The 144,179-nt window shown below is 35.9% G+C and overlaps 1 pseudogene; it reads right to left on the reverse strand.

Moving 5' to 3' along the window:
- Nucleotides 1–66,315: 66,315 nt before the first annotated feature.
- Nucleotides 66,316–66,545, reverse strand: LOC101963495 (SS18-like protein 2 pseudogene; annotated as a pseudogene).
- Between the last annotated feature and the right edge of the window lie 77,634 nt (nt 66,546–144,179).

Consider the following 144,179-nt stretch of genomic DNA (forward strand, 5'->3'; position numbering starts at 1 on the left):
TTGAAATAAGTTCTTGCAAAGTTGTTTTGACTGGTCTCAAACTTGCAATCCTTCAACCTCAGCCTCCTGAGTTCCTGGGATTACAGATGTACCACCTTGCTCAGCTGTTTTTATGTTTTTGAGGTGCTAGGGATTCCAGGCTTCATGCTTTGAATGCACACTTTTAGACTCTGGTTGAATTAGGCTGGGGAGGAAGGGGAAAATCTAACTAAGGCTGATTTCTTTTTTCCAGGTTGCATGGTGTGCTTAACATTTGAAGGAAAAAGAGATTCATAGCAGGAATGCTTCAAACTTGAACAAATTATATGACATCCAAAGGCTGTGGTAACATATTAAAATATTTAATGCCAGTTGTGTGTATAAGCAACTTCTATTGAAATAGCCTTGTTGCTTCAAGAAGCAAAAATAGTCAAACCTTTTGTGAAATACAGTAGTATTCTATGGTAGTATTATTTTTACAAGCCTCTATTTTAACTGAATTCTACTATATTCACTCCCTGTGCATTAAAGAGTCCTGATTATTGACTTTGAGTTAATCATAAGGGAGATTTGAGGGGGATGGTCATGGTCTAATCAGGTGATTCTTTAAAAGAAATAGTAATTTAAAGTGAGGGAGAGTCTTCTGCTGGCTGTGAAGAAGCAATCTGTCATGATGTGGAAAGGACAAAGAATAGTTTGGTGCTTCTATTTGTCAGCCAACAAGAAAGCAAAACCTCTGTCCTATAATTGCAAGGAACAAATGTTGGCAGCAATCTCAAAGAATTTAGAGGAGGATCCTAAGCTCCACATGAGATTGCGGCTCTAGTCCACCTGGATTTCAGCTTTGAAAGACCTGAGCAAGCAACCTGATTACAACTCGGCCTGGTCTGCTGAAACTGTGTAAGGATGAGCAGACATGTCAATAAAATGTTAAATTTGTGACTGTTTGTTACACAGCATTAAAAAAACAAATATACTGCTGCATAGTTTTACAATAAATTCAAATGATATTTTATGCCATTTTGGAACTAAGCATAAATTCTTGGTTTCATGTCCTTCAGGTTGGCCAACTTTAACTGGAACTAAGAAGTTAAATGAAAGATTATTCCATGTCTAATCAAACTCTTTAATTGAAAATTAATTCTGCAATTTGAATCCAGGGATGTTTGGATTATTTTTAACAACTTTCTGAATTTCTTACAAAGTGATTTTAGAGAGTTCATTTCAATTTCTTTCTTTAAAAGCTATTGTTCTAAAAGGTGTAGGAGAAGCTTCATAGATCATATGTTTTATGTTTGCTAAATACCAGAGCATATTTCTGAACTGTCTAGTTTTGCTAGACACCGGGAATTTCAGGACATTTCATATATTAGAAAAAGTCCTTTTGCAATACCTTTCATTTACTAAACCTGTGTAAATCAGAACAAGTGGAAGGTTAAAAAGACCAAGATGTATGTCTCTTCTTGATGGGTGAATAGCAAGCACAGAGCTATTTCAAACTAGATCCTACATATTTTCAGAGAGGCATTGAAGGCAGTAAAACTAATTAATGCCTGGCCATGTAAGAAGATTAATTCCTACCCTTCTAACGACTTTTTGTCTTTGAAGCTTTTTGTTTTGCTGTATGTGCCTATTGTCAGCACTTATCTTTTTCACAAGATATTATCATATTTTTCAATCTCAAAGCTGGGTTTTATTTTTATGACTCTCCCAGAAGAAGGCTGTAAGACAAGATGAATTTATAAGAGTGTTGAATATTTTTATGTGATTCAAAAAAGAAATGTACTGGAAATGTAATAGCAGCACTTCTATATCTAAAGTAGGTTACTGTGACTTTAATTTAAAACTTTCATTTTTGTAAACAACCCAGGCTTGGTGCCACCAAGGTGGTGGTGCCTTACCTGGTGGAAATGATTCTCATCCTGAATGAGCCCTCTTGATGTATTTTACTGCTACTGTGATTGGGACTGTCAGTCAGTTATTTCCTTTTTGGGATGCCACCTGATCTTCTTGCAAGTGTCTTTATTTCAAAAGGCATATATTTAACACCCTTCAAAATTATTTTGCCCCTTTGGTAACTTAAAAGTAAATGTTTGAAATAAAGGAAGAGAAAGAAAATTGCTTAAATAGTGAGCATTAGATTGTATGTGATTGAGCTTGACAATATGACAGCTGATTAGCTCTGATGATTTTTATGCATTTGGGAAAAATTACAATAGTTCAAATTGCTTTGATGATCTGTTGCTTTAAGTCAACAATAGTGTGTCTTCAAAAAATATCTTTTCCCCTTGGCTTCTTATTGTCTTATATTCTTAAGCGACACATGAAAGACTGATTTGTAATTTCATAAGCAGCAAGGGTCTTTAAAAGAAATTGATTAAACATTTCTTTTCCTTCCTCTCCCCTAAAGCCCATTTCTCCACAAAAGCACTCAGAAATGGAATAATGTTGGGGCTGCCAGTGGGTTCCATTAGTTGGACTGCATCTTGAGGTTTCCTAATGAGGCTAGGCAGTGTTTGCTGTCATTACTGATGATTTGAAAGAATGCTTTAATTATCTCTCTGCATTGATTGTGGTTGCTTTCCTTATGGAAAGCTACTTTCCAGCAGTAGCTATGTTATACAGTATTTTTCTTTGGGAGGTTTTCTGTTGTAAATTTGCCTGTTTACTTGACATTTTGTTGTTGATAGTCATTCTGCTTTGGCAGAAAAATAAAGTAACTTAGCTTCTCTGTTTTTCATTTTGGGGAGAATGATCTATAGATCTTTATGTTTAGTTAAACACCTTCCTTTCCCAATAACCAATATACTGCAAAGACTGATAAATTTCTCTTTAATGAGGAACAGCACAATATTGGATCTTATTTAAGTTCATCTTCTAATGGCAATGTTCAATTTTATTTGGAATTTAGGCTACTTTTATTTGTAAATATTTGTATTATTACATCCAGCCTAATGTTTTGTCATATGAACACTTTGGTGGAGCTTTTTGATGCTCGTTTGTTTTTACTACATGAGTTTGTTTGTGGTTATTTTGTTTGTGTGTAACTCAGTCATTTTGACAGAGAGCTGAAGTCTCTTAAGCATGCACCACATGGAATTCACCCATAGCTCTGGCCAACATTCTGATCCAATGCCCTTGGCTGAACAGATGGTTCACTGGCATCTACTAGATAGATATCACTGGGGATCACAACTTCTCCCCTGATAGAGACACACCAGAGTCAGCGAGCTTGGCTCTTCCATTCCTGGTTGTGTGACCCTGAGTAGGTCACTTTCACTTCAGGGTCACACAACCAGGAATGAAAGAGCCAAGCTCGATGACTCAGCAAAATGTGCATCACATTCCCTCTCAGGCCTCTTGTAAAGATTAAACAAGCTTAATGTAAATAAAATGTAGGACACGTAACATATATGTATTATATACTAGGTATTATATATACCCACATATAATATATGTAAAAATGGTTCATAGGGCATAAACCTTCAAATATGTATTGCTCTCAGGAGTAAGTTATTTTTTATTTTCTTATGCATTCATGAAAACAGTAACTACAAGCATCATATTCAACTTCATAGAAGTTGCCCCATGCACAGCTGAATGGTGGTTTCTTGTCTGCTTTAGGTCTCTTGATAGAATAGATGAAAAATAATTACAATGTAGTAGTTTCTATGAGTATTTAGACTTTGTAACCACAATAAATTTATTTATAGTGTCACTGATGTATTTTACACATGGAGTGTTCCCCAAAGGCCCACGTGCTAAAGGATAAGAGCTCATGGTGCTATTGGGAGTGGGTGGAACCTTCTTTAGGAGGTGAGGTCTGTTAAAAGAAGATAGGTCATTGGAGTTGTCCTTGAAGGGGAGATTGGGATTCCTGTCCCATTTTTGTCTCCCTTTTTGCTTCCCAGTGCCATGAGGTGAGCAACTGTACTCCATCATGTGCTCCTACTAGGATGTACTGTACCACCACACACCCAAAATAACAGGGCCAAGGGACCATGGACTGGAAGCTCTGAAACTGTGAGCCCAAATAAATTTTTACCATTTTAAACTAATTATCTCAAGTAATTTGCCACAGTATGGAAAACTAACAATCATACTTTTCTTTAGAATGAATTTAATACTGAAGGTGTATGGAGCTATCATTATGCTCTTTAATCTCTCAGAAGAAAGGGAATGTTTAGAATTTATTTATGTATTTATTTATTATTATTTCTCTGAAACTTCCTTTTTTTGGTAATTCTTTGTTTTTAATGCCTTTATTTTATTAATTTATTTTTTATGTAGTGCAGAGGATCATATCCAGTGCCTCACATGTGTGAGGCAAGCACTCTGCCACTGAGCCACAGTCCCAGCCCCTCTCTGAAAGTTCGTTTAATAAACTGTGAACAATGGAGATGGTTATGTCTGAAGAATGAATGCCAGGAACTAATTAAATAATGAATTACCAAATAAATTATAAATTAAAATTTCATCACACTGAGTTACATTAAGTCAAATAGGATACTTACCATTCCTTAAGTTTTTATTGTTTAATGATAAGTACCCATGCATTGTATTCCTTGCCACTTCCTTTCAAAATGAATGAGAATCAAGAAATGAGTTGAGGCATGCTTAAGTAAGGGAGGGTTTGTGGGGAAAGAGAAGTGGATTTCTTTTCTGAAACAGTGACCTCCAAAGGGGGCATGTGGGGTAGAGCAGGAAGGAGGGGCTTCACAGGCCTAATACTTCCCCAGTGGGTAAAAATGATGTGCACCCACGTCAATTTATTAGTGAGCAATGAGAGTTAAGGTGAGCAATGAGAGTTGAGGTGCTGGCTCCCCTTTCCCACTAGACTTGATGACAATTTCAATAATGTCTACGTGGGTCAGAAGGCATTTTGGAAATATGTGGACTGTCCAAGAGAAATATCAGAATATAAAAAGAATTTGCCCCCTCTGCCTAGGAAACTAGAAAGTATCTTGAGAATAGGAAATGGGGGTGGTGAGGAAGCAGGTGATGTTAGCTTCTAGTCAACCAAGCGCTGCCAATTCCTGTCTTCAGTATGGCCTCAGAGCACGAATGGTGATTAAAAACCAAATTAAAATCTGTAAGCCTTTAAAGAATACGCTAATTCATTATGTCTGGGTGCCAACGTCTTAAAATGTGGAAAGATCCTTGTTCTTTCAAGCTCCTTTTCAAACAAAAGAGATAAAGGGAATTTCTATCATGACAAAGCTAGAAATAACTCTTGTTTATTTGGACAAAGGAAGTAATAGACATCTCGTTACCCTCACACTCAAGTCTGAGCTGAGGCCAAGCAGGAGAGGTCCAGGCAGTGTCCTCTGTGGGATGCTTTCTGCTAGTAGAAACGCAAAGCATCATTTTTCATTATTTAAAGCCACCTGAAGAGAGTCAGTGTATTTTTCATCCATGTCCACCTGCTGCCTGAACTGTTTTGCCAATCACAGTGCTCTGCCAAGGTGGACACTCACTCAAAGAGCAGGCAGAACACAGTGAGAAGAGAAGTGCAGAAATGGAGCAGTTACCCAGATCTAACATTCCCTCAATACCTTTGTTTTTGCAACCGTAAGAGCAGTTTGTATTTTCAGAAGTAAAAGAACCTGGAAGAAAAATCCCATTTGGGTTACCATGACAAGGCGTGGAGGTACGTTCTCCAGTTTTCCAACCCCTTACTTTGGTTTTTAGTACTTTGGGGAGAATGTGCCAGAAGGACTTACCCCAGTTTTTATACCTGTTAATGCAAGAAGAGGTGGTGACATGGGTCTTTTTAGATCTCCTTCTCACCCCATGATTGTTGGGCCGTCATAGTTCTTTGTCCTTACATAGGAAGTGAGAGGGGAAATGGGAGGGAGCCCTGTTTCTAGAAGTTGGTGAGATACCAGTGGCCTGGCTCTGCCCTGCTGACTGGGGCAAGGGGAGTTTGTAGCATTCTTCTTCTCTTCTCTTGGTGTCAAAGATGGGAGTCATAGTATAAGTTGGTCAGCTCCTAGTCAGGACTGTGCTGAAATCTGGGTACCTAGTACATTCATTGTTGTGGTTATTAATTTTCAGAACTTCCAGAGTTGAAATTTATAAGTGTTGTAAGTTATAAATTTTTGTAATTTTATCTATCTCCTCTAAAGTGTATCTATTAAATTCTGTTGACTCACATCATGTTTGTCCTGTAACTTCTGGTCTTCTGGTCTTAAATGAATTTGATGCATTAAGGAATATTCCAAAAGTGAGCTTTCAATAATTTCATCTTCACCTAACTCTCCTGGGGTAGTGTATTGTTATATTAAAAATTAACGTAGCCCTCAAGAAAGAATGTAAATAGTTTATTTTTAAAACTTTAAATGTATTTTTTAAGTGTTCATTTTTTTAGCTTTTAGGTGGACACGATATCTTTATTTTACATTTATGTGGTGATGAGGATCAAACCCAGTGCCTCATGCATGCTAGGCGAGTGCTCTACCACTGAGCCACCACCCCAGCCCTAAATAGTTTAATTTTTGATTCTTCTTCGAAGAGTGGAAAAAATTTAACATTTGTTGTAACCCACAAAAATGATTTTTAATAAGTTAGGAATTTTCAAAAGCTGTTCCATCCCAACACTTTCCCCAGCAGTTTCAAAGATAAATATACAATTATATGCCATATAACAAGAGTTTTGGTAACTCGGCTTGCATATGTCAGAGCGGCCCTCACAAAATTATAATGGAGGTGAAAAATCCCTTTCATTCAGTGACATTGTAACCATCAGAATGTCATAGTGTGCACGTGTTTGTGGTGATGCTGGATGATGTACCCACAATACTTGGTAATGATAATGAAGGACTGTTACTGGTATATGTATTTACTGTACCATACTTTTTAATTGTTAGCATACACTTTTTCTTTTCCCCTTCCTCCCTCCCTCCTTTCCTTCCTTCTTTCCTCCCTCCCTCCTTTTCTTTCTTTCTTTCTTCCTTTCTTCTTAGTAATTGAAACCAGGAACTCTCTACCACTGAGCTACATCCCTAGTCCTTTCAATTTTTTTTTTATTCTGAGACAGGATCTTGCTAAGTTACTGAGCTTGATATTTAACTTGTGAGCCTCCTGCCTCAGCCTCCTGAGTAACTGGGATTATAGGCATGCATCACTATTGCCTGGTTAGAGTATACTCTTTCTAACTTATGAAAAGAATTTACTGTAATACTGTATGCCATGTTACAATGGCAGCAGACCCATATATTTCATGTTCACTATGTCTATTGATTGCCTAAGAGGCCATGTTCAGGGATTGAATTAAATACCATCTAGGTGGGTCTAAATACACTGTATGATGTTCCACAATGACAAAGTCTCTGAATGAATCATTTTTCAGAATGTATTATGATGGTCGAGCAATGCACCACCACATTATGTTTTTTTGTTAGCAATAAGGAATTCTTTTAGCCCTGCTAAGGAACTAATGCAATAGTCCTAACTAGAGGGCACATAATGATTGTGTCTGATGGTACAGCTTTCTCAAAAGGCAATTATACTAATCATCCTTGTTATCAGAGCTCTGATTTTGTTTATTTATTGGGGAACCCATATATATATATTTTTGGAGTGAAATAGATACTGAGTCAACATGTATTTGTTTCTATATTGGACATGTCATAAAATTCTGACCAATTACAGGTGAGAGGAAGTTTCTCAGAAAAGTTGTCTTTACTCTGAAAATATTATTTTTTGTTGCTGTTGTTTTGCATTTAGATTTTGTTATGTAGGAACACAAGTGGAGATGTCTTAGGCATCACAATAAGAGGAGAAACACTGTCAAAACAGTGTTTGTGGCACTAAAATGCTGATATAAATAATCTGTATGTTGTGACTTCTTACTACATGAAATAATAAACTTATATGGTTTGGTGCAAAAACTTTTTCAAAACCTTTACTGAGGCATATTTAATATAGAATAAGTTAGATAAATTTTGACAAATGTACCTAACCTATTAAATCACCATTATCAGTGCAGTGAGCATTCTTTGTCACCCTGAACCATTGTTACTCTTCCTTGAATAAAAGACATCTTTAATTCTTTTATTAAAATATTTTTTCTTCATCTTGTCTTATCAGACTGACTATAGCATCTAGTGCAGTGACTAGAGCTCATGTTTGCCTTTTCCCATCTTTGCTTTCAGTTTAAATAAGTAAGTACAACTTGAATTGCAGAAACTTTTTTTTTTTAGAAACTTTATACTAATTAATGTTTGAATGTTTAACATTCTTGCATTTCTGGAGCAAACTTAACTTGTTCATGAGGACTTTTTATATAATTATGAGTTTAACTTGACAAAATTTTAGTAAGAATTTTCTGTATATTTTCATATTCCCTAGCTTTATTTTCTTGCAAGGTCTTTATCTGGTTTTGGTATAAAAGGAACAAAAGGCTGACATCATAGAATGCATTGGTGAGAATCCTCACCACTGTCATCTACATGAAGAAAACCATTTTGCAGTTTTATTACTTATAATTTTATTTATTTTGCTATGGCCTTTAATATTTCCTTTCTTCTGCTTCCTTTGGTTCCAGTTTGCTCTTTTTTTCTAATTTCTTTTGAGGAAAACTAACATAATTGAGATTGATCTTTCCTAATATAAGTATTTTAGTTCTGTTTATGATTTAGCTATATCCCACAATTTTTTGTTTTATATTTTTTATTTGTGTATCCTATAAATAAAAATGTTTTAGCTATATCCCACAATTTTAGTAATGCTTTAGTAATGCTTTAGCTATATCCCACATTTTTTTGTTTTATATTTTTTATTTGTGTATCCTACAAATTTTGATATTTTATAGTTTTTTTAAAAAATTTTCATTCAGTTTAATATACTAAGTGGACATTTGGAAATGTGAGATTTTGTTTAAAACATTTGAGGATTTTTCCACTTATATTTCTATTATTGATTTAAAATTAAATTCTACTGTGATACATAATTTGTCTGATTTGATTTTTAAGAGTATTCAAACATGCTAAAGCATAAAGCATAAATGCCATAGAATATGATCTATCTGTGTGAAAGCCCAGTGTACACTTAAAAAAATATGTATTCTCTTGTTGAGTAGAGTGCTTTTTAAAATTTTATTTCAGGGAAAAGAAAAAGTTCTGTGTGTTATTTCATCTTGACTAGAAGAATATATAGTCATATGAGCCAATTTTGGTCATATATTTGCTATTTTTATTTGCTGATAAAATATTTATATACAGTGACTTGAGGAAAACCATGTAACCTTGGAAAACTTTTGGCTAAGAAATAGTATTTAGTTATTTATTTAAGTAGGTTTCTTACATATCTTTTTCTCTGTCATAATTGAGGGGTAGGAATAGCCACAGTTTACTGTGAAATTGCTATATTTAAATGTATCTAGTGGTTCTCTGTATTATATTTGTAAAGAGGAAAACGCGGTAGTTTTTCACAACTGACTCTGTATAAGTAAATGTTAGTAGAGTTTGCAAACTCATCACCCATGGGAACATCTGGCTGGTAGGTACACTTTATTTGGTCCCCACTGTTATCATCCTTGCAATATCCTAAAATGATGTAAACACTGCCATCATTGAAAAATCTAGAAGAATATATTGGAGAACTTAAACAGGAGTCTAGATTTTCATCTTCTCTCTTTTTCTTTTTTTATTGGTTCATTTTAGTCATTCATGACAATAGAATCCATTTTGACATAATTATAAAAGCATGAAATATATCTTGTTCTAATTCAATCCCTAATACTTCTCCTCCCCCTCCCCTCTCCCTGCCTCCTATTCCCTTCCCTCTACTCTATTTATCTTTCTGCCATTTACCCAGTTATTTTATTTTTTTAACAGCTTCTGTACATTTTATTTATAAGTAAATTGTTCACTTCAACAATTATGGAAGCAAACTAATATTTCATCCTTCTATGAGCAAATACACTTTTTTTTCTCAGTAGTACAGAACCTTCTCTAAAATAGACCATGTATTATGCCACAAAGCAACTCTTAGCAAGTAAAGAATAATGGAGATACTACCCTGCATTCTATCAGATAATAATGGAATAAAATTGAAAATCAATGATAAAATAAAAAAATAAAGCTATTTCAATACTTGGAGACTAAATAATATGCTACTGAATGAACAATTAGTTGCAAAAGACACCAGGGAGATTAACAACTTCTTAGAGGTGAATGAGCACTGTTAGGGTCTGTAAACAAGTCAAGATGGCACCTGGCATTTTGCAGAGGGAGTGGTTTGTGAAGTAACTGCCAGCCAGCCATTAAGTGTGGAGATTCCTTATTGGTTGACTGCTGTATCTAGTTTATGTTAATTAAGATAAGCTGTGTGGAATGTATATATACTCCTCCTGTCCTACAATAAACGGCTCCCACTCCTTCTGTATCAATGTACACAAGTTGCTCGTCACCCCCTGGTTATTTTGCTGCAGCCGGACTGTGGCAGAGAACACAGATACAACATATTGAAATCTCTGAGATACCATGAAGGCCATACTACAGGGAGAGTTCATTGCATGGAGTTCTTTCCTTAAAAGAAAAAAAAAGTCAACAAATAAACCACTTAACACACTTTTTATGTAAATAAATACAACTTTTATATCTTTCAATCTAGATTTCTCTATTGTAGCATTAACCTTTTGAATGATTTGCTTTTGCTTTAGACTATTCATTGTATTCTTCATTGTACACCACAGGTACCATTCAGCCTGTTGTGTAGTTGATACTCAGTGAATCATAGCACAAATAAATCAATGGTGTTCTGATAATTTTCCTAATAGGTGGAAGACCATATAAGAGTTTCATTTAAATTTAATAACTTGATTTTGTTTTGAAATTTGTGTAAAATAGAGATTGAAGTAAAATGAAGTAAATAGAGAAATTGTGGTTTATTATAAGCATTTTCATTTTATTCTGCTATTTTTGTTTTTGCATGAATTATTTATTATTAGATGTCATAATTCTGTCATATTCACGGATACATGTTTTGATCCAGAAAAATTTTGAATGGATGCATGAATAAACAATAATTGCTTCAGATTTAAAAGACCTATGGTATTTAAGGTAGTCAAGGTGCACCATTAAGGGAAAATATAAAGCAGTCTCTTTTTCTAGTTTTGAGATCATAGTATTATGTGTATTGGTTCTTCTTGGCATTTATTTCCTAAACATTTCTATTCTACTTTAAGTGTGTTGTTTATCACTGCCTTTTTTACATTTTCTACTATGTATTATATGGCATTGATTATAGCAGACCTCATTTTATAGAGACAATATTACCCTACATTGGTTTGTAGTCATGTAAGTTTTAAATGCAATAAGGTTAATTAATGGAATTCTTTCCCCAAATCAGAATGATGGTTACATATTAAAATGCTTATTTTTTAAATTAATTTCTTGTGAATATACATGATGATGAGATTCACTGTGATATATTCATATATGTACATAGGAAAGTTATGTCAGATTCGTACCACTGTCTTTCCTTTGTCCATCCCTCCTCTCTTCCCTTTATTTGCCTTTGTCTACTCCACTGAATTTGTCTTCCTTCCTTCCTCTCTCTCTCTCTCTCTCTCTCTCTCTCTCTCTCTCTCTCTCTTTCTATCCACTTATTGTGATTATCTTCCTCACATCAGAGAAAACATTTGAGTTTTGTTTGTTGGGGAGTTTGGCTTATTTCATTTAGCATGATAGTCTCCAGATGCATCCATTTACCAGCAAATGTCATAGAATCTTTGCATATTTACATCGAGTATTGTAGCAAAGCCAGAAAGGTATGGAGCTGAGTGGAGCTTGCATTCATTCTTTGGCTTACCAGTCTCCATCCCTCACTGTACTCTTATACCCAGCACCTTTCAATCATGTACATCATTGACCATCATGATCAGCAAAGATGTGAGTTTAAATTTTTTTCTGATACAGGAGTTACCTTTGGATCCAATTCCTCTTCTCATTTCTTTCTAAGTTAGTTCTAAAATGGGGAAAACCACTGAATTGTCAAGCAAGATAATCCAAAATTTCGATTTTGTTCTCTACCTCCTTAACAAATATGTCTTTTCTCTTTTTCATTTGCCTTTGTCCACCATTTTGGTGAAAAGGGGCACGACATAGTCTGTCTTATAATTTTTAAAGCATCATTTGTTTAAATACACTGATATCTTTTGAGCTTCCTTTGACTGACACCTTATAGAATCTGTCTGGGTTTAATGATGATCAGGACTAAGTACCACTTAGTTTTCCTTAGGAAACTAAGGGAAACTTCATAGTACTATGATAATCCAGAGCTGGTTTCTTGCTAATGTTATAACTTTTGTTTAAATGTTTGATGTTAGGGATTTGTTTATAATGGGTGATTCTTTGCTGTGGCTAACTCTGGTTGGTCTATAGTTTTAATGCCATCTTGGAATTAAGAGTTAACAGAACTCCAGTTTTTTTTTTTTTTGCTTACTTGGTTATAATATTTTTGACTTAAATTAATCTTGTAAAATGCAATAAAGAAATTCAAAGTTGCAAATTTCAAATCTCATTTTGTTGATATGCACTTTAATCTGAGAAAGGTATTTCACAGAAAACATATGGCCTTCTTTTTTTAGTCTTCAAAACCTCCAACATTTTTCCAAAACTCTAAAACATATGCGTATGAATTATATTGCATTTCTTGAATTTAGGTAGCAGCATATAAGACAATAAGTCTTAACTAACAAATGATGAATGTTAGCTACCAGTCAAAGACTACTTGTTGTTTCATTTAATCCTTACAACTCCCTTTAAGGTATCTACTATGATTATTTTATTTTACAGATTATGGAACTAGGACAGAGCTAGATTAATTTGTCCAAAGATACAAAATCACTGGTATCTGAATTCAAGCCCAGGGACACTGTTTCCAATGTGTATGTGTTGTATGTTACACTCTAGTTCCTTGATAAGGAGTTTAGGTGATGAATTTCAATTGATAAAACTCAGGTATTTAAAGTTGAGTCATTGTAGACAGGGAAAATATCTGCAAATAGTATTTAAGCTCTCACAGAAAGAAGTTGTCAGTTCAGAAATGGCATCAATCCTGTTGACTCAGAAATCAAATGGCAGATAACTAAGATGATGAAATGAGATACGGAATCAGATTAGAACCAGCATAGATTTCTCAGAGATCACTCTTGGGGACATGTGCAAAGTCTCTTGGCTCCTTTAGCTTTCTTCTACCAGTGGTGCCATCTGCCAAGATGGGTCATTGTCTTTCTGACCATCCATGGCTTCTCTTGGAAGCATAGGGACATGTCCCTTCCAATGACCCTCTTTGCAGAATGTGCAAAGGTGACTTCATCTTCTTTAGAATCCTCTTAATCTCCCTGATTAGGAGATCAGGTCACTCACCAGAGTTGATGGGCCCAGAGAGGGGTCCTGTCATTTTCTAGGTCCTGGCTAAGCTTAGAGACAAAGGCCAAAATGTTGGCTGATTTTTTTCTTGGTCCTTTTATTTTCTTGACCTTGGTCTCCAAAGTTTTATTTTTAAATACCCAGTAAGCCAGTTTTAACCAACTTGGCCTTAAATACCTGGCATGAGAGTATAGCCAAAGTAGAACCCTACAATGGACTTATAAAAGGAAAACCAATTTTTTAAAAATGTAACTTAAGAGGTACACTTGTGTCAGCCCTACCAACAGTAAGTAAAGCTGGAGGCTATAAAGGAAGAGTTCTTGTGTGTGAGTGTCTAAAAATGATCACAAAGGACTCTAGAGTCACAAGTTTGTCCTGAGTTAGTTTGAGCCTCATCTCATAGACCTACAAATCTTCCTAACCTCCTACATTGATAAACTCAATCTTTTTGTCATTGATATGATTATGAGTTACTGTCTTCATGATTTTTAGATACTGGCTACAATACTAATTGCTTTAGTGCTAATTAATTACAAAACTAATGCTTATTGTTTATTTTTGTCTTAGCAGGATCCCTGCCTTATGTATGCCTTGTCCAGTCACCTGCCATCTGCCACTCTGGACCTCTGGACTGCTTTGATGCTGAATGCTCTTAACTGTCCATGCTCCACTTGACAGAGAAAAGGACTTTGGGTTACTTCCCCCAACTTCACCCTTTTTTAGCACGAAGCAGCTTGGAGATGTCTTTGCTCCTTTTTCCATAGAAATGGAATGTAGAAAGTGGCAGTGGGGAAATGTCACAGTGGTCCACTTTACGCTTTGAATACAGCCCTTGCTGCTCTGCCACTGCAACTTATTTTTAAAATGGGCATGTTTCTTTCTCTTCCACTCTCCCTGCTCCTCCCTAATCTCAGGGGAAACAGGATTATCCTTTCTTTCCCATTTTAGGCAGATTTATTTGTCCTAGAATACCCACCCAACATAGGAAAGAAGTGATCCAAACTTTAGGGATGGTACCAGAAGATCTCAGAAATGACTTTTTCCAAATTAACAAGTGAATTACAATTCCAACAGAGGACACGTGGAATGGAGTCTTTGAATCACCTCTTTAAAAGCCCCCTGTTCTTGCTGATGGGCAGAATCACACTCTCTGGGCAGGAGTTCCCTGTGTTTCTCCTTTGCTAGCAAAACTATAAAATTTCTTTTTTCCTTAGCCACCTCCTTGCGTGTTCCACAGTACAACACTCTGGTTATATTTCTATGCCCATTGTAGATTGTCTATGGGGGTGTAGGATGTGACAACAATATGTGTAAGTATGCATGTGTACACACACATATTGAACACTTTTCATGTACATGTTCTATAAATTGTACAATCATCCTGGTAAGTGTTTAGCTGTTTTTGACATTATGATGTCATGACATAAAATAGTACAAAATAAAGCGAAGTTAAGACTTCAGATATTGCTTAGGAAACACACCTGAACCTGAATGGTTTCAGTAACACTTTCAGAACCATGGGAACTGTAGAATGGCAGAGTGATAGGCAGAATAATGATCCTCCCGCAATGTCCACATTTTAATCCCTGGAGATAGTGAACACGCACTTTATATGTGAAAGCAACTTTGAAGTTGTGGTTAAGAACCTTGACATGGCAGAAATTGGGGTGCACCCAATGTGATCAAAAGAGTTGGAAAATGATGGAAGCAGAATCAGAGAGAGAGAGAGAGATTTGAAGGTGCTGTGCTTCTTTGAAGATTATTGGCTTTGAAATGGAGGAAAGGGTTATGAGTGAAGGAATGTAGGTGGCTGGAAAAGACAAGAATACAGTGTCTCTTCTGGATTCTCCAGAAGAAATGCAGTGCTGCTGACACCTTGGTTTTGGCTCAGTGAAACACATTTGGGACTTCTGACCTCCAGAAGTGTAAAATCATTAACGTGTATTGTTTTAAGCCATTAAGTTGTGGTAATTCATATTACCACCCTTAATAGGAAACTAATAAGAGTTAGTGTGGGTAATCACCCGAGGATTGCAGTTTCTGAGTGTGACCTGGCGGTTGGCTTGCCACCCAGGATGGCAGTAGGAGGGAGTGGGTTGGAAGGCCCTAGAAAGGCTACATGTGTGGCCTTCACAACTGAGTTTGCTTCCAAATTCACAAGTGCATTATGATGTTGTCCCCAACAGCACAAAAAAGTCATATTTGAGGTTTAATTCTGATAAGATATAAAAAGCATTTGGGATAGAAATGATAGTATGAGGACAGTTAGCAACAAGTTATTCATAGTAGGCTATTTCCTGTGAAGTCTTTTCCACTGCTCACAACTTGTTTTGGAATTCTTCTGTGTCTAACACTTGGGGGTGCATTTCTCTGCACACGGAACTAAAAATTTTAGTCTCTGAGTGTTGGTTCTCTACACATGCATAGTGATCATTCATTGAGTGACAGCTCCTTTTCAAACATTATTTCTGTTAATCCAAGCAATATTTCTATGAGTGAGGAGTCATCAATACCATTGCAAAGTGAGGGAGTTGACCCAGGGAGGTTAAATGACTGCTCAATGTCACACAGACAAGAAAATGGGGAAAGCCTGGTCTGAACACTGATCTAAATTCTTTTCTGGTCACCAGGCCACCTTCTTGCAATCTGGGTAACCAAAGAGGTACTGCTTTGGCAGTATTGAACTATGAATAATTTGTGACTCAAATTGATACTAAATCAAAAAAAAATACCAGAGGTATTTTTCCAATTTCCCCTCTATACTAAAGGGAAAGCTGGGGTTTCCTTTACCTTACTCATTTTAAGTTCTCACCTTGAATCACTTGTATAATTCTGTAGAATCAACAAGTCATTTAAACTCTCTACTCTTCTAAAAAAACTTTCTTTTTGTTTGGGATTTTCTGCCCAAGTAATTGTTGAGCTCTATTGTGAAAAGAAACATTTTCATATTTTGTCATTTACCAGAGCCTCTAATTTGAAAATTTTGTTTGCTGCCACCAGCAAATAGCTCATGACTTTCCTTTAGAAAATATCATTTTGGTGGAAAGTCCACCAAAACCAATTTTAGTTATATTTGATAGATTTGCTTTGATAAGAAACCATTTTCTATTTAGTCTTTAATAATATTTTAAAATAATATTTTTAATAATATTTTTGATTGTTTCAAATTTAAGAAAAGAAACCAACCAAAAATTTTTTTTCTACAGCTAAAAAAATAGAAAAAAATCCAAAATTTATAAGGTGTATTTTTAAGCATTGAACACTCATAAATAATCTTCCTAAGATATTAAAAAATTCTAATGTATGTCATTTGTATCATACACCAAACAGAGCAATCTCTTTTTAGTTGCTATTCAAAATAAATTTGTGTTTCGTGATTCAATTTCAAATTTCAACTTGATTCTGAAATATGTTACAAGCCTTTAAGTCTTAATAATTTCCATCTTGCAATTGTTTTCAGTACAGACTTATAAGAGTCCTTGGATAATGAAAACACAGGGATTTGAGGTTCTACCATTAACAATATATGTGGAAATTGCAAGGTGTTTTAGAATCTATATGTAAATAAGTCTTATTTACATTGATGGCTTTATCAGATTAAGGAGACTCCTGAGAAATAAAGTGTAATCTTCAAACAAAATTGAAAAGTTTATAATCTTAAATGCTTTAAGATGCATGATATTAGGACAGAATTCAAAGATACATTTTGTAAAGTTCTTTGCTTTAATCATTTTTGAAATTATGTCCCCCAAGGCAATGATTGTTCAGACAGATTAAATGTGAGTAATTTCTCCTACGAATTTACTGTTAAATATATGTTTTTGACATAAAAAGGAAAATAGAAATATTTAACATTATAGAGTAAATGTAGGCTTGACTGACATATTTAAAACTTGCAATTAATTAAGAATAATTATAGGAAAATGACATTTTTGTGAATATTAATTTCATTGATCACATATTTCTCTTAACCTTTAATACAGTTAGTTAGATCATTTGCAGGTCTGTTATATATTTTATGATTATAATAAAGAAAACTACAATACCAAGAGTTTTATTCAGAAGCTATGTATAATAATTTAATTTCGTCTTTTTAAACATGTTTTAATTTTAGCCAAAGATGAGAAACAAAAAATTCTAGTCCTGGAATTCTAGATTTTAGAAATTTTCATGATCTTGGAAGAAACGTTATTTGTTATTTTTCCTGAACAAAATCTTTAATAAAATGCTTTTAAAAAACCCTATCTGGCAGGAATGGTGGCTTTAATTTTAAATATTCCACAGTCTGAAGTTGTTAGCAGAAGAAGGATGTAGGTCATAAAGAATACACATATGTGTGCATACACATGCACATACACAGATACCCACCCAACCATACATACACATATTTACACACACAGTATAGAATATGTCTTTAGTTGACATGTAAATTCTAATTTTATAAGAAATCAATCATTTTGACCTTGTATTTGCTATTGTTCAGTCATTTATTTTGAATTGCTGTTCTTGGAGTTTTAAACTCATGAAATCACTTATGCATCTTTTGATCCTTAGAAGATAAATAACTTATAAATCATGCCAAACTTAAACAAAACAATAATTTATCAATTCTAAAAGTATCTTTAAAATTGGGGAATTATGAAGTATATATAAGGACTGGTCAAGCACAAATATGAAAGTTCCATAAGGACAAGGTGTCTGACCACTCTGGTTAGAACTCATATTTTGTGAATATGAATTCTACTGAAGGTTCTTTCAGTCCAGCTTTCTGTGTCTGATTTGGGGCAAATTATTTAACCTGTGAGTCACATTTCTCTTATCAGGAAAATGGGGTTAACAACAGCTAATTAGAGACACCATCTGAATATCTTTAAGGACTTAATAAAGCAGTTAGCTTATAGAAAATATCAGAAATGTTAATTACTTATTAAGTTTGTGTGGAAAAGCAGCATAAGATATATAAAATTAGCTATATTCTTTGGGGTCAGAGGTGGGATGAACGTGGAAATTGTCTTTGAACCAGCCAATGGTTTTCACAGTAACATGAAGTTTGTGGAAAATGTCTTTTCTTTCTGTTGCTTCCATTAAGTGCAGAGAAAGGTTGCCCTTCAGAAGCAGTACCACTGAAGTTTAAATGGTAGAATTTGATGCTGTAGAAATACCAATGTTTGTACCACTTACACCTTCCTTCAAATAGGAAGCACTCTTCATAAATTTATGTAGAATGAGAACATAAGAGGAATATGGCAATTATTGCCCTCATCCCGGATTCCAGCCAGTATTTTCAGATTGGAATACTCTGGAGAGTTTTTGAGAACGCCAATACCAGTGGCCCACCTTGAAACATTATAATTTAATTAGTCCAGGAGGAGTACTGGGGGCTGGGATGTTTTCAGCCATCCTGACTAACTCTAATGAGCAGCCAGAAATGAGTATAACTGTTTTGTATTAGTCTTCATTTAGCTATAAAGGCTCTGCAACTTAATGCATTTAATTACTTGAGTTCAATTGTTTTACCATCATTACTTTCAAGAACTAAAGCATATCATTCACGTTGTGACTCAGCTATTCCTATACATGATTTACACATACTGACCAGTGCAATCAAGTCTCATAACAAAACTTTGGTAGGCACTACTATTTTCCCTATTTTACACATGACAAAACTAGACCTTGGGATTTGGGGGACTTGGCCCAGGACACACAGACCCAGTTATTATTCCCTCAATCTTAACTCTAACTTTCAAAATCTTCATTATGTCAATTTAGTGATACCACTCACTCTAGATGGTTATATGGCTGTGAGCTAAAAGAAATTTCCATTCAAGGTGGAAAAAAAAGAAAATTACTAAAGTGTATATTAAAAAGTCATATTGATATAAATCATTAAGCTGCAATCTTATTTTGAAAAAAGATCAGATTTCAAAGTCCAATGACCATACAATGAAAATAACTATGGAATGTAACTAGCATTCAGACTAATTCAAGCGGTGAATGGAGAGTCTTATATTACACCAAGAAAAACATTACTAGTAAATTAAATTGTAAACTACCAGTAACATTCAGAAACTGATTTTATTTTTATTGCAGTACAAATTAGATTATTAAGCAGAGGTCTTGTTCAGCCATGAAATGTGGATGGGTTGTTTAATATGCATATAAATGACATTTTTAATTAAGTTTGGTGGTCATTACAATGAGTTGATTTAAAAAAAAACTGGTTAATGCCTTATGAGACTAAACATCATTGGCATTATTCACTTTTAAAATGCCTACTATAATAGAAATATTACAATTGATTTCATGTTTTCTTAACCAAAGAAAGTGAAACCAGAAGAACTTTAGGTATCATCTTGTCTGTTTATTGCCTTCCAGTAGAATTAAAATTTAAAAATTTACTGAAGAAAATGGTATAACATTTTTAACTGTTATTTTCTTCTATAATTCTATAATACCCTTCAGGCCATTTGATGAAATTAGATACAAGTATGATATTTTTCACCTAAAAGAAATGCTAACTGCAGAAAAAAAAAGTCAAATTCTGAGCTTTTGAGTTCCATCCAGCCCAGCACAGTGGTTCTCCATAAAAGTAATTTTACTCACTGCCACACCCCACACACACACACTCCAGGGATATTTGGCCAGCTCTAGAGATACTTATGGTACCAGATCTGAGTGGGTATATCTATTGGCATCTAGTGAGGAGAAACCTGGGATGCTACTTTATACCGTATAATGAACAAGATAGCTTTCCAAGAAAAGCCTATCTTATCCTAAATCACAACAAAGCTGAGATCATAAAACCTTGATCTAGAGGTTATTTTGAAGACCTGAAGTTGACACAACACTTCTTAAACAAAATCAGTTCAATTTTATTGAGTGTATATTATGCACCAAGTGCTCATTTAAGACTCTTATACTATATAAGTTTATTATCAGAACAATTAATTGGATGAGGTTAGTTATAATTTACACCTCACAATGACAAATTAAGGCAATCTGCATCAATTTGTACTTATAGTATGTCATAGAGCCAGGTGTCAATCCTTAGAAGACTAATTCCAGAATTTACTTACTTAGCCACTCTGACCTTCTTCTAAGAGTTTCAATTATAAGAGTTTTGCCAAGAGAAGTTTTTGGAGAGAATTTGAAAAGGAACTGAAGTCCTCAGAAAATAAAGTTCCTACCATCAAAAATATTGTTGAAAAGACTGAATAATATTATAAAATCAATTTCCACTCATAAAGTAGATAATTTTTGATGGCTTCAGAAAATGACAAAATGAACAGCTAGAGGCAACTTTGATGAGTTTTAGAGTATCTGAGAACAGAAGAAACCTATATTTCATCTACCAGGATGTAGCCTCATGCAAAAACTTGTCCACTAGCTTGGTATAGCAGGACAGAGGAACCCAAATGAGAGTTGGTAAGATAGCCCCTGTGATTCCCACTCTGTAACCTCTCGAAATGGATAATCTTGATCCCAAATTTGCATGTAAGAGTACATATAAGTTTATTATTCTATATGGGGAAGTGTCCAGCACCTTGTTAGGGGTTCTTCTTCCTGCTCAGGAGGATATAAGTCACCTAAGAAATTAAAGTCTACAATAATTAATGGAGACCAAAGACGCAGAGTCAGAATTAGTTTTAAAGGATGGAGAACCTCATAGGTTCAGCCCACACAGGAGCTGGAGCTGGACAACTAGAAAATGGCTCCCGTGGTTTATTTAAGGGGGTACATCAAAGTCAGGGATAAAGTTTCAGGGGTAGAGTTTTGCTTTATGGTATCTTTCAGTCAACAGGTTGATAGGCATCTTGGCAGGTCACACCCATCTCTGAGAGGCTGTGTGGCTGGGTGATTGTAGCAGGTCACTCCATCTTAGTACTGTGTGGGACCAGGCAGAGATTGAATAGGGCTCAGAGTGTGTCTGAGCAGTCTTAGCCAGCGGAAATGTCCACTGGAAGTTCCCAGACACCAGATTTTCCTTTTCACTAGGCTGAAATGCCGATGTAGTCTGCACACAGCCCACAGATTGCTCTTAACAATTCCAAGAAGATTGTGACAGTGGCTGAGAAAATTCTGAAGACTGGGAGTTGCACTGTGGTGATGGTGAGGTGATGCCACCTATAAATGTGGAGTATGGACCATAGAAACCAAACTCCATAAAGAGGTCAGCACATCAACACTAGAAAGCAGAATGGAGAGATGTCAATGAACAAAGGTTACTTCTTATAGGGACCAGAGCTAATACTGGGTCAGTGTGAAACCTATACCTCCTCTCCTCCCAGCCATGACATGCTAATATATCTGGCTGCCTTGGAACATGGATTTAGCTCTGTTGAGAGGAAGAATGCAAGAGGATCCTGATTTTGAGAGTTTTATACTTGAAATGACAGTGCAAACCCTAATTGAAAGGAAATATTTCTTTAACACTGTAATGGAGACTTATGATGGAAATCACTTGGTGAAGGAAAAATAGTTTCATATCTTTAATTTCAGAGTTTTGTATCTTTGAAATTCAAATATGCTACAGATATTTTTGCAAGACATAATATGGAATGGAAACTAGTAACATTTCCCAGAGAAAAAGTACTTGATCTTTTGGCTGGTGGTATTTTTCATTTTTAATCTATCACATTTTTGCATAAATAATATTTTTAAAGTACTTCTTTACATGTACCACCTCATCTGCCCCAAACTTCAGGGTTTTCTTTAGCTTACAGATAAAACCAGACTCTATGTTAACTTGTTCCTGTCTCTCCCCACTCATAGCCAAGATTCTCCTGTTTGCTCAAATAGATCTCTCAGATTCCTCACAATATCCAGACCAATTCGCCTCTTCATTTTGGATTATAACAGTAGATCCATTTATCTTCCCCTCCTTTCTGTTCATCTAATTATAAATCTATTTTGAAATCTGTATTCATGTCTCATATGTTTTTTTAGAGAAATCAAGTTTTTTTTATTAATTTTTAAAAAATTATATATGACAATAGAATGCATTACAATCCTTATTACACATATAGAGCACAATTTTTCATAACTCTGGTTGTATACAAAGTATATTCACACCAATTCGTGTCCTCATACATGTACTTTGGATAATAATGTCCATCACATTTCACCATCATTTCTAACCCCATACCCCCTCTCTTCCCCTCCCACCCTTCTAACCTATTTAGAGTTCTTTCTCCAAATTCCTCATGCCTAATTCCTATGAACTCTTATGGAAATGACAGATATCCATGCATTGGTGTGCAGACAATCTGGCTATGTGCTTTTCAAGGTTTTTGTTTGAATTACAGGAAGGTTTCAATTTTTCTATATATAATTGCTAATATTTTGAGTGATGAGTTTTCATCAAATCTAATTCTTTATGGTATCTAATTCTCTTCTTCATAGATTCATGCAATGCTCAATTTAAAAGGTTTTTCTTTTAATGCACTCATTTTTGAAATGAATCTTGCTCAGGAATGACTTTACTTTCTCTGGAATGTGCTCTTTAAATTGGAATATCTGAGCATGAGGTGCAACAAAGGTAATCATGGCTTTTAATATTAAGAGACAGTCACCAGATTGATTGGATGTTACCTGGAAAGGTTCTCTCACTGTACAGAACTTACTCTGCTTTATCTAGGACAGAGAAGCAAGATTTGTATTTACTCTGTGCGGGCAATATATGGTTGAGACAATTAGTATGCAACTAATACTAAAGCGTTAATTGGAAGAGTTAGGAGGAGTTCTTTTATCCAATGAAATTGGGTCAAGTATTTGGCCAGTTACCCACAAAGTCATGAAATATGATATAAAAACACAGTATTGTTAAATGAAGAATTAAATTTACCCCAACATAAGTTCTGGCCTTTAATTTGGCACTGAAAGATGATCTCTAGTCCCCTGGGATGTCCCACCTGATAGAAGTGTCTTTATTTGCCTGGGAGAGGGGACAAAAGAATAAAGGTATTAGCCTGACTTCTAGGAGGGACAGGACAGAAAGTGATCAAGTTCCAATTAAAACTCTGGGCCCCAAAAGTAGACATGAGTTTCCCTGACTGCCAGTACTCTGAATTGTTATACCTAGTGCTGGGTATATCCTCTCATTAGAGAGAGGATAACAGGATCTCCTTGTTTGATATTCTTTCTAGACTTTTTCCTATGTCATTTTTCCTTGGCTGATTTTAACTTGTAACTTTTCCTGGTACTAAACCATAATATGAATAAAGTAGCTTTTGAAGAGTTCTGCAAGTTCTTCTAGTGAATTACAGAACTTAAGGATGGTTTTGGAAACCACTTTCCACGGTACACACAAACCAGTTTGCAACTGGTGTCAGTAGTGAGGATAATCTTGTGTGGGCTATATCCCCTCTAATTCTGCAGCTGGTGAAATTCAATGAGGTGTTCATTAGAGATATTAATAAAATTCAAAGTCTTCTCTTTCCAAGCATATTCTAATGGGTGTAGAGTATTTAGGATAAACTGTTGTTATATTAAATAACTGAAATCTGGGGATTATTTATTTTCAGTTATTTAATATTTGTTTACTGATTATTTCTTATTTCAGTATAACCTAGACATCCTGACTAATGAACACAACATTAAAAAGAAATCTTTGTCTCTAAATTAAAACTAGATGAGTAGTTTATTTTTTTTGAAATTTGGTAGGCTTTTTCTATGAGTACAAACTCAGTGATTCCAGTTCCATGTCATCTTTCAACCCCATAATGCATATCAATTCCAGTGCTGAAGTACAGTTAGGATCCTCTAACAAAATACCATGGATTATATTTCTTAAAAGAAATCCCACAAAATTTATTTCTCACAGTTCTGGAGTTTAAGATCAAGCCATTGGCAAGCTGGTGAGCACCTGCTTCCTAATTCATAGATGGTGTCTTCTCACTAGGTCCTCACATGAAAGAAGGGAGAGGAGAGTTCTTTTTGGCTTCTATTTATAAGGGCACTACCTTCATTCTTGATTCTTCTTGAATAGGTTCATTATTGCTGCTGGGATCATCTGAGGATGGGTGACTCTTGCTTCTTTACTCTTCCAAAGCAGACTCTGCCAGGGATTCTCCAGAAACCTGGGGTCTTGGACTAGGATAGCACAGCTGATCCCTCTTGTGCTGGGGCTTCAGCTTCTTGGACTATGCACCTACTGGTTCTTCCAGTTCTCCAGCTGACCATTTTGGATTATCCAGTTTCTGATCATGTAAGCTAATCTGATAAGTATGCTTTTTACAATTGTACTTCCTATTGATTCTGATCCTCTAGAGAACTATGACTAATAAAGTACTGGAGATTGAACGCAGGGGTCTCTTACCACTGAGCCAAATCCCCAGCCTTTTCTTTTTCTTTTTATTTTGAGACAGAGTCATGATAAGTTGCCCAGGCTGACCTTGAACTTGCAATCCTCCCACCTCAGTCTCTCAAGTCACTGAGATTATCGTCATGCACCACCAGGCCTGACTCCATTATGTGTTTTGAATATCCTTTTGATATCCATTTGAATATCATGTGTTTTTTAAGTCAACATTTTATGAAAGCTTAACATAACTTTGGAAATGTCCACAGATCTTTCAATGCATTCAATTTTTAGGAAGTGAGCACATTTAAAGTACCTAGATCAAGGAATATTACCAGTACTGCAAAAGACCTAAACCCCATCATCTCCTCCAGGAACCCCTCCACCTTCCTCATTTCAAACAAAATAGAATAGTTTTGCTTGCTTTTGATTAAATAATAATGGAAGCAGACCGTAAAAACTATAGTCTGGTTCCTTTGGCTGGATGTTTTGTCTGTGAAAACCAATGATGTTGTAACATTTGTTGATTTATTCTCCTTCTGATATAATTAAACTATAGAAAAATGCCATCACTTAATTGTCTATTTTACTCTTAAGGAATATTTCTTCTGGTTTTTGGCTTGTGTCAATAGTGCCTATAATGTAATTACCCATTCTAATAGTTTATCTGCATATTCCTATAGATTTTTAAAAATCTCTGCAACTCTTTTGTGAGTAATGACTTTTATGATTATTTTATGAAAGCTTTGGGTGGGAGAAGATATAAATGCATTTACTTAGATTGCATTCTCTCACCAGAAATCTGGAGAGCATAGTTTTACAGGTAGGTACATTCTTAACCCTTCCTTTGGACACAATCTATGAGTGTGTCTTTCTAACAGTGCATGAATGTCTGCTTTCTCATAGCTTTTCTGATACTGTTTGCTTTTTAATACTTCTAACCATTGCCAATCTCTTACCCAAATATAAAACTGAAAATATTTATTGATCATTGGAAATTTTCATTTCTTTTATAAATGTCCTTATCCTTTGATCCATTTCCTTTTTCTGTGTTTTATGGATTAAGATTGTATTTGATAAACAAGAAATCTGACAGTGACTTCAATTGGTAAGAGTTTATATCATGAGTCCATATTTTTTCCCATGATATTATTAACATGTGACTTTCATTTCATAATTGTAATTATGAAAGTAGAGTAGGGTAGATGGCCACTCTACTTCTATTGGCAAGGGTATATAGTAAAGAATCTTGTCAGCTGTGTTTCTTCCAATAAGTCTTCTTAAAGCTTTGGCTTGTGATTTCTACTTCTATCTTATTGTCCATAACTAGATCATGTAGTGACCCCTATCTGCTATGGTGGTACAACTGCTATATCACACAAAATCAGTGTTCAATTTGAAAGGAAATAAGGAAGAATGGATATTGGGTGGTGTGATGGTTAATCGTGGTTGTCAATTTGACTTGACTGAGAGACTCCTAGAAAACTAGTAAAGTACAACTCTAAGTCTGTCTTTGATGGTGTTTGTGGAGATTGGTATGTGTGTCAGCCAACTAAAAGAGGGATGACCCACCCTGAATATAGGCAGCACTGTCTGATTGGTTGGGGGCCAGGATGAATAATGGTACCAAAAATGTAAGAAAGGGAAATTTTGTTTGCACATGCATGCTTGATTTTTATTGAGCAGGTAAATATTTTGCTGCAGCCATTATCTGAAGACATTAGACTCTAGATTCTTTGAACATGGACTTACCCCAGTGACTCTCTAGGGAGCTCCCAGGCATTAAGCCTTGGACTGGGGCTGCATCATTGGTCTCTCTTGTTAGGAGGTTTTCAGCTTCTTGGACTGAGTAACAATGATTTCTCCAACTCTCCACCCTGCAGTGGCCATTGTGGGACTGTCTAGACTCTGAGTGTGTAAGCCAACCTAATAAATCCCATATATTTTTTTTCTATTGACTCTGTTACTCTAGATAACCCTGATAAATACAGAAAGGCTACCAACATCTTCTCTATGCTGGTTTGATTGCCTAACACCAATATATACCTTCTTCTCATAGATAGAATGTATTTACCTTTATTCCAAGGCAGCATTTCATGCAAAGCTCCTCATGACCTGTGACCATAAAGATAAATTATCTGCCTTTGACATCCAATATTGACTATAGACTAAGAATCCTAGATTCTTTTATGTCTACAGTTATAATTCTGATCCATAAGAGGGAATAATGTGAAATACATGTAGTTAGTGTTTCCTAGCAAAATATAAAATCTTCAGGGCAGTCAAAGCAAGGATTCATTGCTGTAGCAGTGTTTTAAGTTCCATCACTGGAAGCAGAGTCTGAGATGGTGATTCTTATGCTAGTTATTATATTAAGAGCATTCTCAGAAGAAACTTCTAAGTAAATAAGAAAAGGAGGGGCTGATAGAAAGCAAAGAAAGAAGATGAGTTCAATTGAACTTCAACCTCTATTTCATTCCACAGGGAACTGGTAGTGTGAATGGCTTGAAGCATTCACAGGGAACTGCTTGTCTTGAAGCAAGAGGGTGAGGCTTTTATACTTACTGTTTCAGTAGGTCTTTATTTGCTGGCTACCACTTAGTTGCAAGGTTTCCTGTACTGCCTACATCTCTCTGAGCCAGTGGGCTCTGATGGGCAGGAAGCAATTCTCTGAGGAAGGGTAGGATTGTAGTAGCCAGCAACCAGCAGTACTGTAGCAGGGCATGGTAATAGGTGATCAGGGTAGGTACCAAACACATCCATAGCAAATCTGCCATCTCCTGACTTTTCTCTTTTGGCTTTTGTTTTCCTTGGCTTCTGGTTCTGCATTCTATGTGTAGGGAGTGGGAATTGGAGTGGTTCCTTCTTTTCCTTGTTTTCCATTGCTTCTTTTGAGGTGGGCTTAGGGAAAAAAGTCTTGTCTTGGGGTTTTTCAGCTTTCAAAGGTCTCTTTCTAAGGGTGCAATTTGGAGGAACTTAGAGATGAATTTAAGGATGAAACATTACATGCTATCGCAGTCAATTTGGGAGTTTGTTGGCAAAACAATCTCCTCAAAAACTTTGTACCTACTTCCAGCCATTTTCCTATGCAGTGGACTACAGTTAGTAGTTAGGATATTTTACATATCAATATATGAGCATGAATTTTGTGCCGCAGTCCGGCTGCAGCAAAATAACCCGGGGCGGGGGGCAGGGTGACGAACAACTTGTGTACATTGATACAGCAGGAGTGGGAGCCGTTTAGTGTAGGACAGGAGGGGTATATATACATTCCACACAGCTTATCTTAATTAACATAAACTAGATACAGCAGTCAACCAATAAGGAATCTCCACACTTAATGGCTTGCTGGCGCCACCTCACAAACCACTCCCTCTGGCAAAATGCCAGGCACCATCTTGTCTTGTTTACAGACCTTAACATTTTGGATTCATTTACTGGCCTCATCATTCAGGTACTCCACTCCAGGAATATTAATGGGGATTTCATTTATTTCATTCACTGATACTCTTCTATACTTCATAAAACCAAGGAATAGCCTGCATACCTCTGTAGATGGCTTCAGTTTTCTTTTCTCCAAACTGACTAAATTACAGTACATTAATATGTGACCAAGAGGCAATGTAATTGTAATAGCAGCTTATTTTTACTGAGTGCTTGCTATATTATAATGGTTATTCTAAATGTTTTATATAAAATTATCTCATCCATCTCAAAAATCTATAAGGAATTTTCAAAGCTCCTATAAACAACAGAGACTAAATTTTCTGAGATTATGTATAAGTAGAAGATACTATTTTTTCTAAAATTAGACACCATCATTATTATTAAATTATTATTAAATATTATTAAATTATTATTTACTTGATTTTCAAAAACACTTTTTTGTCCTATAAAAATATTTCCCCTCAAATCTCATTTGGTCCATGTCATGATCATCTCATATCAGAACTACTGAAATGGCAATTTTTAAAAATTTTCTACAACTGATTTTACCTTATTCATAAGTCTTTTCTGCCAAAAATGGGAAAATGTCAACTTTGCATTTAAAAAGCAATGAGTTTCACTTAAAACTTTCTCTTTATGATAAATCAGTTTAGTCAATAAAACTTCTTCCCAAGATTGCAGCTAATTCAGGATAGAGGCTGAACTATCATTATGGTGGAGGTAAGGGACTTCTCTTGTCTTGTTACTTTGGGTCTGTGCTAACCTCAGGAGCACAAAATGACTATATTTCTTTTCGTCCCTGTGCATCTCAAACTGGTGCCTGCTTAGTTGTGTCTCCATCATTTTGTCATTCTAGACAGTGTGCGGACACTCTTTATTGACTATTTGAAATTTGTAGTCCTTGCTTCAGTTTTGATGCCCTGCTCTCTAACCTCCTTAACTCTGGCTTCATTGCATTCACCAGTCTCCTCCCACCTCTGCATTCCACCTGGTGGCATGGGGGCGCCACTACCTATACACGAATAGTGAGCTGGGGTATGCTGCCCCAGGTGAATTCTCTTGGATCCCACCCCCTGGTGCCATATTGGAAGCAAAGGGCCTGCCAGATTGTTCTTGGCTACTTGTGAAACTCATTTGGAGACTATGTTGTTGTTTCCTTCATGTTTCTCCTCCCCTGTGCAGAGACACAGGCTATATCTTCACAGGATGCCTTCTCTCTGCCACACCAGATGGGCATTTCTCATTATTGTCTCTGTAGTTTCACAGACAATAGGAAATCTATATTCTTAGACCTCTGAGCTTTATTCTTCATACCTCAAAGGAAGCTGTGGAATTTATAATATTTTTTTTTCTCTCTCTCTCTCTCATCAAATCTAGGCTTTTAGGACTTACTAAGCTAAATACTCCATCTTTTCTATCTTTCTAACTGGGAGTTCAAAAATGTCTCACAATTTAATTTCCAACCTGTTTTTCCATATTTAGAGTCTCCATCTCCCAAAAGGACTTCCATCTCTTTGTATGTAACGCACCGTGTCTTCAGTGTCCATCTCTTTCTGCTTTCTCTGACTGGTCACAGCCTCCTCCTCCGTGAAGCCCCTTTTGAGATTTTCTTCAAATTTCCTCTTCAGGCTCTTCAGGTTCTGTAGCATCCTCACTTGTTTTGCCTGGCATGGTAAAACAACCTCACAGTCCCCATCATTTCTATCAACCTCACAGTCTCCATCATTTATTTTCTTTCTCAGACTTCCCTGGGCATTGGCAGTACTGAGTTGGGTTCTTTGCTCTCTCCCTCTGGCCTTTTGAGCTTTCATTGGCTGACCTCACCTGCTTCTCTACCTTTAGCCTTGGCACCCACAGCTGCATCTCTGCTCCAAATATCTCTCTGGAAGCTGTTTCTTCAATTTAACCATTTATTCCTCTGGAAGGCACCTTATTCTGAAGGTGTTAGAAGCTCATCTTGGAGAAATGAGAAACGCAAAGCTATCATTTTTTCATTCTTAATACCTTAGCCTAATTTTGTTGGCTCAAAATGAAATCTTCAAGGAAGGTGAAGAATTTAGAGTGTATGTAGAAGTTTCAATGTATGAGGTGGGTTAATTGACAATGTACCTTAGGAAAAAGTCAACAGAAGCATGTGGGTATAAAATCCATCCCATCTGGCCAAGTGTGAAAAGGACTAACAGGGTGACTCCTTCATTCACCTGTGTTCTGTTTCACTTTTGTTCATGATTATAAATGTAATTAATATTTATACTAAAGAGTTGAAAAATAAAGAAACAGAAAGAGGAAAAAGCCAAAACTACAATCCTGTCATAATACACTATCTAGATACAATTTAAAAATTACAGTTCATTCTGATCTTTTTCTACGCTTATATGTAATCTACTTGTTTGGGTGTTATTTATTGATATATTCATTAATATTTAGGTGAAATTACCATAATGATAAACACAGTTATGTAAAATGTTTTTAATTGATATTTTATATAGAGAGACTATTTCTATATCATTGAAATTCTTATAATTATCACCTGTGGTAACTACAAGGTGCCCCGTTGTTTGGATATACTTTATCTTTGATGAACATCCTTTTAACTTTTTGATGAACATCCTTTACTTATATTTTTGATACCATGCTTGATTATTTTCTTCAAATAAAGACCTATATGTGAAATTGCTATGATTTAATTTGGGGTTTTATTTTCCTTTGCCTCAACCAAGATCCAACCTTTCTTTCTCTATCCAGTCTGATTTGAAATTAATCAAAGAAAAGAATGAATGGCTTAAATCCAGCAGACCTTTTTTTCTGTAGCTTTTCTTTATCCAACAAAATTCAATAACTTGTCTTTGCATAACAAAGGTTTTTGCTTATCTTCCTTTCTGGGACCACTCCAGGTTCATTCATTTTCATATGCCCTCTGTGCAAATTCCTCCCTTGGAGCACAATGACTCCTGTGAGGTTCCTCTAGGGCTCTGCAATGTATAGTTTCAGGGAGAGGGGCCAGTGTTTCATGGAGTGACATCATAAGTACTCTCCTTGATTTTCTAATGGTATAAAATTAATTAACATGCCACAACTTTTTGAATGTTTTATCATTGTATCATGTTCTAGATGCATGTGGATTTTAGACAAAAGATGTAAATGAAGTTCATTTTGCCTCAAATATATTTTTTCTCCATTACAAGTGTTACTTTTAAAAAAAATGAATATTTTTTTTGAATGAAGTAATTGGTTATTAACTGAATGTAAGATAGAACATCAAAACACAGAAAAGACAGTTTCATTTGAATACTAACGTGAGAATAGGCATTTGGATCTGAAAAAATAGACTTGGCCTCTGGTGTGTAAAAATAAGATTAATTAAATAAATGACAAGAATAATAAAATTTAAGTTTAAGCTGAGATTTTTGGGGGGAATATAAATGATGAAAATGAGTTGTGAATATTATGAAAAAAATAAAAATTATCAACTTTAAGGCCAGATTCTAATTTTGCCAACCAGGGCAGGGTCTGTAAGCTCTACTTTTTATCTTGAGAAAGGATTGGAATCACCAATCTATTTATTTCAGTGTTATCTGCTTAGTTCTTTTTAAAGAAAGATCTTGTTGATTTTACTTTTAAAAGTAAACATAACGTATCCTGGCCAATTGACTTAAAGTTGATCTTTCTCTAATAATTAAAGAAGGAATTCAATAAAGACTTGTGCTCATACTGTCTCCTTATCACTTCGTTCTCTTTAAAATGTCTTTTTAAGAAACATACCCCAAAGCATGATTCATCTTTTGCTTAGTTTCAAAAGAGAACACTTTAATCTTTGTGTTTTGCTTCAAGGGTAAGGTTTGATTGATTTAAAGAGTCAGAGAACAATAATAGTCCCTCCACTACCACATGGGAATATTTCAGAATAATAGGCCCCACTTCTTTTTAATCTCTTTTGTGTCCTTCTTTGTTCTATTTTTAAAGGAAATCATCCTTTTCTCCTTTATTCTTTTCCCTGTCCTCACCACCTCCAATTGTTTTAGCAACTCTCCAATTTTTATGTGATCTCATTTTTATAATTTGGAATTTGATCAAAGCTATTAAGAAGGAGCAGATGCTTCCTGGAAAATGCTGTCATGTTTTGCTTTAGAGATCGTGCTGTATTGTTATCACGAATTTCTACATTTCTCTGACTACTTACCATTTTGTATGTTTTAATTTGGTTCAAAAAACAACTAATATTGAGTCTTTTAACCTTCTAAAAATATTGTGAGGCTGAAATTATTGAATCACATGAAATTGCTTTTTTATGGGTAAAAGAAATAATTACATATTGGAAAATTTAATTATGATTCAGCATAATATACTTGGTGACTCAAAATAATGAGTCTCTGATTAAATTAACTTGCTCAGGGTTACCCAAATTAATAAATTCTTTCCCTTAAAGTATAGTTGTTTCTGTTTTTAAAAAACATTATTAGCCAACATCCACAACCTGTTTTCTTTTCTAAATGAAAAATACTTAATTCTTAATTGTGTCATTTAGTGTATAGTACACATGTATACAAGTCTCTGCATGCATACCTGTTGAATTTGTATTGTTTTAAAATCAGGTATTCTGTTCTGTCACTTGATATATGTTAAGGGTGAATATAATATTCTAAGTAAGAAATTACAGTTATTGTCATTGACAGAACATTCTAATATAATTCTTATATTTGATTACTTTGTGAATTATATTTATAAATCTAATGTAAAAGGAATTAATTTTATTTTATTTATGTATTTATTATGTCTGATAGATAATGCAAATAATAAGACCAAAAAGAATGGAGTAGTAGTACAGGACCTAAGTCTTGAAAGCTTGTTTTAATAAAATTGAAAATTAGGAAAATGTTTTAACATTGGGAGACAGTCTACACCACAGTAAAGTTTCTAAAGTCATAGTTGTGGAGTTGAGTTGACTCTTACTACTGCAATCCCTCTCACCTGCCTGTGTCTATTCCCTTTCCATGTATCTTTGCCATGAGCAGGCAACTTGTTACTCCTTTTGATTCTAGGTTCTTCTGTAATCTGCTTTGGCCACGGGAATGAAGTAGCACCAAAACCAGGATCCATGAACTTGCATATTTATTTAGCAGAAAGAAAATCAGGCAAATAGTTCTCAGCATAGGGAAATTTTGCTCCAAGGGGAATTTGGTAATATATGGAAATATTTTCCGTTGCTGCCATGTGGGAGATTCTATTGGCACGTAGTGGGTAGAGGTCAGGATCCTGCTGAACATCCTATGAAGGGCAGGGCAACTCTAACCAAACACGTTGTTCAATCTAAAATATCAATAGTGTTAAAGATGAAACAACTATGCTCTTTTTGGATTGTATCATCATCATAAGAATAAAGTGCTTGGGCTAGCCACCAGGGAGGGAAAGGGTCATGAGATGCATATGGAATAAAACTAATTTGCAAAACCAAGAGCAAGCACCATCAAAATCAACCAGCACCAAGCCCATGACTCATGATATTTAATAATAAATAATTGTCAGTTTAAGAATTGAGTCTGCAGGTGGGTTGTTATCCAACTATAGCTCACTGTAACTAATAGCAACTTTGCAACAAGAGAAAATTAAATATTGGATGGCAGAGGCATAGTTAACATGTCATATTAACTAATTTTCACAGAAAGTCAGATCATTAAGGAAATTTTTATTTTTTTTTGTGAAAATGAATGCAATTTTAAAGTTTATATAGTGAATCTATTTTACTATTGTATTAGCATAAACCAAAATGTTTCTTCAGATTAAACTAATGTGTTAGCTTTCTATCACTGTGATCAAAATACCCAACAAGAACAATTTAGAAGAGGAAAAGTTCATTCTGGCTCATTTTTTTCAGAGGTTTAATTTATGGTGGGCCAACTCCATTGCTCTGGACCAAAGTGAGGCTGAACATCATGGCGGAAGTGTGTGGTGGAAGAGTGCTGCTTCATTCATGGTGACCAGAGACACAGAGGGGAGGAAGTTGAACCTTTCCAGGGTATGACCCAATGACCCATCTCCTCCAAATATACTCCACCTGCCTATAGTAACCACCCAGTCAGTCCATTCAAATTAGCATGGACTGATTAGGTTACAGCTCTCCTAATCCAATCATTTCATTTCAGAACACTCCTGGATTAACACAGGAGCTTTTAGGGACACCTCATATCCAAATCATAACAATTAAGCACTTGCTATTAAATATAATGCATAAAATTTAATTCAATCCACATTTATTAAGTTCTATATAGGTGAGGCATCATTATAAGCACCACAATTATAAAGACAACAGAATTGTCCACAATAAGCTCCCCTTATTTATGTTAACTATTTGTGTTATTCAAGTATTTTCCACTAGTGGATTTCTTGTCATCACTTTTGGAAGATTTCCTAATTGAAAATTAACCTACTTTGAGAGGTAGAATTAAAAATATTAATTTCAGCCATTCCTGTGTTTTTGTCCATCTTTTTCTACTCTCTAAGAGTAGAAAAGGGGGTTGGGAGAAGACCATCTTTGCTTTACCAAGCCTACACTGAAATAGGAAAAAAAGACTAAAAGTATATCTATCCACTTAAAAGTAATGTAGACGTGTGTATTTATGGAGGTATGTTTTTGATAACCAAAAACTAGGAGGAGAAGGACAGGGGAAGATGGCCTAAAGCCAGGAGGGAGGAGAACAAGGGGTCTAATTCCACAAAGAGGATGGGGCCTGGGATTTTCTATTATAAATACTGGGGAGCAACCTCAAAGGGGCTCATTCCTGGCTTTTCTCCAGTTTGTATTCCCCCTTCTTCCCAGAGACCTATCGTCAATGGCAAACCACATTCCACCATCCTAGATACCTATAAGTTTCACTGAATGAACATTGGAGGCCTTGGATACCTGTGTGGAGATGGGAGTGAAAAGCTACTTCACTTCCCGACCAACTGAAACTGATTGGAACCTGTTTACATTTTTCCTGTGACATAATAACATTACAGTTCTTTTTCATAGTGGTAATGCAAATGTTTTCAGGTTTTTCTTGCTGTGTTTAACCTATATCAGTCTTCACCTGGGACAAATTTATATACATGTTTCATGTTCATTAAATTTTTTTAAAAAATTCATTATCTTTTCATTTTCAAATTTTTCTTTGGCCATTGCATTTGTAATCATTTGTGATTTTTGTCAACCAGTGCCTAAAAATATAAAATATTAGAATTGTGTTTGTCTTGTATGTAGCAGCAAGATAGAGACTTTTTGGTAATGGGGTTCTTCTGCTTCCTCTCAAAGAAAGACTGAATATGGCTTTAAGGTGCATTATATATTAGTGCATATGTGGCAACTAATGCAGCAATTAGATCTCATGGGACTGCCAGTGGCATCCACCTCCTGTATTCATGTCTAAATAATACAGAAATAGGATGGACTCTATCTCAAATTTGGTTTGGATGTCAAGATAGAAGATGCTTCACACAGACCAAGATGGTATAAAAAGGATTATTATTAATATAGAACATGCTTCTCAAGCTGACCCACAAATGATCTAACAGAACAGGAAAAGAGACTTACCTTGTAATAGTTGGGAGGTAGGATAGGGTCAGGATTACCATAGTATCCAGGGCTTGTGTGGAAATGAAATTTTTTCTTCTTCCATAGGAAAGAGAATACAGGCTTCCTTCCTTGTCAGCTTGCCTGGATGTGAGCACAAGGGGAAGAAGGGAAGGAAAGGTATAGAGGTTATTTTTAATCAAACATAAAAAAATGGAGTCTGATTATTTATTACCATGCCTCTGGTATAATACCTTTCCCTTGAGTGTGTATTGGACCTGTGACTAGTTGTGAACCAATAAGAGAAACTGTGATGGGATGTCACTGTGGTTATGTGAACTATATGGTAAAGGTGATGGGATATTATACCTATAATTATTGTGCAATATATATATATATATATATGTATACACACAATACACTCATAAAACTATAATGATTGTATATTATATATAAATATTATATTGCACACACATATATGTGACTCCACACGAGACTCCCTTTCTTTTCCTCCTGGCCTTCAAGAAGCAAGTTTCTATCTTGTGAGTTCTCTATGGAGAGGACCACATGGCAGGGAACTGTGAGCAGTCCCCAGAGACTGAAGACTTCAGTGCCCCCCAGTCTCAGGGAACTGAATTCTGTCAGTGACTGTAACCATGTGAGGAGAACCCCGGGCTTCAGATGGGACTGAAGCCCAGTGAAACCTTAATTACAGTTTATGAGATCTTGAATCAGAGAACCCAGTAAAGTCTTATCCAGACTCCCGATCTATAGTGATTGCTAGGTAATTAATAGGTGACATTCTAAGTTACTAAGTTTGCAGTAAAATTTTCTGTAGCAACAGATAATATACCGAGGAATAATTATTTTTATAGCCCTCTCCCTTTATCTTTTGATATGAGGAAAAGATGTATGATATGCACGAAAGGTATTTCATGGATATCTATTTTCATTTTGTTTGTGTAGGTGAGAAATAGATTCAAAAGTAGAGGCTCTTAAATGGCAGTGAGTTTCAGAGTAGGATTCCAGGAAACAATGTCAAGAAATCTCTTGACATCCATGGCATCAGAAGGGACTTGAAGTAGGGCTATGCTGTGGGAACAAGAAAGATACCATAGAAGGACAATTAGTAAGATGACTTTGATAATTGCAGGTCGGCAGTAAAGAAAGTGAGGAAATCAAAGAAAATGCAGAGATTTTTGAGATATGGTGACATGGACAGTGAATTAATTATTGATAGAAATTGACAAGTCAGAGAGACAACTTATTTTGGGGAGAGAAGATTGTTTTTACATTAAATATGTGGAGTTTGAACTGACTTATAATCGAGTTTGGGATTGAAAACTGAAATTCACTATTCACAGACTCATCAGACATCCATTGAGCACCTTTTATGGGTCTGGCATTGTAACAAACCTTGGCTGTAAAACTGCGTGTTCTCAACCCTTGAGATGATCACTTTCTTGCTGAGGCGGGCATGAGCATGACACATTCATGCTGGGGACACATTCATGCTGGGGACACGTTCTGTGCCAGAGGGAGGATCAATGTTCCGGGAAGTAAAAAGGTTAAGAGAACTTTTTTTGTCATCCTTTCAGACTCAGTTAAGGTGAAGTTGTCACCTGAGGGGAACAGTCCCTGATTACAATCTTCCAGTGCACTGGTGTCCCTTGCAGAGCTCTGTGTCAGCATCTGCCCCTCTTCCAACAAATTGTTAAAAAGTCTTTTAAAAAAAAAAAAAAACAACTATATTTTGAGTTCTTTGAGAACCAGTCTCTTTTCTATCTCACCTTTCCATGCATTCCTGGTGCCTCTCATACCATCTGCCACCATATGGTGCGGTGAGGAAATAACTTGTGGACTGTGTTGTGGTAGGTGGGGAAATACTTGTTTATGGCATGAATTATACAGGGAAAGGGGTTCTGCCCATAGACAAAGCTGGAGCTGAGGACTTTAGGTGCGTCTTTAGGTACATCTCCAGTAGTCTGCTCACAAAGCATGCCCATCGGCTCCCACCACACACAATGTGGGAAACCCCTTGAGCAAAAATTTTGTCTTCTCATGAAAAGGGACTTTAGATGTGTGGAATGTGCATTTTTAAATCAAAGGATGGATATTCATTATTGGATGTTCATTTCCCGGTGGACACATATAAACCTGTCCACTACCAAGGTCTTAATGACTCCAGACAGTTCTTTGGCTTACTGCCTCGCCATCTGGGGGCATTGTCCCTGCCATATCAGGTACACAGGTTTCTGTGCCTCTCACTGATAATGCAGCATATAGGGACTCGTGGAAGTCAGACTATATACTAGAAAAATGTCACAATAAAATTTGAGGTATGTCTTTCATATAAAGTTGTAACTATTGCTTGTAAGGGAAAATAATTACCTTTACAGATTAGAAAGTTTCCTTAAGGCCCCCTCTTTGCTCTTTCTTTACAATTAGGAATAATAACTTCTGAAGTTTAAGGTTTCTTTCTTTTTCCTAAATCCCAAAATGTTTTCAAAAATATTTAATTATTTTGTTGCCAAAAGACTATGGTTATGAATTTGTATTTATTATTGAAGATTTTTTTTAAGTTGAGATGACTTGTGTGTAAAAGAGTTATATGAACATAAACTAGTCCCTATTTTCATCCCTAACTTCTACTTCACAGGGCCAGAAAGCCATATAAAATAACAATGTGCTTTTCTGCAATTAATAGGATGTAAGAAATTAATACACTCCAAGTCTGATAAGAGGCTAGGAATCCTAATTACTGATACCGAGGTGGAGAAAGACATCAGAGCCTCCCTGTTCTATCTCAGCAAAGGACAATTCTGTCACTGCATCACATTTTCAGTGCACAGATGCCCTACTGTGATAATCACCCCCTGATTACCTTAGGAATAGATGCTTTGACCAGTCTCCTTCCAGAGATTCAGCCACAGATGTGTGACAAATCCTGACCAGTGAAACAACAACAACAAAAAAATGTTTCTAGACAGTTTTAGGTTGGTTCCTTATGGAGGAAGGCATTGTAGTTTCTAAAAGCAATTCCTTGAATTTTTGAAACAAACCTAATGTTTCATCCTCAAGGGACAGTGCAACCACGAGTGTGACAGAGAAGACAGGCTCGTGTCCTGATATCCAAGCTTGGAGCTGCCTCATCTCTGGAATTCTAGCTATAGGAAATAAATATATTTTCTTTTTTAATCCCATTTGAGTTACATTTTTGAGTTATTTAATGCTAAAGTCTTCCAAAGTTCTTAATTTCCGCTAAAACAAATACCACACACTGGGTGGGTGATACATAAAAATTTATTCCTTGCAGTTGTGGAGCCTGGAAGTCTGAGGTAAATGTGCCTGCATGGTTTGGTTCTGGTGAGCTCCCTCTCCTAGTGTGCAGACTGCTGACTTCTCACTGTATCCTCATGTGGTGGAACAAAGGCAAGAGCAATCCTCAGGATCCTTTCATAAGAGCTCTGATCTCATGAAAGTTCCACCCCATTACCTAGTTAACCCCAAAAGTCCCACCTTCTTGTGCCATTACATTGGGGGTTGGATTTCAACATATAAATTTTGAGGGAGATACAAATATTCAATCCTTTATACTAAGAGATATAGAATGTGGCAAAATGAAGTGGGGTGCTACAAAGGACTTACTCCAAAAAAAGTGTGTTTGTTAAACGTAGAGAATAGTGGTGAGAAGTGAGAATTCCTTACTCTATAATATCTTACTATTCTAGACCCAAGGAGTGGGTGACCATGGTGAAGTGGTTGATAATACTCATTGTAAGCTGTTGTGCATTGGAACTTAGATCAATTTCTAGAAAAAATTATAGTGTCAGAAGCCAGAGATATTTGGGGGTATTTGGATAATCTGATACTTTCTGATGTTTTGGGGAAGTTCTTGTTATGATTTAGATTTGAAATGTTGCCAAAAGCTCATGTCCCCAATACAGCAAGGTTCAGAAGTAGGGCTTTTAGGAAATGATTAGGGCTCATCAGTGGATTAATCCATTTGCCAAATTAATCAATTGATAGATTAATGGACTACTGAGAAGTGGGACCTAGTTGGAAGAAGTAGGTCACTGAGGCCATGTTCTGGAAAGATTTATCTATTCTCCCCACTTCTTCCCCTTCTACCTCCTGGCCACGTGAGCTGAGCAGTTTTTGTATACCATGCTCTTCTGCCATGATGTTCTAACTTCAGGTCCAGAGCCATGGAGTCAGTAACTATAGACTGAGACCTCTGAAACTGTGAACCAAAATAAACTTTTCCTCATATAACTTGTTCTTACCAGGTATTTTGGTCATGGTGAAAAGTTAACACAGTTTTTTAGAGACACAAGATTTGGCTGAAGATGTCCTAGACAATTGTATATGAGAGAGAAATGTCATTTGTACCTTTGATTTATAACTAACTCCACTGATGGTTAGAACATTCAAATACTCTACCACTAGCTAGAGGCAGTCAAACTAGTAACAGACAGAAACAGTTTCAGCAGGTCATGATATTGAGGATTCACTCAAGTGCCTCCTGCTAGTCATTCCCTGCTTGGAAAGAAGACAATCCTGGGGAAATGTTTGATTATGATGCCTCTCTCTGAAGGCAATTGTCTTATATTTCTTCTTGGCAGAGGATACTGATCTGGGGTCAAGAGGGAGAGAAGTACATTTTTTTTTTTAATATTCAAAGATCACTTCTAAGTGCAAAACTTTAGTTGTGGATGGGAAGAAAAATATTCCAAATGCAATAAATTATAAGAATTACATTGTCCTATGAAAATGCCCTTGTTATGAAATTTCAGTTATCTCAGAATGGTGCTAAAACTTTACTCCACAAGGTCTGTCTTTACATCACCCATCTCAGGTTTGATTATGGAGAAAACTGCTCAAGGCTTTATATACACAGGACAGAACATCGCCACCAGCATGGCTGATCAAGAAATATACTTTTCTTACTGGGATTTGTAATTTTTTTGTACATCCAACAAAATGAATATATATATATATATATATATATATATACATATATATATGATATTTATGATAATGACTCATGTTTAACTTCTTATTCTTCATTTATTCCAAGTAGAAGTTTTATTATAATTTTATTTTTGTCTCTTCTGCCTTTTGTATTGATTATCTTAAGGGTACATCCTTTATATTTTAGTCTCCAGTTTCTGGGAGCCATATCTGGATCTAATGGAGAAGACTGAAAATATGTTAGAGACCTTACATTTGGACCTGGATATAGAAGAGACTTTGTTCTTTCCTTGGAAAGTATATGAGTGTTTTGACAATAAGTGTTAGCTTCTCTAGAAATACATACAGATATTTGTCGGCCAAAGAGATGCACTGTAATTTTCATCGTAGCTGACTACTGAATAGTACCCTTGGACCCCAAAATGATTATATCAAAACAATCAGGGCACTCTATTTTATCAGTTAGCAATGAAACTTCAATAGGATTCTGCTTTAGTGCTTCTGGAAATTGGTGGTTTTCTATTTGAAAAGACACACAAAATAATAGAGGTTCACTGCTGACTCTGGAAGTTGTAGTTCCTTTTAAAATACTTGAAAATTCTACCACTATCTTGCTACATTTTGAGGGTCAATCCAGCACAGAGAGGAAGGCAGATCAATAGGAATGAGATAAATGTGAAGATAGAGTCCTGATATAGAGCATTTTCCTGATTCTGAACTCCCTGTTGTAAAATAATACGTTTCATGGTTGTTTAATCCAATTGGAGTTGGGGCTTTTCTTACATGGAGACTAAAAGTACAGGCTTATCACTACTAGTTTCTCTATCCTTTACTATAATAGGATCAGGTAATTTATTTTATTTGTAAATACCCATGGGGATGTACATCAGGAATATATTTCCCAGATTTAGCAAGGAAAAATACAAAATACTGAGTTAATTTGAATTTCATAAAATATGCTTAAACTGAAAATCCAGTTCAATTCAACATCCATGGTTTATCTGAAGACCCTAACAAGGATGCCATGGTGATAAGGTATAGATTAATATTTTTGATGCCTCAGGCTATTCTGGTTACTTAGTAGAAAAGAGACCACATTCTTTGTGAATGGTAATAAAAGGGACTCTGATTTCCTTAGCGCTCCTCTTTATAATGGGGCTGTGGAATTTAGCTCATGTGTCAGTACACTTGCTATGAAGGGCCAGATAGTATTTTTTTGCTTTACAGGTCTTATACATACATTTCTCAGTTGCAACTGGTTATTTTTGCTATTATGGCTTGAAATTTGCCCTAGACAGTATGTAAGTAAACAAGTATAGATGTGTGAAAAATGTAAATAGTTGGCCACATTTGGATGGTAGACTATAGTTTGCTGATCCTTGATCAAGGTCATTCAAAAGGAATTGGTGATGAGACATAGTTTGAGTTTTCAATCGTAGAACAGTTACTTAATAGTTAATTTCTGACCCTACAATATAACATGGTAGCTTGGGTCAAATAGTTTACAAATTTGTGTAAAGCTCTCTATAAAACTTGTAAAGCCAGGCCAATTTTCATAGTATCTAGTGCTACCCATATTATAACACCGTGAGTAAATAGAGCCATCCTTTAAAAGAGAGATGAAGTGTCAAACTAGAGGAAAATGATACACAACAAATGAATCTGGAGGGACTACAATGTAAAAGACTAGTACCATTGACCCATTATGAAAGGGAACATGTCTCTCTGAAATACATTTACTGCAGGCTGAACAAGAACAGTATAGATTTGAAGTGAAATGATATAAATAAACACCAACTGTGTGAATAGTAGCAGGACCATCCGAGCAGACAAATAAGAACAAAATTGGTGAATATTGCGTATTCCAGTGCAATAAATCAGAAATATTAAATTCCTGTCCATGGTGTAAAAGATAACTGGAATACATCTCTGGAGCACAGAAAAAAAAGTATTAATAACATGAGAATAACTATGTAGAAAATAAGGCAAAGACAATAAATAGATACATTAAGGAGAGATGAGCAGAATGTATCATAAAATAATAGTGAACTGAGGTGAAGTGAAAATGACATATTACTGAAATTTATGAAAATATTTTTCATGTAGCTACATCCTGAAAATAATTTAAAATATACCATAAGCACCCAGGTAAGTTAAAAATGAGTTTCAGCTTGTATTGAATTTAGACCTTTTTCATAAGTATAGCTTTCAGAAACAGTAAAATATAATTTACTATCCATATCTTTGCATTGCTAAATTAATTTTCATGTGCGAAATGTATTGCAAGTTTGTTTGAGATGTTTATTGAAATAAAACAAATCTTCTTTCAAGTTATGCTTATATATATATATATATATATATATATATATATATATATATATCAGTATTTAAGCTCCCCAAAGCCAATAGAATTACTTAAGTAATTATAGACTTTAGTTTTAAAAGTAAATATGTGAAAGACCAAGTGGAGGAAAATCTGTATATTGGAAAGAGTTTTTAAAAGATATAGATATATACCCCCAGAATTAGATTACAAAAAATGAGGAACATCACAAGGAAGTGAGAAATTGTGGATAGGTTAAGTATAGAAACAACCTAGAAACGCTGAAACTCTCTTTAAAAATCTACTTGTTTAGTGACCAAATTATATTTTGAAAATTACATAAAAATTATTTGGGACACTTAAAAACACAACAACCACTTATGAAATCAATATTCAAATACCTGTCACCTAAATTACTACAGAAGATATTGACAAACAAGTTCAGTTTGTATAGCCAGGAAATAAAATAGAATGAGAAAGCACACCAAAACAAGTTTTTTAAACAAAACACATATATGTATATATGCCATATGAAGACTTTAATGTTCAAATCAGAATTAATTCTTTAAATTTATTATTTTCCAAATTATATTGGAGAAACTATATCATCTTATGCATTTTGACTGGGTTCTGATGCTCTCCTTACACATCCTTTGGTCCTGTTTTTCATCTCCCCGTTGATCCCCACCTCACTCTTGTATTTGCTTCATGCTATTGTATTCTTTGCACAGGACAGCTTTTAACTGCAGTCTTGTCTGGCTCCTAGAGCCCTCTGCCCTGTGTGTCATCCCAATAGTATAATTCCCATTTCTAGGGAGTCATAATGTTGTGAAATGTTGTTGAACTAAATGTAAAATGAAATCCATTAAAAGAAAATAACACATGAATTAAAGCATAAAACTTGGTCATATGCTGTGTATAATTAAAATGCGTAATGTAGTATGATTGGAAATAAAGAGATGGGTAAAGATGTATTTGGCAGAATACTTACAGAACATAAGGGCAGCAGTAATAATATTGAACTCTTTGGTTAGGCCCAAATCTTAAATAGAATATACACTGTATATTGATAATCTGTTGTGAAGGTTTAGCAAAATTTGACACTAATATGTCAAATAATACACTAAAATGACATAAAAATTTTGGTGACTTTCTTAGGTTAATGTAGGGAGCAATGGAATATAAAGTGTTTCTGTAGAAATATAAAGGAAATCCAACACTGAATTTAGCAAAAGATTTCTAAGGACATAATGTATACAAATTTTAAATTCCTAAAAAATGTCTTTAAGTAATGTTTCTATACAGAATCTATCCTAGGGCTTTAAGATGAAGAAGAAAAGGAAAATAGCAATAAACAAGTAATTTAGTCATAATCATATCAGGAATTATGCTAGGTGTTCTAAAAATGTCTTCTTAATTATCACAGTATCCTGACAATGTAGACATCATATTCATTTAAAATGTAAGAAACCCAATACTACGAAAGGTTAAAGGAACTTGTCCTAAGTCAACATGCAATTTCAAAGAAGTAGACAAAATTTGAAATTGTTTGTGTTTGATTCCAGAACTTATGCTTTTTCTCCAATGCCTTGATATACCTTATGTTCAAAGATGCTCATCTCCAGAGGAAGAATGGAAAGGAAACATAAATGCTTAACAAAGCAAAGTAAGGCCTCCTTACTAAAATATTATACTTAATAAAATGGTGCTTATGAACTATTTGTCATAATATTTTTATTCTTTCAATATAAGCAGAATAGAAAAAATATACACAATTAAATCTTAACTCTGCAAACAGAATAAAACCAATATCTTGCTTTTTTTTTAAAAAAAACTTTTTGTTATTTCTATAATGAATGGTATTATCTTTAAAAATTAATCATCAGAATCCATCCACTTGGTGTTTGGGAGCATTTAATGGGTCCCAAGAAACTTAAAATCAGAGAATTTTGGACACATGTAGTCTAATATTGCAGAAGAGTTGGGTTATTCCCTGACTAGAAAAACACTATCAAAATAGTTTTGGAAACTGGAAGATCCCCAACTTAAAATTCTTTTGATCTCTTATAATTAATATTATCCTTCAATAATGTTATTTTATCAAAACTAATGGTTTTTTATAATCAAATTGTATTTGTCTTAACTTTCTGTACTTGTCATAAGTACAAATATTTCTTCTTATGCTTAGATATCTGAAAAATACAATATCTTCAAAGTAAGCCACAATTTATTTTTTGTGAAGAAAATTTAAAGAAAAATATGAAATTTGCAATCTCATTGTTAGAAATCAGCTGAATTATTACCATTATCATGAATTAGACTTTTGAAATTTTAGTGTAATTTTTTTCATGGAATTTGGCCTTACTCAAACCTTACTTACGTAATTTTAATGTAATTTTATTGTACATATTATTACATTTAGCACAGAGGTGGTGTTAAAATTCTGAGGATGCTATTGAAGTTCATGAATACTCAAACTCAAGTGAATTGATCACGTTGTAGAAAAAACATTGTGTATTAGCCTTTATTTCTCTTCCCAGTCAGGCTTGTATTTGTTTCCCACTTAATTGGATGAATAGCTCTCGTTTTATTATTCGTTTGCAGTCTTCTCCCTATATAAAGTACATCCTGAAGCATTCAAACATCACATCAGCAATTTTTGTTTCAAGTCTGGAGTTTTAATTTAATGAAAAATATGTCAACATGGAGAATTTAGGATCAATTTTTACATATTTTTTTCAACTAGAGCCTTCATGTGTTGCCTTCTACTGTGTGAGTGGCTGCTCCCTGATCTGGCTGAACCAGCCATTAAGGACCAGCAATTCCCTCTAATCTATGTATAAAGCTTACTTTCCTGGTGCTTCTAAAGCAGTGCAGTTAGAATTCACAACAGCTAGATAAATAGTTTGCAAAATCAGTGAAAGTATAACAGGACATGACTAGCATGCATTTCTCCTGATGACCCTGAGACATGTCATCTTCCAAATGAAGTCAACTTCCCAGTGAACAAGATCACAGTTCTTGTTCCAGAATTCCAGAGATTGATGATCCTGATTAGCCAGTGATGCACAAAATAGCAAACAATCCCTCTTTATGAAAGCTGCCAACTCTGGTAGCCTTTTATAAGTACTTTTCATAGTTAGTTGATTGGGGTTTGCAATTTTGATCAACAAGTACCAAATATTTAACATCCTGGATTTTTATATAATGGAGAATTGGTTCCAGATTTATTTTCAATTATGTAAAAATATTCAAGAGATTACTCAAGAAAAAGCAAGGAGACAATATGAACAACTGGCTAGTCATCTGCAGTGAATTGATGACTCTCATTATGAGATAAACCTGAATAATGAGGTTTCTAGGAATATACTAGTTACAAGGTAAACGTGTGAGAAATGGTTCTAATTCATTTTGCTTCTTTTCTTTTAATCTTTTCATATCTTCTAGAATTAAGGCCTATGCCACTGAAGAAATACTAAGACTGCATTGTCTAAAGTGGCATAAACCATGGCCAACCACGTATGTCAGTCAAAGGTAGAGCTCTTGGTTTGACATGCTGGCTAGCAAAATGACAAATCTTGTCACAGCAAGGAGAGGATAAAGATAAGCTCTTTTAGGACTTTCAGGGCTAAAAGATAATAGGCTTCTGATCTCTCTCTCAGTCTCATAAAAAAGGCTCACCTCCCAACAGTCCTTGCCTGTTTTTCATGACAATGATTGAGAAACACAATAAACCAAGTACCAGTAAGGACTGGGGCAGAGTTTAATAGTCACATCTTTCTCATATGTCTTTTCAGTTGGATCGTTTATTTTTCTGTATTTGCCAGAAGTGGTACCAGAGTACTGAAGCCAAACTATTACGTCGGTAAGGCCAAGAGTTTAGAAACATTCTGAACAGAAACACACTAGAAAGCCTGGGCATATAGAGAATGTATGTGTCACATCAGATATGCAGCAGTGTGGGAAGGCATGGGGCTTGCAGGTAGGGGATGCTTCAGTTTACTGGCTGCTCTTTATATTTTCTTTAGAATGTATTCATAATATAGAATCTGTTGTGTGTGGTAGCAGTAATGCAATGAAAGAAAGACCAAAAGGCTATTTTCTGCTGCAACATGCCCATTCACAGTAGTGTTTGTGAATCTCTTAAATTGAGTTCTAATAATTCCCAAGATGCTGATCTTATTATTATTTTTTTACCTGAACTGTTATAGTTGCCTTGTTGAATTATTTCCCTGTCCTAGTGCACCTTTCACATTGTTCAACATGTATTGCTATTGTACACAAATTTAATTATGTCATTTTCTAGAATCTTCAAAAGAAAATTTGCATTTATAACTATAGCATATTTAAGCTAGACTAAGAAATTTTGGCGACTTCCTTAGGTTAATAATTTGAGCTTCTTTCAAACCACTGGGCTTTTATTTGATTATTTAGATATGAGGCTGAACATATCAGGAGATGGGGAGAGTGAAACATTCAGTTTCCTTCAAATTGACAAGTCAGCTCTGTTTCTAAACTTGTGTATCTTGTTCTATCAGAATATTATTAACAGCCATACTAGCCTTTCTTAAGGCTAGTATGGCTGTTAATAAGGGATTAGGGAAAAAATGGGAATGGGGAGTTGAGATGCTCTGACTCTGCAATGCAGTGATTCTTCTCCTTAGTGTTTACCCAAGAAAAGGAAACATACATTCATTGTGTTAGTCTGATTTTCATAACTATGATGAAATACTCGAGGCAGGCTACTTATTTTGGCTCATTCTTCTGTAAGTGCAAGTTCTGATGTTGGCCTTCTTGGGGGCAGAGTCCTGAGGCAATGTAGGAATCCCATAGCCAGAGACAGAGAACATGTCTTTTTCTTCTCTCTCTTAGACCCTCCGGAATCCAATCATAGGGACTATACCCTAATAATCTTTCCAAAAGTCCCATCTCTAGGTCCCATAGTTAGATAGTTTCCACCATCTTTATGCTATTAACATATGTCTATGTTAATAATGCTATTAACTCCTACATGACTACAGGGGGACAAACCAGATTCAAACCATAGCATACACAAAAATGAATTGTATAAAAATTCTTCTAATAGTCTCATTTTTAAGATCATTCATCTGGGAGAATGCCTAATATCCATCAGCAAGATAATAAATGAACAACTTGTCATATAATCATACACAAAGGACTACTACTGAACAACAACAACAAAATGAATAATGATTATATATAGCAACATGAATGAATCCCCAAAATGGTACATTAAGTGAAAGAAAAATAGAAACAAAAGTTTCATATTGTATACCTATTTCTATATAAAACCCCCAAATAGGCAGAACTCATCATTGTGAAATGCTGTATGGGAAAGGAAATTACCTGGAAGGGCCACATGGAACTCACCAAATTATAGAGATATGTGATTCCTTGTTTTGTTATGGGAGATTATTTCACAGGTGTACACAATGTCAAAATGTATTCAAGTCAACACATAAGATGTGTGCACTGAGTCTTATGTTAATTTTATCTTCATTAAAAAAAAGGCAGTTAGGAGCCATCTGTCCTTGGTTGAGTGTACTCCTCTGGGGTATCATCCCCTGTCCCAAGTGCTAATTGGTTTTGGTTGCTAACACATTGAGAGTTTTTTTCTGTGTAGAATCCTAGTAAATATGCTTTTCTCTATATCATTACCTTTCTAATCATTTACTAGAATCCAGTGATCCTTCACTGTACTCTCTAAGTAAATGCTTAAAACCTCCATCCAGCTGCTACAATCTTCACTTTGGCTTTGGGTCTGAGGATGTCGACAAACTTATCCAGCCTACATTCTATCCTTATCTTCTGACACTGATTATTACAGAGTCTAAACTCATGACAGTTGATCCTTGCTGGACCTGTTCAGTGTTGCATAGCGGTTATAGAGCATGGCTGTCTGGGTTTGAATTGTCCCTTTCTCATGAATTGCTTTGCGAATTTCAATTTTGCTAAATTACTTAATTGCTCTGTGCTTCCATTTTCATTTATACAAATAGTACTTACCCTACAGGAGCTAATGACTATTAAATGAGTGAGTGTGTGTGTGGCTTAGAACAGAGCCTGACACATAGTTCAATAAAAGTGTCACTTATTAATGTTTCAATATGATTATTTGCTTTTATACCACTGAACTTATTATTCCTTTTCCCTCAGCTCAAATCCTCTGTCTCTTGAACATAGTTAATCTTTCAAAATCCAGGTGCATTTTCACTCCTCTGCTCTCCCAAGAAGAGTCATCACATCTTATGTGCTTTCATAACATTTTGTACATAAATGTGCTAGAGTGTTTTCTTATTGTTAACATAATTATTAGTTTATATATCTATCTCACATACAATCTGTAAACCTCCCCATGGCAGGAAAGGAATCTTATTCCTTTTTTTTTTTCCTTCCAGAAAGTAGTTTGCAATTCTCCATAAATGGTGAACTAATAAATCAGAAGATCCATGAGTAATTTGCGTCTTGATCTCATTTAATAATTCAATTCCAGAGTATTGCACAATGTGGGTCTGACTCAATACTATGCCTTGAAGGTGCTCAGATGGGTAAGAAGCAGTTCTTGCTCATGAGAGTCATGCTACTGAGTGGCAGTTCAAGCCATAAGCAAACAATAACTACTAGATGGATTTTTAGAGGAAATGATTGGAGTGTACCATTTTAAATACAGTGTGGGCTCAATACGATATTGGATTCCAGATCTGCAAATCAGTTTTTTTTTCTACAGATTGATAGGATATTTTTAAACCACAAACACAGAAAAATGCATAGGAAGGCTTCAAATATGCATTGCCCACATTGGCTCACAAGCCCACAAACCTTGCACTTCCTCATTGAAAGCAGAGGTGTGGGGGAGGTGAGGAGGAATGGAACCAGATGGTAATGCTGGTAGCATACTGAAGCAGGTATTTGTCTTCTGAATGAAAATTGAAAGGCAATAAATTACACGGGGCCAATAACTCCCTGGGCTGAAGAATAGAAATGATTTCAAATATGATGAAATTTGTAATTATTCAGAAGGTAAATTCAGTCCAGTCTATCTAAGATTGCCTGTCTAAAAGCAAACCCCTAACCAAAAATATCTTTATTTTTTGAGGTGCTGGGGATTGAACCCAGGGCCTTATGCATGCCAGGCAAGCACTCTACCAACTGAGCTATATCCCTAGTCCCCCCCCCAATATTTTTAACTAGACTGAAATATGGAGGAGAGAACATGGGAAAAATGGAGCCCTGGTCAAATCTGGAGATGTTGATAGGTTATCATTCCACAGAATTAACAGACATTGAACTAATTGAACTAATGCCTTTGAGAAACAGAGGTGAATAAGGAACTTTCCTGACCAATACATGCATACATAAATATTACATACATGTGTTTTGTTTCCTCATTTACACATAATAAATGTTTACTGACTTTAGAGAAATGTCACTATGTTAAGCATAAAAGTCAATGGTAAGATGCATTCCAATATTTGAAAAGTAATAATATGAAAAACTTGTGCCTTAAAATAGAGGAAATAGATTACACAATGTTCTATATAAGTGTATTTATAACATACATGCTATATAATATTAAAATCTTATTTGAATAATACTTAGTCGTCAGTATTTTTTACAGATGACTTTGCCTATCCCTCACCACAAACTTATTATGTACATAGATACCACATAGTGAGCACACGCAATGTGCACACAGCTCTACCAGGTGCATACTATATAATAGATAAGAAAACAGGTAAACTCATTCCCAAAGTTCACTGAAATACTTGCCCATGATTATATAGTGAGTGGCTGAGCCAAGATTTCTGTCCAGACAATATCTGCTTATTTGTGCTTTAACCATCTACATTACCTATGAAAGGTAGATTTTATTCTTATTTCACAAATGAAGAAATTGGAGGCCAGAGAGTGTATGTTGTCTGAAATTATGCTGTTTATGAGAAATTAAATCTGAATTTTAACCCAAATTTGTGAATTCTATTACCTTTACTTTAGTAAGCTTTTACCTTTAAGTAAAGCTTTTGTGAATGACTAAATGTACCGATATCAAATTTATTTTTATTTTAAATAGGTCTCTTGGCAACATATAGTTTTAAGGAAACACTTTTGTGTTATGTATCTTAAGGGCTATGCTATGTTAGCCTAGGGGTATATTTAGGTCTGAGTTTTGCATGACATCCCTTAAATCCCACTTGGAGCAATTAGGAAGCAATCTTAGCTCTGAAACACATTTCCCCATATGTTAAGCTACACATCATTAGTGTGGACTAGCCTGTTAGGATCATGTCATAGCACTTAGCACATTTTAATATGTTTCACATAGCAGCATTACAAAAATAAAACATTTTATTTCCTTATTTCAATGGTTTTAAAAACATTTGTATGAGAGTATTTGCTAATGACATTGTGTCATGTTCAGAAATTCATGTGGAGCACCTTCATCTTCCAATTTCAGAACACTCTCAAGATTCAAAAGTGAAGCTATAGAAAATGCTCTTTTTAAAAATAATGATGATGTCATTGCTATGTTATGACCATGAAAATGTAAACTCTGTTTCTTTTGTTCTCTTCTGCTCACTACTTGAATAACTTACCCTGTCTTGAGAAGTTAATTTCCAACTATGATAGAAACTTTTTCTTGAAGTAATGAAAAACTGTGCTTTTGTAAACTATAAATACTATAGTGGCATCTTGAGGGAAAATAGAAAAAATCCAGAATACTTTTAAATTTAAAAAATTTTTGGATATAATACAGGTTATTTGAAATAATTAATTCTTATGACTAAAGGAAGGGATTACATAGAACTAATGCCTTCTATTTTTTTCTTCTTCTGGAATATTTAACAAATTCTATTAGTTTCCTAATGCTGCTATAGCAAATTTGCCCACAAACATCACAACGCTTAAACACATAATACTTAAAAACTCACAAACTTGCTATGTTATAGTTCTGGAGGTCAGAAAACTGAAATGAGCTTGCCAGGTTAAAATTTGCATGTTTTCCATGTTCCTTCTGAAAGATTTTGGGGAAAATTCATTTTTTTCCAGTTTCTAAAACCTACCTCTCTTTCTTGGCACATGGACCCTTCTTCCATCTTCTAAGCCAGCAATGTAGCATTTTCAACCCTCTCTCTGACTCAGCTGCATTTTCCTTCCTCTTATAAAACTTTAGTGATTACATTAAGCCCATTCAGATAAGCCAGGACAATTTCCCCATGTTGGGGTCCTAAATCACACTACAAAATCTTATTGCCATGTATGGTAATATATTCACAGGGTCTGAAGATTAGGATGTGGATATTTTTGTGGGACTGTAATTCTGCCAACCACAGGAGCTTAGGAGCAAATATTTGCAGTTTCTATTTTCTTATGATATGAAGTAGGCCATCAGATGGGAAGAGAGCCTATTAGATATTCAAATTATTAGATTTATGGTCACAGGATGTTGGTGAAATTCCTGTGTGAATTTTTTTCTCTTATGACTTCAAAGTCAAATAATAAAAAGTTTTTGTCACAAATGAAGCCAAAATTCCTTAATAACCATATATTTTTATACCACATGAGTGGAGGACACCAGATAATTGAGAACCTGCCTTCCTATCTCTTTTTTTTTTTTTTTTTGAAGGGCAGGTATCAGGGATTGAACTCAGGGGCACTCGACCACTGAGCCACATCCCCAGCCCTATTTTGTATTTTATTTAGAGACAGGGTCTCACTGAGTTGCTTAGTGCCTTGCTTTTGCTGAGGCTGGCTTTGAACTTTCGATCCTCCTGCCTCAGCCTCCCAAGCCACTGGGATTACGCCCAGAACCTATCTCTTAATATTTTAGGAATATTTATTTAGGTTTTCATAAATGGCTGCGGTACATGATATTTCTTTGACTAAAATTTCAAACCCATTTTAGTTAGGGTGTCTTTGTATGTTTTGATATTAGAAGCAGCAGAAGAAAATCATCCAGGAAGGAGAAAGCTACATGACATCTATAAAAGACAGGAAACATGTTAGTGTCTCTAGAACCTTGGAGAAATTGAAAGCTATTTCATCCCCTGAAGTATCACTTAATTCAAGAGAAATTTCAAGAATATGAGAATATTAAAACACATTATTTAGTACATTCAGAAAATAAAGATCTCAGTGAGAAGACATTTTAACCCACAACAAATTCCAGTCATGGAGGGAAAGATGCTAGGTTGTAACCCTGTTCAGTGGCAAGAATGATGACAGTGACTAAGGTCAGGGAATAAGGGAGTGAAGCTAGTTGAGCAACACATTTGCCCTCCCTCTATTTAATATTTTACTTGGCTTCTTCTAAATAATATTAAAAATATTATATTTTTCAAAGAACTTGTAGAAAACGTGTCTTCAATATTGCTACTATTTTCTTAGTACTACTAAAAGCAAAAGAATGAGTTACTTTGTCCTTTTGATAAAGTTGACAAATATCTTGCCAGAACACATTTATTATGAATATCTTCATAAATGTCATGGGAAGAATATATTACTTTTTATTATTGTCATTACTCCAATTATTTTGTATGGACCACAGAAAATACAAAAACCAGTGTTTTCTTTATATGACTCGTCAAGGACACATGACAAAAGGTTCTATTTATTTATTTATTTTTGCAGTGCTGGGAATTGAACCTAGATCCTCACTGAGTTACATCTCTGGCCCAAGAAGTTTTATTTTTAATTTTAATTTTTAAATTTATTTTCCATTCTAATTTATTATATATGACAGCAGAATGCATTGCAATTCATATTACACATATAGAGCACAATTTTTCATATCTCTGGTTATATACAAGAAATTTTGTTTTTAATATATAAAAATACATAAAAGACCAATCATCAAAACCAAAGGGAAGAAAAGCAAGCAAAATGTTTCCAAAGTTGTTCAATAGAATATATTTAATGGTAGACAAGAGCTCTAAAGACAGAATATTAAATATAGCCTGGAAATAATAAGAAAAATAAAAATATAAGACATAAGAAAACACATCTTGAAGATTAATGAATGTTGGTTAATTAATATTCATTAATCACAGGTGTCAGAAATGATATATTTTGAATATTTAGCAACAATAATGTTTATGGATTTCAAAATTTTGTATTTCAGTGTGCAAATCAGAAGGCCTTGGAATGTGTTTAATTGCAAAGACAAGTCAAAAACATTTTCTTTAGATGAAATATTCTCAGAAGTATTCCACAGAGATTCTGTGTTAACACAAGATACAGAACCAACATAATGGTCAATTGCCTCCTGCCAGCTAACCTGGAGGCCTGCTGTGTTGAGGGCTGAAATCAAGTCAATATGGCGCCTGGCACTTTGCCAAGAGGAGTGGTTTGTGTAGCAATGCCAGCGAGCCATTAAGATGATGAGGATTCCTTATTGGTTGACTGCTGTATCTAGTTTATGTTAATTGAGTAAAGCTGTGTGTAATTAGTTAAGTATATATACCTCTGCTGTCCTACAATAAAGCGGCTCCCACTGTTTCAACCTTCACAAGTTGCTTGTCATTCCCCCCCACCCCCGTTATTTAGCCCAGCCGGACTGCGGCACTGCTGTAGAGATGAGGAGGCTGATGAGGGGAGAGACCTGGGAATATGAGACAAGAGTTTTAAAGTGGAACCAATGGAAACCATTGAACTATTTTTACCTGGAATTGGGTTGGGTTTATTTTCAAGAAGAGTATGCAAAGTTTTTTTGGTCTCTTCTTTGTTTCACCTCCATGAATGTGCACTCTAATTCTCAGACTGCTGGGCAGGCATGATGTAATGGAAAACACACACGTATACCCCACAATGAAAAAAACCCTGATTTATAGCATTTTCCACTTGATGTGGTATATTATTTCACATTAGCTGATTTCCAGCTCTAGTATGATATCATTAAATACAGAGTTGGAATAGACCCTTGGGATTGACTCCAGCCAGTTTTAGCATGTCATTGTCTGCAATTCCAATAGTTTTTCTCTCTGACACAAGTCTGTGTAATTCTTATACTGCAAAAGTTTTTTTTTATTTTAAATCTCATTTTGTGGACTTCCTGGAACCCTAGAGAGAGGCAAGCTAGCAATAAGAATAGGATAGGCCACAAGAACTGTGAGAGCCTATTGCAAAGGAAAACACCTTCCAGATAAAGAGTAGACTAGATATGGAGACTCTGCAGACAATAGTTCACATCTGACTTCTGTGGAAAAAGCAGGTGAGAGAGTAGGAAGGAGACTTAGGTAGAAAAAGCCTCAGATACAATAGACCTTTGAGAAAGTTTTGGACAAGGGTCCTGTAGGGAAAGCCAGAGCAAAGGTTAATCAGTAATGGAATCCTCTTTTAGGCTAAACTTGCCCCTTTCTAGTACCCACTCTGAGTTCAGTCATTGGCTGGGAGTAGCTCATGGACATAGAAGTTCACTTTGGTAGATCTTTGAAATGGGCTCTCTCTGAAGAGATACCTAATTGACATTCCTCCATGGCTGCTAAATTTTTCCATGCAAAAATTATCAGCTCCATGGGGCAGGGATTACTACCTGATTTGCTCATTGATGTATTTTTAGCATTTAGAATAGCAAGCTGGACAATAGTGCTTCATAAATATTTGTTGAATGAACTAATTAGAACTCATAGTGGTAGAGTCCTAGTCACTCTTTCATGCAGACATTTATAAACAATTGAGTGCTTCTGTGCCTTGAGTCTTTGCCTTCTAATCATAAGCTATTGTCTTTAGTTATTCCTTGAGAGACTACTTTATGGTTTCTCAAGAGAACAGTGACACCATTGTAGTTCACTGCAATGTTGTTTAAGGACTGTGCCAGATTTATAAGAATATTTTGTAGAATGACAAAGGAGAAGTCAGGAAAGTCTTCATGCTAGAAGTGAAATTACCTAATATTTATTCTTTAGCAATTTCATGAGATTTAGATAGATGGGATATAATTTTTTTTCTGAAACAAAAGGGAAAAGATTCAGGTTTAAACATTGTACAAATGACCATAAGCCCAGTCAATCAAGTTTATGAACCTCACATATTAGAACTAAGAGAAAGCCTGAAGGTACTTAAGATAATCTGTGCTTAATCTAATAGAAGGATCTTCTGGACACTTACAAATATCCATTTTTGTTCTAGCCGCCAGTTCTGTTAAATCTACATTTTTTTTGGAGTCACCCCTTTTAGTGGCTGGTCAAGGGAAAGAATCTGTTTCTTTAATCTTATTGGTCAAAACAAGGAGGAGGAAATAAAAGGTACCTTGTGCTATAATAACTTTTTGGTCTCCTCAGCCGTGTCATGTTTGAAGGAATGCAGTGTTAGCAAATGATAACAGACCTCTTTCTAATTCTCCCTGTGTCCTCTATCTACCACCCCTACCTATTTCTGGATGTCACGGTATTATGTGATGACAGTTGGAGGCAAGAAACTCAATTTTCATCTGGACCCAGCAGTCTAGCATCACATCTCATGACCAGACTCATTAAAAGATCTAGAAGTTTCTACTCAATACAGAAAAAGACATTATGGCTAAAGAACTTATGGAATTTTCCTTTTCATTTTATAAGTGTGTTCATAAGTTTGTTCAAGCCATGTGTGACTCTAAGATTGGGAGAAAGTAGAAATAATCACAAAATGTATGAAAACACTGACCACATTTATATCATGTGCGACTCTAAGATTGGGAGAAAGTAGAAATAATCACAAAATGTATGAAAACACTGACCACATTTATATCATGTTCATATTCTCTCAAAGCAGAGAAAATGTAGGTATCTTTCTCAAGCAGCTCTGTAAAATCGTAACAGCAGAAATGAGTTTATTATTGTTCTCATTAGCTCTACAGTCCTATTTCTATTTGGCCTACTTCAATTTTTCCAACAATGTTGTATAAGGAGCAAAATGAGTCTACCCTCTAATTTAACAGTGGCCACAATCTGAAATGAACCACGAGCATCTCCAAATGTCATGCTTCTGTGAGAGCAGAGGAAAGGTGGCTTGTGAGTAAAAAATAAGCGTAAGTTAAAATTGAATCCCCCAACTCACACACATACCTTCCTTCAGTAGTTACTCAACTTGGACCTTTAATTAGCAACCAAGGTCCGGCTATTTCTGGCCCTGCACCAATTATATGCTTCCTTTTCAGTACTTTCATGTGATGGTTGGTGTTTCTTTTACTTCTTGGGGTCAGAAGGTATGATTGAGGCTCTTCCTAATTTCCTTCACTATTTCCTGATCATTACTCCCTGACTCTCTAAAGCAATCATTTTTGAAGGATACATCATCTAGAAATACCATTATATATCCAAAATGCTTGCTGTCTGCATTAGTAATAGAGAGTATTCTCCCCCCACCCAAGCCTTTTTACTTTTATTTTGAGAGAGTTTTACTAAATTTACCAGGCTGGCTTCAAAGTAACAATAGTCCTACCTCAGCCTCCCAAGTTGCTGGTATTATTGAAGCCGGCTGTGCAGGGGAATTTTTGAAAACCATTTGCAAAGCTGTTTTAGAAGTTAAAATGACTATCCCTCTTGTCCTTCATTAGCAAATGGGAAAACTATGGTACTTTCCAGGTCATGTTTGAGGGCAAGTGTGAAATTGGCACATATTTTAATTACTCCTCCCCCTAAGTCATTTACCAGCCTTCATACCTTTCCCATCTTTGGGCACCACTGCCTCTTCCAGGCACCCTGTATTTTAAAGTCACCCTTGAATGCCTACTCATATGCTGATCACCTACCAATGTTTCTAATTAAAGCACTGTTTTCCTCTTCTCCATTCAGCTGGAATCTTGCCTACTTAGTGTCCTATTTTCTTTAATATGCCTTTGCATTTCCCTCAGAGAGCTTTTAACTGGAGTACTCAAACTCAAAAGGAAGGGATATTTCCAGAAATCAAGTTATTAGGGGAGCAGGATAATATTCTTTAAATTAGAACATGCCCATCATTTTTCGTTGTCTCAACCTCTAGTCGTCATAACATGGGATTTGTCTTTTTTAGAGGGAACAAAGAAGACAAAGCCTCTAAACATCATCATTTCAGAATTGACAGAGCTCAATGATCAACAAATCAATTAAAGTATTTGCTGAAGTCTGATAGACAAAATGTGCAGTGCTGAGTTCATGCTAATTGGTCAAAGCTTGGCTAGTAGGAAAAAATCTTGGATATAAGACCAGTCAACAGCGTGTCTCAAGCAGTGGTGAGATGCAGAATTCTTGTCACCATGGAGACAACAGAAAGAAGCGAGGCCATGTTCCAGTCCTTGAGGACTTTAGATACAAAAGAACTGAATCAGAATGTAAACATTGCTCATGGCCATCAGTATGAAGTCCATATACATATAAAGTAGACTCTACTAATTGAAGGCAGAACTGGGCAAGCAGGTGATTTCTCAGGATGCATCTAATAGTATGCAATCAATAGGCCAACTATCTGTCATGTCTGTGTTAATCTTTATAAATAGGCTTTCTTCTAAATAGGCTTTTTTCGACTACATGCGGTGGCCTACATTCCTCTAAAGTAGTGTGGGTATTCGTTAAAGAGTTCAATAAATATATTTCAATTAAAATGTTGTCATTGAAGTCAAGAACAGACACATCCTTCATTAATATATTCACTCATCCATCTGTTATTAATTCATTAATTTTTCAACTGACTTTTATTAAAGGTTTTGATAATAATGATAAACAGTATGTGGTTCCCACCCTTAGACAATTCTAAACTTGAATTTACCAATGAGAGCAAACCCTAACTGTATTTTAAGAGCACTGCTACTTAATCCTAACATACTGGAAATATGCATTTGAGCAGCCAAATTTAGTTACATGATTTGTAATTGGACTTACTGTAGGTGGTCTAGGTGTTCTAAGGAAATCAATCTCTGTCTTTCTTAGTATATGCATCAGTGCATACACACATATACACATACACATGGAAAAAAATAACGACTATAGATGTTATTAGGGCCTACAGAAAGCTTATTTCTTGGAAGCTTTTACAATAAATAAAGACATAAAAAACAATAAAATTCAGTCACACAATTCAAAGTGGTACTCATAACAATGTAACTCTACCTAACTATAGGAGTAAGAAAAAAAAAACTAGACTCTTATTGAAATAGAGCAAGTGACTAGTTTGGAGAAGCGTAGATTTTTTTTTTTTTTATTGAACTTCATGCTAATACTAAGCAAGACAGCCAGTTTAAAATGCCTCTGTCCCTCCGTTTCTTTTATTTTTAAAATGTGAAGACAGGACTAAGCAGAATCCAAAGAATTCCAAGATGAGTATAGACTAGCTCCCTGAACATTGCCTCAGGACAAGGCAACATCAAAGGCAAACAGTAGAGCTCTTCCTGCACATAATTCTGTTCTGCTTCAAGCAGAGTTTCTTAGTTCTCCTTCATGAAATATGTTTTGTTTGCATTTGGCCTGGTCACTTTTGGCCTGGTCACATCGTCATTCAGTCAACTTGATCACTGATAAACATCAAGTGTCCACTCTATTCCAAGTCTTGTGTTGGGTGCTTGCTGCTCCTGAGTCTCACATCAGTTGGTTCACGCTTGTTTTCCTGAGAACTCTCTTACTTCTGTCCAGGATATTAGGTTACTTGGGTCACAAGAAGACCTCTGAGGGAAGTTAAAGCCTAAAAACAATGAAATGAACCTCTATTGAGCAGGCATTTAGGCTGTGTCTTAGTCTGTGCTACTTATAACAAAAACACTAAAAAATAGAGGCTTAAAATTTTCTCACAGTTCTAGAATGTTATGTTTTAGATGTGAGGTGTCCCCCAAAATCTCATGTGTAAGAAAATGCAAGAAAGTTTAGAAGTTGAATGATTGGGTTAGAAGACCCTCAACCCATTCCGTGAATTAATCCTCTGATGGAGATTAACTGAGTAGAAGCTATAGGCTGGTAGGGTGTGACTGGAGGAGGTGGGTCCCTGGGGATGTGTTCCTTTGGGGTACATATTTTGTGACCTGAGCTTAGTCTCTCTTTATCTGCTTCCTGGTATGAAGTCTTGAGCCACTTTACTTCACCACGCTCTTCTGCCATGATGTTCTACCTCATTTCAGGGCCCTGAAGAATGGAGTCAGCCATCTATGGACTGAGATCTCTGAGACTGTGAACCTCCAAATAAACTTTTCCTCCTCTAATTGTTCTTGTCAAGTGTTTCAGTCACAGCAGTGAAAAAGCTGACGAAAACACGGAGGCTGGGAAGCTCAAGATTGAAACACTAGCAGATCTGGTGTCTGGTGAGGGCCACTTTCTCGTTCCTAGACCCTCATCTTGCTATGCCTTCAGAGTGGAAGAAGCCAGGTGGTCCTTTGAAACCTCTTTTATAAGAGCAGAAGTTTTATTTACAAGGAACCCACCCTCATGACTTCCTGAAGACCCCACCTCCTACTACCATCACCTTAGTGATTAGGATTTCAACTTGTGAATTTGCGGGAAACACAGACTTTCAACCCATTTCAGCTTAGAAACAATTTAGATAAAAATAAGGTCATTATCTAATTGTCAGCATCCAGTCTCTTTGGTAGGGAATAATTGGAGGAAAATTCTTGAGACTATTTTGAAGATGACACTTTCAATTTATTTTCATGAATTGGGTTAAATTTTGTGATACCACAAATGCTTAGATAAAAGAGAATCTTCTGCAAAGGACTTATGAAAATAATCTTTGAAGTGACTAAATCAACCTAATTAATGCCTGTCTCCTTGGAATACCCAGTGGTATGGTATAGACAGAATGGTGCCCCCCCTCCTACTTATAATTTGAATTCTTAACCCCTAAACCTCAGAATGGGACCTTATTTGGAAATAGGGTGGTTGTAGATGTAACTAGTTATGATATAATATTTGGGGTGGGTCCTAATTTTATATGACCAGTGTGTTCATAAAAAAAAGAGGGAAATGTGGACACAGAGTTATAGGCAGAGGGAGAACACTATGTGATGGTGAAGGAGGAGACATACAAGCCCAAGAATGACAAAAATTACCAACAAATCCCCAGGTGTTGGGCACAGGACATAGGATGGAATTTTTTCCTCAAAGTCTTCAGTTTAATCTTGGACTTCTACTGTTTAGAATTTGGAGACCTGGCCTGAGGTGCTTCCCTAGAAAACTAATATACTTAGTTAAGAAAGCTTTCTATGTATTGATTCACCCTTCATTACAACAGCCACTGATTAAAATGTTGTAGTGAAATTTCCACAAGAATGGTGTATAAGCAAAGTGCATAGGACGTAAGTGAGGATATGTATTACCTTACTCCCAGGAGTTAGTGCTCAGTATAAGGGAAATAATAACAACAAAAAAATCAGCTTAAACATACATCTAGAAAACAAGAAGACATCATAATGTAGTTTTTCTATTTGGCACATCTATGGACAGGATCTTTACAAAGGTGTCACAAAAACACACTTCTATGAACTCCTGAGGAAGAGAAATATAGGAAACAAGAAATAGTGAAAGATAATAAAGGAGAATTCAGCAGTGCTCTATAATCCCACAGTCACTGTTCATTCAGGTAAAGAGAACATAGTGCAGAGGCTGTTCAGTAGGCAAAGAAAATGACATTTATAAATTTTTTCAAGATCTCTGTAGCCATTAATGTGATAATTCATGAAGGAATGTAAGGGTCAGCTGAAGGTCGGATCAGAGAGTCCAGAAAACTCACTGGAGGGCAGCTAAAGGTGGCTCTCATCAAGTTTTCTGTCCAGTCTTCTAAAAATAAAGCCTGCAGAATTTTCTTTGATCCATGGCATGTTTTTACTTATTTAGAGATGAGCGAGTTTACAAATAGTTTGAAAAAAATTAGGAATGTAGGAAAGTTTGGATAGATTTTATGATAAAAAATGATGCTGCTTCAGTCACTTGCCGGCTCCCCTCTGCTGATGCTGTTCATCTTCTCTCATTCAGCATTAGGAGACTGTTCAGTTTTTTTTTCTCCTTGTCATTTCACTTTCTTGAGTGAACTGGTGAACTGGTGAAGAGAGGGGAAATATATTGCATTAATTTAAGGTCCCTCAATGTTTTTATGTTTTAAGTAAAATATTCATATGTTTTTCTCTTTTTCCTTTCCCTTAATTGACATTTTCTTTAGACAATCGATGCCATTCATTTGTCTGAGGAGATAAGGTGGACGTGAGGATGGGAATAGATTGTCATAATCAGATTGAAAAGCATTCAAAACATATTTTGCAATGTGACAAGAGGCTGGAAAGCCTTTCCTTATATGAACATCTTCTGTATTCCATTAGCACAGCGTCTTGTACCTCAGCACACTGGTAGGATAAGAATGCATTGCAGGCATGTGAACATGTTGATTTGTGCAGAATAACTGAGGATCAGAATGCAGGGGGGTTTAAGTAAGGCCTGGGGTCTGGAATGCAGATGGGCAAACTTTGTTGGCATTAGACTATCAGATCCCCACCAAGACAGAAAAACATGAACCAGGAGCTATATGGACTGCTAGAATTATTCCAGCAGGGTGAGCAGCAACCTGAAGAACAAAACATCACTATGGAAACCAGATCTCAAAGGACAATACTTGGTTCCAAGATTTACTTCACTCTTTGTCTGTGTGGTCACAATAGCCACAAACCTTCACCAGGAGCAAAGGAGAAGTGAAATCGGAGAAATTGTATATTTTATCTTAAAAGCCCTATTTAAGTGATTGCATAAGGCCACTACATTTGACCCACCTTATCTGTGGGTTCTGCATCTATGTATTTAAGCAATCAAGATCGAAAATATTTGAAAAAAAAATTCATCTGTACTGAACATGTGCAGACTTTTTTCCCTTGTCATTATACCTTAAAATATAGTATAACAAATATTTACGTGAGCATTTACATTGTGCTAGGTGTTATAGGGTAGTATGTGCTTGGTTATATATAAACACTGCATCTTTTTATATCAGGGACTTGAGAAACCATAAAATTTGGTGCCCTGGGGGTCCTGGAACCAATTTCCTATGAATACTGAAGGATGACTGTATTCCCAGATTGGGAAGATTAAATATAATCTTTTCTTTTACTATTCAAGATTTGGAAATTTTTGAGGAAGATAAGAGCAATCTTAAAGAATGAAGGAGAGATATTCTCTTTGCACATTCCTGTTATGGTGTGAATTTATTTGTTACTTTGCCAAGTTTTATTGACTTGGCTCAGTTTTCTGCCTGTTTGATACTCAAGATGAGACAGACAAGGAAATGGATACCAGTGACCAAAGCAAAAGTAATGTGAATAAAAATACTCTGTGCATCTCCCACTCTCCTGACACTCAGGAGAACCTGTGATCCTGAGAATGAATACGTGGCCCATCAGGATGGGATATAGGTTTGTATGAAAGAGTCAGCTCTGCTGGTTATTGGATAGAGTGCAGACACCCAGGATGTAGGAAGTATTGCACTTCTCAAATGATAACATAAGACCTTAATTTTTTTTTCCTAATTTGATATAAGTACTTAACATACAATAAAAATGAGTTGCTGAGGTTTGGAAAGATTCAATATGTTACTAAAAATCATGAAGCATTGTTGGTGACACTGGTAAATGAGAAAACCAGTCCATTGTATTCCATTAGCACAGTGCCTTGTACCTCAGCACACTGGTAGGCAAATAGTTTGCACTTTTCCTTTTCTTTTTATTCATAGCTATTGCATCAAAGACAGTTTTGCTGCACTCTTCTTTTCTTAGGGGAAAAAAGATAAATGTTTGAGAAATACTGACTAAGCATGGGAAAGCAGAATCTACAACTGGGTATTCTACTACCATTCATTGTTTTTTCTAGATGTAGATGCACAACGTGCACTTATTTTATTTGTTTATTTTTATGCAGTGCTAAAGATTGAACCCTGAGCCTCACTCATGGTAGGTGAGATCTCTGCCACTGAGCTACAGCCCCACAACAATTCATTTAAAGGGTTACAGTTCTGACTATTGAGAGTTCATGTCATAGGTGGTTATAACTGGGGAATAAGCTTTGCATTTTAGACCCTAATACATTGAGTAAAAATGCTTTTTAAAAAGTCAACTAAAGAATTCGTGATAGAAAATCAAAATACCTAAGTATGTTGATTTCAAATTTCAGAAAGATAGAAAATATTTATGTGTCAATATAATGGTTGAAGATATAAAAAGACATTTAAGGAAAATGATAATGGAAAGAAGAGCAGGTGCTATGTAAATTGGTAACAGTAACCTCTGTAATTTGACATATAATTTTCAGTTGAACAGGAAGAAAAGAACAGTTAGTAGAGAATGAGCAGCATTTGTTAGCTTAACTGCATTGGGCTCCATTAGCCATAGAAGAAAGTATTGCCTTCCATTTTATCATTGGTTTGAAAAAGGCTTTTTTTCTATGCTTTGAAATTAAGTGTTAACAGGATAACTATTTCACACTGAATAACTACAAATTGCTTATTTAGGTGTTTCGGTGGTTCAGTAACTAAGCATGGATGAATATGTAATTAGCTTTTAAACTCTCCCCTAATAGGCAATATACAATAGCTGTTCTATAGAAATTCATTTAATATGTCCCTAAGCATTTTTAGAATGTTAAATAGGATGTGTTACCTGGTATTTGTTTCAGTGCAGTGAATTTATTTCCTAATAAACATTTAATCCATGCAAATATCTGGGAACAAGTTAGTGTGGTGGTATACATGCAAATTCTGTTACAGGAAATAGAATATACAGTACATCCAGGAAATTGAGAAGGGTCACCACAAAACTTGGAAGTTGCCAAAGAATTTGGATTTATTTAAATACACAAGATAAAGCACCAACATATAAAATGAATATTGTTTCAGAAATATCACAGCAGACACTTAAGGAGGTGTTGTCCAATGTGATTGAAAAAAGAAAAGCAGGGACCAGATGAACTTGTTAGATAATTTTTATAGCGTATGTAAAATTCTGTCTAAAAGTGATAAGAATGTCTCTGAAGTTGTCACAATAAGGAAAATTCTTCCTCTTTCTGAGAGAATCCTTATGGGTGATAAGATGCTAGGGAAGCTTTCTGGGACATGTCATGGCTTCAAGAAGAAACATGAAGCAGAGGAATGACATAAAACAAAGTTGCTTTCTGACATTATAAAAATAGAAAAGTGAAGACTTCCCCTGATTGAATGTGTTAGAGTTTAGTACTCAAAAGCAATGGTTTTCCAGTCTAATAAGTATTTTATTTAGGAAAGAGTTTCATGCTCATTTCATGGAGATCATTAACTCCTGCATACCAGCAGACTCTGGTCTGTGGCACCTTTGCACAAGGTGAGCAGGTTCAGAGAGTTTAAAAAAAATATGTGCTTATCCATACTTAATAATAGGAAGTGACTGATGAAAAATTTCTTGATAACTAAAGAAAAGTACACATCATTTAATATCAGATAATATTAATGGTAATAAATAATCTAACAAATTTGTTTGCAATGATAATGACAATAGCATCATTGTTACATACCTTACAGTTATTAAGTCCATATCTGTTGAGAGCCACAGCCGAAGGGGCCCCAGCAAACTTCTAGCTGCCAGCTGATGATTGGCTCATAGCAGCCCCAGCAAACTTCCAGCTGCCAACTGATTGGCTCCTCTGCGGTGATGCTCATTGGGCTGTTTCCCCCGCCTTTCAGACTACGGAGCTGCTCATTGGGAGACTTTTTTTGGCTCCACCCACACAACCCAGCCAATCGGCCTCAAGAGCAGGAGGAGTGGTGGAGGTGAAGAGGCTTGTGGGAAGCCGGTGGTGGCAGTTGGGCTCTGAGAGAATTCCTGAAGAGCTGTGTGGTGTGGTGTGTGTGTGTTCTAAAAATAAAGTTCATTTCTTTTGACAAGTGGCTCCTGAATTGTGCCCAGCCTGACTGCGGCACTTTTCATTTTCAAGAGACATTACATGGAAACTTGTGTACCTCCATACCGTTCTTGTGTGGAAAAGCTAGCTTATCAAACTAACCTGAGGGGGACCCTATTTACAAACTGGAAGGGAGTACACAGAAACCACATCCCTTTGGCAAAGGCTCATTTGGAAGTCTCACCAACTGTTGCTGACCTTCCAATAGACACTCAGGTTGAAACAGAACAGTAATCTCGAAGATTCCTATCATGTCTTTGTTATCCAAATGCACTCTCACTTCAGAAAAGAGCACACCCAGGATCTATTTATTGTGGGATCTGATCATTAAAAGAAATACTTTCATTGAGAATAGAGTTAAGTTATTATTAGAAGCTTTCTTCACATTTTTCAGACTTTAGAAAGAATCACAAAGTTTCATTCTTGTTTTAAGCAGTTGAGTTGGTAAAGATCCTGTTTCCATTTTAGAGGAAAGGGATTATATTCAATTACTCCTTACAACAGAAAGATTATTCCATTGCTTTTGACGTATCAGTTGGGCTGCCATCTGCGATGAGAGCTAAATAAATGAGAGTTATATGTGACACATGCTGGTCCCTTTGGCTTGGAAATCCTTTCTTGGTCTTCCTGTGTATCTCTCATAGATAGAAGCTGATCATTCTTCTCCAGGAGCCACTGAATAGTCTCTATTGACTTCTGCCTTGCTCCTCATCTAGTCTGGTAGGAAGGCCATGGACATCCCAGGGAACAGGGTGCGTGTGTGTGTGGTGGGGGTGGTGGCAGGGTCGGGATGATCCATATCCCGCCTAGGTCTAGACACCAGTGCTTTAGAAGTATAATAAAGTATAATAGAGAAAGCATCCAGACTGTTGCTACCTCCACATTGCAGGGCACACTGAAGATTATTTCCAAATGCATTAAGTGAACACATAGGTGAAATGACTTAAAGTGAGAAAAGTTTTCACTTCTATTTTATTATTCAGTTATATTCCAAGTCTGCACATAAGAAATATTTTTTTTTTCAGCTTTTTTGCTGCTGTGACTAAAGGACCTCAGTAGCACAATTATAGAGAAGGAAAAGTTTATTTGAGGGCTCACAGTTTCAGAGATCTTAGTCCATAGAAGTCTGGCTCAATAACTGGGGCTCAAGGTGATGCTAAACATTCTGGCAAAGCGTGTGGCACAGGGAAACAGCCCACATTATGGTGCTCAAGAAGCAGAGAGTTTTCCACTTGCCAGCTACATATACCAAAACCACACCCAGCCACACCCTACCACTCAGCTAATCCCTATTCACTGGTTGGGTTAACAGTCTCACAACTCAATCATTTTCTCTCTGAACCTTCTTGCATTGTCTCACACATGAGCTTTTGTGGGACACCTCACATCCAAACCGTGTGTGTGTGTGTGTGTGTGTGTGTGTGTGTGTGTGTGTTTATTTCTAATTCTGAGGAAAAATTTTGTCCATTTTGGGGAATTTTCTACTTTATATTTTTGATGATATATTATTTGTTTTCTTGATTGTTAAAGTAAACCAGACTCTTGATATAAAGCTTAAAATGTTTAGAAATTTTTGTGCTTAATCCCTGTTTAACTCCCCTGCTTTGGGTATCTCCTGAACTTTTGAGTTCAGGAGAACTGGAATGGATTTGGGAGAGTTGAATTAAAAGGTTTTTGGATGTGGGAAAAGCATGAAAAGCAGTTAATAGAAATAGAAATAATTAAGTCTAATGTACAAAAAAAAAACCCCAAAAAACACACACAAAAAACAAAAAACCAAAAACTCCATTGTTTTCCAGATTTTTTAAAGAAGCACAAAAAAGAGTGAAGGCTGGACTGGTATTTCAGACCTATGAATCATTTCCAACTGTGGCTGAAAGTAGAAGTAGCCCATTTCCATTTGCTGGCAAGAAATTCCTAACTATCCTAATGACATATGCATCTATTTTTTCACAATGTATGCAGGAAAGAGAGATAGAACCACAGGAGTCTATTAACTTGGCCATAAGGAAATATTTTTGTGGGGGGGTGGTGGGTGGATAGACTTTGTGATAGAAACCAAAGACTAGCTGTTATGGAGGTTCTGGATATTTGTGACATATTCTCCTGTCTCTAGACTGCAGGGCTTGTCTTGGCTTCAGCATCATATATAGTAGAACTATGGATGAAAAAACTGGTGTCTTTCATGGTTGATCTTGGGTACTGAGCAGTTCTGGCAAGTCTCTGTGAAGAATAGTCCCTTGTCCGTATCATCACCCAAGAGATTTTCACCTCTAAGGGTTCAGTAAGTGAGTAGGAAACTCAAGCGTTATCTCCTCACTCAGAAATAGCATATGCACTGCGGTTAATGTGAATGACATTTTGGTTCTTTTCTGTCTATGAATTTTTTAACAGCTGATCATACTGCACATTTCATAAAAATTATTGCTTTTTGTATATTAGGTACACACTAGCATATGTATATGGTTGTCTTTTTCTATATCATTAATCATTCCTTACAAGCAATTATAATATTGGTATTTTTTGCCATGTAAAAATCTTGGAGTTTTTTATGTTTATACATTTTAAACTTTTCTATTTTTCTACTATTAATATCCTACATTCCTAGCTTACCTATCTATTCTTTCACTATCAGTGTAAATCATTCCTTTGTTTCACTGTTACAACAATGCCTCAGCAAGGACCCTTATACTTGCTTCTGTGTATATGTATCAGTCCATGATACGTACTCAGAAATATCACTGTTGGATTGAAGAGGAGGCACATTGCTTGGATAAGCACTATAAAAATGATGAAAAATGTCAGTTTAGACTTACCCTTCCACATCTTTCCATTCAGCTTCAGTACAAGCTCTACCAGTCTGGAAGGTTCCCTGCCATAAGAAACCACTAGGGGAAGGGCTTCTCACGTCTGCTTCCTTTCTCTCCATCTCTTCCTCCACTTGCTCCTCCATTCCCAGCACACATCTCTCTTTCAGAATCCCTCAGTCTGATGCCCCTATTTTCCCTCTTGGGGAACCCTGTTCCTCCCCACAGGAAGGGAAGGCTTATATTCTCCATTCATTGCAGTATCCTGAAAATACAAGAAGGTCTCCTCTGCTTGGTCGTTATGAGCTCCATACAGTACAGTGGGCTTTCTGAAAACTCTGGGTGCTCAATGCCAGTTGAGACTTCTTACCGCATTTCCCCTTAAAGTCACCATGGTCAATTTTCTTATCAAGTCTATAGATGTTTGTACAATTCACCAAAACTGTATCATCTTTTCTCAAAAATAATTTGTTCTGCATGTGCATTGAGGGAAGGAAGAGTCTCCTATCAGCATGGCCTTGTCCATTGAGAAGGATAGATCCCACCATAATTATACAAAGCCTCAGCTCAGTTTAAAATACCAGAGAAACAGCACTAGATGTGCTATGGTTCTTCTCCTTATATTTTCTTCACTTTTTTGTGATTATCCATTTAATTATTATTTTTAATGTTCTTCATATATAATAAACATATATATATGTATAATATAGGTGTAATAGTATATTTCAATCATGTTTATACGGCTCCTATTTTAAGAAGTAGTTATTCACTGCTCAATAGTGCTTTGTTTTGCCTAAACATGGCTTTTTGGTTTTAATTGTTCTTTCACCAACCATTTCTTTACATTTTCCTCTTCCAGCTCTATAGGGAACAAGAGCAACGTTTACCAGGACAAAAGATAACTATTGTTCTTCACCTGTGTCTTCACTTGAGAATATTTTATTATTTTCCTACCATATTTTTCCTAATTTAGTTTACCTGAAGAACTTCTAGAAATTTTCAGGACTCCCATAGTCAGTCTTTCCTCTTAGAGCATCATTTTTTTGGGGGGGGGAATTGAACTTGGGGGCACTCAACCACTGAGCCACATTCCCAGCCTTATTTTGTGTTTTATTTAGAGACAGGGTCTCACTGAGTTGTGTAGTGCCTAGCTTTGCTGAGGCTGGCTTTGAACTAGCAATCCTCTTGCCTCCACCTGCAGCTGCTGGGATTATAGGTGTGCACCACTGTGCCCAGCTTTTTAACCTAATTCTATTTTCTACTGTGTACTACTGTGATTATGTCCCTGTAATTTTTGACCTTTCCCCATTCCAGATTAAAACTCTTTGATGACTATGTTCTCAACTGTACCTTTATAGTCATACAGCATAGAAGAGTCCCTAGGCAGGGAAAATCAAAGACATGTTAAAGAATGAAAGACTTAGGACAAATTCCAGATGTGTTGGTTTTTGGCTTTACTACCTTGGCATTTTTATTAGCCTGAATTCATTTATTCTCATTCCTTTCTCTCTCTCTCTCTCTCTCTCTCTCTCTCTCTCTCTCTCTCTCTCTCTCCCTCCCTCCCTCCCTCCCTCCCTCCCTCCCTCTCCCTCTCCCTCTCCCTCTCTCTCTCTCTCTCCCCCCCATGTATCTCATTTATTATAAGGAATTCTCTAGAAGTTTAGGGGATGAGAATTACTAGAATCTGCAGTTGGCAGATTCTGGAGACTCAGGAAAGCTGATGGTCCAAGTTCTATAGGAAGCAGAAGAAGGCAGAAGAGAGCAAATTCTGCATTACTGAATGCTTTTGATTTTCCTATTGCATTCTTTGATTGGCTCATGCCAATCCACATTTGGGAGGGAAATCTGCTTTACTCTATTTATAGATTCAGAAGTTAATATCATCTACAGACACCTTCACAGATACAGCCAGGATAATGTTTAACCAAATATCTTGTTGTTGCATGGCTTAGCTAAGTGTACACACAAAATTAACCATCAAAGATTTTATGACCTATGTATGACCAACACAATGGGCAAGTAAAGCCATGTCTAGCAACACAGTATACCCATATATTAAAAATTTGCTAAATGAACAATGTTTTGCTTTACTTATAAGACTAATGTATAAGATTTTAGTATTTTTTCTCATTACAAAAATCATATATGTTCACTACAGAAAATTTGAAATAAACAAAGCATCACAAGTAAGAAATAAACTCACTTGTAATGTCACCTTTTGTTAATACTCTGCTACATCTATAGTTTTCAAATGTACAAATTTTTAAATAAAATTGGGGTCATTACTTTTTTTGAGTCCCTATATCTCAATTATGTATTTTTTAAAAATTAATATCTTAGTATATATACAGCTAGTTCTGGGAATTCAAGACTTTGAGAGATGATATGACTTTCCTCTAGTCAAATGTTTCTATATCAGATGGTTTCTTATACTTACTAGTTTTCTTACTTGGTATCGGGCACATATTTATGTGTAGATTTTTCCCCTTCAATTCCAGTTTTTAACTGGCTGCACTTGGTGCTTGCATATAATTTATGTAGTACTTTTTTTTCCTGTCAACTCCAGAACATCCACTAAAACATTACCAGGGCTCCCTGGGGGCATTTATTTGTGCATCATCTCTGCTGGTGATCATTAACCAAACATTGTGAATTGGTTTCAAAAGCATAATTTTCAAAATCTCTTTTTGGTCTACTGAACTCACAGGTAGTTAGACAAAGCAATTCCAGCCAGAGTTGGTGTTTACCATTTGTCATTCCTCAAATTTTTCTTAGCCCCAAAGTAGAAGATGGAACACATCCTGATCGTCCTTGCTTGGGAAATGGAAAACCTAACGTCAGTGTTTCAGTGTGTGCAATGAACTAAATTTTAAGTACAGCATAAATGATGGCATCAGCATATTTTTTTTTCCTGAGTTGGAATAAAATCCTTTTGTAAAATCTAAACTCTATTCAAATTTTATTTCAGAATTTATTCTATACATTTTAATACTAGATATTGATGCATTTAGTGTACTCATAATATGCTAAAAATAAGCATTCCACTTATGTTATTTCAATAGCATAAGTCCATGGCACATTCATGAGGAAGGTACTATATGATTTCATATGAAGAAGTAAAGAAGCTCTTTTAAGGTCATTCTGCAAGCAAGGACAAACTCATGACATCTGATTCTAGTGTTTTACACCTGTTCACTGTGTTATTCTGTCTTCTCCTGAAGACCCAAGCAAAGAGTGAAAAAACAGTCCTTCTGTGATGAACTTACAATCCTTACATGAAGCTTTTAGTGTATTTAAGTATCTAAATCTGGGATCCAGGAGACATATCTCATTGGTATTGTACAGAGCCTAGCATCTTAAATGAATGATCACAATAACTTTCAAGAAGGGAATGACTGGATGACACTGGAAAATGATAAGAGTTTCTGGTGCTTATACCAGGTTAACATCAATATGAACAACCACCACCCTCTAAGCATAAAATACCTTCCACTCCTAAGAAATTCGGTTATGTTACACGACTTACGTCAAGCACAGAATTTTTTTTTTAAAAGATGCATTGGAAAGGGTAGGAAGGACATTTTCATATTACCTGTGTCATCCAAACCCAAGAAGCACAGTAAGAACAGACAGACCCTCCAGCTGAGGGAGGAGAAGGAAGTGAGCACTGGATTTTGGCATGGACCCTGGCACTAGGCTGCTTTGAACTAAGGGGAAATGGAGTCATACTTAAGGGACACAAACACTTTAACATCCTTATGATTATAATCAAATACCACATTCTGAGCTCCTGCATCACAAAGGTTTCTAAACAGATCCAAAGGGATGGTTCTTTCTAATTGCTTGTCAAAATTCACAAAGTAAGCAGCTAAGCAGACATAGGCTTTATTATGAGTCTCCCCCATCCTTTTCTTTTTTCCTGCAGAAGATTGAACTCAGGGCTCCTGCATGCCAGGCATGTGATATACCATTGTGTGACACCCACAACCCTCATTATGATATCATAAATTGATTAGACAGCCTGGACCCCTTCAGTCATGTGGATTCCACACTTTTCATGCACTATAGACGGAACTTCTTCTGAAAACTACCAGTAATAGAATAATATTTAGAGGTAATTAAAGTGAGATTCCTAGCTATAAAAGTTTATAAGCTCTTATTTTTTACACTGAAAAATCTATAATTTGCACACTAAATTTCAAATATATTCACAATATATTATAAAGTCATACATATATAGCTCAAATTATACAAAAATTCCACTTACTGAGCAACTTAAATTTATGAATCCTGAGAGCTTACAGTTTCTATGTGTATCACTTGGGAGATTTTAGTTTGTTTCTCTGATTTTCAGGCATTTTTTTGAGAAAGGAATTTCAGGTACACCTCTGACATAGGAATTCTGTCACTAGTGTTCTCATATCATGTTTGTGACAGTATGTAGATGAAATCACTTGATTTCAAAGGTTCTTTGCTATCTGCAGTCATGAGAGTTGTACTTGGTATGAGTGAATTCTGGTTTGTTTTTATTTTTGTTCTGCTTTGTATTGTTTTAAATAAAGACTAACTTGGCTATGGCATAGGAGATTGAATAGCAAAACAAAAAGTGGCAGCTCTTATTTCATCCCCCAAAATTTTTCTTCAATAATTTCTTTTGATTTTTTTAAAACTAGGCTTTGTTTTCAGTTTTGAGATTTGTATGAGACATAACATTTTAATAAATAGTTACAACACCATGTATCTAATAACACATCTCAGTGACATACATGAAAGTTGAGTGTTTTCACAGAAGTTGGAGCTTTGAAGTGTGTCTTGTGGGCTTCAATTGATCTTGAGATTAATCTAGACGTTAACAACCTAAAGAGTAGAAGTGACCATGGAGCTCATTCAGGGTAAATTTCTACTTATTAAATATTACTCTTAGGAATATTCTTGACCATTTAGTCATAGCAAAAGTCTTTTTGATATCAGCACTTAAATTTATGAGGCAGAACTTCCACTGGAGAAAATTTTAATTGTTAAAAAAATTATTTTATTGAACATAAATTGGCTCTGTTGTAACTTGCCTTAAATTCGCCCTTTTGAGAAACAAAATCCCAACCTATTTCCCCTTTCCAGTGATTGAACCTCAAACATATTTGAAAGCTGTGTTGATATATCTCTAAAGTCTACTCTAACACTTTCACCTTTCTATTAATGACCATCTGAAATTTTGGTGCCAGAAACTGAATATTTTGGTGAGATTATTTTTCTCCTTAATCTTGATATCTAATTTCCTTCCAACTTTAAAACCTCTTCAATGTCTTCTCATATTGTTCTGGTAGGTATGCCTTTACCTTGGGCATTTTTCTGGTGGCATAGAATTCCATTTTACATATATCTTGTTCATATGATTCTATAAAGCAAATAGCCATAACACAATTCCTTTCTATGTCCTGTTTCAAATTTGCCTCTGACATTAACACATAAGTGTTTCCTGCACATCAAGAGAAAGCATAGAGAAAGAGAGTGGGGGATGAATAAGGCAAAAATTCTTAACCTACGGTCCAGTTTTCTTTAGGTTCAGTCTGATGTATGTTAGACACTCAATAAATTAATTTGCATGACTGGATTAAATAACCCAGTGAACTCTGACCTATAGGCTTGGACATTAAGGATGTCAAGTACCCATTTGGGTTTTGTTTATGTCTTCCTTCCTGTTAAATGTTATCTGTAGTTGAAATCTTTCCAACATTGGCTTTAAAAAGGAAGCACAGGTCATTTAAATGAGAGAGAAGCAGACAGAAGAGGCAGTAAATCACAGCATTACTGATCATGATTAAATTTTGAACGTCTTCCAAAAATACTCTTTGCATTCCTTCCCAATCTCTGTTCGTCTGATTGATTTATGCTAAAAATTATGATCTCATGTTACACTCTATCTTTGGTTTGCTGCTGGTATACCAGCACTCTACAATGGCAGTGATAATGAGCAATAATGAAGATCATTAAATTACTACAGCCATTAGTAGAGGAGTTTGGGGTGGGTGAGTTTTATTTTCTTATAAAATAATTAAATTCCATTTGAGTCACTAAGACAAATAATGAAAATTTACACTCCACCTACTTCAGGACATTTCTCCCCCATTTCTGGCTTATACTTCTCAAGAGTAATGACATAGAGTGTGCTCGGAATGATGTACAACATCCTGAGATGAGGAGGAGTTGCCAAGAACAGTCTGAGCTCTGTTTCAGGCCCTCCCCTCACCATCAAATCAGATGTCTTCAACACTTTAACCCAGGGATTCCTGTGTTCCCTTGGTTACAGACTCAAGGAAAGCTGCTCTTTGGGGTCCCTCAATTATAGTTGAAATGGGGAACATTCAGTTATGGATTTTCTTGTCATTTTTCCTGATCCTTTGGGGACTGCCTCACAAGAATCCTAGGTTTCTGTTATTCTTTGTTTCTCACAGTAAGTAATAAACCCATTTGATATAATTTACTGTGAATGTGCCATGCTAGTCCCCTAGACCCAGACACTTTAGTAACCATGCTCAGTGAACCTGCCTCACAGCCAATGACTTTGAACACTCCAGCATAAGTTGCCTTAAAATACCTGTAGGACAAGGCCATCAAGACAGATAACAATAGCACCAATAATAACAAAAGCAAAACATTGTTTGCGCAGAGAAAGGACTTAACTATTAAAGGTACTAAGGCAGAGGGGATGTGCAGTGGAAGAGATATCGTATTCTTTTAATAGAATTTGTCCTCTATATAAATATTATCGAATTAACAGACTAAAAACATAGAATCAATCATATTATCTCTTCTCTGTAGTCTAATTTTAGAAATAAAAGGTGCAGGGAAAGAGCTGTTTTCAAAAATGAAAATTTTGCAAAAATGAAAATTTTCTGGAAATGAAGGTGAGTTTTAAATTACTAGAACCATAAGACAGTAAGGTCCTAAAAAGAACCTTGGAAATTAAGTTATGTCAGTGGATTAATTGATATAATGAAAATTATTTGTTAGATATGTTTGTACAGTTAAAGATAACATAGGAAAGTTTACTTAAGTATTAATCTTTAAAGCACAGTGAACAAAGTTAGCTTGTGAAATTTGTTTTTTCTCTTTTCAAACAAGTTCTATGATCACCCTGTCATTAGCCAATATCAGAAGACTCTTTTTGATATTTTTTCCTTTTTTTTTACAGGCAGACAAATATTGCTTTCTCAGAGGCTTAAATTAAGGTTAATGTTATGGCTACTTTTAGAATTAATTAAATAGGTAATTCTTCTTCTTCTTCTTCTTCTTCTTCTTCTTCTTCTTCTTCTTTCTCTCTCTCTCTCTCTCTGTCTCTTTCTCTCTCTCTCTCTCTCTCTCTCTCTCTCTCTCTCTCTCTCTCTCTCTCTCTCTCTCTCTCTTTCTCTCTCTCTCTCTTTTTTGGTACCAGGGATTGAACCCAGCAGTGCTTTACCACTGAGCCACATCCCTAGCCCTGTTTTAGGTTTTATTTAGAGACAAGGGCTTACTGAGTTGCTTAGGACCTCTCTAAGTTGCTGAGCCTGGTTTTGATCTTCCTGCCTCAGCCTCTCAAGTCACTGGAATTATAGGTGTGTGCTACCACCCCTGGCTTATTTAGGGGATTTTTCCCCCTAGGGTACAAATAGGTATTGATATTTTAAAAACCAAGTTGCAAGTGGCTATTACAGTATCTCCATCATAAGTAGAACTGAATTATAAAAAGCTACAGTGATTAAAAAAGAAAAAATCACTTGGTGGCACTAAGTGCTTGGAATTCTATAGATTTAAAGAGGGACTTTAATGTCTCTCTTGTGCTTATCAGTAAAGGAGGGTGGGTATATCCAGAGGTGGTTTATGGTCCTCATGGGAACATGAAGAAGAAACATGCTTTATTTTTCTTCTATGTTGCGACATATTCTGAAGATCCACCTGGAATTCCTGAAATTTCAAAGTAATTTATTTCTTGGGTATTTGTTGGCATTTCTGGAAGCCAGAGCCACCAATCATATTGTCTTAGCAAAGAACCAGGTTGGGCTATTCTTAACCAAAATTAGCAGCAGTCACTTGTAAAGCAGAAGTTACACAACACATCTGTGAAACAATGACACCTATCATAGAGTTACTGATGGTAGTATACTTAGCATCTTGATTGGAAAGGAAACATGAAGCACCTTCTGCAATGAATTTGAGAAATAAGCATTTTTTTCAATAATTATCTAGAAGTCAGTAATACATAGAATGGACAAGAATCAATTTTTGCTCTTTCAAAGTATGCTTAATATTCACCAAATGTCAACTATGCATACATATAATCAGATAAAACAAATAATCAGAGAATTGGCTTGGAAATTATTTCATATTATCTAAAAGACAAGTGAAAAATTTTACATTCTAAGCATAATTGGAGCAATTATTTGATAGTTATATGTAAATATATTAAAGAAATATGTAAATATGAGATAATATAATACTGAATATTAGCAAGTAATTTTTATTCAGGACATTTTTTGAACTTTTGTACATAATGAACTGTGCTGAGAATATTTCAGCTTACTTATCAGCATGTCTTTAAAAAAGACATATTACACATTTCTTTTGTCATAGACTAGGAAATGTTTGCAAAATAAATTCAAATCAGCAGAATTACTTAAAACCCACAGATTTTTTTTAAAAAAACACCTAGAAATTTAATAAATTATTATAAGGGTGAAGAAGTGGATTAAAAAATAAATGGGATGGATTCACACTAAAAAGCTTCCTCTCAGCAAAAGAAACAATCAGTGAGGTGAATAGAGAGCCTACATTTTGGGAGCAGATTTTTACACATGCACATCAGATAGAGCACTAATCTGTAGGATATATAAAGAACTCAAAAACATTAACAGCAAAAAAACAAAACAAAACAAAAACCAACAAATAACCCAATAAATAAATGGGCCAAGGAATTAACAGACACTTTTCAGAAGATGATATATAGTAAGCCAACAAATATATAAAAAATGTTCAACATCTCTAGCAATTCGAGAAATGCAAATCAAAACTCCACTAATATCATCTCACTCCAGTCAGAATGGCAGCCATTAAGATTATAATCAACGATAAGTGCTGGTGAGGATGTGGGGAAAAAGGCACACTCATACATTGCTGGTGGGACTGCAAATTGGTGAAGCCAATATGGAAAGTAGTATGGAAATTCCTTGGAAAACTTGGAATGGAACCACCATTTGACCCAGCTATCCCAGTCCTTGGTCTATACCCAAAGGACTTTAAAACACTACAGGGACACAGCCACATCAATGTTTATAGCAGCACAATTCACAATAGCTAAAGTGTGGAACCAATCCAGATGCCCTTCAGGAGATGAATGGATAACAAAAATGTGGTATATATACACAATGGATACTATTCAGGATTAAAAGAGAATAAAATCATGGCATTTGCAAGTAAATGGGTGGAGTTGGAGAATATAATGCTAAGTGAAGTTAGCCAATACCAAAAAAACAAATGCCGAATGTTTTCTCTGATATAAAGATGCTGATTCATAATGGGGTTGGGGTGGGAAGCATGGGAAGATTAGATGAACTCTAGATAGAGCAAAGGGGAGGGATAGAAAGGGAGAGGGCATGGAGGTAGGAAAGACAGTGAAATGAAATGAACATCATTACCCTAAGTTCATGTATAAATCACAAATGGTGTGAGTCTACTTTGTGTACAACCAAAGAGATGAAAAATTGTGTTGTATATGTGTAATATGAATTGTAAAGCATTCTGCTGTCACAATGACAATTAGAATAAAAAATTTAAAAAATAAATATTTGGATGTCTATGATTTAAAAACCTATGTCTATGATTTAAGAGAGAGAATTTATTAAAAGCTTAATTTATCATTTGAAGACCTCAAAGGATATATTTAGTTTTGATATAAGTAAAAATTTATTCTAGATATGTTAAATTATAATACTTATCATTTTAGAAACACTAATGTTATCATCCTTTAGACTTCTCAATATTAAAAGAGATAACACTCAGTAATAACACCATTACATTTGACTTTGTTGCTTTATCCACAGAGACCATCTTCATCATATATTATTAAAATTACTTATTCAAAAATGGATTTATAAATATTATTGATTGATGCCTTTGGGCTAATATATATATTCTTTCATTCATTTGTTTATTCAATGAACACAGTGACCACTATATATCAGAGCCATACTACACATTGACCAGTCAGAAGTGAACAAAACAAGAAGACACGATGTGAATGGAACTATCAAGGAAATACAAAAATCAAAAGTATAAAAAATTAAAATTCATTTCTTTTAATGAGCATTTTAATGAGCATTTGCTATATTATGACCTAATAACCTTTAGAAAATATATTTTTCAAGTGTAGCACTGCCACTCTACAATATTTTGGAACTCTTCTTAAGTAAAATATATATATATAAACTAAAAACTGTATTCATTATTTCTCAGTTTCACTTAAATGAAAAGAAAATCTTTAAGTAGATGAATACATAGGTCAAGATATAAGCAGACAAAATATCTATATTCATGTTTCGCTAATAATTTGAAGAAACAGTTCAATTAGTTGATAGCTCATAATTGGGAAGAATATTTATGTATTGTATGTGCCAAAACTAAAATCATTTTTGGCACAATTATTTTGGCAATCATGTGGATAAACTAAATAATACTATGCAACCAGTTATAATCACTTAGTGCTATAGGGGTTCAGTTTGAAACTAATTGATCCTAATAGGTTACTAAGGATGCATTCGGAGGCACAAATCACAGAAGTTGATTTAAAGTCATACTTGTATGCAGTTAGGTGTTTGATAGCTTCTTTCCTCAAAGATAACTGCTTCTTTTATTCTTTTATTGACATGAAAAATTTTGGAGTACTTGTGCAATCATTAGAGTAAATCCATAGCTGCCTTTTGAGCATAACCCTACTCTTGCTTTCAGATATTCCTGTAGGAAATTCTTTCATTCTGAGCTGATAATAATAATGGTAATAACAGAAATAGCTAATATTTATTATTTTTAGACAAGTATACTAATGATAAGAGCAATACTAGTGTCCATTTGCTGACTTACTCTTATAGATTTTTAACATTGGAACATGGAATACAAGGAAAAGGTAAGTTATGAAGTTATGTAGACAGTATGAAGGATTCTAAGACTGGTTCAGTTTTACACAACTTTAAAGCCTGTATCTGTAATTCCATATTCAAAATAAATTGTTAACCCTTTTACCCACACTACTGGAATATAATATCAATCTTTTTTAAAAAAAACTAAAATCAAATACTTAGGTTCTTTCCAGCTATCTTGATTTTGAGAAATTTTGACTAGAGCTCCAGTCAGAGTTTGGTTGAATCAATCGATTTTCATGCAGAATCACCTAACAATAGTATTCATGTAATTGTATGGTTATTCAAGCTCTGTTTTGATATTTAACAAGAAATGTAGAAAGAAACACAATTTGTTATTCTTTGGGATCTTCAAAACCAGAAATTCATCTTATTCACTTATTGTGTTAATCACCAAGTTCCATAAAAATTTTGATAAGAAAACATGCAATTTAAAAATTGGGGTAAATAAGTGAGGTAGCCAAAGGGAAGGAAAAGGATGAAGAGCACAATGATGAAATTAATTCTAGAATTGGGACACAATCAAGACTACCATATGATTCTGTGATAAGCCTGCCAATTTGACTTAACACTTTTTAAAGGCCAAAGAAGGGAGGACATATTGTCTACAAGATTAGTCTCCAAAAGATGAAAAATGAAGTTGTATAGAGAAGGAACATAGTCTATCCAGATGATGAAGCCTGAGTGAAATTTCTCTTCCATAGTTTAACAGAAAGGACACTTTCCTTGGCATTCTGATACTAAATTAAAAAAAAAGAGTTATTCCATAAATAGCATTTCTTCTGCCCCGGCTTGTGAAAGTTTGGGACTGCAGATTTCAAGGTTGTAGTCTCTGTTAATCACTTGTAATGCCACTGTTCTATGCATTGATTAAGAGCACTTTCATTTGTTTTGCTATAGATTTGGAATTTATTTTTTAGTGAACAAGCCATGAACCTAACCAGAATCTTATCTAAATGAATGACTATCCCTGCTTTTGGTGGAATAAGTAAAGAGAAGTAAAGGGGTAGAAAAGGTTATAGAAATGCACTAGGAGAATCAGGGTTGAAAACCTGGTTGAACATTGGCACAGTGAGACTTGAGGCAAGTTGCCACACTTCAGTGGGTGTTGATTTCCTTTCTTAAATTTTGAGATAATAGGAATTATTTTATATAGTTGTCATTGAAAATAATAATATTTGACAAGATGGAAACACATACGTATATTAGCATTTTCTTTTAGAGAATATTTTTAAACTTATAGTTCTCCCTTTACATTTTATACTCCTTGGTATTTGATGTTATTGTATGTTGTAGCAAATCAAAGTTAGATGTATGTTGAGATAAATAAATGACCATTTATTTATCTCTATATATCCTTCTATATATCCATGTTAATTTATGCTTAAAACTATGTAAATTGGATAGTTGACTAGTTATACTGCAGACTTGATTAGTAGAAGGAAATATGTTAATACTTCAGTGTGTATATGTGTGTGATTGTGTTTCTGTGTGTATGTGTGTGTGTGTGTGTGTGTGTGGTATCCTAATACTCTTGGATTGAAAACCAGGGGTAGCCGTAGCACCACACATGTTTGGGTGATTTTGTTTGAGTGCCTTGCTACTGAAGGGTCCCTCCCTGAATGGGGACTGGATATACTCTCTATCTCTTGAAGAAGCCCTGCAAGTGGCACAACTTTGCACCAACATGATGCTGAAACACTGGAGCAGGAGTGACGCAGGAGATGTCTGAGTAATACTCGTGTCCTGATGATTATTGCTGTGTAACAAGCCTAGATGACGAAGATTATGTTTGAAACAGGCACAGTATAACTCCTGCAAGATTCTATTGGTCAAAGATGTCATAAGAAAGAGTTCAGAAAGGATATGGTAGCTGTTAAGGAGAAAGTAAGCAGGAGGCAAATAGAATTGAAGACTTGTTTAGCATTAAAGGTGGAGGTTAAAAGACAGTGTGATTTTTGAAGTCAGAAACTTGCTTATTTGGGCAGTCAGTCAATCTGTTGGTGCACCTGTACTTTGAGGAGGGAGGTGAGCCACTAGAACTAGGTGTTGCATGTTGGCTGAAGGCTGATTCTGTTTCTGCATATAGAAAGGGACGAAATGGATACCCTCCTGCCCAAGCCTCACAATGGTGGACTGACTTCTGTCAAGTGAACCCCGGTGTCAGCAGTGGGTAATGGTCTGGTTGAGACCACACATCTCTGTGCTTGTGATGAAGTAAAAGAGCTGAATTGATGAACTCAGATAACCCTTCTACTGCTTTTTTATTGCTACTATACCAAATTGTCAGAAGATGTAGGGTTTGGAACAATATAAATTTGTTATCTTATATTTCTATGGCTCAGAAGTCAAACAAGTCTCACTGGGCTAAAATCTAGAGGTCAACAAGGCTGCTGCCTTCCCTTCTGCAAGAATCTTTGAGCACAGGATGTTTCTGAGTCTTCAGAAATATGGATGGACTTTGCATTCTTTGTCTCATGCCTTCCTCCCTCTATCTTTAGAGCCATCAGCTTTACATATCTTTGATGCTTTTTCCTTTGTCCCATCACCTTTTGTCTATGACCTCAGCTACAGAAGGTTCTCTCTCCATTTTGAAGGTTTTGTATGATTAGGTTGGTCCAAGGTAATCTCTTAATCTCAAGATTCTTAACTGTAATCACATCTGTAAAATCTTGTTTCTTTCTAAGGTAACATTCATGGATTCCAGGGATTTGGATTAAGACATCTTTGGAGGCCATTTTTCTGCTGCCATAAAACCTTTAGAATTGAAGAAATCTTAGTCCCTGTCATCCTGTTCCTCCACTCTATCCTCATCCTTGCCTGTTTTATGGTATTGGGCATTAAATTCCACCCTCATCAGTGTCCAGAACAGAAGAAACTCTCCCCACCCCAATGGCACCTGCAGTGGTTGCCAACACTGGCATCAAGGGACATGTGAGGAATAGCTCATATGTCTCCATGGGCTGAAAGGATGAACCAAATGGATCCTTAGGTATTTATGAGCTCATGAGAGAACTAGGAAATATTTGAAGGAAAGAGTCTGGAATAGATTGAGCTTTTGATTGAGCTTTCTTTATGACCACTGGGAGTGTCAGAAATAACAAAATATGGGAAATTAATTTAAATATTTCTTCTCAAAAGTTGGTGAAGCTTAGACATATAAGTTAAAATGGAATAAATGTATTGTTTCTCACTGTAACAGCTCCTCCCAGCCTTGGCTTACACAACAGGGACAATTATTCTCTCACTTAACAGTAGTCCCAAGATATGGCAGCTTCAGGCTTGATATATTTGGGAGCTCAACAATCAAGGGCTCCAGTTCTTCTTCCTGTCATCTTGGACCTTCTGGGCACACTTGCTTGTGCTCAGCCAAGGCCCTTTTTGATGTAGGATGGCTGTGTGTGCTTACACAAGGTGCACTGCTGACCAGGAGCAGCCCATGGGCAGTCAAAATGCAACTGTCTTTGTTTCCATCTTTCCTGCTCCTGGATCTTATTCAGTGTGGGAAGTTTCTGCATTTCTAGATGAAACTTCCAGTAGGTTCACAAACTTCTCTTCACTCTTAGTTGATAGATGAGCCTATAATCATGTTGAGCTACAAACACAATGGTTTCAGAGGTTTTGTCCATAATGGATAGTTTCTATGGTGGAAGAGTGCTGCTTTGCTCATGGAGATCAGAAGGCATGGAGAGCTGTAACTGTAACTTAAAACCTGAACTATTATTTACAAAAATAATACTGGAGATAAACAAATACACATGTTGCATGTTTGTGTGTGTGTATGGATACATACATGAGCACACACACATACACATACACATACACATACACTGGAATAGAGAAAATCATTTCAAAAATTAAACTTCTATAGGGATACTGTTGCAGGTACCTGCAACAGTCTATTCATAGCATCCCTTAGCATATAGCAGTATGCAAGTGTTCCCTTAATGCTGAAATTTTTTTCTACATCCAAATACTGTCTGTATTTTCATTTCGGAAGACATTGGAAGCAGTGCTCTGATAGTATTTCTTCCTGGTACCAGCAAGGTTGTAGCAATTTTTGCATAAAATATATTGAAATATTCAATAAAAACATTTCCCTGTGTAGCTTATTAAAACTCAGCATCTACCTAGCACAAGCCAAGATATCCAAGCATTGCAGAGACATATGTCTTCCACCTGTGAAATGCTTAAAATCTGGTTAATGGAAATAGTAACAATGGGTTCAATCAAAATGTAAGAATGGAGCAGGCAAAGAGTGGGAAGAAAAAAGGAATGATGTGGGTATTTTCACATTCATGGAGAAAGCATAGATTAGCAGTAGAGTCTCAATTCCTTAATAGAGTTCATTTTCTTAAGTGTTTTGGGGAGCTCTATTTTGAACACTAAGGGCAATAACAATTTGAAAAGAACTATTTACTAAAATGCAAAGAAAAAAAGCATCCTGTAAGTTTGGAATGATCATTTGTTGTTGTTGCTTTAATTTTGTAGAATTGTTGCATGTGTGGATATAAACATATGTTAGAGAGAAAAGGAAGAGACTTGGTTATATTCTTTATCTATTTATTGAACCTCCCTAAGAGTGCATTTGCTTAACATTTTAAGGAGAATTAATTCAATACGTGATTTGGATTTCAGTGTTTTGCTTAATTTAAATGATGAAGTAGGCTGTATTCTCCTGCCCAGAAGAGCCCGAGTGTGAGTCATGCCTATCTCAGTCTGTATTCATTTGCATCCAATGAATGGAAGTCTTAATCATTTTCAAGAGAGAATTCGTGGCAATAAAGGGGAAGAACACTGGGTGATGTTTGATCACTGAAATATTTCAGCATTTGTCTCACTAGCATAAAAATAAATAGGGTAAATTGAAAAGTTAATTCTTATTTTATGGTAGGAAGACTCAGAGATATCCAGAAATTTTGAGAAGAGATTTGGAACAAAACTGTAGGAAGAGGTTAGAAGCTCTGTAATTTTGGCTTAGCTCCTCTTCACAGGGACACGAGGGATGCATTCATTACACTTTGCAAAAGATGAGTCATTAGTCATTTCATTCTGATCCAATGTCTGATTTTCATTTCATCTTCCATTTCTTCTCTCTTCCAGGATGGACTTCTCTGCTTCAGAAGGCAATGTATCCAACTGTTTGATGTCTTTCCATAAGGGAGGTAGAAAGCTTAAGTTCTTATTAATACAAATGAGTTTTTAACTCCTGGAGGTTGTCACTATCCGAGAATATGTGTCCAACTTTGAGGCTTGCTTTAAAAGAAACTATTCAGGCATTGATCATCTACTTAGTAATATGTGTGACCTTGAGTAATAAGACTAAAATTTTTGTGTTGAGTGTCTGCCCCATGATAGTTCCTTGTGACTTCTTATTCAATTCCCATGATTCTCCTTTGAAGTATATTTTATTGTCTTCTCTATTTTATAGAGGAAGTCAGTGAAGATCATACAGATAAAGCCAATTGTTCAGTCATGCCATACTGAATGGCAGGGACAAATATTAATCTGATAGTATTTGACTCCAAAGTCTATGCTCACTATGTCTCCCACATTATTTTCTCTGAAACATTGTTTCTACAGTTATAAAACTGAGGTTAAAAGTGTCCAACTGGAACTATTGCTAAGAAAGTTAAAAATAATGTGTATTTTAGCTGGTACACATTATTGAATAAATTTAAACATTCACAGAAAAAATAGTTATTGACTACCTGTTATATACCATGTAAGGTTCCAGATGTTAAGAAGTGCAGAAACAAATAATAACAACATTGTTTTGATGTCCTGAAACTTCCTGGCTTTTTAGTATGCCAGTGATTTAAATGTTGAAGTGGAGTGGGTAGATAGGGAGAATGTATTAGTTTGCTAGGGCTACAGTAACAAAAGTATCACACACTGAGCTGTTTAAATGATAGATATTTGTTGCTCTGGAGGCTATAATTCTTAGATCAAAGGATGTTGGCTACAATGGTTCATTATGAAGGCTGTAAAGAAAAATTTTATAAAATATAAAATATATTGTGCTCTCTCCTAGCTTCTGATGATTCTATGGTGATATTTGGTGAATTTTGGCACGTAGAATCATCAATTTCCTCACTGTATTCATGTCCACATGGTGTTATCCTTGCTTGTGTGCTAGTGTCTAAATTCCCTCCTCTTGTAAAGACTCCAGTCATACTGGATTAAAGGCTCATCCTTTCCCAGTATGACCTCATCTTAAATCATTACTTTACAACTATTGTATTTCTAAAAAGGTTCACAGTTTGGGATATTGGGGGTTAAGACTTTAATATATACTATTGAGTGTTTGTATTTGTTAGTGTGTATGACTATGTGTTGGTATCTCATTTATTTTTCATTCTTCTATTAACACACATTCAGATCATTTCCATATCTTGACTGTTGTAAATAGTGTTGCAAATGCATATGTGAAAACAATTCCCTTTTTAAGGTGCTTATTCCATTTCTTTCACTTATTACTCAACTTTAAAATAGAAAAAACAGTCTCTTATTGCAATAAAATGGGTGAACCTGGAGAATTTTATGCCTAGTGAAATAACCCAGACATAGATAGAGACATGTTGTCTGACTCATTTGTATGTGCAATATCAAAAAGTTGAGTGCATGAAGCAGAGAGTAGAACAGTCATTACCAAGAAGATTGGGAAGATGAGGAGAGTTTATGAAAGTTGCGGTTAGGGGCTGGGGATGTGGCTCAAGCGGTAGCAAGCTCGCCTGGCATGCGTGCGGCCCGGGTTCGATCCTCAGAACCACATACAAACAAAGATGTTGTGTCCACCAATAACTAAAAAATAAATATTAAAAAATTCTCTCTCTCTCTCTCTCTCTCTCTCTCTCTCTCTCTCTCCATCACTCTCTCTTTAAAAAAAAAAAGAAAAATTAAAAAAAAAAAGAAAAATTAAAAAAAAAAAGAAAAATTAAAAAAAAAAGAAAAATTAAAAAAAAAAAGAAAGTTGTGGTTAGGTAGGGTGGATGTCTAGAGATCTAATATACAGCATGGTGACTATATCGAATAATATTATATTGTATGCTAATATTATACTGTATAAAATAATATTATATTGTATAAAAAAGTATATTTCAAATGCTCACTACAAACATACATGCACCCACACATAGAGGCAATAGTAACTATGTGAGAAGATGAATAGATTGGGCTTGACTGCAGAAATCATTTCACTATATATATGCACACCATTCACCATGTTGTAATACACCCTGTCTACCCACCCCACTCCAACATTTAAATCACTGGCATACTAACAAGCCAGGAAGTTTCAGGACATCAAGACAATGTTATTATTATTCATTACTGTGCCTCTTAACATCTGGAACCTTACATGGCATATAACAGGTAGTCAATAACTATTTTTTCTGTGAATGTTTAAATTTATTCAACAATGTGTGCCAGCTAAAATACACATTATTTTTAACTTTCTTAGCAATATTTCAAGTTGGACACTTTTAACCTCAGTTTTATAACTGTAGAAACAATGATTCTGAGAAAATAATGTGGGAGACATAGTGAGCATAGACTTTGGAGTCAAATACTATCAGATTAATATTTGTCCCTGCCATTCAGTATGGCATGACTGAACAATTGGCTTTTAGTTGTAGTACACCTTGCTAATATATAATTTTTTTCTTTTAGAATATGTTTTTATTTCATTTTATTTGTAGTACTGACCATTGAACCCAAGGATGCTTTTCCACTGGGCTACATTCCCAACCAATTTGGTTTTTATTTTGAGACACTAAGCTGCTGGAGAAGGCCTTGAACTTGTAATCTTTCTGCTCAGCACCCCACCCCTGCCCGTGTTGCTGGGATTACAAGCATATACCACAATTCCTGGAACAATTTTCATTTGTAAAAACAAAAACAAAACTTCAACATATGAATTGTGATTGGGTGAATGCATTCAGCCCATAAGAAGATATTTCTCAATGCAAATGCATTTTTATTTTCCTGTGTTTGGTATAGGAAAATATTATACCAAAGGCCTCTGTGAAGTGGCATAGGCACAAAGAATTTGTTCCCCAGAGTGAACACCATGTTGTGCTACCAGTCCACAAACTCTGGGGACCACAGTCACAGCCTCTGCAACTAGAACTAAGGATAAACACATAGTGTTCCCTAAAATAGAATGAGCTTTCCCTCACTCTAAGCGGCTTCCCTGAATTGCTCTTTCCTAATGAGACATGAATGGTGAAGTTGACGCCTGCGGCGAATGCCAGGTGGTGATGACAGCCTTTGGCCTCTGATCCCTTGAAGGGAAGTCAGCATGAGAGAAATCACCAAGTGTGCTCAGGGAATGGAGAACAGAGGATGATCTGGAGCAATTTGTTGACAGCTTTTTGAACATAAAGCTTTCTACCAGTAAGGATAATTGAGAAACAGACTGTGGTTGTTGTCCAAGAAAGGCCAAATGGGCTCCCACAAAACATCATGGAAATAGCAAGCCTGACCATTTGTCCATCATATCTGACATTACAAGAGGAGAGGAAGGAATCGAGTTTCAGAAGCTGGTTCTTAATATTTATAGACTGCCAGGCCTTTCATGCACATTAACTTATTTACTCTTAAGGGCAACCTTATGAGGGCAAAAACAAACAAACAAACAAACAAAAAACACTTCACAAATTTTAGTACTGGACCAAAATTACTCCAAGATTGGTGGATCTGACATTTAGTATTATTATTAGTGTCAGTTCTATCTGACTTCAGTTTTCAAGGTGTAGGTAACTGGGCATAAGGTAGTATGGCTAGCAGCACAAGAATTTGTATTTCTATTTCAAGTATTTTGTCCCCTTAGCTATTTCCAGAATCTACATTCAGTGTCTCAACGGGCAGTGGAGAAATGCTTGCACAAAACTAAGACCATATGACCTTATATTTTCTCACATATTCGGTCCCCAAACAACTTTTACCAATTAGGAAATTCAAGACCAGAAACTTTAGCCAGCTTTTCATCTTTGCAGCTCTCAGCTGGCTCCAAAGAAATCAGTCTCCCAAGTTCTCTTACCATCCTCCTTTTATCCTCTTATTGTGTCCTCTTTCTCCAGACTTTCCCAACAATGGTGTCCCCTGAATACTGTTTCATCTCTAACCAACTCTCTTAAATTCTTCTCCCCGTCCAGAATGCTTCATTTCTTCTCGACTAAAGTAAAACATCTCTATTGTCTCAAATAACTGATCTCATTTCTTCTGCCTAAGCCAAGGCCACTTTTTATCCTGTATTTCACAAACCAGAGTTTGGAGGTATGGTGTGCATTTTCCAAGGTCCTATTGCTGCTTCAAACACTTACTTCTATGTCCTCTTGTAGAACACCTTCGTCCTAGGATTCTCATTCCTCCCAGCTCTGTGCCTCTCTGGTAGTGCTGTTGTCCATCTGCAGTCATTGTGTATTCTCTGGACAGTGACCTCTAACTCATGGTCATCTTGGGCAGCACAAGTTCAGACTTTAGCTTCAGAAAGTTCAATATGCATAATAACAACCTATCACAACTTCCTTTAGGCTATAAAACTTCACATAATTTACTGACTAGTAAAATTGGACCTGAACTTTTGTTATTGTCTAGCATGTCTCCAAGTCTGGAATTTTAAATTCTCCCTATATTCCATACGCTGAATTCAAGTTCTTATGCTATCCAAACTTGTGGAGATTTGGGGGGCCTCAATGGTCCCCTTCTCCTCCCTCCCTATGACACTACCAGGTATATCAATTCTATTTTATAGTAATTTAATTCCATACTTGGATATAGCCCAGCACATGACACTTCATTTTTGAATCTCAACACCTCACTCCTTTCTTGCTTTTGAATTTTGTAAAATTCCCCGTCTGACTACTAAACCTGTTTGAGAGACTGCAAAATCATGTGAGTTGATGCCATTTCTAGTTTGTGCCTTCTCATTTCAGTTGAGTCCTTCATACTGTTTTTTTGTTTTGTTTTGTTTTTTTAACTTGTCCACGATCAGAACTCTTTCCAATTCCTTGGTTAATCTCTTTTGTCCACTGACTGCTGTCTTCTTGTCCCTATTTTCTCCTTACCTTTGTGAACACCACAATTGCCTGATTTTTGTTGTACCTCTATGATCATCCTAAGCTACAAAATCCTTGAAATCAGGCCTGAGCTTTCCTACTCTGTCACTTCTCCAGAAATCCAAATATTTTTATCTTCTGTAAATCTTTTCAGTATATCTTCTTTCATCCTTGACTATTATCTTAGTCCTAGCTTTGACCTTTGATTTGTCTTCCCTCTGAAAGTGATTAAGAGCAAAAAACTCAGAACTAAAAAAGACCCGAATTTGAATCCTTAATTTGTTATTTTTAGACCATGTGGTTGTGACTTAGTTACTGAGCCTCATTTTTATTATATGTAAAGTATAAATGACAATAACAATGATAATGATGATGATGATGATGCCTACCTTATAGAGTTGTCTGACAGTCAGTCTCAGCTTCTCAATGCTACTTTGGAATCTTGTATTTAGAATTTCAACCCAAGCTTAGTAATACCACCCAGCCTACCTGTACTGGCTAGATTTTAGAGGATATAATCTATATTTTTTGTGCCTAACTAATAATCTCTGTCTCTAACATTTTCCAGTTGGCTTTGATACCAAATTGTAGAAAGCAATGAAGTTATAGGGTTATATCTAAAAAGCAATAAGTATATATAGTCATATTTTGAAAAAAAGAAAAAAATATTAGAATACAGAAAATCCCCCACATATTCTCTGAAAATCTCACTGTTGCTTTTGGTACAGAAAAAAAATGACTATGAATTATTTGTTTATAAAACAACACGTTTTGAGTGTTCAACATGTTTCAAATTGAACTTTTCATAACCATCATCTTAACATAGACATCTTAGTCTTATGTATTTATGGTATTTATTTCCCTTCAAGTGACTGTATAGTTACTTAGTTTAACAAAATGAGGATGCTGTAGATTTCTGAGATGGCAATAGAATGTGATGAGGGGATGTCATTTTCTAATCAGCATAAATGCACCATAAGGTTTGCAGTGGTCAGAGGAATCATCATTATCAATATCTTCATCATCTTTATTGTTTCTTTTTGCACATGAGAATTTGGGGACTCTAAGACTTGCTCAGCACTTCATAACTAGCAAGCTGCATAACTGTGATTTAAATTAGGTCTATACTGTGCTGTGCCTCTCCCATGGCACCTGGTTCTGTGCACCAAGGAGCAGTTCTTTGAGTGACACCAAAACTATAGCAATCAAGATGCTGAGCAAGAGAAAATTTAAAATGATAAGAACTATCAGATGGATGAATAAAGTCTTTGGATCATAAGAAGCCAGACTTCTTGTGGTTCCAACTCCATTTCTCTTGTCTGTGTCTGACCATTTCTAGAAAAAATAACTATGGATAATATAAGATACATAAACTTTTTAAAAGTAAAACTATGCTTCAGGAAAGCTACAGCATATTGACTCAGTGAAGGGATCTGAGGGCCAGCTATCTTCCAAGCTTTCTCATTAGGGCTTTCAGAGGACTGTGGTACATTGTCCAGGACAAGGATGGCACTGCAGCTTCAAAGGATAATCTGTTGGAGAATGATGTGAACAGGTCATGTTTATAACCCCGGTGAAATCACAGGAGTTATATAACTAAGCATGTTCAAAGAAAAACAAGTGCCCTAAAAGGTAAGATACAAACACAAAATATGCCTAATCCCAAAACCAGAATAAGAAATACTGGCCAACAGGATTCACTTAAGGAACAGGAAAAACTCTCTCTCTGAAAATCCTTTGACTTTTGAATAATAATAAAAAAACTGCTATGAATTATTTCTGTAGCCTACTACTTTGTTTGAAATGTTACTTTATTTGGAATTTTAGATAAATATTTTATTAAAGGAGGAAATAATAATAACCCTGACATCTCTATGACTTCAGGTCATGGTACTAATAAATAGCTACAGTGACGGGAAAATAGGACCCAAGTTAAATTAGGAAGAGAATGAATTTTTTTCTAGTGCTTTCAACCATCTGATTTTGGACTTTTCCCCATATTTTGAGAATGTCTTTCATTCTTCCTCTCAGATTTCTTCAGCATCCATGGGAGTGATCTGGCTGCGACACTGTACTATCTTCATTAGATTTGACTCAGCTGACCTGGATGGCTCTGAACCCACAAATGCACCTGCATCTGCTTGTATACCTCTGTGTCACATAAGGGAATCATAGTGAAGGTCTGTGCCTTTGAGGGTGGAAGATTCATTTGAGAGCTAGAGTGGTAAAAGTCAGCAATCCCCAATTTTACAATGAATAGCAGAATCTGGTAAATTTTGTTTAATTAAATATAGGTTTTCCTTCTCCCCTCATTTTGGGCAAGTGAGAAAATGGCTATAACCCTACCATTCAATCTATTCTCGATTTGGAGACCAGTAGTGTAAATTGCTATAGTATTTTTGTTTTTTTATCTGGTAATATTTAAAAAAAAGTGTCCATAGCAATCACACTAAGTACAGTAAAAAATAAAAGTAAGGGAATTAAATGAACTATTGGATATAATACATAATATACCAGCAGTGGAGAAAACGGAAATTCAGTGTAGAAATAGTACAAATCATTGAAGTACGGAATTCAACAAATGAAATAGGAAAAAGTTTTCAAAGATACAAATGATTAAAATTTCTCTGAAATTAAAAAAAGAGTGGATGGATCAATAGAAAAGACTTGATATGCAAATAGAAATTGATTTGGAACTATACAAACTGAGACATAGTCTAGGTAAGTTATTGAACTAAAAGTATAGAGAAAGAATTATTCAGATTTCTAAGCAAAAAGTAAGTATCATTTATAAGAGAAATGTGTTCAGGTGATTTCATTTTTCCCCCATAGTAACTTCAATGGTGGACCATCTACAAAGTACTGAGGGATTAATATAAGTTTGTTGTATCCATCCAAATCATATTTCAAAAGTAAAAGCCCCAGAGAGAGTTTGTCAAAAATGAGAAGATATGTGATAGCAAGTCCCTCTGGAAAAAAGGATTTTTTTTAAAAAAAGCATTGAACTCAAGCCAAGTATGAATTATATGAAAAGAAAGAATTCAACAATGGAGCACCTGTGGCCAAGTGGCTTTAGGTAAATATCTAACCCATTAAACTATGGAACCAACAAGGAAAGGAATTATAATTGCAAATGAGAGTATTGAATGCTTGCCACTTATTCAGTAATGCAAGTATCAAAGATGGGAAAGAAGGGGGAGATAAAATGGACAGAAATGTAAGAATGCCAACCAGTTTTCCTTTAATCAAAGAAAAAATGATTTGAACTGTAAAATCACTTTGTAAATGTAGTTTTTAAATGCTATGATTGTTTTAATATTAGTATCTCAAATATTCTTTTTTCCCTGAAACTTAGAAGAATATTGTAGAATCAAATATTATTTTGTAATGGAAAAAGTTTGATATTTCCTTCTATTTCTCTCTTTGTTAAATTGAAATAAAAGTTAATTATTTTATTCTTGATAGCTGCCATTCTGACTAGAGTGAGATGAAATCTTAGAGTAGTTTTGATTTGGCGAGGATGTGGGGAAAAAGAAACACTCATATGTTGTTGATGGGACAGCAAATTGGTGCAGCCAATCTGGAAAGCAGTATGGAGAATCCTTGGAAAACTTGGAATGGAACCACTATTCTATCCCAAGCTATCCCAGTGCTTGGTCTGTATTCAAAGGACTTAAAATCAGCATACTATAAGGACACAGCCACATCAATGTTTATAGCAGCACAATTCACAATAGCTAAAGTGTGGAACCAATCCAGATGAATGGATAGGGAAACTTTGATATATATATATATATATATATATATATATATATATATATATATATATATATATATATAATGGAACATTAGTCAGCATTAAAAGAGAATAAAATCATGGCATTTGCAGGTAAATGGATGGAGCTGGAGAATATAATGCTAAGTGAAGTTAGCCAATCTCCAAAAAACCAAAGGCTGAAAGTCAGTTTTCTTTGATTTGAGGATGCCGACTCATAATGGTGATGGGGGCGGGGAGCATAGGCGGAATGAAGGAACTTTAGATAGGGCCAAGGGAAGGGAGGAAAAGGGAGTGGGCATGGAGGTAGAAAAGATGGTGGAATAAGTTCATGTATGAAGACACAAATGGTGTGAAAATACTTTGTGTACAATCAGTGACTTGAAAAATTGTGCTCTATGTGTGTAATATGAAATAAATTGCATTCTGCTGTCATATATAACAAATTAGAATAAATAAAGAATTTAATTTAAAAAAGAATGAAATTATAACATTTGCCAGTAAATGAATGGAGCTGGAGAATATTATGCTAAATGAAATAAGCCAATCCAAAAGAACCAAAATCTGAATGTTTTATCTAATACTTAGATGCTAATTCATAGTAAGTTGGGGTTGGGGGAAGAATAGAGGGGATTTGGACTAGACAGAGGGGAATGAAGGGACGGATGGTAATATGGGGGTAGAAATAATAGTAAAATGAATCAGACATTATTACCCTATGTGCATATATGATTATATGACTGCTGTAACTATATCATGTACAGCCAGAAGAATGAGAAGTTATACTCCATTTATGTATGATGTGTCAAAATGCATTCTACTGTCATGTATAACTAATTAGAACAAATAAAAAAAGACAAATCAAAATTTAATTATTTTAAAATTTAATATATGTATACACACATATGCATGTATATATTTGATAATATCATTTTTTAGAGTTTTAAAAAATATTTTTATAGATCTATTTTTTTGTGTATCTGTCATGTTGAATGTGTTGCAATTGTGCAAACATATACATATTCACACATGCACACAGAAACAGAAGTATCTGTAATAAAAGCAACCAATTACAGATACTGTAACATGCCCTCTGTAACTACCTCATTATATACCTTGCATGAGAAATGTGGACTCCAAGGTGTTGTCAAAGGGAAAGTCTCTACTGAATTATTAGCAATTTAATTGTTCAGTTCCTTTATCCTTCTTTACTAGAAAACCTCTGACCCTACTGGAAGATCTTTCACCTTCATATGTCTGCAAAAAATCCTCTTGATTTTCCCCAGCAGACACCTGAACATCTATTCATAAATTCATAAATTCTAAGGATAATGAAGTCTCATGCTTCCAGTTTTTCTGGCTAGGGAAGGAAGGAAATACACAAATGGAGATGACATGAGAGTAGACATACCCCATTCCATTGTGCCCGGTAAGTCTCCACTTTAAATTTGTTTCTCTTTTGTTTCTGGTCAATCAACATGTTTGTTTGGTGTTTGAATATGGCTTTTAAGAAAAACTTCTCTTTTTATTTTATGTCTTTGGGCTTTATGTAAACCTCTGTTCCCCTTATGATAAATCTATCTGATTTAAGTTAGCTTGAGACAGTTTCTGCTGCCAAAAATTTCTTGGTAATATATTGGTTAGTCTTCAGAGGAGAAACATGTAATAACTCTTTTGGGGGAATTTAAACTAATATAATTATATTTATAATAATAATACCAATGATTTTGATTTTTGTTATGTTCCAAAACCAAATGTTCTTTGGCAATTTTAATTTTTCAACAAATGTTTATTGAGCTTACCATAAATCAAGTACTCTAGTAGGGACTTCGAAAGGACAGACAAAATCCTTGCCCTTAAAGAAATTAAACTTTAGTGAAGTATGTGGTATTTTATCCTTGAATAAAATTAAAAGTAAGATACCAGGGAGGTAGATAAGCTCATTTGGGAACAATCAGTTTAAACTCTCCTTAAATGTACAAATTCTCTCCTTAAATGTACAAATTTGAATAAAGAATTAAAAGATCTCTCAATACAATATGAAAAATACCACATATTTGGGAGTTGTGAAACAAACAATAAAATAAAACAATAAAAAGTATTTCAGACATCTGTATTTTAATGACCTTACGTGGTGCAATAAATTTTGCCTCCAGGTTTTGTATTTTATTAATTTATAGGGCAAAGAGAAGCTGCTTAGAAATGAAAAGTTTAGCTTGAGATAATCAAGCAGAAACTAAGAGTTCAATAAATATTTGCTGTATGAATATAGGGAAAGTTTCTGGTCTCAAAATACTAACACAAAAAGTGGAGAGAAAATGCTGTGTTTTCAACCATTCAAACTTGCTTAAACAGAGGTAGATTCAATTTACTAACTCTATCTTCAGTTATTTCCAAAATTATCATATCAATTTAAGTTTTTCCAATAAACATCTCTGCATTGAGGATTTCTAATATATTCTGATCGTTCTTCATTTACCAGTTTTGATTTCTTTTTTTCCTCTCTTTTTCATGGAATTTATTTCTTGATTTACCTCCTTGAGGTTGACGAACATTTAAAGTCATTTCCAAATATCAGTTTATCTTCTAAATTATAATTTTTTAACATGTTTTTTTTTAATAGGGTCTGGAGTTGCCTAAGCTTCCCAGAAAATTATCCAATCTTGAACTGAGAGCTAGAGCTCCCGAGCCAAGGTGATACAAAACATAAAACAGATCCAATCACCCACTCAGAGGGCATATTGGATCTGATCTGATGTTGTGTTTGACCTCCGTCATTACATGACTTCCCAAAACTGGTCACTCTGTCTCCTGATCTTTATTGTTGTCCTAAACAATCAAAACTCCAGGTTGCTTTAGTGTGTTTCCAGGCCATGGCTTTTCGTTAATTTCTCTTCTGTTTCTGGCAAATAGACATGTTTGTCTTCTGTTTGGAACAGGGCTATTTAAAATAAGAGTCTTTCTTTATGCTTTATCTAGCACTGAAATAAATCTGTAGTGCAGAGAACATTCAAGGGTGCATTTACAGTGTTGTCTTGACTGGAAGTTCCCAAATTGAGTTTAAAATTGTTTTTTCAGATGCAAGCCAGGAAGAATAAAAAGCATTATTTTGGGCAGTGGGACCATGCCCCATGAACTTACATAATATGATTGAACTCTTAAAATTAAAAACAAAACAAAAGAACATTCTCTGAAATGTTCTTTCACTTGCAATGATATTACAAAAGCCATTAATATCATTAGGCAATTTCTAAGCAGCAGATCTGGTAGAAGTCCAGAGGGTCAGGACCCTCAGTAAAGTTCCCAGCACTAGCAAAAAAAAAAAAAATATTTATACATGGCAGGATGTAGAATTATGAATTTATTCATTTTATAAACTGATCAGAAGAAATGTAATCACTGGAAAACTGCTAATTAGAATCAGAATTAAAAATAATTTTTAGGTCCTTTGTCTAACATATCATTTTTTTCACGACACCACAAGTTAATGTATTTGTTTATTATAAATATATAGTGAATGCTGACTTCTTTTATGATACCTGAAAAAAAATAACACCTTATTATCTTTCTGGGTAGAACTTATTTAATCCATAACAATTTGTTGGTATTGATGAAAATGTGTGGTTTTTCTGAGTATACATTTTACTTAGAAAATTCAAGAAGATGCTAATGATACTTTGTTCTTTTATGCAATTTATTTCAAGTATTTACTGAGTGAGTTTTACCTGTGTGAGATCAAAAAAGGTCAGAGTATTTGTGATGGTTAATTTTGGTAGTCAACTGGACACCTAGAAAATTGATAAAGCAGACTTTTGGGTTAGTCTGTGAGATTATTTCCAGAGAAGATTGACATGTGGGTCAGTGAACTGAGTGGGGAAGACCTTCCCTGATTGTATGTGGGACCATCCAATTGACTAGAGGCCCAGGATGACACTAAGAAGCAGAAGAAAGGGAAAGACCGTGGGTGTGCTTGGAGGACCCTTCTTGAGTTGGGTGTGTTTTTCTGCTACCGTAGCTGCTGGTGGGCATCAAATTCCAGATTTTTCAGATTTTGAATACAGTTTTGCACCTGTGGCTCTTCAGGGGACTTTCAGGCCTTAAGCCTTGCACTGGGACAGCATCATTAGTCCCTCTAGTTCTGAGGCTTCCAGATGCTTGGATTGAGCAGCTACTGGTTTCCTTGACTCTCTAGTCTACAGTTGGCCACAGTGGGACTATTCTCTGATTATGTAAGAAACTCTAATAAATCTGCTCTTACAATTGTATATATTCCATTAGCTTTGTTCTTCTGGAAAGTTCTGACTAATAAAATATTGTTCTTAAAAATCTTAATTTTTTTATAGCTTTCACATGTTATGATTACTTAACACCCAGGTTTTAGGCTTATAGAGTTATATAACTTTTGGTAACTCATATGCTCACTTTATTCATTTTCAATACATTCTGAGTGCCCATTATATGGTGTTATTGTGCCAGATATCTGAATGTAATAGCAAATAAATACAGACTTTTCTTCAATTGACGTAACTAATATACTCTAGTGGAGGAAATGAAAAAATAATCAAATAATTATAAGATGAATGTTTTAGTCAGCTTTTTCATTACTGTGACCAAAAGCCTTGACAAGAACAACTTTGGAGGAGGAAAGCTTTGTTTGGAGTTCATGGTTTTGGTCTCAGCCCACAGAGGGCAGGTTCCATTGCTCTAGGCCCAAAGTGAGGCAGAACATAATGATGGAGGAGTATGGCAGAGACAAGTGGCTGAGGACATGGCAGTAAGCAGAGGAAGGAGAGCTCCACTCACCAGGGACAAAATATGTACCCCAAAGGCATGCCCCCAATGAGGCACTTCCTCCAAACACACCCAACATGCCTACAGTTACCATCCAGTTAATCCTTATCAGAAGATCAAAGCACTGATTAGGTTAAGGCTCTGATAACACAATCATTTCAGCTGTGAATTTTCTCCCATTGTCTCACATCAGCTTTTGAGGGATACTATGGATCTAAATGGTAAAGGTGAATGAACACTAAAACTATCCTAAGTATTAGGAAGGAAAGTTCTCAATGCTATCAGAGGATAATTAGAAAACTTAACTCATTAGAAATCCAGGGAATGGAATAAGGGTGTAGTTCAGGGGTAGAGCATGTGCTTAGCCTGAGCAAGGCTGGAAATCCAATCCTCAGCATCAAAACAAGAATAAAGAAAGAAAGGGACGGATTATCTGGTGAGAATCTCAAGTTTGTGTAGAAGTAAATTCAGTACAGAGAGGATCATTCCTAACAAAGAAAAGGACGCAAAGAAAAGGGTGTGCAAAATCCTGTGGAAAGAAATTTCCTGAATCCTTTGGTAAACAACATAGGCCAATGTTTCTAGAGAGTATTCAGCAATGAGAAGAGTAGCCCAAGATAAAGCTGGAATAATTGACAGGGTCAGTTTATACAGGGTCTTAGAGGCAGATCAAGGATTTTGGACTTTGTTCTTAGAGAAACAGAAAGGATTTAAAGTATCCAGAAGTCATTCTGGCCTCAATATGAGAATGAACCACTGTTGGGCCAGACTGGACACAGGTAGATCAGTTTCTGAACCATTATATTTTAGGCAAAAGATGGCAGTAGCCTGAATGAGGTAGGGTGAATGAAACGAGTGAGTTCAATAGGGATTTAGGAAACAAAATTAACAGGTGATAATCAGAAGAGAGTGATTGGATGTTTCTTAGTTCTCCATTTTGCATATAATTAATTCCTTCCTTCATAGCAATAGAAACATTGTAAGAGGACCTGGTCTCAAGGATAAAAGCACATTTCCAATGATTAATTTGAGGTGCTTTTAAGATCTTTTTAGAAAAGATGTCAGGTAGTTGATTGGCTGTATTAACTTGGAACTCTGGTAATAGTTTTGGGCTAGAGATGTAATTAGTGTGTTACCTTCATATAGCTGTAGGACTGGGTTAGATCACTAAGGATAATGTGTAGAGCATGAACAGAAGGTCCACGCCTGAAACTTACCCTACCAACTTCAGTGTTCGACTAATGAATGAGGAATCAACAGAGGAGACTTGAACCTGCCAGAGTGAAAGAAAAAATTTAGAAGAGTTCTGTGTGTCAGGATCATGAGAAGATAATGTTTCCAAGAGAATGTGTACAATGCTACAGATTGATGTTGAGAGTATAGGGAGGGAGGAAGGAGGGAAAGTGAAAATATTCATTGGATTTGTAGATGGGGAAATTACTTGTGACATTAATGAGGGTAGTTTTATTAGCATAAGGAAGACTAGAGCCAGATTGGATAAAGGTGACAAGAATATAGAAGGTTAGGAAATGTACATTGTAGGAGTGAACAATTCTCTGAAGAGTTTGCTTTGAAAAAAAAGGCTGAGATAGCGCTATGGTTTAAGGAAGATGTGGGCGTATGGAGGGGAGAATGTTATTCATGCTTAAATGCTGATGGCAAAGATCACTTTAAGAGGATGTATTTATATTATTGAGTATATCTTTACTGCCTCCTGGCATTATTAAAAAAAATTCTCATTGACTACATAAGCAATAATACTAAAATTCCAGTTTTCTATAATGTAGTATTATACTTTAAAAATGTTTCTATTCACAATCTTGCTTTTATTTTTGAATGATGCTGTTAGTTAATATTATATTTGTAACATGAACTATTCCTGTCTTCTCTCATGTTGGGTCTCTCTTGCCTACAAAGGGCCTAAATACAATACGAATTTAATAAATAGTTATCAAAGAGATGATTTTGTATTCATCATTTACATGAGGAAAGTTAGGTCCTTAGGTTAAGTTCCTGGGGAAATTTACACAGTTGTTAGGGGCAATGCTGGGTTTTCTGATTTCAAGTTTAGTGATCTTTTCACTCTAGACTACAGTAATAGAGATAAAACTAATTTAAAGCTTGGATCTACAAGTTGGGTGTCTTGCAGTCATTTTTCTAGGGAATATATTTCTATAACTAAAAAGAGTAGCTTTCGTAAGCAAAATCCAGCACCTGTCTTTTAAAACCTCATGCTACTTGAAAAATTAAATTATGGTGATCATTACAGAGTTGAATGCAGAGCTAGTTATTGCTTTTTGAAATATGAAGACAATTAAGCAAATGCATTTTAAATTCAAATTAAGTGAAATTCCTTCAAACTAGTTAGCAGACCTGAAACAGGTGAAATAATAATTTAGGGGCAACAACCAACAGGACAAGACTTCCTCAATGTTTCCTACAATATCCACTTATTCCTGGATGGTATGAAATGAACAAAACATTTTTCCATTATAACTGTAAGGTAAGTGGGGAGAAAATTACACAATTTTAACTATCAAATGTGATAATTTAGATTTCTGATAGTAGGCATACATTGACTCCCCAAATTACCAAATAGGTGTTAATCTGTAGAAATCTTATGGTTCAGGCACATATTTAAGGGTAGTTAAATTGAATTAAATAATCTTTAGGTTATGTTTTAGCAAAAGAATCTAGGTATATATTATATAGGACTGTGAGGCAAAGAACTCTAAGCAGCATTTTTTTGCTGACCACTCCCCATCACTGACTACTGCTTCTCCTCAAATTTATTTCAAAGCATTTACTATTCCTTCTAAATTGTAGCCCTAGCATTTATAAATAATCAAAGATTTTCTGTTATTGTTAGTATTTTTTAAATTTTATAAGTGATCTAGATTTTCTTTTGCTCTCAATGCTGTTTTGGGGAGGCCTAATGTTATTTTAATTTTCAGTTCTTTGCATTTGACTTTTAATTTTGACTTGTTTTTGGAAGCCCTCAAAATTTAATGAAGGTAAAAATGGGAGTTCAAAACCCAACTGAGTCAAATGTATGAAAGATGATATATTATGAGCTCTGTAATGTTTTGAACAATCAATAAAAAAACATAAAAAAAATTAATGAAGGCATTCTACTTCAAATGCCTGAAAAGTGAGTAGTTATCTTCTACTAGGAAAGACAAGAAATTATTAGCATGAATATATTTTCTTCAAAAGTTTTTTCTCCTACCTCCTGTATTTTTATATATGTCTATCTATCTATCTATCTATCTATCTATCTATCTATCTATCTATCTATCTATCTGATGTAATCTGTTTTATGTATATGTACAATTTCTCCCTCTCCTCCGTATCCTCTTCTTCTCTCTTTTTTTCTTCTTTGGTTTCCATATGCATCCCTATTTTACCCACAAGCATTCTGAAAAATTATTCCTCTTTGTTCTTGCTTGCATCTATTGGTTTTATTTTATTACTTTTAATGATAAAGAATACCTTCCAATAGTTTCTGCATAAGTACTAAGAGTAAGTTCTTTTCCGAAACATTGCAATTTATGATATAAAGTTCCTTTGGTATTATCCTCACACTTAATCATTGACATAATTCTAATTGAAAACCAGTGTTCTTAGAATTTGCAAGACATTATTACAATGCTTTTTGAGTTCTTGGCATAACATTTGAGAGGTCTAATGTCATCTTCATTTTCCATCCTTTGCTTTAGACTTGTTTCTGGAAGCCTTAATTTTTCTCCTTTTCTTTGGTGTTCTGCAATTGTAAGGTGATACATCTTTATTCTCTGGGGATTTGGTTTATCCTTTAAAGCTGATTACATATATTTTTAGTTTTCTTCTTCCTCCTGGATCTGCCTTTCTAATATTTTTTTTTTACTATCTATAGGAATTTCTAGAAGATTTATTTCAAATTTTTTCTTGGGTGCATATATGTTAAGAAAGGAAAATTTGGATAAGCTGACATCTATAGCAGGTAGAGAGTATTTTTAAGTTTTTAATAGTGAATTATAGTTATACATATAATACTTTTTAAACATTTATTTTTTTTAGTTGGAGGTGAACACATACTTTTCTTTTATTTTTATGTGGTGCTGAGGATCGAACCCCGTGCCTCATGCATGTGAAGCAAGTGCTGTACCTTGGAGCCACAACTCGAGCCAAGTTATACATAATGCTGATGTTAAGTTTGCAATAATCATTCAGGTATGCACACACACACACATAAAGGTGAAATTCACTGTGGTATATTCATATATGTATACATACCATAATTCGGTCAATCTCATTCCATTGTTTTTCTCTTTCTTGTTCCTCATCTTTACCCTTCAATCTCCTTCTTCTGCTCAACTTATCTCCCTTTCCATTTTCATGGAATTCCCTCCCTCCCCTTTTTTCCTTATTTTGGTCTCACTTCCTCAAATGAGAGAAATCTTTCAACCCTTGACTTTCTGAATCTGGCTTATTTCACTTAGCATGATGCTCTCCAGTTTTAAAAAAATGTTGTCTAGGAGTGGATTTTATAGCACTTGCTGCAATTAATAATATAGAGCAAAAGATTTTAACCCTGCATTAAAATTGTGGTAGTATTTTCAAAGGAAAAAATATTTTCTACACCTCAAGTTTTATCTAATAGAATTTTTGAGTGATATAACCAATTTTAAAAGCTATCTGGCTGATTCTGATGAACAGTTAAGTTTAGGAAACTTGATTGGTCATTTAACTCTATGGGTGTACAGAAAAAGGGGAAAGGAATTTATTCCTATGTGTTTAAGATGATATATGGACCATCCATCCTTCCCTTCTGCCCTTGTCATAGCTTTCCTATGGAGAGATGATACCTCCCTACCCTATGAATTTGGGAATTTCAGGTGACTTGTTTGACCAATGTACATGGGTGAAAGGGATAGCTAGCATGCCAGTTGTGAGAGACTTAAAGATTGCAAGCATGTGCTTTAATTCTTGAGCTTTTACTCTCTACCATGAAAGGAATGAAGCCATGCTCTAGAGTCAAGATCAGTCAGTATCTGATCCATGGCCAACCCACAATCATCTTGCAGATCTATGAGTGAGATAACTGATGGAGTTTGGAGTCACTTTTAAAAAATTCTCTGGAAAAAAACAATCCAAATGCTTTCCCTATGCATGAAAGCCAAGAAAAAAAGACTTAGTTTCTTTTGTTGTACATTGGTATGAGTTTCAAGGAGCCAGAGATGATGAAAAATGCCTCTGGATTTTTTTATATTAACTTCAGGAAATGACTGAAAAAGTAAAAGTTCAGATTGAGGCATCAATCTATTCTAAGTTTATATTCATATGGGTTATACAAATTTCAGAAGAAAAGCTTAAGGTAGAAACTGATTTTACTATTTTCTTAAGCAACTCCCCAGACCTAAGTATTAAAATATAGCTGCAGTTTTAATAAAGATTTGATCACACAACCTTATCCAAATTCCTAACCTCACCCAAATTCCTACCTATCCATTAGTGGGGGAAAAAACTGTCATCACAATACAGTTCTAGAAAGCTTTCAGATTAAAACTTCTAAAATTAAAACATAAAATCTGAATGCCAGTTCAAATAAGCTATACATGACTGTAAAATATTTTTTTGTTTATAATAATCACCTCTTTGCTAATTTCCTCCAAAATATATTGTGTTTGTTATTAATTTATTGTTTTTTAATATTATTATTTCCTCTAGCTTCAACCCTGTCTCTGTCTCTGACTATATAGATAAATAATAGAAGACAAAGAAATAAATAGTAGAAATATCAGCCACAGTTTGAAAAAACTAGCATTTGGTATTTTATTTCTAAAATAAATAAATAATTGGTGCATAATACTAAAACCCACAGGGAATTAGGAGTTGCTCTTAACCAATGAAAAGAGCTACAAATAAAATGACCAGTGAATGGGTTAAGCAATGATAGGATTTCATCTTAGACTGTATACCACACTAGGTATTGGAGATGAGGAGGAAACATATCTTTTTTTTTTTTTTTATTGTTGGTCGTTCAAAACATTACACAGTTCTTAATACATCATCTTTCACAGTTTGATTCAAGTGGGTTATGAACTCCCAACTTTACCCTGTATACAGATTGCTGTATCACATCAGTTACCCTTCCATTGATTGACATATTACTTTTCTAGTGTCTGATGTATTCTGCTGTCAGTCCTATTCTCTACTATCCCCCTTCCCCTCCCCTCCCCTCCCCTCCCCTCCCCTCCCCTCCCCTCCCATTTTCTCTCTCTACCCCTTCTACTGTAAATCATTTCTTCCATTTGTATTATCTTGTCTTACCCCTCCTTTCCTCTTATATATCATTCTCACTCCCTTTCCCTCCCACCTCTCATCCCTGTTTAATGTAAATCTTCTTCTCAAGCTCTTCGTCCCTACCCTGTCCTTGTTTACTCCCCTTATATCAAAGGGGTCATTTGGTATTTGTTTTTTAACGATTGACTAGCTTCACTTAGCATAATCTGCTCTAATGCCATCCATTTCCCTCCGAATTCTATGATTTTGTCGTTTCTTAATGCAGAGTAATACTCCATTGTGTATAAATGCCACATTTTTTTTTTATCCATTCATCTATTGAAGGGCATCTAGGTTGGTTCCACAATCATGCTATCGTGAATTGTGCTGCTATGAACACATGAACACATCGATGCAGCAGTGTCCCTGTAGCATGCTCTTTTTAAGTCTTTAGGGAATAGACCGAGAAGGGGAATAGCTGGGTCAAATGGTGGTTCCATTCCCAGCTTTCCAAGAAATCTCCATACTGCTTTCCAAATTGGCTGCACCAATTTGCAGTCCCACCAGCAATGAACAAGAGTGCCCTTTTCCCCACATCCTCTCCAGCACTTATTGTTGTTTGACTTCCTAATGGCTGCCAATCTTACTGGAGTGAGATGATATCTTAGGGTAGTTTTGATTTGCATTTCTCTGACTGCTAGCGATGGTGAGCATTTCTTCATGTACTTATTGATTGATTGTATGTCCTCCTCTGAGAAGTGTCTATTCAGGTCCTTGGCCCATTTATTGATTGGGTTATTTGTTATCTTATTGTCTAATTTTTTGAGTTCTTTGTATATTCTGGTTATTAGGGCTCTATCTGAAGTGTGTGGATTAAAGATTTGTTCCCAGGATGTAGGCTCCCTATTTATCTCTCTAATTGTTTCTTTTGGTGAGAAAAAACTTTTTAGTTTGAGTAAGTCCCATTTGTTGATTCTAGTTGTTAACTCTTGCGCTATGGGTGTCCTATTGAGGAATTTGGGGCCCGATCCCACAGTATGTAGATCGTAGCCAACTTTTTCTTCTATCAGATGCCGTGTCTCTGATTTAATATCAAGCTCCTTGATCCATTTTGAGTTAACTTTTGTGCATGGCAAGAGATAGGGATTCAGATTCATTTTGATGCAAATGGATTTCCAGTTTTCCCAGCACCATTTGTTGAAGATGCTATCCTTCCTCCATTGCATGCTTTTAGCCCCTTTATCAAATATAAGGTAGTTGTAGTTTTGTCGATGGGTTACTGTGTCCTCTATTCTGTACCATTGGTCCACCCGCCTCTTTTGGTACCAATACCATGCTGTTTTTGTTACTATTGCTCTGTAGTATAGTTTGAAGTCTGGTATCGCTATACCACCTGATTCACACTTCCTGCTTAGCATTGTTTTTGCTATTCTGGGTCTTTTATTATTCCATATGAATTTCATGATTCTTTTATCTATTTCTACAAGAAACGCTGTTGGGATTTTGATTGGTATTGCATTGAACTTATAGAGAACTTTTGGTAATATCGCCATTTTGATGATGTTAGTTCTGCCTATCCATGAGCAGGGTATATTTCTCCATCTTCTAAGGTCTTCTTCTATGTCTTTCTTTAGGGTTCTGTAATTTTCATTATATAAATCTTTCACCTCTCTTGTTAGGTTGATTCCCAAGTATTTTATTTTTGGGGGGGATATTGTGAATGGAGTAGTTGTCCTCATTTCCGTTTCAGAGGATTTGTCGCTGATATACAGGAACGCCTTTGATTTATGCGTGTTGATCTTATATCCTGCCACTTTGCTGAATTCATTTATTAGCTCTAGTAGCTTCTTTGTAGACCCTTTTGGGTCTGCTAGGTATAGGATCATATCATCTGCAAATAGTGATAATTTAAGTTCTTCTTTTCCTATTTTTATGCCTTTAATTTCTTTCATCTGTCTAATTGCTCTGGCCAGTGTTTCAAGGACTATGTTGAACAGAAGTGGTGAGAGAGGGCATCCCTGTCTTGTACCAGATCTTAGAGGGAATGCCTTCAATTTTTCTCCATTCAGAATGATGCTGGCCTGTGGCTTATCATAGATTGCTTTTAAAATGTTGAGGTATGTTCCGGTTATCCCTAATTTTTCTAGAGTTTTGAACATAAAGGGATGCTGAACTTTGTCGAATGCTTTTTCTGCATCTATCGAGATGATCATATGGTTCTTATTTTTAAGTCTATTGATGTGGTGAATAACATTTATTGATTTCCGTATATTGAACCAGCCTTGCATCCCAGGGATGAATCCTACTTGATCATGGTGTATAATTTTTTTGATATGTATTTGAATCCAATTCGCCAGAATTTTATTGAGGATTTTTGCGTCAAGGTTCATTAGAGATATTGGTCTGTAGTTTTCTTTCTTTGAAGTGTCTTTGTCTGGTTTCGAAATCAGGGTGATGTTGGCCTCGTAGAATGAATTTGGAAGTTCTCCCTCTTTTTCTATTTCCTGAAATAGCTTGAAAAGTATTGGTGTTAGTTCCTCTTTAAAGGTTTTGTAAAACTCTGCTGTATACCCATCCGGTCCTGGGCTTTTCTTAGTTGGTAATCTTTTGATGGTTTCTTCTATTTCCTCTATTGTTATTGGTCTGTTTAGGTTGTCTATATCCTCCTGACTCAATCTGGGCAGATCATAAGACTTAAGGAATTTATCTATGCCTTCACTATCTTCTATTTTATTGGAGTATAAGGATTCAAAATAATTTCTGATTATCTTCTGTATTTCTGAAGTGTCTGTTGTGATATTGCCTTTTTCATCCCGTATGTTAGTAATTTGAGTTCTCTCTCTTCTTCTTTTCGTTAGCATGGCTAAGGGCCTGTCAATTTTATTTATTTTTTCAAAGAACCAACTTTTGGTTTTGTCAATTTTTCAATTGTTTCTTTTGTTTCAATTTCATTAATTTCAGCTCTGATTTTAATTATTTCTTGCCTTCTACTTCTTTTGCTGTTGTTTTGCTCTTCTTTTTCTAGGATTTTGAGATGAAGTAAGAGATCATTTATTTGTTGGTTTTTTCTTTTTCTGAGGAATGAACTCCAAGCGATGAATTTTCCTCTTAGAACTACTTTCAATGTGTCCCATAGATTCCGATATGTTGTGTCTGTGTTTTCATTTAACTCTAGGAAGTTTTTAATTTCCTCCTTGATGTCTTCTAAAACCCATTGATCATTCAGCATCCTATTGTTCATTCTCCAAGTGATGCTTGATGTTTCCTTCCTTCTTTTATCATTGATTTTCAGTTTTATTCCATTATGATCAGATAAGATGCATGGTATTATCTCTACCCCTTTATATTGTCTAAGAGTTGCCCTGTGACATAATATGTGGTCTATTTTTGAGAAGGTTCCATGTGCTGCTGAGAAAAAGGTGTAACTACTTGATGTTGGGTGGTATAGTCTATATATGTCAATTAAGTCTAGGTTGTTAATTGTGTTATTGAGTTCTATAGTTTCCTTATTTAACTTTTGTTTGTAAGATCTGTCCAGTGGTGAGAGAGGTGTGTTGAAGTCTCCCATGATTATTGTATGGTGATCTATTAGACTCTTGAACTTGAGAAGAGTTTGCTTGATGAACACAGCTGCACCATTATTTGGGGCATATATATTTGTGATTGTTATGTCTTGTTGGTGTATGGTTCCCTTGAGCAGTATGAAGTGTCCTTCTTTATCCCTTTTAATTAACTTTGGCTTGAAATCTATTTTATTAGATATGAGTATGGACACTCCTGCTTGTTTCCGCATTCCATATGAGTGGTATGATTTTTCCCAACCTTTCACCTTCAGTCTATGAATATCTTTTCCTATCAGATGCGTCTCCTGTAGGCAGCATATTGTTGGGTCTTGTTTTGTGATCCATTCTACTAGCCTGTGTCTCTTAATTGGTGAGTTTAAGCCATTAACATTTAGGGTTATTATTGAGATCTGGTTTGTTCTTCTAGCCATATTTGTTTATTGATGTTACCAAACCTGATTTGTTATTCTCTTTCCCCCCTTTACTGTCCTACCTCCCATTGTTGGTTTTCAATGTTATTGTCGATTTCCTCTTCCTGTAATGTTTTGCAAAGGATTTTTTGAAGAAATGGTTTTCTAGCTGCGAATTCTTTCAACTTTTGTTTATCATGGAAGGTTTTAATTTCATCTTCTATCCTGAAGCTTAATTTCACCGGATACACGATTCTTGGTTGGAACCCATTTTCTTTCAGTGTTTGAAATATGTTATTCCAGGATCTTCTAGCTTTCAGAGTCTGTGTTGAGAGATCAGCTGTTATCCTGATTGGTTTGCCCCTAAATGTAATCTGCTTTCTTTCTCTTGCAGCTTTTAAAATTCTCTCCTTATTCTGTTTGTTGGACATCTTCATTATAATGTGTCTAGGTGTGGATCTCTTATGATTTTGCACATTCGGCGTCCTGTACACTTCTAGGATTTGGGATTCTGTCTCATTCTTCAAGTCTGGGAAGTTTTCTCGTATTATTTCACTGAATAGACTGTTTATTCCTTTGGTATGGAGCTCTGTGCCTTCTTGTATCCCAATGACTCTTAAATTTGGTCTTTTGATATTGTCCCATAATTCTTGGATGTTCTGCTCATGGTTTCTTAGCAGACTTGTTGAGCTGTCTATGTTCTTTTCCAGTTGAAATACTTTTTCTTCATTGTCTGATGTTCTCTCTTCTAAGCGATCTACTCTGCTGGTAGTATTCTCAATTGAGTTTTTAAGTTGGTTTATTGTTTCCTGCATTTCTAGGATTTCTATTTGTTTGTTTTTTATTACCTCTATCTCCCTGTGAAATTGATCTTTTACTTCCTGGATTTGTTTGTCGATGTGATCTTTCATTGTCTGATTTTGCTGTCTCATGTCTTCCTTGAGACTCCAGATCATCTGAAGCATATATATCCCGAACTCTTTATCTGACATTCCATCTGTTGCAGCTATTACCTCTTCTAAAGTTGAGTTGACCTGCATTGCTTGTGGTCCTTTCTTTCCTTGTCTTTTCATGCTGCTCACGTTTCTTTCTGCTTGGTGAAACTGTTGTGTTTATGAGTTTTTCCCCCTAATTATTTATATTGCTCTTGTATAGTTGAAAAATCTTCCTTGCAGGGCAGGTAGTGGCTGTGCTCCTTCTCTAGTTGGGGTGATCTCAATACTGCGCTGGCAGGCCGCTAGGCCTGCTCTGCCGGTTGTTCGCAGGTCCGCCCACCCTGCGGGAGCGGGTGGCGGCTCTGCTCTGCCCCCCCTCCAATTGTGGCGATATGACTATCACCCCCTCGGGTCGTTGGGCCTGATCCGGATGCGGGCGCCTGCTCTGCTCTGCCCCCCTACTCCAAATGGAGTGGTGTATCTACCATGCTGGCAGGCCTCTAGGCCTGTTCCATTGGTGGGTCTCAGGTCTTCCTGACTCTGGCAGTAGGGGAGTTGGGTGTCGAGAGTCCTTTGGTCCTTGCGGTCATGCCCACAGAGAGATTTTGAAGTTTCCCGGTTGTTCGCCAGGAGGGCCAGGCTATTAGCAGAGCCCGGAGTGCATGGCCATGTATGGGGCCATGCGGGGACCCTTCTAGCTGAGTCGGGCCACCGGGAGCCACGTGAAGAGCGGGATAGCTGTGTCTGCGTGGTTAAGATCCGGGCGGGTCGTTTGGCTGTTCGCCGAGCGAGAGCAGGGCCTCCCGGGAGAGCCGATATGGCGGAGGCGTCTGCCGGTTTGGGCTGCCACTCCGCTCCGGGCCGCCGCCGCTTTCAGAAGCTGCTGGTGGTTGCGGGATTGGACCTCTGCGCCCGCCGGGGGGGCCACCTGTAGAGCCGGGTAGCTGTGACCGCGTGGTTAGGAACCGGACAGGTGAGGCAGCTGTTCCCAGAGTGAGCACTAGGCCCCCCAGGGGAGCCCGGATAGCGGAGGCCGAATTCCGGTTCGGGCGGGGCGGGCCAAGTCGCTCCGGGTGTCCGCCGCTTGCAAAAACGGCTGCAGTTTGCAGGAGTTGATTTCTGCACCCGCCGCGGGGCCACCCGTCTAGCCGGGTAGCTGTGGCCGCGTGGTTAGGGACCAGTGGGTGATGCAGCTGCTCCCAGAGCGAGCACTAGGCTTCCCAGGGGAGCCCGGATGGCGGAGACCGAATTCCAGTTCGGGCGGGGCAGGCCAAGTTGCTCCGGGTGTCCGCCGCTTGCAAAAACAGCTGTTGTTTGCAGAAGTTGATTTCTGCACCCGCCGCGGAGCCACCTGTCTAGCCGGGTAGCTGTGGCCGCGTGTTTAGGGACCGGGTGGGTGATGTGGCTCCTCCCGGAGCGAGAGCTAAGCCTCCCGGGGGAGCTGCTTGTGGGAGCGACTGATGGCTGCGGGACTAGATTTCTGTGCCCGAGTGGCCGTCCAAGATCCACTTCTCTGGGACAAACTGTCACTTCCAATAAACCTACCAGTTCACGGCAGCTCTCTTCTTAAGGGAATTATGCTAGAAGTTCCTCCCTAGGTAGGCTGCCGCTGTTCCGATGGGTCTTTCTTATCCGGTTAAAGTGGAGACGTTAGAATCGCTGCTTCCTCGCTGGCTGCCATGTTGGATCCCTCCAAAAGTAACTATTTCATTTCCTGGCTCTCAGGGTTCTCAGCGTTCGCCCTGTGGTTTGTTTTCAGATTCTGCACAGCACAGACACCTGGGCTCCGGATCCAGGACAGAAGCCTACAAAAAGCAGGAAACATATCTTAAAATTCCTTTGTAAGTTTGTGTTTGATGAAGAAAACAAAACACATTACTTTATCAAGGGAAATAAAAAAACATGCCCTTTATTGTCAATCATTTCTCCAATTCACTGGCACTCAGTTTTTCTTCTGCCCTATATCTCATTGCCAATAAACTACAATAGGAAAAAAGCAGTGGTGAAATAATACCTGCACTGTAAGTTTGTCTAGAAAATGGAAGAATCCTTCAAACATGTTCCTTTATCTCTAAAATGTCTTTTTGGTAAATAATGTGAGAATTTACTAAAATAAGATATCTAAACGAAGTGTGACACATGGAGGCCTCGTAGACTGTAGTTACTTTCACTTATGCTTTTGCCTGAAGTAATTATTAAAAATAAAAACAGGTAGAGGTATGTATGTTTAAAGAAGCCAGTTTCCTTTAAATCTTCAAAATAGAGATTCCTATAGGATTAAGAAGCTCTCCCATGTTGGATAAGACCAACTGCAATAAAATGTCTCAATGAGCAGGAAGTCCACATAGGCTGCTAGGATTACTACTGCTGAGCAGTGAAAGCACAATGTTCTGCAAAACTGTCCTAGAAACCCCAAATCCCAACCTCACTAGACCACGTCTCATGTTTACTTTACATTTTTCTCTTGGTAAGTTAACCCAAGAGTTATAAACTGTAGTGTTGTAGAATATATTTGTAGACTACATGTACTTAGACAATTAGAATACTCAATGTTTTCACCATACCAGGTAGCACACTTTGGGCAGATTGTATTATGAAGAAAAAAAAATGAGGAATTTGTAAAAATAATATTTCTTGTGGAAAAAGCTGCCCCCATCCCACTTTTTTTTTGCATTTATTCACCATCCTTTGAAACTTCACAAAGAAAACAAAAAAAATGCAAACACTGTAAAGCCACAAAGACAAAGAATAACAGTTAATAGTCAAGGCAGATAAGATTTTCACATATGCTGGACAAAAAGTTGTCTTTTGTTGAGAGGTTGAGCATTATTACCTCCACTTTTAAATTAAATAGACTTTAACTCAGAGAGCAAAGTATCATGCATATGTGGAAACCAGAAGATAAAAACCAAACAAACAAAAACAAACAAACAGAGGGACTCCATGATATTAGAATGGATAAGTAAGGTAGAGAAAAAGGAAGGGAGGAGGAACAGATGGGAGAGTGATTGGAAAATGAAATTGCTCAAATTATATTTTTATGTATGCATGAATATTCCACAATGAAACCCACTATCTGTATAATTAATGTGCCCTAATAAAATTTTTGTAATCAAGAGGGTATGTGTGTGTGTATGTGTGTGTGTCTTGTTTATCCAAAGAAGTGAAGCATAGTAGAAATCTTTGCTTTTTGTTATAACCAAGGTACCCTAACTGAATTAATAATTGGTGCATAATAATAAGGCCCTCAGGGAATTAGGAGTTGCATCATTAGACATGTTACTTCCTTTCACAATGAGAGAAATCCTTTATTTGATAATGTTTTTCTAAATTTCTCTGAGAAGCTAGGTGTCTGAAAGTCAGGGCAGTGTTAAAGTGTATATTATGTGATGTAACAAATGAGGCAATTAATTTGGATTTGTTTCTACAGAGTAAGTCATTTGATATTTCTCTACTCTTTATGGCAGATTAGTTTTGATCATTGTAGATTATTATATTCTTTCTGAGTCATTAAGAGCTATTACTGACATGTACCAAACTGTGTTTTGAAGCATTGCCATTTTATCTAAAACATATAATTTGTAGAAAAAAGTAAAAGCACGAAGCTTGTCAAATACCCTTTTATTTCATATTGAAAAGAGGAAGCAAATGCTTCAAAGTTGAATTATTAAAAGATAGAGAAATAAGTGGGAAAATTGGTATTAAAAAAGGAAATGTTATTTCAATATTTGCAAAAGGAACTCTGGTGGAATTTACTAATGATTTATATGTATGGTTATTTTTTAGTTTCTGGGTAGAGATAACTCTGCCTCCCAGAACCCTTTGCAGTTATGCAGGGCCATGTGACTAGTTCTAGCCAATGAAATGTAAGTGAAATTGATGCAACTTATTTCTTGCTGAGGTTTTTAAAAACAAATATGCCATCCCCACAATCTTTTATCCCCTCAGGCAGTAAGCATTTGAAGTCACCAGGATGCTTTAGAAAAGCAACTTGGGAAAGACAGGTGACTGACATCAGATTTGTATGCCTGAGAATAAAGGTTTTTTTTTGTGTGTATGTGTGTGTAAGGTCCTTTTGCTGCAGCTAATATTCACTTACCATAACTAAAGCAGGTGTATTTTATTATGCTAAATCTGTGTAGAGATATTAATTCTATTACCAAGGAGAGGGATAGCTGGGTCAAATAGTGGTTCCATTCCCAATTTTCCAAGAAATCTCCATACTGCTTTCCATATTGTGTCTGGTGATGGCCTGTTTCAGATTCATAGATGTCACCTTTTGGTTGTGTCCTCATCTGATGGAAAGGGCCAGGGAGCTCTGTGAGGACTCTTTTATAAGGTCACTAATCTCACTCATGAGGGCTACATTCTCATGAATTAATAATCGTTTCCAAAAGGCATCACCTTGTAAGACCATTATAGTGGTAATTGAATTTCAACATGTAAATTTCACTGGGACATAAACTTGCAGAGCATAGCACATATGTATGTATATATTTATTTATGATGTTTTTTTGAGATTTCTTATATATTTTTTTAAATAAATGACAGCAGAAAGCATTACAATTCTTATTACACGTATACAGCACAATTTTTCATATCTCTAGTTGTATATAAAGTATATTGACACCAATTTGTGTCTTCATACATGTATTTTGGATAATGAAGTCTATCACATTCCACCATCCTTGCTAATCCCCTGCCCCCAACCTTTCCCTCCCACCCCTCTGCCCTACCTAGAATTGATCTATTCCTCCCATGCTCCCCCTCCCTATCCCACTATGAGTCAGCCTCTTTATATCAGAGAAAACATTTGGCATTTGTTTTTTGGGGATTGGCTAACATCACTTAGCATTATCTTCTCCAATTCCATCCATTTTTCCTGAAAATTCCATGATTTTATTCTCTTTTATTGCTGATTAATATTCCATTGTATATATATGCCACATTTTTTTTATCCATTCATCCACTGAAGGGCATCTAGTTTGGCTCCAAGTTTAGCTATAGTGAATTGTGCTACTATAAACATTGATGTGGCTGTGTCCCTTTGGTATGCTGATTTTAATTCCTTTGGGCATAGAATGATGAGAGGTATAGCTAGATCAAATGGTGGTTCCATTCCCAGATTTCCAAGGAATCTCCATACTGCTTTCCATATTGGCTACACCAATAAGTCTCACTAGCAATGTGTAAGTGTAACTTTTCCCCCACATTCTCGACAACACTTATTGATATTTGTCTTCATAATAGCTGCCATTCTGACTGGATTGAGATGATATTAGAGTAGTTTTGATTTGCATTTCTCTAATTGCTAGAGATGATGAACATTTTTTTTTCATATATTTGTTGATTGATTCTATATCCTCTTCTGAGAAGTGTCTTTTCAGGTCCTTGGCCCATTTGTTGATTAGGTTATTTGTTTTTTTGGTATTTAGATTTTTGAGTTCTTTATATACCCTAGAGATTAGTGCTCTATCTGATGTGTGAGGGGTAAAAATTTGCTCCCAGGATGTAGGCTCTCTGTTCACCTCACAGGTTGTTTCTTTTGTGGAGAAAAAAATTTTTAGTTTGATTCCATCCCATTTATTGATTCTTGGTTTTAATTCTTGCACTATAGGAGACTTACTAAGGAATTTGGTGCCTAATCCCACATGATGAAGATTAGGGCCTACTTTTTCTTCTATTAGATGCAGAGTCTCTGGTTTAATTTCTAGGTCCTTGATTCACTTTGAGTTGAGTTCTGTGCATGGTGAGAGACAGGTGTTTAATTTAATTTCATTGCATATGGATTTCCAGTTTTCTCAGCACCATTTGTTGAAGATGCTATAATATTTTAATCCTTATAATAATCTTACCTGGAAAAGAAAACAGGCATTATTTTTTCTATTTACAGAAGAAGAAACCAGTTCAAGATGGTTTGGAAAGTTTCTCAAGCCTGGTCACATATTAAGAAGTGGACCCAGAATTTGAATCCAGGCTCTAAGATAATAGAAAAAGATTATAAACCTCACAAAACCAATCAGCACCCGTTCGTTCCTTTATTGTGAGACACAGATGCACTGGGCAAAGTTTCCTGTCTTTGTTGATGGGGAATCCTTGGTGAGTTCAGGGTCACTCATAGACTCGGAGCCTGGAGTCTGGCCAACAGCTGCTACCAGGAACTGGGGCACAGTTTAGCTAGACTAGGACACTGGTGTGGATGTCAGCAAGTGGACACTAATGAGATGGCAGCATGACCACAAAGCTGTCACATTAAATATCCCAGAACACATCCCATTACTATCATCTATCTGGATCCTAGCTCAAAGTTATTGTCCATCATCACTCTAGGGAAAGATCAGCAGAATGTTTAATTATCTAAGTTCCCATTTAAAATATTAACAACATACTTAATTTTAGAAAAGTGCCCAAGCCATGCTATTTGCTACTGATTGATTCCTAGTTCTACTGAACATTTGAGTTTAAAATTAAGTTTCTCTGATTTGATTCTTTTACTTTCTGTGATGAAGTAGTTGGTTTTATTTTTTTAATAAGCATTATTGGGATATGATTGACAAACAAAATTGCATATATTAAAGGTATATAATGTGATGTTTTCACACACACACAATGAAATATTGGTCAGCCTTTAAAAAGAGAAGGAAATTCTGCCATAAGCTGTTTTAAATTTACAGAGCATTATCCATTGACTTTATTACATTCCTTAGTTTTCTCCCTCTCCACAAATTCTATAGAGCCTTCCTTGTAACTTCCATTTTGTTCTTGTTGCAATCAGTCCTGAGATATGCCATGCACAAAGGCTTGGAATTAAGTCAACTTACCCATGCTCCAAATTTCTTTGTTGTCAAAAACATGTGCAATCCAAGGACAGCCCCGGTACCAGTGTTGCTCCTAGATCTCCTTTCATTGTGTCAGTTAGTTGCTGATATGTAAGAAACTTGCAATGTAAACCTACTACTGTTTATTGACTTGCAATTCTAATAAAGGCCGACAACTGGGCTTGGATCATCTCAATGGTAATCCATTAATCTCATCTGGGCTCACTCATGTATCTGCAGTCAGCTGGTATTTATTGGTCTCATTCACATTCAGGCTGAGACCTGATTTACCACTAAATGGATAGCTCAGTTCTCTTCCACATGGCCTTTCACCCTCCCTCCAGCAGACTAACTTGCAGAGAGGTCTTAAGATTCCAAGTACAGCATAAAGTAGGCTCTGGTGCACATTTTTTGTGTGTGTGTGGGTTATAGGGGATTGAACTCACTTGACCACTGAGCCAAACCCCCAGCCCTATTTTGTATTTTTCTTTAGATACAGGGTCTTACTGCATTGCTTAAGTCATTGCTTCTGCTCAGGCTGGCTTTGAACTTTCAATCCTCCTGCCAGCCTCCAGAGATGCTGAGATTACAGGCATATACCACCACACCGGGCCACACAAACAATTTTTAAAAGGCTCTGCTTGTATCATGATTGCTAAAGTCATGGTAGTCAAAACAAGACATTAGCCCAGCTCAGATTCAAGGTGTGAGTGCACAGACTCTGTTGATGGTAGAATTTGCAAAGTCACTTTGCAGAAGTGTGGCTACCAGGGGGAAAAGGATTTATTGCTCTTTTTATATTCTTCTATGGCTCTCTAATCATACATATTCATATTATTCCCACATATGACATATACTCATTTCCATCTAGGAAACTTAAAAGAGTCAGCTGATTATGGCACTAAGCTTGAAAGTCTGTAATCTTGATCTTGAAATTTTCAATGTATTCAAATGTAGTTTCTTGGATGTGATTTCTGTTAGCCCAGAGGGTTACGATTTAATGATTACTTGTTTGCTCCTTACACACTCAGCATACAACAATAATTACAATAAATAATTTTACTCAAAAAATGGAGGAAGAATAGGGACATAGCAGTTACTTCTCCCTAACATTTCTTCGATGATTGGAAGTGAAAAAATCTTTATTTTTCAGTGCAGCAATTTTTCCCCAATTCTTTCTGCAAATTAAAGTTGTTTTCTTTTTTAAATCTTATTTCCATATTCTTCTACCTTGTCATATGCAAAGAACACCAATAAAAAGAAAATTTTATCATTCTACCTAGAGATCTCCTTACTATACCTAAGGTTTAATTAGGTGCGTCATCATAGATAATAGGTTTTCAAATTGTTTCACAACTGTCTGACATGAGTCCTCGTTTTCCCAAACTGCCACAGCTATTTCCTCACCATTTTTTCAGTGTCTGCTGTTTCATTATCACTTTTTTCCGTCTTCATTAATAATTTTCTTGTAGTCTAGTCCCAAATCCAGTGACATATAATTTAGCATGTCTTACTTTGTACAGAATGCTCCATTTCTCAGTGACAACTTCTATATCAATTTTCTTTTGCTGAACAATAAATGATCTCAAAATGTTGTGGCTTAAAACAATAACCATTTATTAGCTGAACATTCTATAGGCTAGTGATTGGGTCTTGGCGTAGTTGGGTGCTTAATCTGCTGCTTTCAACTACACATGCTCATTTCTGTGTGGTCAGCTGGTGGCTAGTGGCTGGTGGCTGATGGCATAAGTGATCACCCGGAAGTTGGCTAGGGCTCCAGTGCATGTGTCTGTCATTACTGAGGTGAGCCAAAGTGATTGTTGGATTCCCAAAGGAGGCATGAGAGTTAATGCAAGGGCACAGGAGATTTTTCAAATTTCGCTTCTTGATATTTGCCATTACTCCAAGGACTAATGAAAGTTACATGGTCAAGTAACTGGAATGGAGAAGAGCTTCAAAGTCATAAAACAAAGAATTTTTCTTGCATATATGGGAAGACTTTGTGGTCATGTCACAATCTTTTACACCCTTTACACTTTTATTTGTCCTAAGAGGTGTCTCTTTTTCTTTGGTTCTTTAGTTGACATTGTTTTCTCTAATGAGCTTTCAGCTTTCTATAGAAAGAAAGTTTCCTCTAAAACCTGTATGCAATGCATCCTATGTCCTTTTGAGAATATAATTTCACCCAAGACACCAAATGTAGACTTGCCGCATAGACATAAAACCCTTAGCTCTACATATCTTTTCTCACATGTTAGATGGTCACATCCACAATTCTTTCTGTGACTGTGATGGAGAGCTGCAAGGATAGATAAATAGGTCAGGCAGCAGTGGGAAACCATTCAGCATGGCCCACTGTCCAAACCTCATCATCCTAGAGGATATATTAAATATAAAAGCAGATCTGATTGGGTAAGACAACCACCAAAAAGAGAATGGAAATTCTTGTCTATGGGTAAAAATAAAATTCTTAGAAAAATTAGTGTCTGATTTTATCATAAATTGGTACAGCAGGCTGAAAGGGGAATAAAATCAAGTACCTGGGAAAAGACTTAGAGGTAGAGGTTGAATATCTGTTAATTTATGGAGTGAATGGAACTGCGTGGATTTCCCACTATTGAAATTCAGCCTGCTGTCTATACACTAGAGACTATCCTAATAGCAGTTCAGATGGTTTTTCTGGATCCTGACCTGGACAGAGTTGAATATACCACTTAGTATATTCAAGTATTCCAGATGTGGTAGCCTGAGGTCACAAGTCAATCATGAGTAAAAGGAGACCTTTGTCCTAGGGTGTGCTGATACAAATGCTAAAACCATTTTTTTTCTTGGAAAATTTTGTGCAGAAATTTAGAAAGCACTAATCCATTTAGTTCAACAAAAACATATTGCCAATTTTTAATTTTTTTTTTAGTTGTAGATGGACACATATCTTTATTTTATTTATTTATATATGGTGCTGAGGATCCAACCTAAAGACTCACACATGCTATGTAAGCACTTTACCACTGAGCTACAACCCCCAGCCCTTGACTAGTTTTTATAATATTTTTCAAAATTATCATTTTCTCAGAAAATGCACACACACATAAATATATAGTTTTTCTGCTAACTAGTTCACTTTACAATGACAGGGCAACTGTCTGTGTTATTAACTGCCATGTTCTCAGTTTCTTGAACAGTATCTGGTATTTGTCTGAAGTTCATTATATATCTGTAAAATGAAGTATTTGAAAATATACTAGAGGTACAATCTGAAAATAACATGGCCCTTACCCTCGAGATGTTTGCATACACAAAGAAAAGTTTCTGGTGCATATGATTTTTGGTTACATACCTATCTCTGGGGATCCTGCATGAAATAAAGCAAAGAATGTGATTTACGATGATTCTTGGGACTCTTCCTAGTGTCTTTAATGGATCCACAAGATAATTTTCAGGACAAATGAGGCTCCTTTTGGCCTTCATGCTGAACCAGACATGTGGCTTCCTTAGAGGCATATAGAAGGAGATGTTTAGGCTTACATGCCTAATAATCATCCTCTACTGAGTTAAGAAGAATGTACTGACTCCACTTTATTACAGGGTAAAGGTTGTGCTTTCTCCACCATTACAGAATCATTCACACAGAATTATTTCAGTCAGACCGATTGCCTGCCAAATAGAATGACTGAGACTGACTGATCTGAGCAGAAATTATGGTCTATAATGGTTTTTCTGCTTCATGTGCAGAAACAGCCTCCAGCTGGATCTAGTTGAGCTAGACTAAATTGTATTTGATTCATCGACTTTGCTGCAATCGGTCTGTATCACAATATGGCAGAGACCCAGAACTGCAATCTTTTTGTTCACATGGCATTAAATGGTTTTGGAGTAAGTTAGACAAGCTGCATCTTTTGGTCTCACTTTTATTTGCTCTGGTCATTTCAAAGAATAGATATACTTCGACACACATATATCAAGGAACCATCTACACGTGTTTTAAAACATTCATATTTAGAGAATGTTTTAAAAGTTTATTTTGCTCATTATTTTATAATAGTAATATATGAAATAGTGGGATCATTATGTGCCATGTGCTACATGCTTTTTAATAATCAGCTCTATAAAACTCACATGAAACCTCTTCCAACTAGGTAGTGTTATCATCCTCATTAAATGTCATACAGTACTAAGTAGTTGCTGGGATTTGAGCTCAAGTGGCTGGAGCCCACATTTAGTACTGTTATCCATCCAGCCTACTGATTTTTTTCATCCCACCCTCTCCTTTCTTTCCTTCCTTTCTTCTTTCAACAGGCACTTCTTAAGTATTTCTTCTTCTTTTTTTCTCTTGGTTATGAGCATTGAACTCAGGAGCACTTGACCACTTAGCCACATCTCCAGCCCTATTTTGTATTTTATTTAGAGATAGGTCTCACTGAGTTGCTTAGCACCACGCTTTTACTGAGACTGGCTTTGAACTTTTGATCCTACTGTCTTAGCCTCCCAAGCCTCTGAGATTACAGCACGGACAACCATGCCCAGTTAGTATTTCTTCTTATTCATTTAAACACAATTAAGCATGTGTTTCTTAAAAAACTTATAAAGAAATGAGGAAAATAATTATGTAGATACAATTTACATATAAATATGGCATATGCTGTAATAGATTAGAAAAACATTCTGATAGAATACTCCAATAGAATGCAAGTAGATTAGAATCAGAACAATGTAATCTCCATGAGGTCATGTTTAACGTCAGTTCTTTTGTTGGGATTATTGAAAGCTGTCTCATAAAGTGGGTAACTGTGGAATTTATCCTGACTGATAGTAAATACTCATAAGTGTCCAAAAAATTTAACTTAATTATCATTTATCCAGTACGGTGTTTCATTTTGTGCCAAGTCTTCTTCTAAGCATTTTGCAAATAAGAACATAAACAATCCTCATAACAATTACCAGCCTAATTTCCTGGATGAGAACATGGATCTGTAGAGATCCATGAAAAAGAGAGAAGATGAGAAATTTGCATCAGATATGTGCAGTCTAGCTCCAGGATCAAGGATGCTAGCCACCACTTCATGCATCCTCAGAGGGCTGGGTGTGTTATCTAATGGCTTGAGATTCGAAGGCATTTCACTTCTCGAAATATTCTGTCATTTTGTCATGATGTATATGAAGAGGTATTCATGTTTTTAAGACACAACTTGTATAAATACAAGAAAATAGGTTTTATTTGGCTATGAACAACCCCCAGTCACAGTTGCGTGCACATATATGCATACAGGAATGTTGTATATGCTCTGGAATTTTCAGTTCTTTTATTACTACCTGGCTCCCACTTATTTATCTTTGTAAGTTTTTCAGCTTATCTTTTTTTTTTAAATTTCCACCTGTAATTTTGTATACATCAGAACAAAGTAAGGCATCAGGCATAATAAACAAAGTAGAGCAGAAAAGTCGACTTGCAGTTTATTCTCCTAGCATTGGATTGTTAGCTGGCTGTGTGATCTTGTTGTTCTGGGCAAAGCATTTGGAATGAGAGAGAACTTAGTATGAATGCAGGATTTTCTAATTCTAAGTACATAACTTTGACAAGTTCTTGAACTTCTATGCATGTCAGTTTCTTTGTCTGCATAACAAGGCAATAATACCTACTACATGAAGTTTCGTGAGTCAATACATATAAAGCATTTGGCAGAGCACCTGGCTCAGTAAATGGAGGTTATTATTAAACCAGCTTTAACCATGGGGAATGATTATTCTACAGCTGAACTCACATTTCTGCCTGTCATATCCTAGAGAACCATTCTTGACTTTGCTCCTAAGAAAAGATCACTACCTTTCTCTGTCTTGAGTCCCCTTCTTCTTTCCCTCCCTTCCTTTATCTCTCTCTTTATTTTATTTTCTCTCTCTTTTAAAAAAAATTTCAGCTTTATTACATATAATTAAGTACAAATTGTATCTATTTGTGGTGTACAATGTGATATTTTGATAAATGTATTCATTGTGGAATGATTATTATAATCAAATTAATTAACATATTTATTACCTCATGTAGTTAGCATTTCTTTTTGTTGTGAGAATATTTAGGGTGTCCTTTCTTAGCAATTTTCTTTTTTTCCTAAGGTTGACTTCTTTTTCCCATTTTATTTTTAAATTTTAAAAATTTATTTATTCTAATTATGTCTATATAACAACAGAATGCATTTTGATTCATTGTACAAAAAAACAGCACAGCTTTTCATTTCTCTGGTTGTACACAATGTAGCACCACACAAGATGTGTACTCACACATGTACCTAGGGCAATGATGTCCATCTCATTCCACCATCTTTCCTGCCCCCCATGTCCCATCCACTCCCTTCTCTCCCCTTTGCCCAATCAAAGTTCCTCCATTCTTCCCATGCCCATCCCCCTGCATTATGGTTCAACATCCACTTATCAGAGAGAACATTTGGCCTTTGGTTTTTGGGAATTGGCTTACTTTGATTAGCATGATACTCTCCAATTCCAAGCATTTACCTTCAAATGCCATAATTTTATTCTCTTTTAATGTTAAGTAATATTCTAATGTGTATATATGCTGCAGTTTCTTTATCCATTCATCTACTGAAGGGTATCTAGGTTGGTTCCACAATTTAGCTATTGTGAATTGAGCTGCTATAAACATTGATGTGCCAGTGTCACTATAGTATGATGATTTTAAGTCCTTTGTGTATAGACCGAGGAGTGGGATGGCTTGGTCAAATGGTGATTCCATTCCAAGTTTTCTAAGGAATCTCCATACTGCTTTTCATACTGCACCAATTTGCAGTCCCACCAGCAATTTAGGAGTGTGCCTTTTCCCCCACATCCTCGCCAACACTTGTTGTTTGTGTTCTTGAGAACTGCCATTCTGACTAGAGTGAGATGAAATCTTAGAGTAGTTTTGATTTGCATTTCCCTAATTACTAGAGATGTTGAACATTTTTTCATATATTTGTTGATTTATTATATATTGAACATTTTTTCATATATTTGTTGATTTATTGTAGTGTCTGTTCGGCTTCTTGGCCCATTTATTGATTGGGTTGTTTGTTTTCCTGGTGTTAGGTTTTTTGAGTTCTTTATATATCCTGGAGATGAGTGCTCTATCTGATGTGCATGTGGCAAAAATTTGCTCCCAAAATGTAGGCTCTCTGTTCACCTCATTGATTGTTTCTTTTGCTGAGAAGAAGCTTTTTAGTTTGAATCCATCCCATTAATTAATTTTTGATTTTATTTCTTGTGCTTTAGGAGTCTTGTTAAGGAAGTCCAGGCTTAATCTGACATGGTAAAGATTTGGGCCTACTTTTTCCTTTATTAGGTGCAGGGTCTCTGGTCTAATTCCTAGGTCCTTGTAATGATGACTTCTCAGGACAAAAATGATCTAACTTATCATGCTGATTGCTAACCAAGTAAAATTTTATTGCCCTGCATTTTATAGCTTGCTGTATTTCAATCTCACACAATATTTTTCCCTCTCAAGTGTTCCCTTTCTTCCAAAGGGACACTGTGCTTTATGTTCAAATATATGTAGTATTTACTCTCATCTAGGGAATGTGATGAACACATTGCTCCTTGTAATTAATGCTTTCAAAACTAAACCACTGCCTACATTGGATATCCTCCAGCATTTTTAGTTCATCTTCACTAATACCACATTAGTTGGGATTTGATCAAAAACACTTTCTCACTGGGAATGAAGCCTCCAACTTGATGATGGAGTGGCCTCAATAAAGGCTGGCATTCTTCATCACGTTTAAGCAAACACCTGCCAAGATCTGGAGAAGCATAAAGGGATCCAGGGCAGGGAGAGCTGGAGAGGCTGTGAGCCTGGCTGCTACCCTGTATCAACCAGGTGAGCCGGATCATTGACAATAGGTGTGAGTCCCACAGAGCCTTGTACCAGCACGGACCTGCTAATCTTAAACAGGAGATGACTGCTGATTCATGCTTTTGAAATATCATGCATAATGTCTTTGTGATCTACACTAACCATGAGCCATGAAAATAAGAGAACCATGGTAGGTAAATTGGCAAGCACAAATCCACCACATCAATTCCCTACAACAGGGCAATCAGACATAAATTTTAACCATTGTTAATAAAACTTCCAGATAAAGACAAAAGCATAATGATGCTTATTCCTAACATTATAGTTTCAATCTTTCACAATGCAAAGCACACTTACATATTTGAGGATATAATTTTTCTTTATTAATTTTAGCAGAATTATCCATTTTAGCAGAATCTCCCCTTTCATAGTCTATAACTTAAAAACTTGTATTTAAAGTTACTTGTTATTAACATTTCTTTCTTCTGTTAGATTATGGAAATAAAAGAGGAGAAGAAAAATTGTTAATAGATACACAAATATGTTCTGAATTGAAGAATATTCTTCCTTGCTCCTCATTGCATAGTGGCAACCTAAATTCTCCTGGATAGTCAGAATTAATCACTCTTAAAATTACAACAGTTACACCATCTTTTTAAACTTGTTCATTCATGGCAGGAGGAGCCCAATGTGTTCACATAGAAGTCTCAAATTTAAGTGTGACAAAATACTCACTGAGTTATCCAGTGGAAGCTCTGTTTCCTTGGAAATTGAAACTTTTGGAGCAATGAAGTCCAGTGTTTTAGGGATGGGAAGTAAGAATTTTACTAGATAAACTGGAGCATATTGACCAAATTATGCTATGTACATATACAAATATACCACAGTGAATTTCATCTTTATCTATAACATACTAATTTAAAAAACAGTAGAAAAATAAATGGATCAGTAGAATGAAAGAAGAGAGGGAGAGAGTAAGTACTGGTTATGGAGATGAAGCAATTTACAGTCCATTTGTGTACCATGTCAAAATAAACCCCAATATTGTATATAACTATAATACATTGAAAATATTAAAAATAACCACTTTTATTTCTATCCTTGATTTCAAGACACATGAATTCTTTAAGAAACAGCTATTCATTTTTCTGGTTGATAATGTGTAGGTTGCTGATTTAAAGTATATCATGGAGGACATCTTTCCATTTCTGCCACAATGGCCACTTTGTTCATGAGCCATTAGCTAGGAAAAGAGGTTGCTAATATCTACTGAAAGGGTCATCTCCTCTAGTTTCCTATTAAGATCCTCCTCTGGTAAAAAATGGTTTTGGTGAGCATTAGAATTTTCATTATATATATAGTCACCCTCTGTCCATTCAAAGATATTCATTCTTGTATTTCATCTCTGTTACCAATAGTGTTTCTTCTAAGTCCCTGATCAGCCAGTAAAACCATTAGATATTGTCATAGAATCATTGTGAATCCATACTTCTGGTCATTTCTCCTTTCAGGCTGAATAAACATCTAGGTATATTGCTCAAAGTTCTAGCCTCTGTGTGGGTTTTTCTTCATTACTCTCCTTCAAGTATATACCAGGAGTGCCTGTAGTGTGCAGCTATTTACCTTTTGTAGTGTTATACAGAACACTACTCCCCAGCCAACTCTTCATAGGCAATGGGTATAGGTTGAGAAATAAGAGATATTATAGGAAAAAAGTTGCTCATGGGTGTTTGGATCATTTGCTTATGCAACTTGACTGAGCTCAATCTCATACCTTTCATTTCCATTGGATGATGGAGTGCTACTGTGCTCTCTTAAGATTATGCCTTGGTGGTCTGAGACCACCAGATATGTATATCAAGTGATTTGTTGACCTATGGTTAGGTGTTGGGTTCCTATTAAGATCAAGTAGCAAGCAAAAAGCTGTTTTCAAAAGGATAATAATTATCTGCAAAAAAAGGCATAGCTTCTCCTCAAAATCCCAAAGGTATGCTCTATGAATCACTTTTAAGTTTAGCCAAAGTCTTTCTTTCTGTCAGGCACCTGAATCATTGTCTTATCCTGTAGGTCACATAAGCCAGTGATAGACCAATTTTCTCAGTGCTTTAGTCTGTTTTTTTTCCCTTTTTTTTGTCACTAAGACCAAAAGACCTGATAAGAACAATGTAGATAAGGAAAAGTTTATTTTGACCCATTGTTTGAGAGGTTCAGTCCATATATGGCTAATTCCATAGCCATGGGCCCAAGGTAAGGCAGAACATCATGGCAGAAGGGCATGGTGAAGAAAAGCAACCTAGGACATGGCAGCCAGGGAAGGGAGTTGGGGAAAGGGAAAGAATGAGCACTTGCTCACCAGGAACAAAATGTAAATCCCAAAATCACCAGTCTCAGTGACCCCTCCCCCAGCTATACCCTACCTGCCTATCGTTACTGCCAAATTAATCTATATCAGTGGATTAATCAACTGACTAGGTTACAACCTCTCACAATCTAAAAATTTTACCTTTGAAAGAATTCTTTTATTATCATCTCACATGTGAGCTTTTGGAGGATACCTCATTGCTAAACCATAATATTTGGCACTCTGGATATATTGTAAGGACTTCTGTTCTGAATTTTCAACAAAACTGAAAGATTTTTAAAATTATATGTCCAAAGGAAGCATATTTTGCATTTGACATGCCAAGAAGCTCAACTAGTGCTCTTTCTTTGGTATTAAGAATATCTTCATTTTGGAAAGAATATCTCAACATGCCCCAGGTCCTTGGATTCTTAGAAACTTAATGGGATTATAGGTCCCTGAATTTCTGTGGAAAATATTCCTATTCATTGTCTAAAATGTTTATAAATAATACTATAGAAGGTGATACTACATTCTCATCCTCCCCAATTAACTAAATGTTGTAAATAAAATGGATCATCATATTTTATTGAAGGGTCCCTATGGACTAGATTATGACATAAGGCTGGAGAATCAATATAGCCCTGAGGTAGGATAGTGATGATGTACTGTTGGCTTAGATAGCTGAAAGAAAAATGCTTCTGATGGACTTTACTAACAGGTATGTAGCAGAGAAAAATTGCCAGATCAATAGCCTCATACCATATGCAAGGAATACGTAGACTTGCTCTCATAACAAAATCACATATGAAAGAGCAACTGCAATTGTAGTCACCATCTGGTTAAGTTTATGAAAGTCCACTGTCATTCTCCAAGATCCATCTGCTTCACACACAGGCCAAACACAAGTTAAATGGGATGTGGTAGGAATTACTACCCTTGCATCTTTCAAGCCCTTAGTAATTGCACGTCTCCCCAATCCCTCCAGAATGTAATATTGTTATGATTTAATATTTAGGCAGGAGGGAGCCTATATGAAATTTAGTTGAGCGCCATCTTGGTCTGAGGAAATGGGGTTCTAGGAAATTTAATTTCAGCTTGGCTAGATTGACACAATATCAATCCAACACACATCCCTTTTCTGAACTTCTATCAGTACTATGCTTCATTTAGTACTTATTTATCCTGTTAAAAATCTCCATCAAAAACTAGGAAATAAGACAAAAGAATGACCATAGGAATGTTGAATATCATGGGCATTATGATAACCTGTGTTGGATTATTTAATTCTCAATGTTGTAAATGAAAAACAGATGTAAATCTATGCTGTGGCTGTGTGTGTCTGTGTGCTTCAGAAAATGTTATTTTTTAAAAAAGTGGTGGGGTTATTTGATTCACTGACTGTACTTTGCTATCCCCTACTCTAGAGGAATGAAGATTTGTTTGATTTACTATTTATCATGGATTAGGGCCTAGATTATGGGAAGTGAAATATTAACTCAAGGATTTATATTTTGCAAAAGAAATTCACATAGCTGTTTTCTATCAAGTAGAGGAGATAACCCAAATGTTACAGTTGTATTGTGTTACATGGCATTAATTGATGTTGTATCTTCTATTACAATCTTATTTCAGGAGTTTATCTTTCATTAACTATAAATACCTCCATCTTTCTTATACTCTTTGAAACCAGTTTTACCAACTTGAATTTCCCTCAGTATTGCCCCAAATAAATCACTGATGCAAGTTAACTATACATACACAGTACAGACACATTTTTACTTTGGAAAAGCATGCTGTGATAGTTTTCCAGTTGTTTTCAGTACTGGGCCTCCTAAACCTTTCTCAGAGGAAAGAACTTATCCTACTAAGCTCACAAAGAAGAAATAGCCCAAGGGATCCTGTTCCAGTATTTCCTCCAATTAGATCCATTAGCTCTCTTTCTTGAGGAAGATGGAATTAGGATATGGACTTAGCCAAGAGTATCCTTCTAGCTCTGTAGTATGGTGCACAGACCAACAGGATGAGCATTCCCCAGCAAATATCAAAAATTGCCAATTCATAAACCCCACCCAGGCTTACTGGAATCTAGAGCTGTGGAGGTGGGGTCTAGCAATCAGGATTTGAGGAGCCTTTTAGGTAATTTTAATACAAAATTTGAAAACCTCTGCACAAAAGATATCCAGTGAAGAATTCATGTGCTCTTTTATCAAAAAGGCATTTTATGCAAAGCTCATCCTTTTTCTGTAATATATTTTTTGGGGAGTAAGAGCCTGTCTTAAGCTTAAAAAGATTTACACACTTCCACTGCGGGGTGGGAGGAGGTTTTTGAATGTGTCTTATTTTATAAGTCTGACTTGCTCATTCTTGATAACTATTTAATTGGTGAGTTAAATTTCATTCTTATGCAGGATTTAGTTTTTTAAAGAAAGATAAAAATTAATTTGGGAAAGTGGTGTGGGCAGCCCAGCCACCTTCCTCCTTGCCCTCTGCAGCTATGATTTACAACTATTTTCATAAAGATGAAGATTTAAAATGCCTTTCCACATCATCTCTGATTCCTTTCCTATCCATAATTCATTTCCACTCAGACAGATGACCTAAAGGGACACAAGGACAGGGAAGGAATTGTAATAAAGTGTCAGAATATGCTGCAAGCATCTGTATACAATTACTGGGGCTTACAATGGTTCAATTTTAGGATTTTTAGACTTTTCGATGGTGCAAAGTGAAAAGCACTCAGGAGAAAGCATACTTTGAATTTTATCTTTTTCTGAGCTAGTGATGTGTAGTACTGTACTTTCTCACGATGTTGGGTGGTGGCAGTGAGCCACAGCTCCTAGTCAGCTGGGAGATCACAAAGGCTAACCACCTGCACTCTACCTGCACTGTGTTGCTTAGCAAACATTCAGAAGGTTTGTGGTATTAAATGAATTTTTGACTTATGATGAGTTCATCAGGAGGTGACACCATCCTAAGCTTAGCAACAGCTATACTCAGAATGGGGTTCAGAAATGGGTCCTGGGCAGAGAGTGTGTTATGTTATTCAGTTATGTGAAAAGCTATGGTGGGCTTTCTGGAAATGTCAGCTCATAATAACCCACTGGGTATGTCTCAAGTCAAGCTGAAGAATGAGCAAACGAGACAAGCAATAATAATGTAGACAGCCTTATGGGGCTTTTTTTTTGATACAGTTCACCAGTGGGGTGAAGCCTTTCCTGCAGCCATAATTAATCCTAATGGAGACTAACAGATTGCTATGGGAAGTGTTCACTGTAACCATGTTTTCCTCCTGGAAGACCAGGCTGCAAGGCTGATCCAGGCTACTGGGACAGCCACTTTTAGTCACATTGACTCATTTTGACACACAAAGGGCAGGGGCGCTGTGTTTGCTGCATGGCTTATTACTGTCACCGCCCTCCATGTCACAGTGCTGCTTGTCTTGTCACCAAGTGCTAAAGCAATTCAAGCTTAGAGCTCGGATGTACACCAGCACAAGGCAGGTTTCCTCAGGAGATGATTTCTTTTTATAATCAGCATTTCTGCTTTCTACAGTGACAACAACAACAAAATGCTTCCTAGAAGCCAGAGGCCCTCACAGAGTCAATATTTCAGGAACAAAACCCCTTATTATTATCTCTCTTTAACATTCATCAGTTTGATCACTGGGGCATTTGCCTCTAAGGTAATTCTGGATTCATCTTGGTTCTCAGATCCTCCCTAAAAGATCTCCACCACGTTGCCTTCCACTTATCAGCACCAATCAGACCAATGCAGAGGGCAGCTCTTGCTGGTCCTGAGGCCAGTCAGGAGAGTGCGTGCTGCCTAAGAGAGCCTGTCCTGGTGCAAGTTGACTATATATACACAGCACACACACATTTTTACTTTGGAAAATCATGCTTTGATTGGTCCCAGGCTGTTCTGGCCTCTTTACCTCTCCTCTCCAGTGTCAAAGATCACAAGTACTAATTTTGTTAGTTCACATGAGGTTAATCAAGCTTTGAGGATAGATATTTTCATCTAAATAAAATTAACAATGACAGATTATGTGTTACGTTATAAAAGGAGATAGTTACTCATCAAATTTTCAAGATATTTCAAGATTTTTATACTCATTCGATGAATACTACATTGGCATTCCTATTATACAGGAGTAACATAAATATTACTTAAAATAGCATTAAGTATAATTTATAGAATGTTTAACATATTCTGTAATAAATGTTTACATATGTAATGGGATATTTTAAAAATTATTATTTATTTTTTTGTTTTTTGACTGGTGAGAAGCCACACAAGGCCCATATTGAGGTGGCCCCTTAGTGGAAGGCTTATTTATTTATTTATTTATAATTTTTTTAAATTTTAATTTTTTATATATGACAACAGAATGCATTACAATTCATATTACACATACAGAGCACAATTTTTCGTATCTCTGGTTGTACACAGAGCAGAGTCATATCCTTGGTATCTTCATACATGTACTTAGGGTAATGATTACCACCGCATTCCACTGTCTTTCCTACCCTTATGCCACCTCCCTTCCCTCCCTTCCCTTTTCCCCTTTGCCCTATCTAGAGTTTATTTAATCCTCCCATCCCCCCTCCCCCAGCATATTATGAATCAGCATCCTTGAATCAGAGAAATCATTTGGCATTTGGTTTTTTGGGATTGGCTAATTTCACATAGCATTATATTCTCTAGCTCCATCTATTTACCTGCAAATGCCATGATTTTATCCTCTTTTAATGCTGAATAATATTCCATTATGTATATATACCACAGTTTCTTTATCCATTCATCTACTGAAGGGCATCTAAGTTGGCTCCACAGTTTAGCTATTGTGAATTGTGCTGCTGTAAACATTGATGTGGCTGTGTCCCTGTAGTATGCTGTTTTTAAGTCCTTTGAGTGTAGACCAAGGAGTGGGATAACTGGGACAAATGGTGGTTCCATTCCTAGTTTTCCAAGGAATCTTCATACTGCTTTCCATTTTGGCTGCACCAATTTGGAGTCCAAGCAGCAATGTATGAGTGTGCCTTTCCCCCCACATCCTCGCCAACACTTATTTTTGTTTGTATCCTTAATAGCCGCCAATTATTATTCCATTTTTATTGGAAAATACTTTATTTATGGTGTAAGACATTATTTTTAAAGTTTTGTTTTTAATTGCCAAATAATTCAGTGTTTTAAAACATTTGTATTTTTATTTAATTGCCAAATATTAAAATGTTTTAAAACATGTTTATATTGTGGGGTGATTAAATAAGTTAATTAACAAAATTACCTCATATACTTATAATTTCTTTTTGTGTGTGTGTGGAAAAACATTTAAAATCTACTCTTTGAGCAATTCTGAAAAACCAAGGCATTATTTTTATCATAGTCAGTGTTTGTGTGATAGGTCATTGAAGTTTCTTCCTCCTACATATCTCAGGTTTTGTAACTTTTTGTTGACATCTTTTTTATTGTCATTCACTCTCCTTTCCCAGCTTCTGGTAACCACTATTTTACTTTTCACTTCTGTGAGTTCATCTTTTTCAGATTCCATAGTTTTTTAGTACAATGGCTAAGTTGAGCTAATTAGCTGTTTCAGTCAGCCTTTTCACTGCTATGACTAAAGGACCCCACCAGCACAATTATAGAGGAGGAACAGTTTATTTGTGGGCTCATGGTTTCAGAGGTCTTAGTCTATAGAAGGCTGGCTCCAATGCTGAATGCTTGAGGTGAGGCTGAACATCATGCCGGAAAGGGTAGCAGAGGGAAGCAGCTCACATCATGGTGACCAGGAGGCAGAGAGAGAAACTCCACTCTCCAGATACAAATATATATCCCAAAGCCATGCTCTAATTCCCACCTTCTCCAGCCATACCTTTTGTTGACATCTTTTTTATTGTCATTTTTATTAATCTTATCAGAGGATTAATTCACTTATTGGGTTAAGACTCTCACAACCCAATCATTTCTCCCCTGAACCATTTTGCATTGTCTCACACGTGAGCTTTTGGGGGACATCTGAATCCAAACCATAACATTAGCATATGTATTAACTCAGATAGTTTCATTTTACTATAGTAAAAACAGTTAAAATCTACTCTCATCACTTTTCAGGTACTCAATACATTTTTCTTCACTGTAGTCACCATGTTGTACAATAGATCTCTTGACTTCTTTGCTGCCCTTTGACTATTATTAATGGGCATTTTCCTTTGTCTTCTGATCACCTGGCTGTTATCCTAAGATTAGGTGGTGATTATAGTTTGTTTTCCAGAAGGAACGCTGCAAGAAAAAGTCTGCCTTCACAAATATGATCTTCTGCAAGATGATAATAGTCTTAAAACTTTGAAAAATTTTGCTTTCAAAAATGAATCTTTACATTTCTTTATCTTATGCTTACTAGCCAAAAAAAAAAAAACTTATTAGCCAAAATTGTCAGGATAGACCAAAAATGTTACCTAAAACATGAAGAAAAGAGGAAAGAGAGAAAAGGGCCATATTTGATCTAGTATACAAGCAAAGGTTTTAACAAGACAGAAAAGAGTTCTGGACTCTCTTTTATCTTAGACAGCCTCTAAAAAGAGATCAGTCCATGGACTTTCTTCCTTTGGCCAATCTGGGAAGTAGTCACATAGCAAGTGACTCTGAAGTTTGCTTTCTTAATCTTGCCTTGGGTCATGTGTCTGGTGTAGACAGGACACAGAGGAACTGAATGAGTGGCTGGTGTGGGGAGGAGGGGAGTTGTAAGGTGGATCCCAAGCCTGGGATGACCTCTGAGCCAAGCCAAATAAGATGCACAATAAGAGGAAACAAATTTTGAATCTTTGAACTCCCAGCCAGTGCTCCAGTATTGGGATGTCCTCGAAAGAGATTCACTTTATGTTGACACTGCCTGGCTAGTCACACTACTCCACTGCATGCCGTACTTTGACAGAACATAGGAAAATGCTATGTGATGGCCAGGTATCTCCCCACTTCAGAGTACTGAAAATGCTTTTACTTATTTTCATGAATAACACCATTTTTCTTATCACACTTGTCAGTGTAACTTCTTTTCATTTTAATATGACCTTGATGTGTGTTTTAACCACAATTTTATAGACTTTCTATTAAATATATTTAAATCCTGCTGTTTCCGGATAGGATACAGGAAGACACATTTTCCCCATCTGTACAATGATTCAGAATCATGCAGTGGAATGAGTAACTTCTGGGAAGATTTCCATGCTCAATAAAAATATTCAAATCTCATTCAGGGCATGTGAATTCTTGCTGGTTCCAATCTCAGAGGGTGGGTATCTCTGTTCTGTCATGGTCTCCTAGTTTGTTTTCTGATTTTTGTCCTCTTTCATTTAATGTCTTAGATTTTAGGATACATGTTACCTTGAAGTCTGAATCTTTGTACCTGCTGGTAGTATATGACATAAGCATTTGATAATACATTGTTCTTGAAAAGTCCTTTTCACTCATTTTTATTATTTCTCCTATATGTCCTAGTGAAGAAGCAAATTGGACATTTTTATTGTAAAGAAGGGGAACTTGGAGGTTAAATGATGTCACTCAGGAAGGCTGGAGATACACCAACAACAGAAATACCCAAGTCCTTTAAAACCATTTATCTGCCTTAACTGATACTGTGCTTAAAATTTTGTCATTTCTATCATGATGAATAAAACATGAGTTTTGCATTTAAGTCATTCACACAGGTCCTGGCTCTGAAGAAAATGCAGCCACCCAGTTTCCCTTCTTGTTCTAATGCATTTCAGAGACTAGTTGATTGAACTGAATTGATAAATGAGATTCCTGGGCAGATTCCCGGCCTGACCTAGTGCTCCCTCAGAACAGACTTGCTTAGGCCCCAGGCTAAGGGTTCAATTTGCTGGACAATAAAGTGGGAGCCTGAAGAGCTTGATGTAGCAGCCATTCTTTTTTTTATTTTCCTCATGTCTTTGCCCTATTTTCTGCTATGACAGTTTTTTTTTCCTCCCTTGATTTGGGCTCTTATTTTGAATTTTGGGCTACTTCCATGAAACCATCCCCTCCCAGTTTTGATCCCTCAGGGAACTAGAATATTATTTCTATACCTCCCATAATTATGAGCCTTATAATGTTTATTTAAAATAGGAGAACAGGGCTGGGGCTGGGGCTTAGTGGTAGAGCACTTGCCTAGTATGTTTGAGGCACTGGGTTCGATCCTCAGCACCATATAAAAATAAATAAATAAAATAAATGTCTATCAACAACTAAAAAAAATAGGAGAACAAATAGTAGCCTCTCTATCTGATAGCTTTGTTATTAGAGTCCAATGAGATTCAAATATATTCTATAAAATTACCAAACATTAAAATTATTATTACTACCTCTGCCACCATTACCACCACTATTATTACATTTACAAATGTAACAGGGCATTACCTGGAAATCTCTATAGCATCAACATCCAGCAATACTTGGCACTCAGCAGGTGCTCAACACCTGTAATTGAAAGATAGCAAATTGATTTCCAATATTGATTACTTAACTTCTCTGTTTGTTGGACCACTTTTCTTTTTTTTCTTTCAGTTGTTTGTTCTTACTAATGTTTATACAGAATGAAAGTTAAGAAATGCTGAGAGAAGCATCTTCCTTTTATTTCCCGTGACTTTGTTTCTCACACTGAGTTTTACATTTTTTTTCCACAGTTGAGAGATTTGTAAGCAGACCCAAAGATTACTACTCAGAAGCACAAAAATAGAATTTAGGGAAACAGCTGTTAGGGGCACCATAAAATTTCATCTTATTTAAATTATTCAACAATTGTTAATTCCCTTTCAGAGCAAGATGTTGGTGGGGCCAGTAGCACAAGGAATGGATCTTGTAGAAAGAACCAAAACTGTACCACTGAGGGTGTTAACACTATAGTTCCAGGTAGATATCCAGTTTTTATTGTATCATATTGATAAATGGACAACTGTATTTATATATATGTTTTTACTAATTGTTTGGTTAAATTTATCAAATCAACTAGTTTGACATTATGAGAAAACAGTACATTGATACTATGACCAGTCAGCATAAAGAAACCCTCTGTTCAGATTGTAGAATATCTCTTTTATGCCAGGAACACAGACACTGGGACTATGGCAGGGATGACCAAGCCTGTGCCCTTACAAGAGCAATGTTATAAAAAAGACAAGCACAGAAGCTTGCAAATAAAATACAAGTATTGAAAAAAATCAATGTCAAATAATTTATATCAGATGCAGTTCACATTTGAGCATGACTTTTTACATTTACATATGATAAATTGATGATGAACATAACCATCCAAAGAAATATGACTCCTGAGCTCTAAGTTACTCCCTACTCAAGTTTTGCTTGTAATCTCTCTAGATTCAATATTTAAGGTATTTAAGAAATGTCTTTATGGTAGAGAATTCCATCCTCCATATTCTCAGACTGGGGTGAAATTTATACCTCAATCCTCAGGAGAAAAGGACATGCGAGAAATATTTCTAAAATAGGGGATCATGAACTGAAGTCAAATTCCATGAATGTATTATTTTGCTGGGATAAACCCAACTACTATGTCTAATCATTAAGGTCTACTTAAAAATAAAAAAAAGCAAATAAATTAAATATTTATAGCTTCTATTTCTCACTCATCCTTCCACAAAGAAGGATGAATGGCTCTCCTTTGAATGGATTGTCTCTTCTTGCTATTCTTCCAGGAAAGATAAACCCCAAATTGTAGCTTTCCATCCAAGTTGTTATTGTTTATCAACAGTAACAAAGTTTATGTACTTATCTTATTTCTGTTGGTTATTAACTTCATTCCTGAATGGTTCCTAGCCCAGAGGAATAGGGAGAGAAGTGTAATTAATTATTATAATGTAAACCCCCAAATATCTACAATACTGTTGATCTATAAAAACAAACCTTTAAGTTGCCAGTTAGGATTTGAGTTCCTTTCACAAGAAAATTGTAAGATACTGTAAATACAATCAAAATATTGTGACTAAACTTATCCTGACTGAATATATTTTCAGTGGTAAAATATTTTTACAAAGTTATTGGTATTCAAACAAATTGGTTGCTATTTAACAACTTTTGTAGGCTTTTATTTTGTGTTTTATTTTTATTTTTGGTACTTGGAATTGAATCCAAGGGCTCTTTACAACTAAGCTACATCCTTAAACCTTTTTATTTTTTTATTTTTTAAGTTTGAGACAGGGTCTTGCTAAGTGACTGAGGGTTTGTGGTCTTTAATTAATGTTTTAATAAGCCATATTGTAAGAGATATGTCTGAATATTTGCACTCACATGCTCTCATTAAGTTGATTTAAATGTCATTGGAAAATTTGGCGTAAGTATGCATGTGTGTGTGTAAACACCATAAATCCTTTAGTGATAACCTTGTTGGTGATTCATTTTACACATAAAATAGATAATATTCCCATTTCCTGATACAAATATCCTCATGTGGGCATTGACTGCCTGGGGAATGAGCTGGAGAACTTTGAGATAGCATGTATTACTGGTTTTTCTCTCTAGAGATTCTAATTTAATTATTATTCTGAAGAAAGTCTGATTGTGAATAGTTCTGTTTTTTCCTGTGTTTCATATATACAAGGACGGACATCACTGCTCCAGATGATGGTCCTAGAGAGCTCTTTTGCAGATTGTCTGGTATAACTAGAGTAGATACTTAAAAAATTAGTCTCAAGCGTCTTAATACTGAGGATTATAATTCAGTATTTCTTGGGTGTGTGGCACTTTTGGTGATCTCAAAGCGTGGTCAGACATGGGAACCTCAACTTTAGATCACCTCACTTTTCTTACAGCTACTTGGTAGCACCATGGACAGTACCTTTAATTTATTAGGAGATGGAATTTTAAAATCCTATCTTTAGGTGAAAAGAATTGCTGATAGTTTTAAAAAGTGCATTTTCCATAAGAAAAAAAATCAAATTTCCAATATGCTTCAAAGGGGACATAAGCAATGTGAAGAATTTGGTTGGCAACTTTATCTCTCATCATTCTCAATTCTCTCTACACTGGACTGTCTTCTTCCCCTAATCTCCCAACCCCCAACCTCCAGTTGCTTTGTAAACTCCTCTAGGCTTATGCATAGAATCCTCAGGATGTCATCTCTGAGTTCTCAGATTTTTAGATTTTATCCTATGCTTTTCTAAATGCATGCCAGTACACTTAACATCTTTTATCTCCTGTGCAATTATAGACTCAGCAATGTGACTATTGAACTCAAGTTCTTCCTTACTAGATTGTGAAATCCAGGATCTGTGATTTTGTTTGCTTATTTTTATGTTCTCGCCCCTAGCACAGTGCTAGGCACCTAATAAATACTGAAGGAGTATTTGTTTAATTGAATTGTATGTATTAGAAGCCATAACACACTGGAATTTTATTTGTCCTAATTTAAAAGAAGATGGGATTTCTCGATCATGCCATTTGCTTTTGACTTTGGTGTGCTGTTTATGACCACTACTAAACATGTGCAAGTTCTTTTACTATCACATAAAAAGTTCTTTATGATAGTAAGCTGTTTGCTGCTTTCAATTATGTATAAGTTACAAGGAAAAATGTACTGGCTTGTCAGGAAGCAGAAGAATTTTAGTGTGTCTATTCAAGACACTGCAGGTTACATTTTCATTTTCCCCTTGAAATTGTATTTAGGATTCTATGTGGTGAGAAAGAGAGAATGGGGGGGGGGGAGAAAGTTAGATAAGTTGGCAGATAGAAAGAGATACATATATATATATAGAAAGGTAAAGATACATGGTATGTTTTCTTCCTATTCATCATTAATTATTATATGAAGAATGAGGAAAATCAAATATTATTATTTGCTAACAGAAATAAATTCTTCAAATGCTTATGTTTAATCTCTAGGTAATAGCATCTGTATCCATATTTTGTATACCTCTTATGTGATGGTGACTGGCAAGTGTGTGTCTCCAGTCTGACCTTTCTTCTGAACTCCAGGCTGCTATGCCAACTTCCTTCCCACTCAGCTTCTGCACCTGGGTGTCTAATAGGAATCTCTAACCCAGCATGTTCCAAACTGACAGCTTGATTCCCATCCACAAATTTCCGATCCTCCCTCTGCCCCTATTTTTCATACTTCAGTAAACACTGCTATAATTCATTGAGCTGACCTGGGGTGGGTAGTTGTTCTATACCCCTCTCTCTTCCTCAGCACTCATTTCCAATCAAGCTGCATCTGTGTCACTGTCAAAATATTTCCTGCATCTTTCCATGTCTTACCGTTTCCAATACCATTTCTCAACTCAGACCAAGCTGAAAACATTTTCTTACGGACCTCTGTCTGTGTTTACTCTACACCTATCTAGCAACTGGGTGGGCAAACAATAATGAGATCATGTGACTCTATACCCCAACTGCAGTTACTTCCAGCTTGCACATCCTTAATGCTATGACTGACAAGGTACCACGTGGTGACTCCCTACAACCTTTCTAGAATCATTTTCTTTGCTGACCTCACACCCCTAAGTTACTCTATTCCAGGTCACTTGCCTTTTTTTTCTGGGAAAGTTCCAAGCACATTCCTGGCAGAAGACCTTTGGAATTTCTGCTCCTTCTGACTGGAACATACTCTCTCCCACATTCTCCAGAGTGGTTGCTCTCACCTCATTAATATTTCCCCTCACAGGTCACCTCTCCAGAGCCAAGCATTCCCTCCTGGTAAACTTTTTCTGTTTATTTTTTCCCTCCAGAGTTTATTTTATATTAAAAATACTTAGAAATAAATGAGATTTATTATATGACAGATTAAGTTGAACAAATTCTAACAGAAGAAAGCCCTATAGGACTTCATTATTTCCCAAACTGACAGCTTGATTTCCATCCACAAATTTCTGATCCTCCCTCTGCCCCTGGCTTTCAACTTCAGTAACTGCTGCTGTATCTTCAAGATCTGAGGCACTCTGGGTAATCACTGCAGCTTCAGGGCCTGTGGAGAGGAAATGTGAAAGGATGCAATGGCCATGTAGACAGTTTAGTGGGAAGCAAAGATGCAATGTGCATACTAGGTACTGGGAATGGTAGACAAGTTACCAGACAAAACTCATTCTTGTCCTTAATGAATGAGTAAATCATTGTTGTTTCCTAATACATTATTCAACTCAGTTTCCTATGGCATTTGACAATTTTTGGTGTTCTTTTTTTTTGATTTGTGTTTTTTTCCTTCAAACTTCTTGAGTTAATTGACATTTTCCAAGTGTCCTGCTTGGGAAAGTACAATGTTGCATTTTGAGACCTTTCCTACATGAAAGCCAAATACCCAAATATCAGTAAATATTTTTTAGTATCTCTTATGGGAAAGCTATTATACCTGATTAAGCAGGAGACACAAACTAAGAAAAAGGACAAATCCTGTGTGTGTCCATTTATATTAGGTGCTTAAAGTTGTCAAAACCAAATAAAGTAGAATGGGGAGTGTCTGGGGCTGGGGGTCAAGGGGAGGTGGGAGTTTTTGTTTAATAGGTTCAGAGTTTGAATTTTGCAAGATGATGATTCAGGAGATGGGTGGTGACAATTGTCCAACAACATGAATGTATTTAATGCTACAGAACTGTGCATTTAAGAATGATTAAGACAGTAAATTTTTGAGTCACATACACATTCCTACAATAAAAAGAAACTAAATAAGAGATTATCTCTGCTCTCAAAGAACTACTAATCTAGTTAGCCTGACACATAAACAACTTGGATAGTTTATGGATAAGGCCTAATAACTTTGGCAGTTTTGGGATCAGGGTTGTGATTCTGGTGAAGAGGATTGTGGTCACTGTGGTTAGTTCTACTGGGCCAGTGTTGTACTGATTTGCATGCCACAGACTTGGCTCAAAAATGAAAATGTTCACTAAATCAAGAAACTCAATTCAGCTAAATATGTCTTTACCAAAATGAGTTTGCAAAGTGTCTTTGGAGGTGAGTTCTCTGTTCAGCAAAAAGAGAATGCTGAGCTTTGCCCAGTAAATGATGCTTATAGCTTTGATGGAATGCTGACAGAGTTTGAAACTGTGTTCCTGCTGTTTGAGAGGTCTTGGACCTCTGCCCCATATCCCCTACATGATCCTGTAGTTCATACAGACTGATGCTGTCTGTGAATGTGAAGAGCCCCAGGAGAGAATTTTATCAGGCTCTGATTGCTTTGTTTGATACGTTTTGCACTTTGAGACTTTTCTCAGATTAAACCCAAATACCCAAATGATTTATATCATCAAATATTTCTGAGCATCTCTTGAGAAAAGCTATTGTTCCTGATTAAGTGGGGATACAAGCTAAATAAGAGAAAGAACAAGTCCTGTCTGAGTCCATTTATATGTGGTGCCTAAAGTCGTCAAAACCAAACATGAAGTAGAATGGGGACTGACAGGGGCTGGGGAAAACCCTCATAAAATTACATAAAATTGAGGCAGAGGGTTTTGCAAAACTCTTCAGAGAAGAAGACTCTTGATTATTGTCTAAACCTGTTAGGATTACTAGGAATAGCTAGGAAAGGAGAAATTAGAGTGGAAAGGAGTGAGGGTGAAATAAATATCTGTGTGAGGGACTAGACTAACATGGGAGAATTATTAAGAAGCTATTGTACTTTGTCCCTAAAGTATTTATGTGTTGTGGGCTTGGTCCCCCAGTGCAGCCATGTTTAGAGGTAGGGATTTGAGGAAGTGATTGGAATATGGATAACAGGGCTCTGATCTCATTGATCTATTAATCCATTAATGGATTCATCACTGAATGAAGGTGATAAAACTGTAGGAGGTAAGTCCTATTTGGAAGAGGTGAGTCATGACTTTGAAGGGTATATTTAGGTATATTTTGTACCTGGACCATTTTTTTTCTCTCTCTCTCTTTCTGCTACTTGGCCATGGTGATATGAACAGCTCTGCTTTACCATACACTCATGGCCATGATCATCAAAGGCTCAAAGTGATGGAACCAAATGATCACAAACTAAAACTTTTGAAACCATGAGTCAAAATAAATCTTTCTTCCTCTAGTTGATTTTCTCATGTATTTTGTCATACCAACCAACAGCATACCAATAGCCCAGGAAACGTATGATTTCTACTAAATATGTATCACTTCCACACCCTTATAAAGTCAAAAAAGCATAAGTTCAACCATCATAAGAAGAGGATCATCTGGGTGCATATGTCTTCATGATATGTAGCATGTAGCATGTATTAAATAAAATGCATAATATTGTGATATCTAATATAATATCATATAAAATTAAAATATTATATAATTTAGAATAATTATTATATACATTTACTATTCAGGGGTTTGAACAAGGGGAAAATTCACTTCTCTCATGTGAGACTAACATAAAAGCAGATGGTCAGGTTCTACCAGTATAGATTCTAATTCATTAGGGCTTTAGGAATGTCTAGGAATTTTTGTTTATTAAAAAGAATTCCAGGTTCTTTTACAGAAAAAAAATTGAAATAAGAAAAACTCCATTAGTTTAAACAGAACCAGAATCAATAAGATCTCCTGACAACCAAGATAACAGGAACACTGGATCTTTGGGTTCCCATTAAGCTGCACTACTGGGAAGGAAGTGTGAACTGTGTTTACACACTGAGTGGCAGTGGGTCAGTAAAGTAGTGCTATTTTATCTAGATCTCTAGATCTAGATAAAATAGATACCTGACTGACTTTTGATTAAACAGTGGTTTATTAAGCAGTTGTCTATTATGTCTATAATTGGATAATTAGTGGATTTAATAGGCTCTTTCAGCATCAATGAAACCATGACTTTAATCTTTGTGTTCCTTGTGTTAAGTCAAAAATATTATTAAATCACTGGTAAGAATTTAAGAAGGGTTTATAAGGCAGTATAATATAGGGAAAAAAACCCAGGCAGAACTAGGACTGAATATATTGTCCTTCTAATTTCTGTGTGTAGTACCATTACCACCACAACTACAACTTTTTATCACCTCCCATTTTTGGAGTACTATACGAACAAGATGTTATTCAATATACAGAACCACACTTCTAGACTGGAGTTTCCATGTTTTCTTTGTTTGTTTGTTCATTTTAGATAAATGATCTGATGTTCAGAGAGCTTAAGTGGCTTGCCCCAAAATCACACAGCTTGTCAGTTACAAAAAAGATCAATGCTTTCTCCTGAAAAACAATTTAATAGAAACCATACTTTTCCTGCGCTGGTGGTATGCTGTACAGTGCTGGGCAGCAGCAGCAGTGACTGCAGCTCCTTCTCGGCCGTGTGATCAGGAGGAGATCTGTAGGCACTGTGTTGCTAAGTGGTGATGTTTGGTAGGTCAGGTGTACTAGGTGCATTTTCAGCTATGATATTTTCAACTTATCATGGGTTTATCAGGACTTAACCTATTGTAAGTCGAGGAGCAACTGCATGTCTACATACGTGGCAGGAGAGAGAGTTGTTCTGAAGGGAATATGTACATATTTCCTACTGTCCTGCTCCTCTGGAGAACCCTTACTAATATAAGTTATTTAAAAATTATTTCTCCATTGACATGATTTTTTTCTCTAGTGTTGACACTTTAAGGTTTATGAATACCATACTTGATAAAAATTCTGTACAGACTGTTATCATCCTTTGAATATCCACTAAATGATAGGCATTTATCTCACAAAGTTCAAAATTTTACCATAAGTATTATTTTTCACTTTATATCTCTGTTGAAAAAGAGGTTATAACCATTAATAGATTTAAATAAAATCACAATTTTTCTAAAATATCTGAAATACATTTCCTACTCAATATTTGGCTCTTTTATTTCTCTGAAACAATCATTATTTTATCATCACTTATCCCTCCACTAAGCTCTATTTTTTCTAACACTTAGCATCCTTATCTTGTATATTAATAGCTTACTGGTTTATTATGTGTCTTTCTGCTCTAGAAAGTATAGTGCATGAGAATAGTGACTGTTCATTTGCTTTCCTGCTGTCTCATAAGCACCAAAAGGAATTTGTATATGAAACTATCTTCTGGATAAATAAACTACTAAAAGGACAAAGCCAGAATTTGAACCTCAGATTCTGTCTACAGACACACTGCTCACATAATCACAATTCTTGTTATACCAAGAAAAGGGCAAATTTTGGATTTAGATCCTTTCAGGACCAGGAAGAATATTATAGTAAATGCTAGCCATGGTAACAGATAAGCCCTAAATAATTCCAAGAGGTTTAACACTGTGGAAGTTTATTTATTGCTCAATAACTCTTTAATGGGACTGCTTAGCAGCAGACATCTATAAAGTGATTCAGGTTGGAGGCTCCTTCCAATTTGGGTTTCTTCCATCCTCCAGGGCTTCAATGTCCTTGACTGGCAGACAGGGTTAAAAAGGAGATTGCATGATGCTTCCAGTCTCAGAGGGAGTGTACATCACTTCCTCCACAACCCACTAACCAGAACCTAGGCACCCAATCAAAGGGGGCTGGAACATATATTGTAGGTGTATCCTAAAAAAAAAAAAAAAAAAAAAAAAAAAAAAAAAAGAGCACCAGCAGAATACATTTAATTAAAACACATGTCTGCCCCAGATGACATCGGGTGGCAAATATACATCATATAATTT

The sequence above is a fragment of the Ictidomys tridecemlineatus genome, chromosome 7 (genome assembly GCF_052094955.1).
Source record: "Ictidomys tridecemlineatus isolate mIctTri1 chromosome 7, mIctTri1.hap1, whole genome shotgun sequence".
Lineage (NCBI taxonomy): Eukaryota > Metazoa > Chordata > Mammalia > Rodentia > Sciuridae > Ictidomys > Ictidomys tridecemlineatus.